This window comes from Acinonyx jubatus, chromosome B4, assembly GCF_027475565.1.
Source record: "Acinonyx jubatus isolate Ajub_Pintada_27869175 chromosome B4, VMU_Ajub_asm_v1.0, whole genome shotgun sequence".
Lineage (NCBI taxonomy): Eukaryota > Metazoa > Chordata > Mammalia > Carnivora > Felidae > Acinonyx > Acinonyx jubatus.
The window spans coordinates 132,708,834-132,852,674 of NC_069387.1; the positions used below are offsets into that span (position 1 = coordinate 132,708,834).

Below are 143,841 nucleotides of genomic sequence, written 5' to 3' on the forward strand. Positions count from 1 at the left end.
CAGCATTGGGGTCCATTTCAAAGTGCATGCTCTGAGTTACCGTTCCACATTGGACAAAAACTTCAAGGGCCAGCACTTGAGTTCCTGGGATTTACTCACAGACACACTCAGGGCCGCCCCCACCCCCAGTCAGGCGGTGAGGCTGCCCAGGAGAAGCGGAGATGGGAGTGAGTGCTTCGCAGGGACCACACGTGTCACTGGAGTTCGCCTGCCCGGGAAGGGATGGCACCAACACGGCGCGGACTGGGAACCGCCCACCCCCGGCACCCCTGGGAGGGAGCTTCAGCACCCAGCGAGGGCGCTGGGAACGTTGGTGGCATTTTGCTAGCCGTGACCCCTCTCCCTCCCTGCGGCATGGCGGTGCCCACAGAGGAAACCCCCCAAAATTCCTGGGGACAGAAAGAGGCAGAAGGTTAAAGCAGACCCTGCGTGCAGCTTGCCGGGCACATCGGCCTGGATCTCACACCTGTCAATGCGAATATACTCAACACTGCACACTGGTTAAGATGGTAAATATTTTATCCGCAATTTTAAACTTATGAAAAAAAATCCATGTTATCACCATTGCATACCTATTAGAATGGCCAAAATCCAGCACACTGACAACACCAAATACTGTTAAAGGTGTGGGGCAAAAGGAACTTCCATAAGCGGCCGCTGAGAACGCAAAATGGCGCGGCCACTGTGCAAGGTGGCTGGTGGTTCCTTACAAAACGAAACCTTCTTACCATGTGATCCAGCAAGATCCTCGATATCGACCCAAAGGAGTTGAGAACGGATGTCCACACAAAAACCTGCACACAGGTATTCACAGCAGCTTTATTCATAATTGCCAAAACTGGGAACAACCAAGACATCTCTTGGCAGGTGAATGAACTGTGGTACATCTGGACAATGGAATATTCCTTAGCACTAAATGAGCTATCAAGCCATGAAAAGCCGTGGAGGAACCTTGAATGCGTTTTCACTGAGTGAAGGAAGCCAATCTGACAAGGCTACATACTGTATGATTCCAACCATATGACATTCTGGAAAAGGCAAAACTATGGAGACAGTAAAAAGATCAGTGGTTGCCAGGGGCTGGAAGGAGGGAGGACAGGCAGAGCACAGAAGATCTTCAGGGCGGTGAGACTACTCTGAGACCGTAACGGTGGACACGCGTCATTACACCTCTAGTCCAAACCCACGGAGTGTGCAACACCAAGAACGCACCCAAATGTCAACTACGGGCTCTGGGTGACAACGATGGGTCTATGTAGTAGGATCACCGGTTGTAACAAATGCACCGCTTGGCTGGGGTAGGCTGTGTGTGGGGGGACCGGGAACACACGGGCACGTTCTGTAACTTCTGCTCAATACTGCTATGAACTTAAAATGCAGGAGGTGAGGCTTCCTGCAGAAGCTGGAAAGCCGGAGCCAGGAGCGGAGTGTGGAACGCAGCCACGCCCCGGGGAAACGGTCATTTCAGAAGCCAGTTTGAGGAAAGTCCTAGAATCATCCCATGTGCCTCGCTCAAGTATCATCGGCAAGTCAAAAGGGGACAGAAGAATAAAAGCAAAATGACAAAGAATCATTTGCCATTGGGAAAATATTTTCCTCAAGACACATATTTTTCAAGGTTTGTGGTTTAGCCCCTGACACCTGAAATCTATCAATTTCATTTGAACCGTGTTAACGCCAAGTCAAGACCAGACGGAAAGCCGTGCGGCTCAAAAAGCCGTCATTTCCATGCAGGTCCCACAGCCCGCCCAGCACACCCACCCACGCCTCCGTCCCGGAGAGCGAAATGAGAAATGGGCCGCACGGCTTGATGGAGCCATTAAAACAGAATTAATCTGCCATTTCTGCAGTCCCAAATTGATGAGCACACAAGAACTCATTTATAATTGCTTATTTCTACTTCACAACATTCCTTCCAGTATTTCTGTTCTCTAGAAAAGTCCATTAACATTGCATTATTTTTTTATAACCTTGAAAATTAATGTTGATTGGAAATCTGTCCTCATACCAACTTAAGTAAATCTGCCCGTCCCCGCACACTGGCTGACTTCCACCCGCCCGGGCGGGGCCGCAGAGGAGCTTGGGTTTTGTGTCCTTCCAGGCCCCTCTGCGAGGGCCACGGGGGGGGGGGGCGCGCGGGAGGCTGGGGCTCGGCTGGACAGTCAGATGCAGTGGAGCAAAGCCACCTTTGGGGCTGGAATGGGAGGAGGAAGAGACGCGTTTGCTTTACATTAAACGAAAAAAGGAAACAAGGTTAAAATGAAGTTTATTATTTTTTGATTTTTTTTTTTTTGTTTTTTAAATAAAACTGTTTGTGAAACAGCCATTTTATCCCCACGGCAGAGTGACCCCTGAAAGATGCACTAACCCCTTCTTAAGGCCTTAACAAGATTTTTTTTGTACTTTTTTCTTCTTTTTTTAAAACTCAGATATTTAAAAATTATACAATTTACAAAACAAAACAATACAACATAAAGAATCATGTAGCGTGGAGCTGCTCACCTGACAGGCCCCCTTTTCCTTTATAAAAACGAAAGCAAAAGAAAAAAGGGCTAACTGGGTGTTCCTGGTCAGCCTAACCACACTGATGGCACTCAACAGCCCCTCCCCCGTGTGCCGAGTCCTACAACTTAGATTTCCTGTCCCGTCCTTCGGCCTGGGGGGGGGGGGGAGGAACAGGGTACAGCTGCCAGGAATGCGTCCAGAGGCAGGCCACCCCCTGACCCTGCCTGCCGGGCGCACTTAGTGGGGCGCTCGTGGTTCTCACTGGCCACAGTGACCCAGGACATAGCTGTGACCTTGGGACATCTGCCAATCTCACCCCCCAAAAAGATAAAAATTTTAAAAATAATAAATAAATAGTGTTTCTGGAAATGAAAAAATTTATTTGTGTTTAAACATCATTCCCCCACTCTTGAGAACACGGACCGTCCCCACATCCCCCACCCCCCCAACCCCCAAACCTTCCCACTTTGAGACAAATTAACGACAAAGGATGGTTCCGGTGTGGTCTGTCTGCTCTCTCAACCCTGGGTCTGCAGCTCTCTGAACCGGCGTGAGGCAGGCTAAAGATCAAAGCCACACCCCGTCCTTTATGAGACCAGCTTGTTCAATTTCACACTTAAATTTCACTGTTATTGGAACAAATTTGGAGTTCTTTAACTAGAGAATTTTAAAATAGAATCAAAAGGGATAGCGCACCTTTCATTTAAACAAAGTCTTTCCAGACTAAAAATAGATTTATATATATATATTTTTATCCCACCCTTTTAACCCCCCCTTTCCCATCATCCCACCCCACCCCCCTCCCCCCACATTGTCACTATGGAGATCGTGTCCATGGAAACAGCCATTCCAACTTCTTGGGTCTTTCTTTCCTGTGGTGTCACGGTTTGGGTGTGATGTAAGGACTTAGGGAGGAGGTGCTGGCGGGGCAGGGCGGGCGGGGCGGGGCCGCACAGCAGGACGGTTCTGGTTCCATCGCGAGTGTCCACCACCTTCTCATCTCCACAGTCTCACCTGGAAGACAGAACCGACACTGGGTGCTGGGAACCTCCGTGCGGCCCTGCGGCCGACAGCCCCCACTCCGTGGGTCCAGCGGCTGCAGACCCCCCCACAACGGTGCCATCGAGGCAGGAGACCCCCCAAGACCGGTGGTGGCCAGGAACACGGTTAAAGATAGCAGTGACCCCGCCGGCTGCTCTGTGACTAGACTCTGTGCCCCGAGGTGCGGCTGCCTCCCCGGCGAACGGAAGGAACTGAGGCCAGGAAAGGGCTCCCCAACTGTCCTGGTGGGGGCTGCCCCGGAGCCGGGCAGCTCTTGGGGTGACCCCTGCTCAGGATGCCACCACCAGGGGCCCGGAGTGGGGCTCGGCACTGTGGCGGCCCAGAGCGGTCCTCACAGAGGTGGCTGAGCGCCCAGGCGATCTGTGGAAGAACCACTCACCGCCACAGCTGCTGGCGGTTGACAAGAGTGATACTTCACATGACAAAAGAACACTCTCCGGCCGGCGGCTCTGACAGGGAGGGCAGAGCCAGCTCTGAGGCTCCCCGGGCGCCCCCTGCCACGGTTCCTCTTCCAGCCCAGGCTCCAGGCTCAGAAAGATGATCCAGACAACACCCGGGGGCCAGTGGGGCAGTGCCGGGGGCCTCCTCAGACTACCTCACGGTCACTGTGCGGGCAGAGGTCTGAGAGAGACACGCGGCTTCCGAGGACCAGTGCCGAACAATCAGCGGAAGCCGAGAGTGGCGGAGGCCTCCCCCCGACCTGCTCCCTGCTACTCAGAGTGCCCCCCTCTCCCTCCGACCCCCTCGGGTGCCCCCCTCCAACAAATAACCCCCAGGCGGGCGGTGCTGTCCCTTTTCTGTCCTCATACAACTAAGAGGCAGGACAGTTAAGAAGGCTATCTGTGTGCAGGAGCCAAGAACCTTCTATTTAGAAGCACCCGAACGTATACCTGCCCTTGCCGAAAAGAGATGCCTAACTGCTTGGCGTAAAACATGGTTACACGGGAAGCCCTTCTGCAGAGACAGCAGAACAACATCATCCCACTCAGGTGAGGCAAACTCCAGGGCTCCAGCAGCCACTCAGGACGTCCACGGCGACAGCGTGGCTTCCCTAGTTCTGGAGGTGGCCCTGGGCCCCAGAGGTCGCCCCGGCCCTTCCGGCCCCCAGCACGGGGAGACTCTCCACTCCGCCCTCTGGTTTTCCTGAGGTGAAGGCCGCCAGGGGAGGGGAGAGAACCAAAGGTCCCGTGTAAAGGTGATGACAAGGGTGGAGCTGATGGGATGACTCAAGCGACAGCCAGAGTGGGGAATCTTGCTGGGGACGCAGGACACCCGTCCAGGCACACCGCGTAAGGCCCTGCGTGTGGAGGGAGGGACAGGGTGGGGTCCCTTGGCACAGCGCTGGGCCTGCAGCCCCAGCCTGTTGGCTGCTCAGAAGAGCAGGCCCCACCCCGGCCCCCAACCTCAGAATGAAGCAGGCCCAGCACCTGGGGTCAGCCTGGCCGGGGTGGGGGGACTCGGCAGGGTGCTGACCTCGGGCTCTGGAGCGTCTGGTAGTCTAGGCAGCCGTGGCCTTTATAGCACCTCCTGCCTGGCTCTGTCTGCCAGCCTTGCTAACAGGGACCTTTCCTCAGGGTCTGATGTCAGACTGCCCTGAATATGTGACCCCTTGAATGTCAGGGGACCCTAACTTCTCAGAGCTATTTCTAAAAAGCTGTTCCTTCGACAGGGAGCACAGGAAGAAAATTCGGGTGCCAGGTACTATGCCAGCAGTTTTACAGGGGTCCTCGTGAGGACACCAAGGCCTGACCCCCGTCTCACGGGGACCCAAAGCCACGGGGGCTGCTGACAGGGGCTGCTGGGACTGGGGCTCCCACCCAGCAAAGCCCTTCTGTCTGGGCCCCCGGGACCCTGCCTTCGAGCCTCAGTCACCGCGTGGTCTTGTCCAACCACATGGGACGTGGCCGAGACAGCATGGTCCCAGGCGGGGAGCCAGGGGCAAATGCCGTGCCAGCCGCAGCCACTCTCTGTAAAAGGCACCTTGGTGTCCGGCTGCCAGCGAACAGGGTCTCACCCTGGGCTACAGCCTTCCCGGACTCCTGCTCTCACCTTCCTTCCCCTTCAGCGTCACCTCTGTGGCCTGGCCAGGCCTCTGGCCGCACAGGCACAGCCTGCCTTCCCCAACCTTCTCTAACCGCAGCCAGAATCCATCACCCCAGCCCACCCTACCTGGCCAGTTTCCACCTGTCGGGGTGGGACTGTGTGCCACTTTCTTCTCTGGGGTGCGTGCCCCCCTCTAACCGACTGCCCGCATTGCCCTGTGCGCACGCTGGGCTAGGGCACAAGCGGGCAGATCCAAACACGGTTCCTGTCCTCGGTGGGGACACAGTTTACTGGAGAGGCACATACGCAAGCAAACAAATGATTCCAAATTGGCCTAAGAAGGCTGCAGCCTGGGAAGGAGGTGGTTAGACAGGGGCTCAGGAGGGAAGGCCTCGTGAGCAAGTGACATGGAAGCAGAGACCCGAGAGGAGAGGGAGCCTGTCACTGAAGGGGGGGGGGGGGCGGCGGGGGGGAGAGTACCCAGGCCCAGGGGGATGGCAAGTGCCAAGGCCCCTAGGGAGGAAGTCTGGCCTCCGAGGAGCTCACTGGACACTCCTATAGGCCTTTGGAGGCACGGTTAGGAGTTAGCACAGGGCGAGGGCGGGCACCCACCGGCCTGTCGCCCTGCCTCCTGACACTCACAAGTGCGGAAGAGGCGGCCCACTGGGTGACTGTCTGCCCAAGGAGCTTTCCACCCTGGCCATGTTGGCCTGCTGAGGGACAAGTGCAGGTACCTTGTCCCGGAAGGACTAGAACTCCCCCACCTCCCAGCCCCCGGGCTTTGTGTTAGACAGGGAGGCACAGGGTCCCACCCAGCTGGGCACGGCAGGCCAGCACCCCACGCTACACTGCACAGACACGTTAAAGACATTTCTTGACCAAATCCTCACAAGGTGGGCCATCGTCATTCCTCTCTTTACAGAAGAAACAGAAGCAGAGGCATTTAGCGGCCTGCCCCTGGTTACATAGCACTTTCTGTGTGAGAAAGGGGGGCACCAAGAAGCAGGACTCATGTACTCCTGTCCCTTCCCTGCCTTGTCAGGGTCACCCATTGATTGTGGCTCTCTGTTCCTAGAAAGGGCCCCAAGATGAAATGTTCTCTGTCTCCGATTGCTGGGGTTCCCATACAATCTGTGGAGGGCCGCTGCTCTCAACGAGATGGCTGAACTGAGAAAGCGGGACAAGGGTCCCGCCTTGTGGGGACAGCGTATGAAGAAAATCATTTCAGGTGGACAAAGCTGGACCCCACACCGATGGGCCAGGCCGTCACCACTCAGAGCTGCAGTGTCTTTTGTGCACGTGGGAAGCACACACCGACACTGAGGTCTGAATGCTGAAGCTTCCTGCTCCACGCGGGGGCCAAGGGCTACTGGCTGGCAGGGCCCAAGGCTGGCTGGAGAGGAAGCAGTTGATGAACGAAATTAAAATTCCCAACTGGAGTTCTGCTCACCAGGCCCAGGGCTCAGACTTCCTTTTTTTGTTTTTATCCCTCTCCAAACATGAGCTGGGATTCTGGGACAAAAACAAAAGGCACTCAGCACCAACTGGTTCTTTCCCTAACCTGGTCATCCAAGGGCACTTCCAGAATGTTCCTCGTGGCCCCTGTAGCATGTGGCTCTGCCCGGCAGCCAGGCAGTGGAGTTGACAGGAAGAAGGCAGAGCCCAGGCACAGGACAAAGGCCAACGGAAACAAAAAGCAACCAGCCTGCTGTCTTGCCCCAGGGGCTGCTCGGTGGGGAAGGAGGACAGGAACAGTGGCCTCGCTGCATTCCAGAAACCCAGGGCTGCTGCTAGCAGCAGTGGCTCATTTGGTTCCTGAGACCCAACCACCTTTTCTGCTCTGTCCCTTCCATTCCTCAGCCCCCTCCCTGGGAGAGGAAGACAGGCCTAACTGCAAAGGCCTCACTCGACAGCCCCCTCGAGAAAGCACCACAGGTCTCCACAGCCCTGCAGCCTCCACGGCGGAGCAGAGGGGGCTTCTCTGGAATTCTGTACCAGGACCCACCTGAAGAACGAGGACTTCTCAAAGGACAAAAACCGCCACTGTCTGAGACAAATTCTATTTTTTCCTCAAATTACTGTTGGGTATCCCAGAGAAAGGTGGAATCTGCCGGTTGTAACAGGGGGAGGAAACGTGCCACAGACTAAGCGCACCTGTGTGTGGCTCTCAGACGCCGGGAGTCAACACAGAAGCCCTTCATTTGAAGAGAAATAATCCCTTAATGAACATTTCTGAGACAACTGGCTCCCCCCACCCCATCCTATAGGAGCAACCGCCTCAAGTTACATTGTGGCTTTTCTTTTTTTCTCTTTATGGTCTCTTTTGCTCAGTCCTCAGTGACTCTATGTGTGGGCAGGGGGGGGGGCAAGGAAGCCAGTTGGGGAGGAGGGGACGCCCGCTGCCTCTGGGGACGCTGGTCCTCTAATCCCGTTTTCACAGATGCACGCCGCCCTGACCACGAGCCCGGACACACTCGCAAAAAGCATAACTCAATCTCTTGAGGTTTTTAGGAGTAAAATTAAATCGGATGCTAAAGTCTCCTAAATCTTTGAGGGGATTTTCCTTCCCTTTGTACTTTTGCGCAAAGGAGTCCTTCACAGTACTTGGGGAAAGAGATTTCAAAGAACAAAACTGGGAATTTTTTTGTTTTTCAAAGGAAAAGCCACCATAAGCTTTACAGAGAGGGAATAAATAAAAAAGGACAGCCCCCTGACTAGAAGCATTTCTGAGTCGGACACAGGGGGTGGGCTGCTGGCAGGGTCTGTCCCAGAAGCCTCCGGGAGCACCACACATGCACGCGCGCGCGCGCACACGCACGCGCGCACGGCCTGACTTCAGCTCGGTCACTGTGAGCTCCGACGGGCAACGGGACAGCCTCAATCACCCCTCCTCGGGCTCCAGGGAAGCTAAGCGACGGACGGGGAGACGTTCTATCCACCTGGTGTCGGCCGTCCACGTGATTAAAGGCCTGGGTGCAGCCGGGCCTGGGGCGAGCAGGAGGGCAGAGGCCATGACACCCACCGGGACTCTGGCAGGGGTGCCGGCCCCGACTCACCTGTGCTTGCTGTACTTTCCATTCCCACGAGCACTCTGCCCCCCTCACCCCCGCTCCGACTGCTCTGTGCTGAGGCTGCCTTTCGCTGTCTTGTTCTGCAAGGGGGGGAGGGGGAATGGGAGGGGAGGCTGACACCGGCAAAGCCAAGGACACGAGACAGGAGGGACAGAAGAACAGTGTGGGGGTCAGGGAGGGCAGAGGCGAGGAGAGGAATGGCACATGGAAAAGGAAAGAAAAAGCAAAGAGTCAGTATTGAATGACAAACAGGAGATATTCAGACAGGGTTTTCTAAGACAAAATGTGACCATTAGAGAAGTTTAAAAAATAAAAAAAAATGCAAATTAACTCGAAGAGAATACTATAAGATCCTAGGATCCATCTCTGGAAGTAAACTTTTAAAGAAAAGCCAGAGTAAGCATCTTTCAGAAGTGTTTTGAAGGCAGACTGTCAGGATGGCTTCTTAGTTCGCTCTGGCCCCAGTCGGAGACTGAAGCCTGTGAGCGTCCAGTGACCACCAGGTGTCAGTGTGACCTCAGCCAGAGGACAGCACGGCCGCTGCAGGAGCTCCAGGAGGCGACAGACCTTGGCCGCAGCCCCCATCCTCTCCAGGGCTTCCCCGCACCCCCCTCTGCACCCTCCCTCCCTCCTCCCCCACACGTGCTGGTTCAGCAATGGCCCAGTCACCCCAGATCTTCCATCATTTCCTAAAGGGGCCACCAAGAGAGGAGAGACGCCTCTTGAATGATGTGGGAAATCAGGTGGCGGGGGCCCACCAACCACACCACAGGTCGCTTCCGCTGAGTGAGGTAAGATCTAGAAGAGACTGAGTTTCCCAGCAAAGCCCTGGAGTCAAGTCTTATTTCTTTCAGTCTGGGAAAATGCCTCTGATTATGCACCAAGGCCTACAACCAATCTTACCTTGCGCCAACCTGTGAACTGGGGTTCCATTAAACTAAAATGGAAATCAGTGGTTTTATTGAGTTTCATCTTCGCATTTCTCTTATCAGATACACACCTTCTGCTTCCAGACATCTCTCCCAGCCTCCCACACCACATGGGGGGGGGGGGGTGTCGCCCCAGGGCACAGGTCTCCCTCCTGCAGGGAGAGACCTACCCCAGAGAGCACAGGGCCTCTCTGCCCTCCCAGGGCCAGGAGCGGACCGGAGTCCGATCACAAGGGTTCTCCAAATTCTGGTCTGTAGCTCGTGCAGAACCCCGCCGCCCCTCCCCCCGCAGCCTGCCGGGGGCACTAGCTCTGACTCACCTTGTGCTTGGGGCACCTCACCGAGAAGTTCTCCTCATGTAGCAAACAATCTGCAAGACAGAAAGGGGCAGTCAGACAGCTGGCAGACAGCACAGCCCAAGGGGAGTGGGGCCACGCTAGCCAGGACTGACAGGGTCAGACATGGAGATAGGAGGCCCCCGCACTGGCGTTTCTAAAACATCAGAAACACCCCCAAATAAACTACGGGACTGCAACATGATGGAACATCAGTCACTTAAAGCATTAGTGTTTCAAAACAGCCAGTGGTACAGGGAAACACTCATGACACAAAAATGGCTTGAAATGCCAGGATACATAAATATAGAAGTACAATCCTAATTTTAACCAAGTGTGTTATATATGCATTTTAAAAAAGAAAGGAAATTTACCAAAATCTAACAGTGCTTCTCTCTGGGCAGCAAGACCACATAGGTGATTTTATTTTATTTTATTTTTTTACATGTTTCCACGATTACACCATATTATTTTAATAATGAGAAACAACCTCCAATAAATCTTATTTTTAAGATCCCTGATTCTAGGCTAAGCCCCTCCCACAGGCCCAAGCTGAAGCTTCCCTGTGAAAATGCCCCAAATCCGGAGGCACCTTTCTCCTCTGTTGCCAGCCCTGCCATCTATCACCTTTGCTGTACAACCCACAGAGACACAGGAGAAAGTTCCCGACACGAACCACATAATCCACACTAAATGCTTCAGGGGAAAACGAAATCCCACGAGGGGGTTACTAATCCTTGGAGGAAAATGATTCATTCCAACTTTTAACGTGGTGACAGCATCCTCGCTGACAGCAAGGACACGCATCTGCCTCCAGGTGAGTCGAGCTCCGTGGCACAGGGGTAGCGTGTGGAGCGGGGCGAAGAGATCTAATTAATGAATTCGCTCTGCACACCACAGCTCCCGGAGACCGACAGCCAGGTCACCGGTGCAAGATGTGATGGCAGAATGTTAATAAATATTGATCGCACATTCTCAGAGAGCTCCCGGGCACCATGGCGGGAGGCAGCCACGGTACTTAGCCTTGTTAAATGTATGATTTAACTCAGGTTTAAACTGAGGTCCAAATTCGCAGCCTGTGTACCCACAGATTTCAGATGAAATAGTAATGAGCAAGGGAACACACAAATGAAAACTTCTGAGGTCCTTTGTATCTTAAACAAACAGAAAAAGACCCTTTCATAATTGGGCCGGGCCTGTCCCATCACTGCCTCCCCCTGGAGCCTCTGAACACCCAGGGGTGGGCAGGCAGCCTCCCTGCTCCCGGGGCAAGCCTCAGGGCACAGGAGCTCCGCAAGTCCGCTAACCTCCGAGCCCTCCCCCTGCAAGCAAATAGCATGGCAGTAAATGAAATGTGTTAATTTAAAACCCACAAGTACATGGCGTGACCAAGGCTCCCGCTGCTCCAATCTGCCAGAGAGCTTATGAACAGCAGGACACAGACAACTGGAGCTCAAGGGAAGCACTTGCTCCTTACCTGGGCTTTAGCAGCGCCGCGTGCTGGCGGTCTCTAGGTTGGGCCACAGAGAAACAAACGGCAGAGCCCACGTGGGGCTCGGCCACCTCGACGCCATAGGGGTTTAGAGAAACGAGGAGGGGGACCACGCTGGCTGGAAACGGTGCCACCCGAGAGGCAGAGGCGGCTCCGTCCGCCTCCCAGCCACGAGGAGTCACCAGCTGTGAGAGACCATTAGTAAAATATGTCTGAAGCTAGGAAACACGTTCCCTCTAAGTTAAAAAGCAGAAAAGAAATAAAGTAATCTAAGTACACACTACAAGCAACTAGAGTTAATGTCAGGTACTTCTGCAAATGCAAGGCTCCTAACAAAATCTGCCAGAGACCACGTCCACCTGTGGCAACATCTCCCGCGCAGACAGACTGCAGACAAACGCTCTCATCTGTGCTTGGAATACCCACAGGCCACCAGGAACCGCCATCACGCTCCTGGCAGGCACAAGAACCAGGGCCAGAGAGCTTAGACACCCGCAAGGGCACGGGGAGCCTCTTCTTGGCTGCCTCGAACCAGCCCTTGCTGGGGGGAAGGGGCGTGGTGAGGCCTTTCCTGAGGTCTCTCAGCAGGCGCCCGCCCTACACAGCCAGCCAGCCTCTCGATTTGTTTTCCTTAAGCCCCTGGTGATATCCCGCACTGGCCAGAGGGCCTGGTCAGCACTTCCACACACTGAAGTCAAAGTAAATGGCTTGCCGGATCATCACACACGCTGGAAAAGACTCACAAGGTTGTCTCGTCAACAAGACGGCTTCCAGACACAAACACCGATGCCCCAGAAGAGGATTCCGCTTTCATTTCTCTCTACGCTCGTCTTCACTGAGATCCTCATGACAAGCTCCTTGGAGCTTCAGATACTCACATGCAGCCACAGCCACCCTGGGTGTGGATGGTAAACTCGAGGAGGGAGGAAAGGAGAGGGGAGGGCTCATGTCCTTCACACATGCCAGGCTCCGGAAGCTGTCACCGGCTCACCTGCAACCCACCTCAGAGCTAGTTAGTACTTAGATTGGTAAAATCCAGGCCGGGACACGGGGACCTGCCAGTCTCGCCCGCCTTGCTGGGCCCAAGGAGGGGACTATCAGGGCAGGGCAAGCAAGGCCTTGGCACTGCTTCTAGGGTGCAGAGCGTGGCCCCTCTAGGGAAGGGCCAGACACCAGTCCGCTCAAGGGCCCTGAACCCACTCTGTGGCAAGATCAAGATCAAAGTGCAGTGGAAGAGCGGCTTCTAAACGCTGCTGCAAGGGTGGCTGCAGAAAGCAAGTTTCCAGCTGGGCCTCCTCCTGAGGGGAAGAGGAAAATCCCCTCCAGGCTGGATTCTTTATGCACAGTAGTTATTAATGTGCTACCGCAGTCCTTTTTTTCTTTTGGTCTTAATTGCTGTGGCTCATTGCATTAATATGTCATTTCTTTTGAAACTAGTGCTCACGTTCTCCTCACTGCATCTCCCCGGAGCCCCAGGCTGCGCCTGTGATGGAACAAGTAGCACAGGACAGCCAACCATGATGTCACTAACGCAGGACCAACAACAGGTGTAGGGAAGCTGTGGCAGCTACAGACCCTCAGGAGAACAAGATTCTGTTTCCGTGGAGATGTCCCCAGCCATAAAAGTTCTCTCTTAGACACGAACAGCTCTGTAAAGGTCTGGGTGGTTCACAGCCAGGCAAAGATGAAAGTGTTCAACTGTTCCTTACAACAAGTAGCAATGAGGGACTCTCCAACCCAGGGACGTATAATTAGGAAGGAAGTCAATCAATGAACGCCTTTCCTGGACACACAGATCCATCACATATAGAACGGAATTCCTCAGGAGACCCTGTGGGATAAACACAAGCATCTATCCCCACAGAGCAGTGTGGCCTTCTGGGTCACTGTGACTCAGGTCATCAAAAAAGACTGATAAATCCCAAGACACGGTCATCCTGTGATGCTGCTTCCTTGGTCCCAGATCTTCACGTGGAGCAGCGGTAAAGCCAGCAGCAGCTGGGGCAACAGCGTCAGGGCCTTGGCCCCACCTGGGCGCCCCCCTGACCCAGGCAGCCCCTCTCTCACCGGATACTCGGCCACCAATTTCTGCCAAACAGTCATGTTCTCAACTCACCTGGGAAGGCCACACAAGACAGGCTCAAACAGAGAGTGACAAATACCATTTTCTTACTAATCTTCAGCTGGTGAAGCAGCCCCTGCTTCCCTGCAGAGTGGCGGATTGAGCAAGCCTCCTTTGCAGAGGAAGAGGAGCCCAGCGCCACTTCCCAGACAACCCAGTCCCGCCGCCGGAGCTTGGAGGAGGCAGTGAACTAAGCCCAGGCTTTCCAGCCGCTACCCACACGGGGACATGTAAAGTTTAAGTTTAAATACAATGAAGTAAAATAAAAATTCAGTCCCTCATTCCCAACTAGCCACACGTTAAGCACTTAGTAGTAACACAAGGCTTGTGGCTACTATGCTGGAGAGTGCAGATCTAGAACATTCCCATTATGGCAGAGTCCTACCGAGCACCCTGCTTAATCCCTAGAGAAACTGCCAGGAGGCAGGCTGTGAGCCTGGTCCCTAACCTGGCTGGCGCCCCAGGGTGCAGACACGGAGCGCACTCATGCGGGGGTGGGGGTTGTGTATGATGTTATCTGCCTGTGGCTCACTGGATGTTTCTGGGCAAAGCCTCTGTGCAGGAGATCACCTCTCACCTGGCCACTGACTGGGACAGCCAAATCTTACAGTATTCCCCGCACAAAATTATAAACTGCCACAAACTTAATATGTTTAAACATCTTCATTTAAAAACCACGAAGCTTAAACTAGAAAGAGAATGTAACCAGGGGCAATATCATGACAATGAGAAAAGGCAGTGGCTGGCTCTTGAGGGAGAGGAATGAATGGCCATACTCGGGAATATGCTGGACCACAACCCAGGGTGAATGACAGCTCCGACTCAACAAAGAAACATGGAGGGGAAAGGAAGAAAGAGAATGGAAAGGACGGACTAAAACCCAAGATCCCTGAATTGACATCTTAAGGCTGTCTTCTTACTCGCTCTGGCCAAGCAGCGTCCCAGCCACCAGCTGCCCTTCAACGTGCAAATGCATACTTTCATGAGAACTAACTTTGGCATAATAAGCATTATCTTTCTGGATCTTTCTGGTGTTCAGCTATGCCTCCTATGGAAACTCGGAAGGAAAATCAGAGAGGGAAAGGAGGAATAAGAGAAGGACTTGTGAGGCAGAGGGCCTGCAGCTCCAACAACCACAATGGAAGGAAGCAGCATCCAGATAACACACTTCTCCCCGCATCTGTCGGATTCTACTCTGTGTGCCTCACGCTGCTGTACCTGCTTCCGCCACCTGCTCAGCCATGCCCTCCCCTCTTGCCTGCCAATTCTAAATCAAACCTCACCTTCTGGGGAGAGCGGGGCTGCCTCCATGGAAGGAGGAACTCCTTCCTCAAGCACTCAGGCATAAGAAGCATCCTGCCACTCGCTGCCCTCTCGTGGACCTTCCCCTTTTTCTCCCCCTCCTTCCTGAATGAAAGTACAGTAAAACCTTGGTTTGCGAGCATAATTCCTTCTGGAAACATGCTTATAATCCAAAGCACTTGTACATCAAGGTGAATTTCAAGAACCATTGGCTCAGTCGTGATGTGACATTCGGCGTCACGTACTACTTGTATTGCAAGACACTGTTCACTTATCAAGTTAAAATTTATTAGAAATGTTTGCACAGAACAAGTTACTCACAATCCATGGTTTTACTATATTATGAGGGCCGCTGAGGTGAAGCCCTTAGTCACATGCTCAACAAGTTACAGGTGAAAACGTCCACTGAAAGGACAGGAGTCTAAAAGAAGAGGACTTTCCCAGGCTAAAGCTCTGAGTCAAAATTTAAGGTGTCATTGGGGCACTTGGGTGGCTCAGTCGGTTTAAGCATTCGACTCCTGATTTAGGCTCAGGTCATGATCTCACAATTTGTGAGATCATGCTCCGCACTGGGCTCTGTGCTGACAGCGCAGAACCTGCTTGGGATTCTCTCTCCCCCTCCCCTACTTGCACTCTCTTTCTCTCTCTCAAAAGTAAATCAATACACATTAAAAAAAAGTTTAAGGCTTCTGGGGCGCCTGGGTGGCTCAGTCGGTTAGGCGTCCGACTTCGGCTCAGGTCATGATCTCACGATCCATGAGTTCGAGCCCCGCATCGGGCTCTGTGCTGACCGCTCAGAGACTGGAGCCCGTTTCAGATTCTGTGTCTCCCTCTCTCTCTGCCCCTCCCCTGTTCATGTTCTGTCTCTCTCGGTCTCAAAAATAAATAAACGTTAAAAAAAATTAAAAAAAAAAAGTTTAAGGCTTCTGCATCACTCACTGGATGGGACTTTCTGGACGAAAGTTTCCCCTTCTTTCAACAGTTACGACACTGCAAAATACTACTCTGATCACATCAACAGACATGGAAAAAGGAAAAACTGCAGTATCCTTTCATGATAAAACCACTAAACAAACTAAGAATAGAAGGTAACTTCCTCAGCTGCATCAAGAACATCTATGAAAACCCCATAGCTATCATCACATTTAATGGGTCAGAAACAAGGCACGGATGTCAGCTCTTGCCATTGCTACCCAACATTATGCTAGATGTTCTAGCCAGGGCAATTAGGCAAGAAAAAGAAATAAAAGGCATCTGATTGGAAAGGAAGAAGTAAAACTACCCATTTGCAGATGACATATCTTGCATGTAGAAATCCATTAAAAAACTATTAGAACTAATCAACGAGCTGAGCAAAGTTGCAGGATACAAGATCAATAACAAAATCAAGTGTGTTTCTATACGCTCACAATGAACAATGTGAAAATTAAATCAGGGAAACAATTCCACTCACAATCACACCAAAAATAGTAAAATACTTAAGAATAAATTTAACAAGTGTAAAACTTAAACTGTGAAACTATCTCGTCTGGTCATGAGTTGGAAGACATACTACTGGTTAAGATGGGAAAACCCCCCAACTTTACCTGCAGATTCAGTGCAATCCCTAGAGCTCCAATGGCTTCTCTGTACAGAAACAGACCAGTTGATCTTAATTAAAATTCACAGGAAATAGTAAAGGACCCAGAATAGCCAAAACAATCTTGAAAAAAGGAATAAAACTAGAAGACTCCCACTTCCCAATTTCAAAATCTACTACAAAGTTACAGTAATCAAGACTTCGTGGGACTGGACAAAGTCCAGAAATAAGCCCATCCATCTATGGTCAACTGGTTTTTGACAAAGTTGTGCCAAGATCATTCCACGAGGAAAAGAACAGTCTTTTCTACAAACGGAGCTAAGACAACTGAAATCCACATGGAAAGAATGAAGTGGACTCCTACTTCACACCATATATAAAAATTAACTCAAAGTGGATCAAAGACCCGTGTAAGAGCTAAATTCTTAGAAGAAAACATAGACATGAATCTTTGTGATTCTGGATTAGGCAACAGTTTCTTAGATATAAGAAAAGGCAGGGACGCCTGGGTGGCTCAGTTGGTTAAATGTCTGATTTGAGCTCAGGTCATGATCTCACTGTACGGATTCGAGCTCCGCATCAGGCTCTATGCTGACAGCTCGGAGCCTGGAGCCTGCTTCGGATTCTGTGTCTCCCTCTCTGTCCCTCCCCCGCTCACACTCCGTCTCTTCCTTCCTTAAAAATAAACATTTAAAAAAAAAAAAAAAGTGAACAACCACCTAAACACCTAAACGTGCATCGACTGTTAAATGATAAATAAAATATGGCCTAAAATATGGTGTCCTTAAAATATGGTTTGGCAATAAAAATGAAGTAGTGACACGCGTCACAACATGGATAAACCTGAAAAACATTATGCTAAGGGACAGAAGCCAGTCATAAAGAGTATGTACGGTATGATTCCACTTCTACAAAATGCCCCAGAACAGGCACATCCATCACGACAAGAAGTAGATCAGTGGTTGCCAGGGGCTGGAGTGGGTGGAGGGCGAGTGACCGCTAACGGGTAGGAATTTACGAGGTGATGAAAATGTTCGAAAACTGATTGTGGTGATGGCTGCACAATTTTGTGGATCTACTAAAAACCACTGAATTGTACACTTAAATAGTGAGTCATGTGAATTATATGAATAAAACTGTTATTATGACCCCATTTCACTCCTTTTTATTATCCTCTCTGCATTCCTTTAGAGTTGACAAACAGAACAGGGTCAGAAGTGACAAAAAGAACTATAAAGAGAGGAAAGAAGGCAGGGAAGGAACCAAAATGTACGTCCCGCCCTTCAGATGCTCTGGATAAGGGTACGTAGTCCCGTCTTACCTGCGTCAATGGCACACGGGTAATGGTATCGGAAGGAGCAGCCTTTGTTGTAGCAGCCCAAGGTGGCACCTGCCTCCTGGCAGTGGGAACATTTCTGGAAGGAAAGAAGTGCACCACATCAGCATTCCAGAGTCACCCTCTCCTCCAGGCCTTCCCTAAACCCCATCTGTCATACCTCAGTACGTCTCTGTGGTTACAGGTCTGTGGTGGGGGGGGGGGGGGTGGGGGGGTGGGCTGGTCAATTGCTAACCTGCCACCCACTGACCACACGGTGGAAAGGATCCAGCAGGAATGTTTTAGGCCAGGCCTCACAAATGTCCACAAACAGATCAAACAGAACACCGCGGTGGGACAGGGTCCCCAGACTCGCCTATGGTGCTCCTCCTGCCCACCCACCCGCACACATGCTTGCCCGTCCTTTCCTTGTTCCTGCCGCATCCTAAAATGCCAGCTCTTGCCTGTTTATTTCTGCTGTGAAAGTCTGGGGTAGGAGGAGAGGGTAAGATAGTAGAGTTATATATAAACCTTTTAGAATTAAAAGTGGAATTTGGTTTCTAGTTCTTGTATTTGTAAGATTTTATTTTTATTCTACTTTATCCCAAATGCCCAATACAAGTATATTTCCCTTTTCAAAAAAGATGGGCTCCTGTGTGCAAATGGTATTTTTATACACAAATCCTATTTTAAATGCACTAGGAAACCTGCCACAAATTTCTGGCTAAGTGAGACACTATTCTGTAATTGAGATGCTCCCCCTTACATGGGCAGGTTTCCTTAAAGCGGGGCACATCTCTATCATCCTGTGATGCGGCGGCTGTGAGCTCTCAATCCTGTCCGCATAGGAAATGTGACCTATCAAAAGTCATCGTTATTTGTAAAATTCGACCAACTTGGCCCTACCGAGAAGGATGCAGACTCTTCAGGTGGCTGAGGCACACCCCGATAAGGCTACCTGCATGGCCCAGACACTTGTTCCTGATTCTAGGAAAAGTACCATGAAAAAGTTCTCCCTCAGCAGTCATACTTGTGGAGAGGAATGGCTCCCCACACATGCCCTCGTGCTCCCTGAGACAAAGTGCCTCAACGGCACCCTTCTCCCTCTTGTCTCGTGCAAAGGCAGGGCCCAAGTGGCAGCCTCTCAGGGGACAGCGTGGTCCCCAGATCTGCAGCAGTTAGGACCGCCTTGCCAGTGGGAGGAAGCTCGCCTGGATGGTGCCGTGGAATGGGCGGGACGCCCGGGACACCCCAGCACAGAGTGGCAGGCCCAGGACCAGGGAGCCGGATCAAGCTTCCCTGGTGCTGACGCTACAACCACACTAGCGCCAGCGACCGCAGAGCCCGAGTGCCCCCTATGCAACGGGTGTCCCTGCGTGCCACTGACGCACACCCGCTCAGTCAGCCCCGTCACCTCCCCACTCTCCCTCCAGATGAGGTGCCTGAGGCACCAGAGAGAGCGCACTCGCTCCGGCTCAGAGCAGATCCGGGCTGACCACCCCTGGCATCCTCCAAAGACAAACCTGGCTGGAATAGGGTGGTAAGACAGGTCTTTCGGGGGCTCTGCCTTCCTCTCAGGAGACCAACATCTTTCTGAGTGCCGGTGATCAGTAAATGTTTGCCCTGTGCCCTCGCACCCTTGCCAAGGCACAAAAGATTACTCGGCCTGGAATAAACCAAGGTCAGCTGGCAGCATTCTGAGTGGCCCGGGACAGTACCTACCTTTGTCCGTGCCACAGAGCACCTTCAGGACAAAGGGAACATGGCTGATTGGTCAGGGGCCCTGCCCGCAGCAACTCCTGCTGCCCCACCTCTGACTCCAGGAGCCCCCAACAGTCAGGTATCCAGAGCGCTTGTGCTCCAGGCCCTCTCTACCCTGGAGAGTGAATCTCAATCAGTGGTGGTCATTTACAGGTGGGTGCAGCAAGCATTTCTGGAAGGCAAGTCTGCAGTTTAAGGAACTTCTAAGGAAGTTTCACTCCTCTTAAAAAGGGACAAGAGGCAGGAACAGGCTGTCTGCTCACTCGGCCTCTGTGAGGATGGGATGGTAAGATCTGCCGCCATCTTCATATCACCACGAGGGGACAGCTGTGAAGATAAAGCCCAAGCTGCTGAGGACAGCAAAGTGACAGGGTGGAGGGAACCTGGACCTCTGAGACCCTGCTAAGGATTACATTAACTAGGTCAGGGACCATCCCATCTCCAGACTGTTAAGGGGGAGGACACTTAAAAAAAAATCACTTTTGGGGCACTTGGGTAGCTCAGTTGGTTAAGCGTCGGACTTTGGCTCAGGTCATGATCTCGCGGTTCGTGAGTTTGAGCCCTGCGTTGGGCTCTGTGTTGACAGCTCAGAACCTGGAGCCTGCTTCTGATTCCGTGCCTCCCTCTCTCTCTCTCTCTCTGCTCCTCCCCTGTTTGCGCTCTTTCTCTCAAAAATAAATAAACATTAAAAACTTTTTAAGGAAAAAAAAAAAAACAAAAACCAGACATTCTACACAGACCCCCTATGAAAAGCAACCTGGAGAGCAGGATTTGTCATCACCCAAGTTCACAGACAGGAAAGGGAAGCAATCAAGCTTGGATGTGAACAAGGTCCATTTCCTTTCTACCTCAGCACATGACTCTGTCCCCTGCAGCCCCTGCAGGGCTTCTCAATGCTCCCTGCCCTGAATCAGCCCACAGACCACAGGTACTATCTTTTGCATAAAGAAAGCAAACTCACCACTCATCAATGATGATACTTGTTTCTTTCAGTTAAAAAGCATAATTAATTTACTATATTGCATCCAGAGGAGAAAGATTCCGTTATGGTATACTTGGGTCTTGAAGAAAGGACATTAAAGAGTTTGTTTTGTATGTATGTATGTATGTATGTATGTATGTATGTATGTATGTATTTCAGTGGTTCTCAAAGTGTAGTCCTTGGACCAGCAGCATCCAAGCATCACCCTGGAACTTGTCAGAAATGAAAATTTTGGGATTCCGGGAAGACGTTGGAGTAGGCAGGACCAGGAATCTGTCTCCCTACCTGGTCGACAACTGAACTGGCTGAATCTGTCTGATAGAACTATTTTGGAACTCTGGTGTCTGTTGTAGGCGTGCAACTTTCAGGGGAAGACTTGGGTGGTAAACTGCAGCTAATTTTGGTCAATTCCAGCTCCTGGCACAGTGGCTTCCATCTCCCGTTCACAGCCAAGCTCCAGGCAGCTGTGCACACGATCCTGGAGCAGCTTGCACACAGCCTGGGGGAGCCAGGGTGGGCAAAAAGAAACCCATCCTCCAAGTATCAGTGTATTGGGGGGAATCTCTGTTCTGACTCATTATTGCTTCAGATCACAGAGGTGCAGATGGAGGTGGCCAACCACGCTGTACCTCCCCCTGACTGTTGTAAGCCCCTCCCCCTCAGGCTGAAGGGACTTCTAGGAGATTTAAAAGGCTGGCATCCTCTCCTCACCATTTTTTGCTTTTTTCCCTTCTGGGAGCTAGACATTAAAGAGTAGGATGTTAAAAGAACAGCTATATACTTGGGTGCAATTAGAGAGTGACCCATGTGTTCCCACGGAAAGGCTTAGTAAAGACCTGAGAAGGCTTCAGTGACACCTCAAGCTGATCCCAGACACAGAAACAACATACAACAATGGAAAACAAACAAACAAACAAACAAAACCAAAACAATTAACAACCTCTAAAAAGCAAAGTTTGGGGAAGGGAGAAGTATGATTTTCAGAGTGATCACATTATTAAATTCAAATTTCCAGTGTTCAACAAAGAAATCACAAGACATACATGGAGACAGGAAAGGCCAGTCTATTTGAAGGAAATAAATTAAACAACAGAAACCTTCCCTGAAAAAGACCTAATGGCAAGTACACCAACGACTTTAAAAGAACTGTCTTAAAAATGCTCAAAGAAAGAGAAAGTTAAGAACACAATGTGTGAACAAATAAAAATAGCAGTAAAGAAGTAAAGAAAACCTAAAAAGATACCAAAAGAAATTCTTAAAGCTGAAAAGTGTAACTGGAATTTAAAAATTCACTAGAGGGATTCAAATGCAGACTGGAGCAAGAATCAGTGAACTTGAAGATAGGACGATGGAAATGATGGAGTCTGAGAAACAGAAGGGAAAAAAAAAAAAAAAAAAGACTGAAGAAAAGTGAACAGAGCCTAAGGGAAACCATTAAGTAGACCAACATAGGCAGTGAGGGAGTCCCTGAAAGAGAAGAGAGTGGAAGGGGCAGAGACAATTTTGGAATGGCTGAACATTTCCTAACTCTGATGAAAGACATAAATATAAACATCCAAGAAGCTCAATGAACTCCAAGAAAGATGAACTCAGAGACCTACAGTGAGACACATTACAATCAAACTTTCAAAAGCCAAAGAGAGACTCTTGGGAGAAGTAAACCATCACAAGCAATCCTCTCTGTATGACTACTTGCAGATTCCTTATCAGAAACTTTGGAGACTGCAAACAGTGGGCTGATACATCCAAAAATCTAAAGAAGGGGTGCCTGGTTGGCGCAGTCAGTTAAGCCTCCGACTTCAGCCAGGTCACGATCTCGCGGTCCGTGAGTTCGAGCCCCGCGTCAGGCTCTGGGCTGATGGCTCAGAGCCTGGAGCCTGTTTCCAATTCTGTGTCTCTGCTCTGTCTCTCTCTGTCCCAAAAATAAATAAACGTTGAAAAAAAAAAATTTTAAAAAAACCCAAAAATCTAAAGAAAAAAAAACTATCAACCAAGAATCCTATATCTGGCAATGCTGTCCTTCAAGAATGTAGGAAAAATTAAGACACTGCCAAATAAACAAAAACTGAGGGAGCTGATGGCTGCTAGACCTGCTCTGCAAGATATACTCCAGGGAGCCCTGCAGGGTGAAGCTGTACAGAGGAATAAAAAGCTTAATAAAGGTAAACACACTGGCAATTATAAATACAGGTGCTACGGGAGCAATGGCTTGTAACTGCATTTTTTGTTTTTCTACATGATTTAAGAGACTAATACAGCTAAAGAAAAAAAACCCAATTAGTGTAAAAGCTAGTATTACTGTTAACTTTGGTTTGTGACTGCAAATCTTGTTTTCTACATAATTTAAGAGAACAATACATTTAAAAACTTATTAGTTTATGTTTTGGGGCACACAATGTATGAAGATGTAACTGGGGGACATCAACAACAGAAATGACTGGAGCTGCAGAGGGGCAGAGTTTTTGCATGTTATGGAAATTAAACTGGCAAAAAAAATAGCTATTAAATATATAGGAAAGGAAATGACAAAGGAATTTAAATTTTCCACCATTAAAAAAAATCAACAACACAGAAAAAAGACAGTAATGCAGGAAATGAGGGACACAAAAACCATAAGACATCTAGAAACAAAATAGCAAAATGACAGAAGGGGCTCATTATCATAATTACTTTAAATGTAAATGGATTAAACTTTCCAATCAAAAAACAGAGACTGGCAGAATGGATATAAACTTATGATTCAACTATATGCTATACATAAGAGTCTTACTTTAGATACAAAGACAAAATTGACAAAGTAAAAGGATGGAGATACTCCATGCAAGTAGTAACCAAATGAGTGGAGTGGTATCCTATTATCAGACAAAACAGACTTGATGGATAGAAAAACCAGACAGAAGAAAGAAAATAGAGGACTTAACCTTATAAAGCAACCAGTCTAACAGACATACACAGAACATACTACCCAACAACAGAACACACATTCTTTCAGTGCACACAGGACACCTTCCAGGACAGACCACATGTCAGGCCACAAAGTAAGTCTCAACAAATTAAAAAAGATATCATACAAAGTATCTTCTCTGAGCACAAAGAAGTTCGAAATGAGTAACCAAAGGAAAACTGGGAAATTTAAAAAACTGTGGAAATTAACATACTTTTAAACAAAAAGTGGATCAAAAAAGAAATCACAAGGGAAATAAAAAATATTTAGAGACGAATAAAAATAAAACCACAACATATTAAAACTTTTGGGATTCAGCAGAAGTGGTGCTAAGGGGGAAATTTATAGCTATAAACACTTACATTAAAAATAAGATCTCAAAGCAACTATCTACCTTTATAACTTAAGGAACTATAGAAAGAAGAACAAACTAAACCCAAAACTAGCAGAAGGAAGGAAATAAAAAGGATTAGAATGGAGATAAATGAAACAGAGATCAACAGCAGAGAAAAATCAGTGAATCCAAAAGTTGGTTCTTTGCAACACTCAACAAAATCAACAAACCTCTAGTTAAATGGACTAAGAAAGAGATAGGAGACTCAAATTACTAGAATCAGAAATGAAAATGGGGGCAATACTATTGATTCTACAGAAATGAAAAGGATTATAAAACAGTACTATAAGCAACTGTATGCGAATAAATTGAATAACCTAGAAGAAATGGACCGATTTGCAGAAACACAAAACCTACCAAGATTAAATCATAAAGAAAGAAAATACCTGCATACACATGTAACTAGTAAGGAGATTGAATCAGTAGTAAAAAATCTCCCCCCAAAAGAAAAGCCCTGGACCTGATGGCTTCACTGGTGAATTCCACCAAACCTTTGAACTATTTCAACACTGAACTATTTGAACTGATATCAATTCTTGTGAAACTTTCCCCCCTAACTAGAGGAGGGAACATTTTCAGAATTATTCCAAGGCCAGCATTACCTGATACCAAAGTCAGACAAAGACAGTATATATATAAACAACAATAACAACAACACAAAAAACAAATATCCTTTATGAATATGATATAAGAATCCTCAATCTAAATACTAGCAAACAGAATTTAGCAGCATATTAAAAGGATTATATGCATGACCAAGTGGGACTTAGTCCTGGAATGCAAGGCTGGTTCAACATAAGAAAACTGTTTGTTGTAATACATCACAACAGTATGAAGGAAATAACCACAGATCAACTCAATTGATGCAGAAAAAGCATCTGACAAAATTCAACACACTTTTATGATAAAAACACTCAACAGAATAGGAATAGAAGGAAATTACCTCAATATAAACAAAAGACATATATGAAAAACCCACAGGGAATATCATACCTAAAGGTAAAAAGATGAAAGCATTTCCTCTAAGATGAGGAACAAAGAGAGGATGCTGGCTTTCACCACTTCTATTCAACACAGTACTGGAGGTTCTAGCCAGAGCAATTAGGAAAGAAAAAGAAATAAGAGGTGTCCAAACTGGAAAGGAGAAGTAAAATGATCTGTTGGTAGATGTTATGACCTAATATGTAGAAAACAAACACTGAAGAGTCCACAAAAAACCTGCTAGAATAAATGAATTCAGCAATGTAGAAAGATACAAAATCAATACACAAAATATCAGTTGCATTTCTATACACAAACTGAATAACCTGAAAAAAATTACACACACTTTTGATTTTCAATAGCATCAACAGAATATTTAGGAATTAACTAAAGAAGTGAAAGACTTGTACAATGAAAATTATAAAACATTGTTAAAAGAAATTAAAGAAGATATGAATAAATGGAAATCCATCCATTTTCATGGATTAGAAGACTTCATATTTAATTAAAGCGTCAATACTACCCAATGTGATCTGCATATTCAAAAAAAAATCCCCCCCCCTTTTTTTTTTAAAGAAATACCTATCCTGAAATTCATTTGGACTCTCAAGGGACCACAAATTGCTAAAATAATCTTGGACAAGAAGATAACTGGAAGACTCCTACTTCCTGATTTCAAAACTTACTACAAAGCTACAGTAATCAACAGTGTGGTCCAGGCATAAAGACAGGGATATAGACCAAGACAACAGAGCAGAAAGCCCTGAAGTAAACTCTGGCATATAGAGTCAAATGATTTTTGACAAGGGTGCCAATACCATTCAGTGAGGAAAAGGACAGTCTTTTCAACAAATGGTGCCAGGAAAACTAGATATCCACATGCAGCAGAATGAAGTTGGACCCTTCCCTAACACTATATTAAAATATTAACTTAAAATGGGTTAAGAACTTAAATGTAAAACCAAAACAATAGAATTCTTAGAAGAAAACATAGGACAAATGCTTCATGACATCGGGTTTGTCAGTGATCTGTGGTTTATGACACCCAAGGCCCATATAACAAAAGAAAAAAGACAAATTGGACTTCATGAAAATCAAAAAAAAATTGTGCATTAAAAGACACCATCACCAGAGTAAGAATGGTGATTTACACAATGGGAGAAAATATTTGCAAATCATATACTGAATAAAGCATTAAAATTCAGAATATACAGAGAATGCCTAAAACTCAATGGCAACAAAACCACCTATTTCAAAAATGGGCAGAGGCCCTGAACAGACAGTTCTCAAGGCAACATACAAATGGCCAATGAGCACATGAAAAGATGTTCAACATCACTCATCAGTAGGGAAATGCAAATAATAAGATGTCACCTCATACCCATCAGAATAACTACTATAAAAAAAAACAAAAACAAACAACAAACAACCTGGGTGGCTCAGTTGGTTGATCGTCTCTTGATTTCAATCAACTCAGGTCACGACCCCAAGGTCATGGGGTTGAGCACCATGTAGGGCTCTGTGCAGTACACGGAGCCTGCTTAGGATTCTCTCATTCTCTCTCCCTCTCTCCCCCTCTGCCTCTCTCTCAAATTAAAACCATACAAAACAAAACAAAACCCCAAAACCAACAAGTGTGGCAAGGATAGGAAGGATGTGGAGAAAAGTAGAACGCTTGGGCACTGTTGGTGTGAACGTAAAAGGAATAGCTACTGCGGAAAACAGTATGGCAATTCCTCAAAACATTCAAAATAGAATTATCGGGGCACCTGGGTGGTGCATTTGGTTAAGCGTCTGACTCTAGATCTCGGCTCAGGCCATGATCTCACAATTTGTGAGTTTGAGTCCCTCATTGGGCTCTGTGCTGATGATGTGAAACCTGCATGGGATCCTGTCTCTCCTTCTCTCTGCCCCTCCCTGGCTTGTACTCGTGTGCGCGTGCTCTCTCTCGAAGTAAACTTAAAAAAATAAAAAATACAAATAGAATTACTGTATGATCCTACAATTCCACTTTTGGGCATATAGACTCAGAAATGAAAGCAGGGTCTCAAAGATATTTGTACACCCATGTTCACAGTGGCTCTACTCACAATAGCTAAGATGTGGAAGCAACTCAAGCGTCCACTGACAGATGAATGGATAGGTAAAATGTGGTGTATACACACAACAGAGTATCATCCCGCCTTAAAAAGGAAGGAATTCTGATGCCCTGTTACAACAGAGAAACCTTGAGGACACCATCCTCAGTGAATTACACCCGTCAGAAAAAGACATATACTGTATGATTCTACTTACATGAGACAGCTAGAATAGTTAAGATCAAAGACACAGAAAGCATAATGGTAGCTGCCATGATCTGGGGATAGAGAGGAGAGAATGGGAGTTAGTGTTTAATGGGCACAGAGTTTCAGTTTTGCAAGATGAAGAATTCCGGAGAAGGAAAAGGAAAAGGAAATGTAAATTCTCAAGGCCCATCTCAGTCTGTGCCGTGACAAGTGTCCACGCAGTTCTGACGCACAGTACAATGTGAGAACCCTTGGTCCAATTTCAACTCTCCAACTTTTTAGCTGAGGAAAACAAAGACCCAGAGAGGTGCAAGAACTGGCTGAGCTAGGATTTCAGGTGTCCTGGGAGCCATTTAGTGCTTCCCTCACTATACTTCTGTCCCCTACTGACCAATACCAATGTAGATTATGGCGGGGGGGGGGCGGTGATAGGCAGAACTACGCCCCAAAATGTCAAAGATGTCCAACCTCATTCCCAGAACCTGCCACCTTACATGGCAAAGGGACTTTGTAGACGTGACTCGGTCAAGGACGCTGGGATGGGCAAGAGTATGCTGGAGTCTCCAGGTGGCCCCAATCTAGTCATGGGCCCACTCAAGCAAAGGAGCCGTCCCAGAGGTAGTGAGAGTTGAGGGTTTTCGGGAGATGCCAACACCGCTGTTTTCAAAGATGGAAGAAGGAGCCATGAGCCAAGAATGGGGGGGGGGGGGGCAGCCTTAGAAGCTGGGTGAGACATGCAAACAAATGCTTCCTTAGAGCCTCGAGGAAGAACAGAGCTCTGCCGGCACCTAGTGTCACCGAGTGTGAGCCTAGTGAGACCTGTGCGGGACCTGAGACCTACAGAACTGTAAGATGACAAGTCTGTGCTTCCAGCCCCCAAGTTTACAGTAATGTGCTACAGCAGGGATAGGAGACTAGGAAGTGGGGATTTCCTGCGAAAATCTCACAAGAAGGAAGTGACTCTTCATTTTCCTTTTACGTTCTTCAATGTAACAGATTTCTCCCTCATGGCAACACCCACAACTTTCCTCGCTTTTTATTAGACAAATTCTGGCGTCATCAGTGACACTGGACCTGGAAGGGACACTGGCTCTGTCATCAGTGCCCTTGTTTCTGGTTTGAGAAACAGAGGCAAAGTGGCCCGCTGGAGATCACGTAACCAGAAGTACCAGCACTTCAAATTGCAGCCCTTTTTCTTCTGAACCCCAAGCTCGACATTCTTTATACCACATGGCCTTCCAGTCCCCTTCATCCACTCAACTCTCCAACCTTTGAAAAGTACTTCCTACATGCCAGGTGCCAAAGACAGAACAGAAAGACCTCTCTCTACAGCGTCTTCAGTTTCCATCCCATACCCCAAATCGATACCCAGGCTGATACCATTTCCAATTGGATTTTTATTTGCCTTTTAAAGAAGCTGTTTACACTATCATGCTCCTACAATGCAAATAATACAATAAAGTCACTGCACAGCTAAACGTCCTTTGTTTTGGACTACACTGTTGTTACAAATTTGGGGATATTCATTCCTAGGGGAGGTTGAGGCCACACAATACTGCTCTCCACACAAGTGAGATACACAGTGGGGCTTCAATCATCATTTCTAAACCAAGGAATGCCTTTTTTTTTTTTTTTTATGTTTATTTATTTTGAGAGAGAGAGGCAGAGAGAGAATCCTAAGCAGGCTCCGTGTTGTCAATACAGAGCCTGACCTGGGGCTCAATCCCATGAATTGTGAGATCATGACCTAAGCTGAAATCAAGAGTCAGAGACTCAACCGAGAGCCACCCAGGCACCCCAAGTCAAGGTATGTTCTTTTCCTATCAGTGTTCATTTATCTTTGAGAGACAGTGAGACACAGAATCTGAAGCAGGCTCCAGGCTCTGAGCTGTCAGCACAGAGCCCAACGAGGGGCTCGAATCCACAAACCATGAGATCCTGACCCAAGCCAAAGTCAAACACTTAACCAATTGAGCCACCCAGGTGCCCCTCAAGGTAGGTTTTCAAACAAACAACAGCCCAATCTTCCCAACAGCAAAATTTTCATTTATTATTGAAGAGAATGGGGTGTCTGGGTGGCTCAGTCAGTTGAGGGTCCGACTTTGGCTTGTGTCATGACCTCACGGTTTGTGAGTTTGAGCCCCGTGTCGGGCTCTTGTGCTGACCGCTCGGAGCCTGGAGCCTGCTTTGGAATCTGTGTCTCCCTCCCTCTCTGTTCCTCCCCTGCTCATGCACTGTCTCTGTCTCACAACAATAAATAAACATTTAGATAATATGTTTATTATTGAAGGGAATAAAGGTTATTTTTAAGCAACTCTTGTCATTTCTGATGTTGTTATCTTGGCAAATGGATTGTAAAATGTATCCTTAGTTTGGGGGCACACTTAAACAACAGAAAGTGGCCAAACACCCACCCCGACCCTTTCACCAGCCCTTCTCGCTGTCCCAGAGGCAGGGCTCACTGACTGGAGGTGGCAAACTGCAGGAGCTGAACCGCTTAAGAGCGGTTTAATCCGTGTCTGCCAGGGGCTCTGAGGAAAAGTTTTGCGTGCCTCTTCATTCACAGAAAGCCTCTTTCCTGGGAGATGTAACGGCGACCTGAATAATCGCTCTGTTTAATGAGCATCTCGAAGCAGCCTCAGAGCACCGAAGCATTTGGGTCAGAGTATTATTAGTGTTGGTGATAACTGGTCCCGTTCAAGGTTTGAAGATCACACGTGCCGCCTCTACCGTGCCCGAGATGGCTTTTATCTGCACGCGCTTTTGTGCGTGCTCACGTTATTTACCCACTCCTCTTTGTCCACCTCCCCTCAACCGTGAGACTCACTCTTGTGTCCCCAGGACAGCACGCCGCAGGAACCGCGAATATGAGCTGGCGGAGTGAGCGCGAGGACTGACGATTTCCAGAGCTTGAGAAAAATGAATGAGGCTACTCTTCGAGAGGAGTTAAACAGCCGATGCTGGTAGCGCTTGGAGAATGTGGAGCAAGGTGTGTGCTCCTTCTTGGCTACCGGCAGGAGCTTTTCTCCCCCCTCTTTTAATTATGCCTTCTAGATCTAGGACAGAAGCCTCTGCTGCCGGAGCAATCTACTCTAGCTACGTGGCAGTGACATGGCTGATACACAAGGAGCTGCCCTTTAAGGCCCTCAAAGCATCTTTCTTTGACGCAACTCTGCATCCTATCAATTTTCTTTCAAGAGCACTTCAAGGTGTCGGCCGAAGCAATCCATATAAAACCTTGTATGTTTTGGGTCCTTGCTTCCTCAGAGCTAGATAATCTCCTTATGTTCTCTCACGAAAGCTCATGAGACCAGCTAGAGCATTTTCCTGCTGCTCGCCATTCTCAGACTCCAGAGACGGGCTTGACGACAGCCTCTGGAACCCACACCATGGCCCAGAGCGCCACCAAGGCTTCAAAGCCAACCTTGGAGGGCCAGGGAGATGCCCAGGTCTTTTCCAGCTCTACAAGACACGCAGCACACGGGCTTGAAAGGTGTGCTTGTGTCCCACAGCTGTTCTAGCAAATGCATCAATTTTAGTAACTGAATCCATTAAATACACCTCTCAGTAAATTGGGACGACACCACTGTAAATGCCAGTCGGTCACACTAGCAGCACTCACTGGCTAAAGGGTGTGTGTACCTGAAAACAAAGTGTCAGGTTTGACCAGCTTTTCAGAAAACATGCGGACAGCCCAATGTCACTATCATCCAGGTGTGGAGCCGCGCAAGGGCCGGTGGAAAAAGAACCTGAGGGTGTCAGCTCTTGTACCAAAGCCAAAGTCAGCACACCAATTTTATCATCTGTAAGATGGGGATAACAGTATTTGCTTTAACTTCCTCATAAAGTTCTTATGTGAAGTAACTGTGAAATGTCTTATAAGTTAGAGTTATGTAATTACTAGGACTTATAAAAACATGGAAAACCCACCTTCATCTATAACGTGTCATATTTTTGACAGTTACTGATGTCAAAATTAGACCCACCACAAACCAAGTAGAGTCTATTAAGACAAACTAAGTCAAACAATTATTTTTTGAAACACTTCCCTTGCGAATCCTGCCTGAAACAAGCCGACCCTAGGTGGGCCTGAACACCCGCCACACAGTCGTACTGCCGCTTCGGGGGGTGTGTATGGTCAGCTTTTCTCTATAAATAATGGCAATTAGTTGTGGTGTTCTGTGCAGCACTTTCGCGATGGAAGGTACTAAGTAAACAAGGAGGAATAAAACCACACACAATCAAGTACAAATTAAACACTTGCAGGAGATCAAGAGCATCTTAACGTACCCAAAGCAGACACACTGAGCACAACCGGACCGAGGAAAAGTGCCCTGCAGGCTGGTCCCCTGCATCTGCAGATACTTACACCTTCCTGTTACGTGGACAGCAGGCCCAGGCTGCCTCTGCCCGTGTCACGAGCCGCACGCTCCTAGCCACAGTTCTTCCAGCCCACCCCCACCCTTGTTATGCAGCCCCACTCACTCGCGGTGGAATGATCTGGAATAATTTCTCCTGCGGCTTCTGGGTGTCCTGCCACAAGGGGCTGAGGGCCCGCAGGTGGGAATGCTCCTCCCAACACTTCTAGAGCCTAACGGCTCATCTCTGTCCCCTGGGAGAGTCATCTGCTTCCCACCAAAACCAAGAGAAGAAACACACACATGCACAATCTTCCTTAATCTGATCATTATCTTTCAGGTATAAAAATAATCTAGAAGTTGAAATGATACTTTTAGACCACCCCTCCCCCCACTCCCCTCCCATGTCCCAATCAAAAAGTGGTTCTGCTGCTGGCCCTGAAATTATTAGTTTCTTTGGGAAAGCTTCTCAAACGACACGATAAACCTATAGTAATAAGGGTCTCTGTGGCCGAGTAGGGGTTGAGGGGTGGGTGGTCCTGGAGGTGGAGCAAAACACAAGACAGCATGATCAAGGTCAAAGTCAACATGCAGCTGTTCTAGCAGTCTCCTAGTTACATCCCTGATCCACGAGGACAGTCTGTTCCCTGAATCCCCTTCCTACTGTCTTTGTACTCACAGATGGATTTACAGTAAAGTTATGCTGCTTTGAATGAGGCCAGAGGGCTTGGGATTAAAGGACTCTTTTCTCTTCATTAACAGTGTCCTTCCTTGTCTTTCTGCACTTCATCTGCCAAACAGAGGAAGCCAGGATTTAGCTACAACCTTGAGCACACGAACAATATATTTAGAGTACACATGCCTTTATACAACAGATATGGTGATTTTACCATTCAGCAAACAAATAAAAGATTAGGGGTAAGATGCAGCTGGGCAAGGGTGTCTTTTCTCTAGAAGACTCTATCACATACACCTTTTTGGTCGTTGCTGTTTTATACATCTAGATTTTCACATGGCAGTGTGCCGAAGCAAGGTACACCTGTTTCCCTCCGTCAGACGGGAAGTATTGGCTGACAGGTGAAAGTCAGGCTGGTGCTTCTTTACAGAATCACGGAATGCAAGTTATTCTACTGAATATGATGAAAGGATTTTGACTTCCTGATGAGCCCTTCTTGGGACTTTTAATTTGCCTCATTACCGTGTCCATTCTGAGTCAACGGCACAAAACTGAGAAGTCCAGGAACTGGGAACACGGGTTGGAGGAAAGTGAGTAGGAACTGGATCCCTTGGTCCCTAGGGGCTGCTTACTCCTTACCTTCCCTGGAAGGTACCTCACAGGTGTGGTCAAGGGGCCTTGGATCCTCAGGGGACTTCGCTTTGATACTTAAGTTTGCTTAAATGGTGTCAACTTCAGAAATGTAAAAATCCTTCCTTTTTTATTACTCATTCAACACATTTTTATTACATGCCTATGGGCAAGGCAAAGAGGCCCCCAAACTGAGGACCCAAAGTCAGGTAGTGTCGGCCCTCAGGAAACTTCCAGAAGAACTGGGATGTGTTACGATGTAAATAGGACTCTCCAGCTTAGAGGCAGGATGCCCACCTGGTTAAGGTCGGGAAAGCACTCTTGAGGGGGTGTTGCCTGAGCAGTCTAGCTGTGAAGGAGGAGCAGGAGCTACTGGGGCAAAGAAGGCAGGGAAGGCGTCCACCACAGGGGGAACAAACAGGAACAAGCAGTCAGGGTGTGGAAGGTGCATGTGGTGGAACAGGATTCTGAAGGGGTGGAGCCAGATGAGCAGGAACGTGGGGCCAACGTCACTGCCAGGTTAGGGATATCATGGAAGTTTGTGTGGGAGGGTGAGGAAATGCATACAAGAGGCTGCACTTAGAGACACTGAAGATAAACCGGTAGGACTTGGTGACAAGCTATAGCCAGGAGTCTGTGAGTCGTGTCTCGGGAGCCCTGGTGCGTGGCGGTGCCTTCGCTTGGTGCATGAAGTGGAAGGGGAGCCCTTCGGGCATCAGCACAGCAAGATTCTGATGAGCAGAGGACTCTCAGAGCCCCAGCTCTACAAGTGACTTACCTTCAGAACATTCCGTTTACAGAGTAGAATGTTTTGGACCTAGAACAAAATCTTGACTGGAATAACCAGGAATGGGTTTAATTTCAAATGACATTTTCTGGGGTAACTGAAGATAAAGCTAGAAACCCTTTCCGGAACACATTACACTATTTTGAATTAAATTCATAATCTCTATTGCCTCAGAGTGATGATTCCATTATTAGGAATATTCTTGTAAGATACTAGGTAAAGACTAGGCGTTATCAAAGTGACCCCAAGATAGAACTTAAAAACTTGCTTCTAAAAATGAATCTCAGGGCACCTGGGTGGCTCAGTCAGTTAAGCGTCTGACTTGGGCTCAGGTCATGATCTCACAGCTCATGGGTTCGAGCCCTGTGTCGGGCTCTGCACTGACAGTTCAGAGCCTGGAGCCTGCTTCGGATTCTCTGTCTCCCTCTCTCTCACTGTACCTCTGGGACCTGTGCTCTCTCTCAAAAATAAATAAATAAACATTAAAAAAAAAAAAAAAAGAAGAACGCGTAATAGAAAACATTACAAAAAAGTAAATCTCTGCTGGGAAGCTTTTTTTCTTTATCATTTTCTTGTTTATTTTAAAGTGGAGGGGAGAAAAAGAATGCAGTGAAAGACATGTTCCAGTTAGTTAGCTGACATCTCCTATATTTGCCTTCCTTGCATTCAGTGGGGAATCTTGGTTCCTGCCTCAAATACTGGCGTCTAAAAAGAGATGAAAACATGAAATGAGAAAAAAGGAGAGAAAGCCAGGTTGGAAAAAGACCTTCCTTGAGAAAGGAAACCAACCCCTGGCCCTGCCTCTCACCAGCCAGATGAGCATGACCCAGTTAATCTATTTAAACCTCGATTCTCTCAACAGTAAATCAGGGATAAAATCCCACTGGGAAAAAAGGAAGGAGGTGGAGAATCTTTTAAGAAAACTGGTGAATGAGGTGGGGGGTGGGGGCGTCTGGGTGGCTCAGTCAGTTAAGTGTCTGACTCTTGGTTTCAGCTCAGGTCATGATCATGCAGCTTGTGGAATTGAGCCCCACGTTGGCTCCATGCTGACAGCGTGGAGCCTGCTACGGATTCTGTCTCTCTATGCCCCTCCCCGACTCGTTCGTTTTCTCTCTCTCTCTCTCCCTCTCAAAATAAATAAATAAACTTAAAAAAAAAAAAGAAAGAAAACTGATGAGAGGGAAAAAAACTCAAACCATATAAAACTCTAAATGTGTTTGACAATGAGGGAAGAGTGTTTTGTAAATGACATGTAAGGTATTCCTAAGACACCCTGCATAAAAACAGAAGGAAAAAGTTCCAGCAGTGATCCCAAAGGGAATGGACAGCCATTCCAGAATAACCAGAGCCCCCCCCCCCCCCCCCCCCCGGCTTATCTGCAAGGCCACGGGAAGCTGTGGATGGACAGCAGCACAGACTTCCAGGAAGATCTGGCTTTTAAAACAATCCACCACTGGGGCGCCCGGATGGCTCAGTCGGTTAAGCGTCCGACTTCAGCTCAGGTCATGATCTCGTGGTCTGTGGGCCCCAGCCCCGTGTTAGGCTCTGTGCTGACAGCTTGGAGCCTGGAGCCTGCTTCGGATTCTGTGTCTCCCTCTCTCTGCCCCTCCCCTGCTCATGCCTCTGTCTCTCTCTCTTTCTCTCAAAAGTAAATAAACATTAAAAAATTTTTTTTGACACAGTCCACCACTAGCAATTAAACACAGCTATTACTACTTATGTGCGCTTGTTTTGAATATTTATCTTTTCACTGGAACATTTTTAACAGATCAGGAACAGTATTTACCCCCTCTCAATTATATGTCTTCATATAAACACTTTACTGATGACAGTGGTCTCTGAACACATACAGGTCCTAGTAACCATTTCTACCAAGGTGCCCGCAAAGCTGAAACAGTTTATAATGATCACGTATGGAATGAACTTCAACAGTTGATGAGGTGGGCGCAGATACTGACTACCTGTTGTGGGTTTTAAATGTTCTAGAATTCCCTCTCCTGGACTTATAGAGTCTTCAGGTTCAGCCATAATAAAGGTATAAAGGCAAGACAAAGCAATATAAAGCAATTTCCCTAACAAAATGCATCCACTTGCCAAATTTAAGTTAAAACCAATCTCTATCCCCCCACTTTCTGGAATATTAAACTGTTAAAAAACTGTTAGCTTAATCGTTTTTCTTTTGCACAAAACATACAGTTATGTTAATATACATTCTTCATAACTCCACCTACCAAAAACTCCACACAGGTTTCGCTAAGGATGATGTGTCTTTAGGCTAACCAGACCTTGGCTTTCTCCAGTTTGTAATTTTATCCTACACATAGTTTACATTTTAGCTTACCTACAAGTACATACACTCCATTAAAATAATTCTAATCAGAGGGCATCTTTTATAGCTGGGGAAGAAAGCTGTGGCTTTGATAAAACGTTATACATTTTGTTGAGGGGGATTTTTAAATATTACAAATGAAAGAGATTTGTGCCCTTTAGGAAGTTAGAAAGGAGGGGCTTGGGTCAGGGAGGTTTTTTAAAGCAGTAATTAGCATGTTTGCTCCCAGTGGCAGCTGAGAACCTGAGAAAAGGCTGCACCCAGCAGGAGCAGGAGCCCCTGCAGCCCAGGGAGAAGAAAGAGAATAGCCTTTTCTTGAAGTATAGAGATAAATGCTTATGGACAGAGATGAAAACACTGAACTTAAAGTTGCACAAGACTACTTACTAGCGTAATTTTATTTTCCCCTTTGCTCAAACGGTGGATTGGATTTAAGGAGTAATAATTACCTTTTGTGTTTAGCAAGGCATCTTTTTAAGGAAACTGCCTGCCAGGAAAGGGACTCTGTATAACCCTCCTCCTCTCCCCGGCTCATCCCAGGAGTTGAGTCTATGCTTCCAGAAAACCAATTACAGGGAGCCGCTCATTCACAAGATGCTCGCATCTAACTGTTGACGATTTCGGTAACAGAAATGACAAACGTGCTGCCACCACAGGCCTCCTTTAACAGGACTCTGAATCTGCACAGTCTACACAGGAGCTTCAATCTGCAAAGTTCCCAACCCTTGGAGGCCTTCTTCCGTATTTTTACTGCCTCTTTTCCCACTTGGCTTGTTTTATCCTTTCCTGCCGGATCCGCCTCCACCTCACCATCCCTCTCACCCACGCATCTGTCTTGTCTGCAAAGCCACCCCACTTCCGAAGTGGCCGGTTCCTCAAGGGCAAGGCCAGCCTGAAAATGGACAGAGGAGGCACCTGCATCCAGAAAAAAGGCAGAAAGGAACCTGAGAAAACTAGGATGTCTTGGGTGTATTTAAACTAGTGCCAGTGTAACTCTCCACAGGGCCGCTGGTCCCCGCACCCTAAAGCCAGGTGCCAGATCCCAACAACCCTCTCTGAGGGCTTTATGGGGCCACTTAATGAAGCAACAATGTGTGAGACACCTCACTTCAGGTCCAAAGCCTCATGCCCTCCTTCCCAGAAACCTTGCACTGGAAGGAAAAATTGGTACGAACCTGGCATGGAAACTGTAACCAAAACTGGTTGACTGGCTCATGATCTAGCTTTCGTGAACTAGCTCAAACACACGGAGTGTTCAGAGTTGATTTTGGCCCGTCACCTGAAGCATGTGTTAACAATACAGACTATGGCCACGACCCAGAAGGACCGAAGGTGCACCATCATCCCAGGTGTTTCTTATCCCCAAGAAAGTTTAAGAACTATTGGCTCAGTCCATCTTCATGGATATGTATGTACATTTTCTTCCTGATTTTCTACTTTAGAAGCTTAATCCCAGAATGGAAGATACTCAGCAAAAGGCCAATCTTAACTTCAACAGAGGAAGAAAATGGAAACTCAGATGTAATATGACTAAGATTAGAAATATTGACTAAATTCAACAATTACCTCTTCCACCTCCAAGCTTTATTTTTTTTTAATTGTTTTTAACGTTTATTTTATTTTGAGAGACACAGAGAGAGCATGCAGGTGAGGGGAAGAGGGAGAGGAGAGAAAGAGAATCCTAAGCAGGCTTCATGCTGTCAGCACAGAGCCTGATACAGGGCTCGATCTCATGAACTGTAAGATCGGAGTCAAAACCAAGAGTCAGACACTTAACTGACTGGGCCACCCAGGTGCCCCCACCTCCAATTTTTAAACGACAATTGACTGTTGCGGCCAATCTCATTTTATTCCTTAAAACAACCTGATAGGGTGGTCCAGTTATTATCTCCTTTTTTACTGGGTAAAAAATTAGGTGGGGAGAGGCTAAATGACTTGTCTACCATTACAATTTTGCAAGCAGCCAATCCTTATGAATAATTCAAGAATAAAATGAGACCTACAAGAGTCTGTAATCATTACCCCTTGCCAACAATCTCTTCTGGTGTCTTCAAAGACCTTCTGTTGGATAAATGCAAGAGTCCCTTTTTCTCTGGGCAGCCTGGTCAGTGCACAGTGGTTATGTGATAAAAAGGTGGCTCCATCACGTGGGTTCTCTTTCATGAGTAAGATTACAAGGGCAACAAATACATGATGGCGTTGGCAAAATTACTGAAACCGTTTGAAAATATATCAATGACTACGGCGCTTCAGAATTCCCAAGTCAAATTAAAGAGCTAAAGGCAACAATTGGTATTTGCTCGTGGTCTCAGAGCCTTTGAGGGCCCAAGGGGTGGGTGTGTGGGTGTGTGGGTGTGGGTGTGTGTGTGTGTGTGTGTGCGCGCGTGTGTATCATTTCCTGGGGTTCCCTAGAGTTAATCTGGAAGCTAATTCTGAATGTGATCTTCTAAAACTCACCAACAAAATCTTGTTGGCATATTCACAGTAAATGGAATTCTTTTTTCCAAAGGAGGGGGAAGGATGCGTCTGGGAGAATGGAATTTCCTTGCTGGAGAGATTAATACCCCTGGAAGTGATTCACTTTACCGAAGAAAGGTGTCTAAGTCCCTGTAAAGCCTAGCCCTGCCAGGAGGCAAAGCTGAAACAACAGCAGTTTACAAAGACAACTACCACAACCCTACAGTCACCTCAGTCACCTTGGACAGTGCTTCTCCATCTTTACCGTGGGTGCTCAGCACACAACCCTGGTCTGACATGTCACAGTGGAGAGAAAATCTCTTGGACAGTACCTGGCCCACAGTGAGTGTGCTAACTACTAATGACCATTTATGACCACCTGTGACGGATAAGGGGCAGGAGCACGTGGAGAGAGCCAGGTGAAGGGGTTGCTCGAAGTAGAGAATGAAGAGTGGTCCTCGTGGACTGTGGGTGTCAGAGGGCATGGGAGCAGGGCTTGGGAAAGCAGGGAGGTGTGGCTCTTAATATGTGCCTATTTCTCCCTCCACTCACTCTTCAAATCCCCCAAGTCACTCTGACCTATTGGCACGAGCCTTCCTGACTCAAGTTACGTGCGCGGCTTCTTGGTGCCTGCACAGACCCCACGCTCTCACTGCACTTTTCATAAGTGCTGATCTAAGCGAAGCTAGAGCTGCTCTTAGCCACAAGAAACCATCCATCAAAATTCCTTAGTTCTGAAAGGGTCGTACTTCCCTTGGATGGCTAAGAGGCACCTCAGACTCACCATGAACATAGTACACCTTTTGATTTCCCCACCAAACCGGTTCCTCCTCCAGGCTTTCCAGCGTCAAGAAACGGCATCGTGTCTGCCCCATTGTTCTGTGCCAGTCCTGCTCACACAGGCCACAGGAATTAGCTCCTGCCCACCTCTCCAACTTCATTACCCTCTCTCTGTATCCAGTACTGCCTCACCATACTGCCTTTTCTGTTTCTCAAATCCACCAAGCTCGGTTTCCCCCTACGGCCTCTGTATGCTCTGTCTACAGTGCCCTCTGATCTCATTATATAATGAGTGGCTCATTATACCACTCCCACCTCAGCCCGTCAGGGAAATTTACCTGGACCCCCAATCTGAAGCAGCTACCCAGTCACTGTCTATAACATCATCTCATTTTAACTATGTGCACTGATTTGTTCCTGGCACAGAACAGATGCCAACTAATACTGGCTGAATGGACAAGTGTAAGGTGCCAGTAAACGGGGGCTGGAAGCCTGCAGGGCATGGCTATGCTTGGGTTTTAGAAACATCGCTGCAGCGTAGGAGGCCTGGGTGGCTCAGCTGGTTAAGCATCCGACTCTTAATTTTGGCTCAGGTCATGCATGATCTTATACTTCACCGAGTTCAAGCCCCATGACTCTTGGTTTGGGCTCAGGTCATATTCTCACAGTTTGTGAGTTCAAGCCCTGCGTCGGGCTCTGTGTTGCACTGACGGTGCAGAGGCTGCTTAGGATTCTCTCTCCGTCCCTCCTCCCCTACTCTCTCTCTCTCTCTCTCAAATATAAACAAACATTTAAAAACATAAGATCAAGTAAGTACTTTAAATGGCATCCAAAGGCCCACCTCCTACCACCAAACATCTGTTGCTCGTTACAGGTCTCTTAGGACAGCCAGCTAGACACAGGTTCACCCTGCCCTGATCCGCCATGTGTCAGGCACTATGGTCGGTTCAGTCAGGAAAAGTCATGATACATGGTGCTGAGTGGCACAACAGGTATGACGGGAGTGCTGGGGGCTTGCTGCCTGGAGGACCAGGTGACAGGTGAGCTGGTTTTTTAAATGTGCTTTTCAAGAACAACAACAGTGGATTAAAATGCCCAGGCCTGCTGGGAGGTGCAAAGTCTCATGTCTGCAAACACAAACAGTGTTTTTGAGGGGCTGCTTTTTCAAAGCACTAATATATTTTGATTTCTTCCAGAGGGAACTCTACCTAGAAACAAGCAAAGAGAACCAACTGGCCGACTATCCTACTGCTTAACGAACCATCATCCCACCAACTCAGCTTTTTTCAACAACAGCAGCAAATACAACTTACAAGCACACCAAAGGCCTACACCTGACATCCGGCTCAACCAAGATTTAAACTTCACAGAGACAGTTTTCCAAGCCTGGAGCCACCTGGCATCTCTGCGGAGCCAGTTACCATGAGTACGCCTGCGAGTGAAATGAACAAAGACGTTTTACTAGAAACTCTTCCACAGGCTGTGCAGTGAAACACGTAAGAAATGAAATGCCTGCAAAACTGATGTCACTGCAGCTGGGTCCCTCTCCCATCCTGAAGTTTGTTCTTTCAGACGGAAACGCGACGTTGTGTTGACCTTGGTCTCACGCATCTGCTTGTGTGGCAGTTCTTCAGTTCTATTCTCTTACGGCACATTTGACAGCAGTCTGCTGGCAACATATTCAAATTAAGTGTCAGCTCAGAAGCACAGCGGCCAAAATCACCCCACCGTACCTGGCTTACTGGGACAGGGTCATCCAGGGCTGACTTTCCTCTTCAGCTTAATTCTACCCAATAAGCTTACTGAGAGGGACATACCTCCACTGAAAGGACACGTGAGGACACTTTCCAGGCCGGACACCAGCTCACAGTACTTGCTTCCTTTAAAACTACCTCGACGCCAAAGCTTCTAGGAATAGTTTAGTGTCCACCAATGAAGCTGCCTGATCTCCAACGAAGTTAATTGTACCAACAGTCCTCGGTCACCGTCCCATTTATAGATGAGAAAACTTTATCTAGGTGCTCCCCTAAATGCCTCCTTTAGGTGGCCCTCCTGAAGAAAGGGTTTCCATGGGTCCCCATTTCCCAGGTAACTGAAGTTATTCAGACTGGGGAAATGATGCACACAAAAATGACAAACTGAGGAGAAACATTAAAATTAATAGGGGACGACTGCAATATCACTAATCCAAGAAATAAAATTTAAAGGAAAAAATTAAAAATTTAAAAATACCCAATGCTGTTTGCCTCATAGTAAAATGTGGGCTCTCCTGTATCTGTGGATGATCATAGCTCAATACGATCCTTTTTGGTTAAACCGCAAGATAATGCCTAGCAAAACGCTTAAAATATTCACACTTTTTGACTTAGCAGCTTAACATCTGGAGGTTTTCCCTCACATAAAACTCCATGAATAGAAATGTTTACCGCCACATAAGAAATAGTAAATAAACTGGAATCCTCAATGTCTAACAGTGCAGGAATACTTGGCTAAATTACATTTATACACGTATTAAAACAAAATACCCTAAGTTACTATGCAAGCTAAAATTACAAAATTAAGTGAAAAAAGCAACACAGCTTTGTATCTATAGTTAATGGCAGAGCCTCTCTGGGTCTGGATCCTGGACTCAGTTTTGTCCAGGAGCACAAGGAGGCCCACCACCTCGGAGGGCTGCTGTGAGGTTTAAATGTGATAATTCACACACAGCGCTTGGAAAGCACTCCATCCATGTCAACAATTGTTACTACACTATTATTATATCTAGTAAAACAAGCACATGGACAAAATCTGGAAAAGAGGCAAATCTACTGGGCTGTCAGGATTTTGCCTTTCTTTTACCTACTGTTCCATTAGTTTTACGGTATGAATAACACTGTTACTATTTACGCTTATGTAGAGAACATGTAATTCTGTCATAGAAGGTAGTTTGCCCTTTTATGACTCAGGAGTTAAGACGGAGCTTCCAGCCTGTGGACGCACCCAGCGCCCCCCCCCGTAGAGCTCGTGTGGCCAGTCTGCTAAACCTGTTCTTCTTTAGTCCTTTTTCGGCTTTCCTGTTGCTTCCTAAATTTAGTCCTTTCTTGGCTTTCCTGTTGCTTCCTGTGAGTGGAACTTCTCAGACCCTCCAAAAATAAGTGTCCGTGCATAGTGACAACCTGAACCTCAGAACCCATGTGACCTCAAAGTAAAGTGCATGCACTTTGTCTCATCTCAGTTCAGCACATACAGGCCTTCAGCTACACCCTGGAACTCTGAGAAAATGGGGTGTTACACTGTGCACAACAGAGTCTTTTCCAGGCCCCCAAAAGTAATGTTTCATATCAGCTCTTTCTCACTATAATTAAATGCAATTTGGTATTCCACTGTGTTGTCAATAATGTCAATGTCTTGGAAAATTATTAGAAAGCCAAAAATAGCAAATTACCTCTTCTGTGCCCCCTCCCACCCCCAATCATATTGTAGCAATAATTAAAATGATAGCTTAATTTCTTTGATGGCTTTTCAGAGAATTCTCTATGAAGGATTTTTTTTTTTTTTTAATGACACAGATCTCATGATTTCCTATTTCTTCCCACTTTCTTGCAACGTGGATTAAGTTTACTGGTTTTACACATATCCAAAAAGCTAAATAAAAACCAGCCAGTCCTTAGGAGAAAGTACCGTCCTGGAGACCCGGAGCACGGTCGCCCCGAACACGCAGACTCGGCTGAGCTTTCACGCCTAGTGTTCCCTCCTGCCCACAACACGTTAGCTACCAAACGAGGGTCTCCCTTCTCTTCCTCATCCCCTCTTTGCTGCTACTGGGGTCTTACCCACCCCATCCGCTGACCCGCTCGCTTGGACGGGAAGCCTCAGCATCATTCCTCACTTTCTTTTACCTGCCACACCTAGTTGGTTTTGGATTCTATCGACTTTAACTTCCAAAGTGATCGTCATTATCTATCCACTCCTTCTGATTCCCTTCTCTGCCACTTCTTTGGCCCGTGTCATCTCTATGTAGACTAATGCCACAGCCCTTCAACCAGAGACCTGCCTCTTCATCTCTCCCTGCGTCTCTCCTGAGTTGCCCTCATAAGACCAAACCCAATGGTGTGATGTTACACACTCAGAAACTGCTAGTGGTTTCGCACTGCCCTTAAGTTACAGGCTCAATCCTCAGACTACAGTACAGCCCTCTGCAGTCTTCATATACTATACGTGTTACCTTTTGGGGGGGGGAGGCGGGTGGTGGAGTGTGATGGTTCTGAATCATTCTGTGAATTCTTTATTATTCTGGATCTCTGGGTGCTGACCCATCAAAAATGTTTATTTAAAAAATAATTTTAAGGGTGCCCAGGTGGCTCAGTCGGTTGAGCATCTGACTTCGGCTCAGGTCATGATCTCACGGTTTGTGAGTTTGAGCCCCGTGTCGGGCTCTGTGCTGACAGCTCAGGGCCTGGATCCTGCTTCGGAGTCTGTGTCTCCCTCTCTCTCTCTGCCCCTCCCCCACTCGCACTCTCTGTCTCTCAAAAATAAATTAAAAACTGTTAAAAAATTTAAAAAAAATAACTTTACTACTGGGTAGACTCTTTACTTTGGCCTTAGGTAATCACTATCGAAAAATTACCAACTCACAAAAAAGAACATGAATGCTTTTATTTAATGTACAAGGCAGATTTTATTCCCTTCTTTCCATCTCCTCTCCTTTGAATAATCTAATTCCTGAGAACGTCCGCGTGGGCTGCTGCCATATCAGAAGACACTAACCAATACTGCACCTGAAATGCCACACACCCTGCTCTCCCCAAACAAGAGTAAAAATGAAAAGAAAATGGTTGTTTCACACGCAGGGCAGCCTCCCTTCCTGGAAGAAGCACTGACGGCCCAGGGACTACAGCTCCCGGGGTGAGCTCACAGGAACGCATCTTCACGAGAGCACGAGAACGCCACTCTAGGGCAGACACTGGCCCACAGCCTCGCCAAACATTACTCGGTGCACCTTCCAGAGTCACTCGTGCTCCTGACAACCGTCTTCACAGCAGGCACTATCAGTCTCCATGTTTTATAGATGAAGAAGGTGAAGCACACGAGCTAAGTAAGTGCCTTGAGCAAGTGACTAGCTAGGAAATGCCAAGTCCTGGATTCACACGAGGCAACAGGACTCCAGGGCTCTCACGGGACCGCCACCTCCCCGGCCGCTGAGCAGAACGGCAAAGGCACGAAGGCGAGGAGGATCTCTGAGGGTACCATTAGGCTGACTGGATTTTCCCTTATCAGACTTCTTTTCAATAGGAAGATGGGAAGACACCGGCCTGCAGCTGGAGGCCTTCAGGTCCTACAAAACTGGCCTTGGCCTGGGGCAAGGGGTGGAGGACAGTATGGAATGAAGGAAGCCCCACGTCCTGGAAAATCCAAGCTCTCGTGCAGGGGACCATGTGGCACGATGCGTGAATCACAGAACCCTTCCTGACAGAGGCCGGGAGCCCTCCTGCCAAGTGCCGTTTCCCATACACCAGTGTGGGACCTGGGGCCAAGGCTCCCCGACGCTGAGGAGGGAGTGAGGGGCGCTTCCAGCGTTCAAACTTCAGAGCTGTACCAGTTTTCTAGAGGGACCCAGACAGCTGCTGACGTGAAACAAATGCCTACTTCTGCGTGCTATCTCATCACCTTAGCTCTTTTAACACATCAGCAGTAACCAGTTCAACGGCTCAGGGATGACTTATTTGGCCTAGTATGGAGTAACCTGTCGATATTCTTGTTTATGGTCCTTTACCTTTGGCATTTAGTCTATTCCTTATAGCTTTTATTTTATAATCAGGTGTAAAGTTTCTCTTATTATCCCTCCACCTCTAAAAGAAACAGATTTTAGGAAAATTCAATTTGTCACAATGTATTCTGTAACACAATATAAGCAACAAAATTCAAAACTGCAAATTTCATGATACTCCTTAGAATTTATAAAAACCAAATCCTGAAAGTTAACCTTTCTCTGGAGGTTAGTGTCAAGGTCATCACAGGTCGTGTTGAGAAAAACAGGTAATAAGATAATCACACAACTCTGTTATCTGCTGAAAGTCACAGGAATAGAGAGATGCATGAACCCCCGTGCCTGAATGGGTGATACAGACAGGCTGGGACAGAGGTGTGATTTGTGGCAACAATGATGAAGTGACAGCCAGAGAGAGGGGACCACAGAGGAAGACAGTGTAAGGAAGCCAGGGCAGGGGGTGGGGGGGGTGGGGGGTCCAGGGGAGGGACCGTCACCGGGGGGCATGCGTGTACAGTGAGTCAAGAGCAGAGACCAGGAGCCTAGTGGGAAACCTTCAGCAGGACCTGGGCAGCCTCCTTGGGTGGGTGACAGTCCATTACTCACTCAGGGAACACAAACGGAAATTCAGGGAGCATAGGACAACGCCTTTATTTCACACATAACCAGAGAGGCAAACTGACCTGTTTTTGATCATTTAACATGCAGTTACGTTTTCATAATGTAATAGATATATTAATACTTTTACACTTGTGAAATTATGTTTTTTGTCACAATTTAAAAATTAAGGAGAATATTAGCCTGTTAGAGATGGTGGAAGGATCTATTTAAAGTTGTATTAAAAATAAACTTTAGGGGCGCCTGGCTGGCTCAGTCAGAAGAGCATTCAGCTCTTGATCTTGGGGTCATGAGTTCGAGCCACACGTTGGGTGTAGAGATTACTTAGGTAAAACTTAAAAAAGAAAAAACAAAACTTTAAATGGAATCTTTAATACATTGATTAAAAAAAAATATTAACCCCAATCTAGTTAACACACACTGTGGGGTAAAAACTTTTTAAATTCCCATGGAGGTTGTTAAGAATCTGTTTGGAAGGGGAGTGGTCAGCCGGGGCAGGGAGGGGGGGGGTGTGGAGGGGAAAGGAGGGAACAAGCAGGCCAGCTCTTCCCCAGAGCAGGGCACACCAGGGATCCCTGTCTGCTGCCACAACCCTGAACCCTGAAGGCCTTCACGTTCTAAAAGTATCAAACATGGTTTCTGTACACCGAGTTATGCGTATGTCTGTTTCGAGGCAACTGCCTCTGTCACAACATCGTGTCAGATCAGAGGTCACTGTGGGCTCACATATACAATCAGACCAAGGTAAATAAACAGAGGTAAGAGTCAGACAAAACCAGAGGACTGTGCAGAAATGAACGGATTAAGTCCCACACTCAGAAAAGGAAGGAGAGCAAAGGCCATCTGCTTGAACAGGAATGTTCTAGTTTTCAGCAATTTTCACAGTGTGACACTTACAGGGAGGGAACTGCTGTCTCTTGAGGACTTCATATTATTTTGTTATAATATTATGCTTGTCAAAACACCTGATAAATGCATAGGCCAAAATGGATCTCTAATGAAATATATGTGGCCTTATCTCAACATGATAGGGTTGAGAGGATGCTTGTTAAGCGCACTGCAATTGAACGCATCTGCTAAAACCTAAGATAAAACTAGACTCAAAGTGGCCTTGACAAATTGAAACAGCATCTATCAAATTAAATAAGAGAAGGCAAGTTAGTGTAATTTTAATTTGTTCTCAAGTACATAAGGAAAAGGAGAATAAAAACCGGGCAAATAAAACAGAAAAAGAGCCTGTAGTCATAGTGGAACATCGGTCAGCTCAAAAAGCTAAAGAAGCATAATTTTTTAAACCATTTTTAAAATCAACACATCCATCCGAGTGTGTTTCACTAAAGCCAAATCATTCTTTATTCTGAGGGTAATGGAATGGTGCTGTCTCCCTTCCTATCTCATTGGGTGGCTTGTGGGAATAAAACAGATATGCAAGTGTACAGAGAAATTAAATTCAATATACAAAGCTAGCATTCTACTCCAAAATGGATGTTAAATAAACAGAATGGAATTGAGGGAAGAAAAAGTTTAGTAATTTTTAAAGGGTGATGGCATTGAGAGTGCAACATAAGAAGATAAAGATTCAGCTGTAGTATGAGGTATATTTAAGATCTGTCATGAAACTACTATGTTCTATGTCAATTATACCTCAATTAAAAAAATAAGATTGGTCAGCTATTTGTCTGAACCCTGTTATTAAAGGAGATGGTGGAATCTGCAGCCCTGATGGGGCCACCAGAGAACCCAAAAATCTAATTTAGAGCCTCTACCATATGGAAGAAGCATAGGGACAAAATTACTGCCTTTATGCCTTTTACCTTTAAATGGAGCATTCCAACTTTTTATCCCTTAGGACAGATGATTAATTCGAAGTACTTTTGAAACAGCGGAGGCTGAAATTAAGATTTTATTTTTTAATGTTTATTTTTTTTTATTTTTGAGAGAGAGAGAGAGCACAAGCAGGGGCAGGGCAGAGAGAGAGGGAGACAGAGAATCCCAAGCAGGCTCTGGCTGTCAGTGCAAAGCCCGATGCAGGGCCTGAACTCACGAACCTCGAGATCATGACCTGAGCCCAAGTCATATACTCAACTGACTGAGCCACTTGGGCGTCCCTAAAATTATTTCTAAAAAACAGAAACCACTTTCAATTTTCTCCATCTAAAGTGCTTCATGTTCTCCAAACCACCTAGTCCATGGCAGCGGTGGGATGGGGATGGGCCAGAGAGAATGATTTATCATATTCAGTCTATTTGTTCCAACTATATAACATGCCAGATTTTACTTTGGGATCAAAGCTGACAAGTAGTAAATAAGCTAAATTGTGACTTTCTGAAGACACAGATTCCCAATTAGGAATTTTAAGAGGCAAGTTTGCTGGTCACCAACCTTTCTGGGGTGGAGGGACTTGTGATTTAGTGTGGTCACATTATTCTCGGGTGTCTTCTACTTTCTATAAACTAGATGTGGACTGAGACACAGGATTTAGGGATCTGCTGGGCAGGAGTCCATCTACCTGCTGACAACCGGTTACCAATGACTGCCCCAGAATGTTCAACAGTTTAGACATAAAAGTTACTCTGAGAGGGGCACCTGGGTGGCTCAGTTGGTTAAGTGTCCGACCTCAGCTCAGGTCATGATCTCAGGATTCATGAGTTTGAGCCCCGCGTGGGGCTGGCTGCTGTTAGCATAGAGCCCGCTTTGGATCTTCTGTCCCCCTCTCTCTCTGCCCCTACTCCACCGGTGCTATCTCAAAAATAAACATTTAAAAAAGTTACTCTGAGAGAGATTAATAATATTCTATGTTGTAATAAAGAAAACACTGGCAGGGGTGCCTGGGTGACTCAGTCAGTTAAGCTTCTGACTCTTGGTTTTGGTTCAGGTCATGATCTCATGGTTCTTGAGATCAAGACCTGCATTGGGCTCTGCACTGACAGTGCAGAGCCTGCTTGGAATTCTCTCTCTCCCTCTCTCTCTGCCCCTCCCCTGCTTGCCAGTGCACATGTGCTCTCTCTCAAAATAAACAAAGAAAGAAAGAAAGAAAGAAAGAAAGAAAGAAAGAAAGAAAGAAAGAAAGAGAAAAAGAAAGAAAGGAAGGAAGAAAACACTGACAGGTGGGCAGGGACACATACCTAAAATAACAAACACAACAAAACAAACCACCAAATATGGCAGGCAGGCCACCAGCAAGATGAGTACTGAGGCCACCAGCTGATAGAGTACTGAATACTCAGGATTGACTATTTACAGAATTTTGTACTTAAGGGTCTTAAATGTTAGATCCCTTTAGGACTTGTGCATTGTAAAATGTCACATGTGTACGAAGTAAATGTGTTTCAAGCCTGGGGATTGGGAGCAACTCTGGTGATGGAGAGGAAAGGAGGGAGAAAAAACTCACGTGGGGGGAAAAGGTCTGAGAGGGAAAGGCAAGCCCCTCGTGTGACTGAATCAGAATGTTCTAATTTAAATTATGTTATCAACTTCACAGGGCACCTGGGTAGCTCAGCTAGTTAAGCGTCTGACTTTGGCTCAGGTCATGATCTCACAGCTTGTGAGTTCAAGCCCTGTGTCGGTCTCTGTGCTGACAGCTCAGAGCCTGGAGTCTACTTCAAATTCTTTGTCTCCCTCTCTCTCTGCCCCTAACCCACTCACATTCTGTCTTAGTCTCTCTCAAAAATAAACATTAAAACATTTTTTTTAATTAAAAAATATATAAACTTCCCATTAATTACATTCTTTACTACAGTTTACAGTTTTGATTTCCTTTTTATCAGAGACCGATCAATTCTGGAGACAATACAATGATAAAATATACTGCTTTGGGGAGAAACGTAGGGGGAGAGGAAAAGAATGTCCAAGAATACTATGATCCTGGCTGACACAATCCTTTTTCACGATGATTAAAAGTCATCAGTATATTTGTCCAGCGTGGTAAAATTTAAATATATATGAATACAAAAACTCTTACGTGATTCAATATCGTAGACCCAACATACATTTCCCACATCTGTTCCCCTCCCAGAAAGATAAAGGGAATAGCTTCTATGACATGGACATGAAGGACAAGGACATGAAGAATGGGAGAGGAAACAAACACATGAGACATGTCCCAATTTCCAGACGCTGGAAATCGAACAAAGAGGGTGCGAGCCAACGGTCTGAGAGGCACAGAGAGGAACGAGTGCAGCGGGGGAGCCACTAGAATGCCAGCCACTGTGGCACAGAGCCTGGAAAGGCACAGGCGTCTCAGAAAGTGGGGCCAGCAACCAGGTCGTTGGCTCAAAATTTTAAGAGGAGTTAGGCCTCTAACCCAACCCAATTCAAGCAGTCAATGGTCCACCTCCCAGAAGGATATCTGGAAAAGAGAAGTTTCTTGAGAGTATCAGAAATAAAGATAAATAAATCTTTATTTAGAGCTGAAGAGAGTGTGGAGAAATTAGAACAAAAAGGCAGAGAGAGAAAGAGAGAGAGAGAACCCAGTAGAGAAAAGGCAAAGCCAGAGGATTAACTCAAGAGGTACAATACCTAACTGACAGGATTCTGGAAAGAACAGAGAAAAGAGAAGGAAGGAAAGTATCCAAGAAACAACACACAACAAACTTCCTCAACTGGAAGGCAGGAGTTTACAGTCAGCAAGGGCTGACACAGTGAGTGAAGAGACCCACCCCAAGGGCAACTGAGAGGATCCTCAAACCTTCCAGAGGAGGGAGGCAGCACACACACTAAAGACTGAATTATAACAGCTCCTGTCCCTCAACTGCAGCACTAGAAGCTAGAGGACAAGTCAGGAGTCAGGACTTGAAGGCAGTGAGAGAAAATTATTCCAAATCTAGAATTCTATACCCAGCCAAACCTCAATTAAGCAAGAGGATGGGATAGACATGTTTTTGCATAAGACAAGATCTCAGAGTATTTACCTCCCACCACCCTTCTCAGCAAACTCCTAAGGGATGATGATGTCCCGTGCGAGCTGAGGGCGCAGGCTAAGAAAGGCGAAGACATGGGGTTGAGGAAACAGCGTTCACTGGAGGAAAGAAGTGAGTGATAATGACGACGAAAGCCCCAGGACAACAGTTACCAAACAGTCCTAAACAGTAAATACCCTGACTGTCAGGTTTGGGTCAGGGAGATGTGGTCCAAGGAAAGCCATAAAAACATGAATTAATAATTCTAGAGAAATGGAAGAGTTTCATAAGCGTTACAGAGTCAGATGTTGAAAAACGGGGGAAAAGGATCCGTGAATAACACAGAGAGCGGTAAAAGCTTATTGTTTACAAACAGGAAACTGGCAGAGGAGTGGGCGGTCGGGTTCGAGGAGGGGTGTGTTCTGGTAAGCGGTGCCACACCGACGTGACTTTGTAACCCAGGGACCCTTCTTACCGATAAAACAGACGTTAAACAAATCTTCCAAATTACTTCATTTTCTGTCCATCGTTTGAGCCTAGGGGCTTTAATCTGGAGGAATTACCATGCGATACAGAACAACAGGGCTGGAACAAGCGAAGGCGGAAGGAACCGCGCAGAAGGGACAGAAAGAGCAAGCTGGGAAGGGGCTTTGCACTCACCATCTCTCTGGCTATTTCCAGCGCCTCCTGCAGGCCATAGAGCCTGCCGCACACCAGGTAGATTCCGTTGGCCCAGAGAATACAACCCTCATGGACCCAAAATTCATTGCTGTCAAGAGGTAGTTCAGGGATTTGTAACTCCAGCTCGGGGCCACCTTCGGAAGTGGTGGGCACGGAGGGCTTTGAGTCCAAAACGGTCTTTTCGCCGCCGCCCTCGGTGGTTGCTTTCTTACAAGGGAGCCCCCTGGACAGGGACCGAGGGCCCCCGCCACAGTCTTCCGAGCGGTGTCGCCGCTTAAACCTGGGGTGGGCGGCCAGGCTCCTCTGCTCCTTCTGCTGCTGCTCTTCCTCCTCCTCAGTGTCCGTCTTGGAGCCGTTGGACGCGCTTTTGTGCCGTACCTTAACCTTGCTCTGCATTTCCGTGGCCCTCTTGGGCGGCGGATTCTTCGGGAGAGTGGCTGCATAATCTTGGGGATAAAAGGGTCCAAAGAGGTCGCCCATGTTCCGGTAACTGGCCCACTTGCCACACAGACAGCAAACCAGGTGCCCCATAACAGAAGACTCTGTCACGACGGGGCCCTGCAGCATGAAGGACGAAGCCGGGAGCACCTTGCTTTCAGTGCTGCTGGGCGGTGGGGTCAGAGACCTCTGACCCTTCCGACCCCTCACCAATTTGGTCTGTTCTTCTTCTTCAGCATTGATGATTGTACACACGGCTCCAAGTTCACACTTATTTACTACATGGATATAAGGGAAAAAAGACTTGTTCTTGGCGTCGGTTTTATCCAGTGGCTGGGTGGCATACTTTAGTTTGATCTCAGGTTCTTGGGGTTCCACGATGGGAACCGCCTGTTTGGTTTTCCGCTTCCTTGGCTGGGCCCCAGGCTTCCTTCTCTCCCGCCTTTGCCTCTGCTTTTTTGGCTTTGGCTCTCCATCTGCAGAAGCTTCTGGTATCTGAGGGGGCTGAGGGGGTGGAGGTGGTGGCTGCTGTTTCTTCTGCTTGTTCACACTACCGATGGGTCTCCCCTTCTTCTTTCCTGACGGGAAGTACCCCTTCGGGGGGAAACCCTCTTGTTTGGGGGAAATCGTCACTGTATCGCTCTCCTTGTCTTCAGCCTTGGGGTTTGCCTCAGGGGCCGACACGCCCGCTGGAGGTACATTCTTTGCGTCAGAAAAGATTAAAGGCGCAGTCCCACCAAGGGAACCGTCTGGTCTCCCCTGGTTACTCCCAGGCTTCTGTGAGGTGGTGGACGTCATGGTGCCAGGGGGTTCCTTTCCAGCGGTGACCGTGTCTGGGTGTGTTTCGGTCTTCACTTTGTCGTCCCCACTGCCACGCCACTCCTCGGAAGACCTCGCCAGGGGCTTTTCTACGTTCAAGTCCTGGCTTGTGGGACAGACTAGGTCAGATACCAGCTCACCTTTTCTCTTCTCCATCTCGGCGTCTGGAACAGCCACACTCCCACCTTCGGGAGGGCCACTCTTCAAAGACAGTATGTCATCGAGAGTAACGGTGTCTCCCCCGGCCTCCGCGCTGTTCGAGGATGCACTCCTCCTAATATTCGGGGACGTGATCTTTTGAACTATAGCCTCCAGTTTCAACCCCCGTCCTTTCCGAGGGGGCAGTATTTTGGTCTTAGCAGGGCTCGTGAGGGTGACGGCAGGGCAGTTCCTGCTATCTGGACTCGGAAGGTCCTTGGAGGATTCTCTCTTAGGGACAGACTTGACATCCTGACTGTGAGAAAGATGCGCATAGGAATTGAATGCTCGATCGGCGCCTTCCTTTGGTGGGTGAAGGAGGCGCCCTTTATCTTCGGTGTTACTGTTTTTCACATCTTGTGACTGCCTCTTGCTGGGGATGGGAGAGATAAAGGAACGCACCCGCCTCCGCATGATTAAGGGGTTTTGAGAAGAATGATCCTCTTGGCCTGGAAGCCTGAGCATAACATTGCCGGGTTTGGATGACTGTGCGGTCTCGGTGAGCCCGTGCCCATCGGCCTCATGGGGGGGTCCGTACCTTTTCTGATTGGACATTCCCGGAGGGCCGCTGCTTTTGGCTGGAGAAGTCTGTCGGGAAAGATCCCAACAAGATTCTTGTTGTAGCTTCTGGGAGCCATGCTTCAATTCAATGCCTTTGTTAGACAGACCGTCACTAGACATGAGGCAGCGCCCGCCTTCCTGAGCGCTGGGGTCGTGGTAAGTCCCCATTGGTGGGCCATACATCATACCGTCTTTGTCGTTTTTCAGGGGGCTCCGCACCCTGTCGAGAAACTGCTGCTGCCTCGGGCTCTTCCGTGGTCCCTCCTGCCTGTGCTGTGCCGCAGAGATTACTCCCTGAGCAGAGCTGCTGCTCCAGTCTTTGTATTCCTCTTGTTGCTGTTGGTACATCTGTCTCTTATAATGGAGCTGAGAATTCAAGCCTGCGTTGGGGTCCCCATAAGCATGAGCCCGCGTATTTGTGTGGTAAGCGGAGGCCAGGCTTTCTGAGTTGGGAGAGAAGGGAGCGTGTAAAGAAGTCCGGTTGGCCCTCTCCGAGAAGGTCATGTGTGGGTTCATGTGATGAGGGTCTCCCCCTGGGCCTCTGCTCCTCCCAGGAGACATCTTCAGTTTTTCTGAGAAGTCATGATATTGCGAAGGGGACCGACCCCTCATGCCCTCCCGACCACCGACTCTGCCAGGGACCCGCCGCATTGGCGCGGGTCTGCTGTCCTGTGGGCCATAGTCTGAGATGGAATCGTGGGCTGCTCCAGGGCTGGCATTGCCGCGGTAAGACTCGTGCTTGATGCTAGCAGGATGGCAGTGGTCTCCGGATTTCTTGTTGTTGAAACTAGCTTGAGATTTGGGTGGTTCAAAGTCTTCTTCTTTTATCTGCCCGCTCTGGGATTTCAGCTTTGTTTCCATGGATACCAACCCACCCGGAAGAATGACCGACTGACTTAAACTTGGATTGAGCCGTTCACTCCTTGCAAGTCTGGCGTCAGCACCCATGTGTCCCAGTGAGTGAGCCCCCGGGTCCCTGACAATCTGTCTTAGTGGAGAAATATCACAGATCACTGATCTTCTTTCAGAGAGGGAACCCCCGGGCTCATGAGCTGATGACTGGGGCTCTATTTCAAACTTTCTGGGAATCGGATAGTCAGCCAAATTGATCTGTTTCATCTCAGGAGCCGTGCCGCTTGACTTCCTCTCCCAGGGGCCCCAGTGCGGGTTTTCTAGTAGGGACCCAATGCTTTTGTTCAAAAGGCCCCTGCTAGCCAATTCATTGGTTTGACTGACCAAGACGTTAGGCCTCGTGGCTCCTTCCAGGCCACCAGCCATGCCCTGATGCTCCTGAGTGCTCCTAGAATATCTCCTGTCAGGGTGGTGGTGGTAGCCCTGAAGCACTTCCTGCAGGAGGCTAGGGAACTTCTCATTTCTACCCTTTCGCTCCCCGTGGCCAGTGAAATCACCCTTATCTTGTCCCGTAGGATACTGAGGAAAGCTACTGACGTTTCTTGGCACAGCCGACCCGAAACTATCTTTGTAACTGTAGCGCAGGCTTCCAGGAGATTTGCTGGGCTCACTTCTGCCTATAAAACCAGGGCCCACCGTGGAGTGCCCGCTCTGGCCATTTCCCTCTCCATTGTGGTTCGAGTTATTATCTCCATTCTTGTTTCCTTTGCTCCCTCCCCCCGGGGGCTCTGGCTGTGGAACTGATGGGTGACTGGTCTCCTTTGCCCCACCAGTGCTGGGTGGCCTTTGAGTGACTGCAGGATCATCCTCTTGGGAGCTTTTATCTTGCCCACCAGGCTTTTCTACCCGACTTGTCATAGCTTCCCGGGAGACAATCACCCCAACCGTCTTCTCATTGACTTTTGGGTTGCCCTCGGATGACAACGGTGTGTCCTTAGCGCCTGGTGAGGCAGCCTCTTCTCCGGCTGCAGGACTGGCATTGAGTCTGGGGGCTTCGTTCTGAGTGCCTTGCGCTGGTGAGGAGCCAGCTTTCTCGGAGGCTCCGCCCTTGTAGGTGGTGTCGGAGCTGGTGCTCTGGCCACTTAACTGCCTCACACGCTCGCCTTGATCCTCAGAGCTGCTGGAGCAGCCTCCATCCAGCGACTCTGCCATGGGGGACTTCAGTTGTTCTTCAGGCTGTGAGGAGCCTTCGGAGTTTGTGCAGCTGTCTGCTTTCTTAGAAGACGAGGAGGGCCTCTTGGAGGTCTTCTTCTGAGGTGTCAGGGCATCAGAAAGTAGCATGTGCTGAACGGTATTAGGAAGATTGGCCACTTGAGTACTCAGGGCGCTCAAACTACTCAGCCCAGGATCTGTCAGTCGCTTTTCTGGCACTCCTTCTAGTCCAAACCCTTTGAAGCCTGCAGCATGAGAATTAGGGCTGGGCATCATTGAGGGGGTCGGGCTGAGCTGGGGCATTAACTGTAAAATTCTGTTTCTGGAACCCATGGGCACACTGCCTTGCCCGCACTGGAGGCTCTCCCCACTCTGCATCAGAGGAGACGGGGTGGAGCTACAGCTTGGAGACTGAACCACCGAGGCCGCGGGGGAGGGGTTCGAGATGGGGCTGAAGTTCTGGTGGAACTGCATGGGGGACCTCACAGGAACCTCGGGCTGGCTGTACTGGCCCACCTGGCCCTGCAGGGGCAGCTTGGTGGCAGCGTTGGCGTACTGCATCACATGCTGAGGGGGGTGCTGCTGCGCCTGCTGCGCCTGCTGCTGCGCCTGCTGCTGCGGCTGCTGCGTCCCTGGTGGAATCTTTGCCTGTTCAAAATTCTTCATAGATTGAGGCTGATAGCTGTAATTTGATTGTGTCCCATAGGCCTGTGCATTAGAACCCACGCCGTGTCCTTCGTACTGGGATCCGGCGTTCACGCTGTAACCGCCGTCGTAGCTCTGTCCCGACTGGCTGAAACGCTGTGGGGAAGGGAAGGAGGAGGAGGAGGAGGCAGCAGAAGACTGGTAGTGTTGGCCGAACTGACCCACTCGGAGCTGGTACCCGGCAGCAGAGGACGGCAGAGCGGAGGGCCGCTGCATCGGCTGCAGATGGGACGAACCGGACGCCGGCTGGCCAGTGGCTTGCGGCAGAGGCTGATGGGACTGGTAAAGCTGTTGTCTCAACTGCTGTACCTGCTGCTGCTGCTGCTGCTGCTGCTGCTGCTGCTGCTGGCTGGAGGCCTGCTGCTGGTACTGAGCGCTCCCTGGAGAGAAGGGCCCCGTGTAATCCTGCTGATAATGAGACACACCACCAAGGGCAGAGTGCTGTGCTTGAAACTGGCCCACGTGACCCTCGCTCCCATACTGATTGCCAAAGCTGCTCCCCTGGGGGGGTCCGTAGCTCTGCACAGGCCCTGAAGGCCTTCGCTGAGGCGGCTGCGGGGTTCCCGACGTCACGGGGTCTTTGCTGCCCGCCATGTAGTAAAAGTCTCCAGCCTCCTTCCTGAAACCCTGGTAGCCCTGGTGGCCAGAGGTTTCGCTAGCCATCGCTGCCGCAGCCGCCGTTCCTCGTCGCCCACCGCCGCCGCCGCCGCCGCTGCCACCACTGCCGCCACCTGCACCCCCAAAATTCTGGAACATCTGGGCCTGACGAGGGCTGAACTCTTCTATCCGGGATGAGCCGTGTACCTCCTGCGGGTAGCTCTGTTGGTCTCCGTGGTAACTGCTTTGCTCCCGGAAGGACTGCATACTGTTCAGCAGCACGGCAGCAGGCCAACAGCCCTCCTGGAAATGGAAGAGGAGACAGGAAAATATCAGACACGCATCTCCTCCGTACAAAGAAAATCAAGTCTAGATGATGGAGGGGATACAATCATTCAGACGCCCAGATGAAGGGGACTGGGCTGAATCTCATCTCCTTTGATTTCTTATCCTATCCCTTTCTGAAAATGCAAAGAAGTGGGGAAATGGCCTCAGGAGTGAGGCAGAAGCCTGTGGCAGCATGAAAAGAAACAGTCTGGATAAATACAAATTTAATACAGAAAAAAACCTCATAATTAAATAAATGAGCCCCCAACATTCTATCAGGCTAAAATATGGGGCTGTGCTATTACTATTAATAAAAAAAAAACAAAAAAAACACAAAAGAAACCCAGCAATTTTTAAGTAAGTCTTCCAGTTGCAGCGGGGGAGTATGAGGAAAAAAACACTTTCATTTATTTGCTTTCGTTATTATTTGTCTGATCGCTGAACTGAGTCTCAAATAATGATGAGGCAGTCACTCCACTGGCTGTCCCACCCTCCCCAACTTTGAGCAACAGAACTCAGTCTCATGTCCAAATGCATGCTATTGCAGGTTTCCTGTAATTACTGACTGGTGACCCCAGGACACTCAACTCTGATCAGTGTATGGATCCCCTGATTGCTGCAGTCATTCCTCACAAATTTAGGGCTTAACCTCTTTCTTGACAAGCAATTGTGTGCAAGGCACTCCTCCTTTCGGCCATCTGTCCTTAACTCCCAGGGACAAAGGACTAGGCAGCATAAGCCAAAGCAGCAGTGACTTTTCTTCCAGATTCTTTTTGTAGGTCTGCAAGAAGTTCCAGCACCTCTAACACCCACACAGATTTTTATTTGCCAATCTAGTATTCACAGAGTTATAACTGGCCATTACTGTGAAGTAGGAAATTGAAACAGTCACTTTGGAAGACAGTACAAAATATAGAGGAAAATAAAAATTCATCAGCTAGGACCTAGACTCTTCTCAAAGTCATCCGATTAGGTCAACAGCTTGCATTACCTTTGCTGATGTAATTAGCATGTAATGTACTACTCTTCTTAGTCAATCAAGAGACGATCTTATTTTTTTGCCTTTTGCCTGGGCCTGTCTACTTCTCAGGGTTAGCTGAGTAAAACAAGGTCAAAGAGCTCCAAAACTCTTTAAAATCAGTTACTTAAAGAAGTTGTGAGGGGCACCTGGGTGGCTCAGTCAGTTAAGCGTCCGACTGGCTCAGGTCATTTGTGGGTCTGAGCCCGGCGTCGGGCTCTGTGCTGACAGCTCGGAGCCTGGAGGCTGCTTCAGATTCAGTGTCTCCCTCTCTACCCCTTCCCTGATCGTGTTCTGTCTGTCTCTCTCTCTCAGAAATAAACATTTTTTTTTAATTAAAAAAAGTTGTGAAACACATCTAAGTTAGGGTAAGTGAGGGCAAAGTTTTCTTACAATGGCTTATTAAGCTAGTTTCTTCTTCTTAGTTCCTGCTCAGGGAGCTGACAATAATGCTGCTAGCAGGTAAGTCAGCAATCCTTTTCAAAGTTAAGCTGGAGTTCCCATCTCCAAGCCCTACGGGGGGCGGGGGGGGGGGGGCTCGACTTGCCATCTCATTCAAGTGAAGCTGCTCTGGGGGGGGGGGTCCCTGTCTCCACCCCATTAACTCTCTGACCTCCTCCCCTGCCACTCTCTGCTCTGGTCCTGTGGTATCCTGCTTTGGGGACCATCAAAGGCATTTCTACAGAGGAATTTTGCTCTGCCTGCGATGCGCTTCCCCTGTAGACGCATGGCTTGCCCCTCTTAACTTCCTTCCAGTCGCTGGGCAAAGGCCAACTGACCGGTAAGGCCTTCCCTGGTCATCCTATTAAGAACAGCTAACTCCACAGCCGAGGCTGGGCTTTCCCGATCTCCCTCCCCAGCACTTATTTCCCAACAGACACAGATGTGCTACTTGGGTACTAGTCATCTCTCCCCCCACTAGAATGTAAACTTCCTAAAGGGCAGACTTGTCCCTTGCTGTAATCTTCATGTCATTAAAGAGCACACGGCAGGCGTTCCGTGAACCAGTAAACGGTAGAAGAACTAGGCTTTAGAGAACGAGGCTAGAACGTACCTACTCAGAGGTGGTAGCGTGGCGGGGAGATCAGAGAGTGGCAGGATGAGAAAACAGAACGTGATCAATCTAAAAGCAGAGCTGGAGGGTGCCAAACATCCTGCAATCCTGTAAAATCCTCCAGGCCCATTCCCAAGGGGGGAACACCCGACTTGAGTCCACAAGAGAGCCGTGAGGAGGCTTTGGAGAGTAAACGTGGGTCAGAGCTGAAGATGGTCAGTAACTCCAAACTCAGAAAGCTGGCCCACTTCTTCCCGAAATATCTTAAGTCTAAAATAGCTAGACGAGTGTCTACTACTTTGATATTAAGCTTGATTATATAATCACATGACCCAAAGTCATCTTTAAACATTCAAGTACAAATAATCTCAGAATCTAAAGGAAACCGCTTCTCATCATCTTCAAACACCTGCAACAGACTGCTCCTTTCTGTGTTCCTGTGAATCTGCTGCTGGGCAACAGACAATAGCTTACTGTAGTGTTCGCTACAGTACCAGCCCCTCACATGCACCGTCACTAACCCTCACAGCACGGACACCCTCATTTTACAGATGAGGACACCAAAGCACAGAGCTCACAAGGCTCCTGAGCAGCAGGCCCTCTCGGGCCACGTTCCTAATATTACACTACCCCGAGGATCCGTGATGCAGCCAGTGACAGGTGCCATCTGTCCTGTCAGAGATCACACATTCCAGTGTGTCCCTTCTCTGCCTCCCTCTCACAAGGACCTCCCCCGTTATTTCCAGCACCGCCGAAAACATTCTGTCCACACAGGTATTTCTCCTGTTTGTGATTGTGCCTCTACCCTGGCTCTCAATGCCAGTGGCCTTCTCCAAACAATCGAAGGTGGCTGAGATGGGTTCCACTGAACAAAAAGACTAAATCTGGTAGGTTAATGAAAAGTTCTCTCAAGAGATACTCTCTCCACAAATAAATATTTTACATGCTGTTTAATTAATCCTTCTGTAAATAAAATCAGGCTTCTGAAAATCTACATGTAAATCTAAATGTCACTTGCTCCAAAGTTTTCCTTAGCAGGAGCTCCTAAGAGCTGAAGACCAGCTTAACGCTGGCCAATCCCGCCTACCACAGGCCGGTGGCTCCCTGAGAAAACCCTATCTCCAGAGGGAAAGAGATTTGGGTACAATTCCTCAGAGGTCTTTCTCAGCCCTTCCCTGGAGCTTCCCTGTCCTGTGGGATGCCCTCCTCCTCCCTATCATTGTAGTTCTGGTTTATGAACCAGACGAAAAAAAAAAAATTCCCAGCCAAATACCTCCTGCAGGGTACCAGTCAAGCTAAACATTCTTAATATATATGAAGTATCCGGTCCATAAGAAAGTGAACACAAGTTCCTCTGTTTTGGGAGTTCCAAGTAAAACAGGAAGAAAACCAAGTATACCAGCAACTAAAAATGTCAGCCAGAGGGGCTCCTGGGTGGCTCAGTCAGTTAAACGGCTGACTCTTGATTGCGGCTCAGGTCATGATCCCACGGTTTGTGAGTTCAAGCCCCACGTTGGGCTCTGAACTGACAGTGTAGAGCCTGCTTGGGATTCTGTCTCTCTCCCTTTCTCTCTGCTCCTCCCCTGCTTGTTCTTTCTCTCTCTCAAAATAAATAAACTTAAAAAAAAAATGTCAGCCAGAATATTTGTAACTTTAGTATCAGCCTTATAATAATAATAATCTAATAGAGATCTTTCAGATGGTATCTGAAAGATACCATCCTATCATTTTAAAAATGCAAATACAGTTTTGAACATCATGATTAATACTGACAAATGCCTGAATTTCCTTGTTTGAATGAATACAGATGTGGTTAGAGAAAAACTGACACTCCAAAGGAAGCCAGTCACCCATGAGGAATTTGTAGACGCGCTCTGAAAAGAGGTTTGCCAATGCACCTCCCTCCCCAACTCTCCCTTTCCCTGACTTCCCCTTTTCTGGTTTTCTCCTATTTTCTAGCTTTCTGAATGGGTTCAGCAGGCCGTGGAGTGGCACTAGTGAGGTCCCAAACTCAGTGCCCTCACGTTCACAGCCCAGAGCCTGCATGCCGACCTCCACCGCAAGCACCGCTTCTGCCTGTGGCCCGCCCTCCAGCCTGTCGCAGGGCCACGAATTGCCACCTCACAGAAAAGAGCCATGGCTTGTTTTGTCCTCCTTTCCTTGCACGTGCATCACCCCACTCCCCAATCCAGTCTTCCCCACAAAAGCCTCCAAACTGCCTTCAACACCGTCTCCTCGGAGGTCTCTCCAGGCACCTGCTTCCTTTCTCAGTTCTGGCTTAACCACTGTGTTTCTGCCCTTTCTCCTCCCTTGCCTTGAAAAACTGCCTCAGTTCTCAGGACAAAATCACCACCTATGCTTCTAGTTATGGCCCCTGCCTGGTGGACCATTCTGTTTGCCCTGCAGCCTCCCTCCTCACCCATCTCCCCCCTACTCCAGGCCCGGAGAGGAGGCAGAGTAGGGACCCGAAGAGGTTCCGGTGCCCCCTGTGGCTTCTGGCCCAGTCTGGCTGGAACGAGGCAGGAAGAGAGTGAGGAGGGGGGATTTGTTCTCCGGGTTCCCACCCTGCAGTCACTGAGGCTGGCTGAGACGGTGCGCCAATGGCCACGCTCCATTTGGGCAACCTGAACGGCCACTTTCTCCAGGCCTCAGGAACTGCTTCCTCTTCTTGCCTTTCAGTCCTGGGAGAGTAACAACTCCTGTTATTGCTGGCCCAGAGACTCCACTTTCTCCACTGGTGTCCCCAACCCTGCTCACTCACTGTGAACAGTCCCAATCCTGCACTGTGGTCAATTCCGTGTCATGATGACTCTCTTCTAAGCCCTCCTCTGTAGATCAGAAGCTTGGAGCTACTTTCCATAATCCCCTTTGCAGCATGGTCGCAAAGAGAAGCACAAGACAGATTTGGAAGACTGAAGAGAAAGCAGAGATCGCTACCCCAGAGGAAGTGGTGACAACAGACACAGGTGCATAGCGGCTTCCCTGTGAGCTCATGAGAACCACTCACTAAGGTACCTCGGCCCTAGATGGGCAGGAGCAGCATCTCTGACCTTCTCAACCCCAGCTGTCCTGCGGCAGTAGGATAAACCTTAATTCTTCTGTCAAAACTCTTCAGGAGCACCTGGGTGGCTCAGGCAGTTTCAGGTCACAATCTCATGGTTTGTGAGTTCGAGCCCCACGTGGGGGTCTGTGCCGACCCAGCTCAGAGTCTGGAGCCTGCTTCGGATCTGTGTCTCCCTCTCTCTCTCTGCCCCTCCCCCATTCACACTCTGTCTCTGTCCCTCAAAAATAAATAAAAATTAAACACACACACACACACACACACACACACACACACACACACACACACACACTCTTCATACCTGGAACAGAAAAGCTTCCCCTCTCCTGAATGATACAATTAAATGCTCCTCAAATTACCCAGTTTGAGTATGCCATCTGTTTCCTGCAGGACCCTGACTAATATAGTTCTTCTCTTATTCCTAGGATTTCAGAGTAGATTATTATCACTTGGGGAGTGAGAGACTTCTATTTCATGCAATATGGCATACCAGAGGAACTAAGAAATCTCCTCTCAACAAAACACCTAGAAATGTCAGAGAAAATGCACAGCCAAGCTGCAAATAAGATATGTCCAGGGTTCAAAATTGGATGGAATACCAAAAACAGAGTGGCAAGCAGGTGCTAGGCTCTGACTGCCAGGGATGGGGTAGGAAGGCGTTTGCAGCATTTATCAACCGCACCGCCACAGTTCTGATGACCATGCGGGGGTAGAAGACAAGGCCTCCAGTGGCGGGGGGTGGGGGGGGTGGGGGGGGGTGGGGAAGAATAGTCACTTCTGCATGTAAAGACTCTGGGCAGCGTCACTTGTGGCTAAAATAATTTCTCTAAAGATGACAAAATAGATTTATTCTTAGGCCGTCACCAACTCATATTTTCAATGACAAAAACGTTCTTTCCTCAATGGACCCAACTTCCCATCCTCCGGGAAAACCACAATCAGCTCTCAGCTACCCTAAGCAAGAAGCTTTAGAATAACCCCAAACTCAACTCTTCCTTTAACCCTTTGTATTTAAGATGTCACCTAATCCTGCCACTTCTCCATTTCCTGTGTTTGTCCTTTACCTCTCCAGCCTTGTCACTGGCGCTTTCGCCTTTCTTGACGGACAAGAACACGTCCAGAAGTTCTCTTTTCCAGCACCCATCACCCAGAACAGCTTTGCTTCACCAACGTCTTGACGGTATTCCCCTCCCCACATGCCCTGAAGCCCTCTGATGTCTTCCCAACTGCATTTCTGCTCCTCTCCACCCAAACAAACCTGCTCAGTCCCGTCTAGGCCACCACGTGCTCTTCCTTTTCTGAAGCATCCCTAGGTCCAAAAATTCCTTCCTCCTTTGTCAGTCACATGGCTCTCAGAACCTAAAGAACTCCTGAAACGTGATCTTCTCTACAATTCTTCCTTAAAACAGAGAATTTGCTGGCTTTTCTCTACTTTGTAACAACAAACATAGTGGAGTACGCTTGCCCTTAACCACTATCCAAGCAAGGCATGTGCTATTGATGTAATAACTACCATTTATTCTACGTGTCATACACTGTATGCTTTACATACATTTCAATTTACTGATGAGGAAACAAAAACAAATTATGTAATTTGCCAAAAGTCACCCTTCTAGGATAAGTTGGAGCTGATATTCTATAACTCAGTTCCAAAGTCCATGATCTTTCTGGCATTACATCACAAATTCTGTAAGGAGCACCCAAGTCCAGGTTTTTAAAGTCCTGACCAACTTTTGTGTCAGATTTATAATACCTGCAGCAATCTCCTATTTACTGCACGTCTAATACAAGTCCTGCACTGCACCAGGCGTTTTACGTAAATGTTAATGTATTTTCATCCTCACCATGCTCTAAGAAGTATTAGTGCTCCTTTTTGTAAACTGAGGCTCAGAAAAGTTCAACAAGCAAAACATTCATAGTAAACAGAGGTGAGATACGGAATGGCCACTCTCCAAACCCCACTGTACTTCTGGCAGAAGCCTGCCTTGAACCAGGAGCAAGACACTCACAAACCAGGAAGCATTTTAAAATTTGTTTATTTTTATGTTGACAGAGAGAGAAAGAGAAAGCGCATGTGCACAGCAGGGAAGGGGCAGAGAGAGAAGAGGAGAGAGAATCCCAAGCAGGCTCCTCGCTGTCAGCACAGAGCCTGATGTGGGGCTCGAACTCACTAACTGTGAGATCGTGACCTGAGCTGAAATCAAGAGTCAGATGCCTAACCAGCTGAGCCACCCAGGAGCCCCTGGAAAGCATTTTAAAAAGAAATCTTGAAGGGCACCCTGGGTGGCTCAGTCAGTTGAGCATCCGACTTCGGCTCAGGTCATGATCACACGGTTTGTGAGTTTGAGCCCCACACGGGGCTCTGTGCTGACACCTCAGAGCCTGATTCTTTAGATTCTTTAGATCTGATGCTTTAGATTCTGTGTGTGTGTGTGTGTGTGTGTGTGTTTCTCTCTCTCTCTCTCCCCCTTCCCCGTTCACACACTATCTAAAAAAATAAACATTAAAAAAAATTTTTTTTAAGAAATCTTGAAATTTGCTAGAACTGCACTGCTTGTATCTGGATATATCCATGCTATTTGCTTTACACATGTGCAAATGAGGGATCTTCCTAAATAGATCAATCAGGCCCAAAGACCTGCCCAATGACTTGATAATTCAAATTCTATGTCCTATTTGCAGAGGTACAGTCTAGATTTTTCCAGTGACTGATAGGTCTCAGCACAATTAGGCCTTTAGAATAAGCCAAGGTACTGACAGTGCTTGCTGACTGGCTCCCTGGCTGAGAAGCCCAGAAAGCAGCTTAAGAAACCAACTCAGATGTCTGTCATCTAGAGGAAAAGAAACCCACCCAGAATGCCTAAAAAGTTTACTCTCTGAGGGTCAAAAATCTGTATTCTGATTAGTCATGTAAACTATAAAAAATATCTACTTTCAACCACGATGAAATTAATGATGATAAAATCCAGGGGCACAAATTTATAGCTATTAATTTTTCAAAAAAAAAAAAAAATTAAGAGATGATACCCTGTCTGGTGAGGTTGGGGTGAACCTGGTACAAACAATTAACAAAAGCAGCATAAGTTTCCACAACTCTTTAAAAAAAGCAATTTGGGGGGCGCCTGGGTGGCTCAGTTGGTTGAGCTTCTGCTCAGGTCACGATCTCGCAGTCCGTGAGTTCGTGCCCCGCATCAGGCTCTGTGCTGACAGCTTGGAGCCTGGAGCCTGTTTCGGATTCTGTGTCTCCCTCTCTCTGACCCTCCCCCGTTCATGCTCTGTCTCTCTCTGTCTCAAAAATAAATAAACGTTAAAAAAAAAAAATTAAAAAAAGCAATTTGGTATTAAAAATACTAATACTTTTGACCTAGTAATTCTATTTACTAGATTTTTACCTTAGGGAAATCTCAAAACAAACAATCAAACAGAAATCAAAGTACATATTCGCTCTAGCGATATCTATATGAAGAAAAGAGGCAGGGCAGGGGGAGAGTGAAGAGGAAAACTTTGCTCCGGGCTCCCACCCTGCAGTCACTGAGGCTGGCTGAGATGGCCTACCAATAAGAACCTAATTCTTTACCATTTCAAAATTATTACGCAAATTATGGTAAATCCACTTAACAAAACAGGACACACTAACTACAGTAATTGCAAAGATGCCAGCAGCACGGGAAATGCTCGTTATGTGCACAGTCCGGCAAAGAGCAGAATAATACAGGCATGTACCTCAGAGACAGCGAGGGTTCGGTTCCGATAAAGCAAGTCAAACGAATGTTCTACCCAGTGCATTTTATAAAAGTCATGTTTAGGGGCGCCTGGGTGGCTCAATCCGTTAAACTGCCGACTTTGGCCCAGGTCATGATCTCACAGTCCGTGAGTTCGAGCCCCGCGTCGGGCTCTGTGCTGACAGCTCAGAGCCTGGAGCCTGTTTCAGATTCTGTGTCTCCCTCTCTCTGACCCTCCCCCGTTCATGCTTTGTCTCTCTCTGTTTCAAAAATAAATAAACGTTAAAAAAAAATTTTTTTTAAGTCATGTTTAGGGGGCGCCTGGGTGGCTCAGTTGGTTAAGCAACCAACTCTTGATTTTGGCTCAGATCAAGATCTCACGGTTGGTGAGATCAAGCCCCGCGTGGGGCTCTGCGCTGAAAGCGCAGAGTCTGCTTGGGATTCTCTCTCTCTCCCCCTCCGCCCCTCCCCCTGCATACACATTCCCTCTCTCTCTCAAAATAAATAAACTAAAAAAAAAAGTTACATTTATACTATAGTCTATTAAATACGCAATAGCATTATGTCTAAGAAAACAGTGCACATACCTTAATTTGAAAATACTCTATTGTTGGGGTGCTTGGATGGCTCAGTTGGTTAAGCATCCAACTTTGGCTCAGGTCATGATCTCACGGTTTGTGGGTTTGAGCCCCATGTCAGGCTCTGTGCTCACAGCTCAGAGCCTGGAGCCTGTTTCAGATTCTGTGTCTCCCTCTCTCTCTCTGCCCCTACCCTGCTTGCACTCTCTCCTTTTTTTCTCTCAAATATAAACATAAAAAAAAAAATACTTTGTTAAAAAATGCTAACCATTTTCTGAACTTTCAGTGAGTCATAATGGTGTGGTTTTTTTTAAAGTTTATTTATTTATTTTGAGAGAGACAGAGAGAATATCCAAGTGGGAGAGGAGCAGAGAAAGGGGGACAGAGGATCCAAGGCAGGATCTGCACTGAGAGCAGACAGCCTGACGCAGGGCTCAAACTCACAAACCACAAGATCATGACCTGAGCCAAAGGCAGATGTTTAACTGATGAGCCACCCAGGCGCCCCTCAGCCAGTCATACTCTTGATCACCGATCACCATAACAAACAATAATAATAATAATAATAATAATAATAATAATAATGAAAACATATGAAATATTACAGAACTGCCAAAATGTAACACAGAAACACATTGTGAAGCAAACTGTTGGAAAATGGTGCCGATTAACCTGCTTGATGCAGCATAGCCACAAACCTTCAATTTGTAAAAAAAACCAAACAACCCCCCTCCAAAAGTACACAGTATCTGCAAAGTACAATAAAATGAAGCGCAATAAAACATGGTATGCCCGTAAATTCGTTACCTGTGCTATGGTTACAGTGGTCTAGATATTAGATGTTCATTTGGCCCACAGCCAGAGAATAGTATGGCAAAATTAAAACCTTGTGACTGTTGAGGGTGGCAGAACTGTGGTTTGCATTTTCTTCCTTTTAATTTCTATTTACATTAATGCTTGCGTAGAAAATAATCACTTTAAAATTTAATTAACCTCATTTAAAAAATATACCCCTCACACTATCTCAAAAATATCTTTGCTCTATCTGCTCCTACTGACAGCAAAGCACTTCCCTGCTCATGGGGAAGAAAGGAAGGAACAGAAGACCCCACAAGTCCAGAGCAGGTTGGAGAGAGAGAGGCATTTGCCAGGCACAATCTCTGCTCTGGGAAACCTGGCACCAATACCACACATGCACCTTGGACACTGTGGCGCTCAGGCGAGTGTACATGCAAAAATAACCAGCTCTGAGCTATTTTTCTTTTCAGAATCAGGCCTAAAAACAGCCGATTTCCACTCCACAGTGGGCAGGCCTATTTTTAGACATAATCTCAAACAGCCATGAGGTTGTAGCATCCTATCAACTGCATGCTTCTAGAACTGCACAGAAATGCCATAAATTTGTTCCTGGCTTGGCCCAAAGAGGATGGATCCCATCCCCGTTTGATGGCTACTTGTCATATTCACAGGGGCATCGCAAGATCAATTTAGATGGCCACAAGTATGGGCAGGATAGCCAACAGTTCTTAGAAAAGAAGCAGGAGCAGGGTGAGGGGCCAGCTAGGGTTCCCTGCAGGTTTTTCCTAACTGTTGAGCCTGAGGGCTTTTAAAGTTGTTACTGAAATTCTTTTCCCATTTAAAGGTTATATGAGTACATAATTTCTAAGCCTTCCCAGACAAAAGGATCACATAAAGCAATTAGTATTGATACTTAACAGGCAAAAAGTGTTTCATTTTACAATAGCAACATAATTAAAAAGATACCAGTGGGCTAATCCAAAGAAGTGGGTAAAAGCTATGTGATGAAAATTACAAACTTTACTGAAGGACCCAAAAGGAGAGCTCAAAATACAACAAAATAGACAAACCAGAAGAACACACAATGTATCTAAACAAAAAGACCCAGTATGGTTAAGAGATCAAGTCTCCAGATTAGTTTATAAAACTAACAGTTCCAGTCAAAATCTCAATAGTGTATTAGAAAACAAGTTTGAAATAATTTCAAATGCACAGAAATGTACAAGAATAGTACAGTGCTCACATACTCCCTTCAACAAGATTCCCCAACTGACAATGGTTTATATCATTTGCTCTATTATCTACACATATTCATTACCTATATATAGCCCCCCCCCCCCCCCCACACACACACACCAGCTTTTTCCTGACCTCTCTGGAAGCAGGTTGAAGATACGGAGCCCTATCGACCCTAAATAGTATGCATATTTCCAAAAACAAGGACACTCTTCCATGTAACCAGCACACAACCCTCCATATCAGAAAATCAACATTCATACTACACCACCAATCCAATCTACAGACTCCATTCAAATTTGATAAGCTGCCCAAACAGTATTTTCTTCCTTTCTGGCCCAGGATCCCATCCAGGAACACAAGCTGTCATTTCTCACTGTGTCTTGTTGACCTGGAATGGGTTCCTCAGGGTTTTCCTGACTTCCATGTCCCTGATAGAGTGAACCCCTTGCATTCCGCGGGATGGACCTCAACCTGTATGTCTAGACCCAGCTCTCATGTTCTCAGCAGCACAGGCATGGTGCTGTGCTCTTTCCAGTGTGTCAGGGCAGGCGAGATGCAGGGTGAGCTGACCACAGTCACCTGGTCAAGTCCATCTCTGCCAGGTTTCCCCACTGTAAAGCTACTACCTTATTCTTTGTGACCCGTAAGCATATTGTGGGAGAAATCCTGAGATTAGGCCAGTATCTTGTTCTTTGTCAAACATCCACCTTTGATGACTCCCATGAATCAACCACTTCTACGATGGCTGCCAAACGGTGATTCTCTATTCATCATTAGTAGGCAGACCTTTCCCTCCTCACCCATTTATTCATTCATTGATGCTCAAACTGTCCCAGATCTGACCAGTGGAAACCTCCTCAAACAGGCCCTTACTTCCTTTTTGACACATTCCATTTTTTGGGCATTCCCTTATTCCCCGGCACAAGACATTTCAGGCTCATCTTGTGTTTTCCCTTCTTCAAGCCCTGGAACTAGCCATTTCTCCAAGGACACCTGATCCCTTTTAGAGGAGAAAAGTATTTAGAAACAAAGATCTGAGTGTTAGCACTGTTCACTGCTACCGGGATGTCACTGCTTCTAGCTGGAAAATATTATGCACGTACACGAACACCCACACCTAGAACTACTTCTGTATGTGCAGTTTGTATGTTAAAGAAGTTCATCTCGATACCTCCAATTCTAATCCAACACCCTCAGGGTTCTTCCCAACCTTCCATCTTCCCATGTTTGTAACTCTCTCCTCAGACTGTAAGAAACCTGGCTCCCACTGTCCTCAAGATTCATTTACATACCTGCTGAATCAACTTACATTTTTTGCTCAACATAACCAATCTTCCAAGCTTTGCAGCCTCATCCTTCACCCCCTCACCCTCACCATCACCTCCTCAGCAAGGGGATGTGCCACTGCCTCTGCACTGCAACCCACCCCCCCCCCCAACAGGTTTTGATAAATTCTGAAGTTCATATAAAGAAAATGTGCAAAGCCAGGCAAGAAAATGTGGGAAACTATGAAAAATCAGGAGACATCTGCCCTGCCGTGCACCATAACTTTTTCTAAATTATAATTAAATTAAAGGGTGTTGGGATAACATGCTACCTTTCTGGAAGAAAAATAATTGTGAGACCTCTCATCTCGTAATATTCATAAAAACAACCTCCAGGTGAATGAAAAAGCCAAACCTCCCCTCCTTCTCTCTCTCTCTCTCTCTCTCTCTCTTTCACACACACACACACACACACACACACACACACAGTTGTTTTTGGAAGAAAACGCTAATACATCTTACGGAACCAAACTGACATTCAGTTTTGGATTTCCAAATGTCATTCCTTCACTAAATGGAATCAGGGCTTCTTGGAAAAATGGCTGGTTTTCCAAGGGGCAGGCAAAGGCCGAGGTGCACACCTGTAACACTTTGCTGTACCGTAAAGGTGAGACATGCTTTCAGCCTAAGGGAGACGTGTCAAACAAGCCTGAGGGGGTAACTTGAGATTAGGTAGGACCAAGCTCTTTTTTTACTATATTAGATGAATTAACAATGGAATTTTTCCAAGTTAGCTCCTAGGTCTGTGTGTGTCAATATGGATAAACTTTAGAAACAATATACATGAAACAGGCATGTCATTTGGAGGTTTGGGTCTAGTGGAGGTGGAGAAGTACTCAGAAGGATGTTAAATCTGGGCGATGGGTACACAGGCACCATTAGTCTGGGTGCTTTTCTATATGTTTGACATATCTTGCAAATAAACAAAATTGTGGTTCCCCATCTGACCAGCTTGAAAATGTATGACAGTTCACAGCATGGAATTCAAGATCCTTCCGTGTTTCTGACACCAACAGAATTTCCATCTTCACCTCTCATGACCTCCCTTGACACTTCTTATTCCCAGTGACAATGACCTTCTCTCCATTTCCCCACGTGTGCTCTAGACCTCCAGGTCCTTGCCCAAGCTGTTACCATGACTAGAATGCCAGCACCCTACCCACTTTGACTACCTGATTAACCCGACTCTTCCGTGAAGACCAGCTTGAAAGTCCCTTCTCCAGGCAGCACGGAGAGTGGAAATGGCACGCAAGGACTCTGAACCCAGCCACGTCAGATCCCGAGTTGGGTCTTGTAGCTCACTGCTGGTGAGATCTTGAGCAAATTACTCACTTCTTTAAGCCTCAGTTTCCTCAACTGTCAAAAAGAAGTGGCCTTGGAGTTTGTCCCGGATAAAGTGAACAATACGTTGCACGATTATTCTGCCAAGTAAGTGTTCCTCCAATACCAGAAGCAAGCTCCACTCCACCTTTTCTTTTGTTACTGATAAATTTCAAAACAATAAATGCAGAAAATAGCTGGAAAGGTCACATACCAAAATATTAACTAAGAAAGTTAATTAAAAAAAAAAAAAAGACCACAGTCATGTGTTACTGAAGCTCTGAGGGTGAAGAAGGGTAGGAGGGTACCAGAGTGAGGACTCAGGGTAAACACCTAAAATTCAAAACAAAGAAAACCATAAGGAAGGTCCCTCCTCTCAAAGAGACCCATTTATTTATCTATTTATTTATTTTTAAAGTTTATTTATTTTTGAGAGGGGGACTGTGAGCACACAGGGAAGAGGCAAAGAGACAGGGAAAGAGAGAAAGGCAGAGACAGAGAGAGAATCCCAAGCAGACTCCGCACCACAAGCGTGGAGCCCGATGTGGAGCTCGGACTCACAAACCATGAGATCATGACCCGAGCCGAAGTCGGACACTTAACCGACTGAGCCATCCAGGTGCTCCCTCAAAGAGCTCCTTTCTCACAGGGGGAAACATTTACACATACAAATATTCACCATTCAATACGCATTTGAGCAAATACCACATTCCAGGCACCAATTCTAAGTTCTGGGGATACAGATTTCAACAAGACTCATAAAGTTCTGACCCTCCATGAAAACAGCATGCAAACAGGGTCAAAACAATAAACAAATAAATGCACGCATTCAAATAGGGACAAAACAATAAACAAATAGGGACCAAGAGATACTGGGAAAGAAATAAGGGAGGCTGAGGGAACAGAGAAGGACAGAAGGGAAAGGACAGAATGTTAACAGGATGGCCAGGACCAGCCTCCTCCAGGAGGGGAAGTGTGGGCACAGACTTGAACGAGCTGGGGGAAAAAGACCATGCAGAGGCCCATGGAAAGGTGAGCACAAGGCCAGAGGCAGGAATTAGCTGGGGACAGGAATAACCAAGTGGCTGATGTGGCAAAAGCCAAACGCAGAGAGCAGAGGGCGGCGCAGTCCGAGAAGGGGGCCCCGAGCACAGGGCCGTGCTGCCGCGGGGGCCACAGGGCAGCAGCGCTGCCATCTGGGTGCGGGCAGGAGACGCAGCGTTGCGGGCAGTGAGCGCCTGAGCAATCAGAATCCGCATGAACAAGCTCCCCAGTGAGGCTCACGCACGCTACAGTTTGAGATGTCCTGACGAAGGGCCCTGTAAGCTATGAAAGAATTTTGGATTTTATTAGAAGGCTTTGGAGGGGTCTGAGCTAGAAAGCGACACACTCTGGTTTCAATTCTCAAACGGCCATTCTGTTCTGTGGAAAACAGACTCTGGGAGGGGCGAGGGCAGAAGCAGGGAGTTAGTTAAGAAGCTATTTTAGTCATCTGGGGAAGGGATGCTGACTGCACAGACAAATGTGGTGTTGATGAAGGTGGTGATGTGTGGTCAAATAAAGGACATATTTTGATGTTGGAGCCAAAGGAAATTGCTAACGGATCAGAAGTGGATGCAAGGGACACGACAATGATGACAAACAGCAGCCGCCAACACCAGCGGAGCACCAGCCACATGCCAGCCACTGCTCTACGGCCTTTGCAGGTAAAAATTCAGTCAATCTTCACCGGAGTCCCACGAGGAAGGTACAGCCAACAAGCCCACTTTATTATAACGAAGACAATGAGGCGGCGAGAGGCTCAGTAACTGCCCACGGCCTCCAAGCTTATCAGACAGAAGCCTGGGTCTGAGCCCAAGCAGAGGGCTCTGGAGCCTGTACTCCAGCACTGTCCTCCACTGAGCCGCTGAGAACCCAGCACCGTGTACGGAGGGGGAAGCGGTGGGGAGCGTAATGGGCAGAAGGGGATCAGGAGTGCTTTGCTGGACGGGTTAACTTTGTGATTCCTAATGGACATCCGAGTGGACATGTCAGGTAGACATCGGGCATGTCTGGTGTCAGGGAAAGATGAGGATGGAGCTATAAATGGTCATCAGCAGAAAGACAGTATTTAAAGCCAAAGGAGTAGATGAGATCATCCGGAGCAGTTTTTCAAACTGAAGGTTGTGAAATCAATTTAGTTAGTGGGTCATGAACAGCACTTAAAAAAAAAGAAAAAAAGAAAAAAAAAAGAAAGGAAGGAAAGAAAAAAAGAAAAGAAATAGAACAGAATGGAAAATAACAGAGTCCAGGGCCCAAAGTAAGATGAAGAACTGTTTTGTGCAACTCCTGTTTCAGTTGTGTCTGTGCACAAGCAAGTGCAGTGTGTGTACCAGGCTGGCATTTGGTTTGGTCAAAGAAAGGTTTAAAGCCACATACGGGTCCAGGGATTCCATACAGGATCGATCTCTGAATCACTCCAGCATTTAGAGGACGGGAAAGAGGAAGAGCGGCTAGAGAACGAGAATTTAAAGGGAAAAAAACAACTAGAGAAGGCAAAAGAAAGGGAACATGGGTCCCCAGAGCCAGGTGAGTGTGACATGCTGGACAGCGATGTGCTGGTGAGCTCATGCGGGATGATCCCAAACAGGTGCACAGAAGTAATTATGGGATGGAGAGGGAAACGACAGTGCTGTGGGAGCACAGGGGAGGGTGACCTGTTTAAGGTCTGTTAGTTGAGAACAGAATGAAAGGGGGAACGGACAGAGAGAAGATTAAGATTTTATTTTAGACTCTGAGTTTGAGGGGACAGCAGGATATCCAGTCTATAATTTCCATAAAGAGCAAATATGCAGCTGTTCAAGTTTTCTTTGGTGTATACTATGGCCTGGGAATATAGGCACGACTAGGACACTGTGGCCGAGAAGCAAGACAAGTGCGATGCAGCGAGATCAGGGCTGAGAGGCAGACGGTGGGCTTGGTGAGGGCACTGCAATTTTCCCCTCACACCATACTGCTCACGACTGGCCAACCCACATCCACCACCGCCCAGACCGTGCACTCAACCAATACCTATACTCTCCTCTGACTTGTGCTTTGCCCCTCCCAAAAATGTTTCCCAAATCTGAATCAATTTTTCAAGGCCTGGCTTGCAGCTGACCTCTTCAAGGAGGCCTTCAAGGGCCGCCTGGGTGGCTCGGTTGGTTGGGCATCCGACTTCAGCTCAGGTCATGATCTCGTGGTTTGTGAGTTCAAGCCCTGCATCGGGCTCTGTGCTGATGGCTCGGAGCCTGGAGCCTGCTTCGAATTCTGTGTCTCCCTCTCTCTCTGCCCCTCCCCCGCTTGTGTTCTGTCTGTCTCTCAAAAATAAATAAGATGTAAAAAAAAGAGAGAGAGAGAGAGAAATGCTCAGATCAGTGATGATCTGGCCTTTCCTGAAGAGCTACAGCATTTCTTGTCCACCTAACACTCCCTGGTGCCTGGTCCGTGCCTTGTCCTTACTTCCCTCCCTCATTTCTCCAACTAGGACATGCATGTTGAAGGCTTGTAACAAACATGTCTGACATCTACAAGGCACTCTAACAGCTAAGCAAACACTTGCTTCCCCACTACAAGACTTCAATCCAACTTACATTTCAGCCCTGTTCCTGAAGCAGGTCTGATCAAGTCACTTTGACCTCTAAAACCTTCACTGGCTTCTAATTATGAGTAAATACATGTATAGCCCAGTCATGTCTTCCAGGCACGCCACACCCTTCCCTTTCCCTACCTCCCAAACACCAAACACCCTAAAGCTGAAACAATGGCAATCAAAACAAATACAGGTATACCTCATTTCATTACACTTCACGGATACTGAATTTTATTTTATTTTTTTTACCAAACTGAAAGTTGGTGGCAACTGTGTCAAGCTAGTTTACCAGTGCCACTTTTTCAACATTGACACTTCACGTCTGTCACATTTCAGCAATTCTCTCAATATTTCAAAAATTTCCGGGGTGCCTGGGTGGCTTGGTCGGTTGAGCGTCCGACTTCAGCTCAGGTCACGATCTCGCGGTCCGTGGGTTCGAGCCCCGCGTCGGGCTCTGTGCTGACAGCTCAAAGCCTGGAGCCTGTTTCAGATTCTGTGTCTCCCTCTCTCTCTGACCCTCCCCCGTTCATGCTCTGTCTCTCTCTGTCTCAAAAATAAACGTTAAAAAAAAATTTCCATCTTGATTATATTTGTTATAGTGATCTTTGATGTCACTATTGTAAATGTTTCAGTGTACCACAAACCACACCCACATATGATGGCATATATGTATTCTGACTACTCCACCAACCATTCCTTCTCTTTCTCTCTTCCTCTCCTCAGGTCTCCCTATTCCCCGGAACACAACAATACTGCAATTAGGCCAGTTAATCATCCCACAATGGACTGTAAGTGGTCAAGTGAGAGGAAGAGTCACTAGCCTCTCACGTTAAATCAAAAGCTAGAAATGATTAAGCTCAATGAAGAAGGCATGTCAAAAGGCAAGACCGGCTGAAAGCTTGCTTGGCCAAACAGCCAAGTTATGAATGCAAAGGAAACGTTCTTGAAGGAAATGAAAAGTGCTACTACAGTGAACACAGGAATGATAAGTGAAACAGCCTTACTCCTGACACGGGGAAAGTTTTAGTGGTCTGGGCAGAAGATCAAACCAGCCACACCATTCCCTTAAGACAAAGCCTAACCTAGAGCAAAACTCTAACTCTCTCAATTTCTATGCAGGCTGAGAGAAGCCACAGAAGAAGAGTCTGAAGCTAGCAGAGATGGGTTCGTGGGGTTTAAGGAAAGAAGCTGGCTTCAAAACATCAAAGTGCAAGGTGAGGCAGCAAGTGCTGACGTAGAAGCTGCAGCAAGTTATCCAAAAGACTCAGCTAAGATAATGAAGGTGGCTACACTAAACAATAGGTTTTCAATATAGACGAAAGAGCCTTATGTTGGAAGAAGATGCTATCTAGGACTTTCATAGCTAGAGAGGAGAAGTCAGTGCCTGGCTTCGAAGTTTCAAAGGACAGGCCAACTCTCTTGTTAGGGGATAATGCAGCTGGTGACTTTCAGTTGAAGCCAATGCTCATTTACCATTCTGAAAATCCTAGAACCCTCAAGAATTATGCTAAATCTGCTCTGCCTGTACTCTATAAATGAAACAACAAAGCCTGGATGATGGCACATCTGTTCACATGGTCTGCTGAATATTTTAAGCTCACTCTTGAGAACTACTCAGAAAAAAAGGATTCTGGGGCACCTGGCTGGCTCTGTCAGTAGAGAGTGTGACTCCTGATCTCAGGGTTCTGAGTTCAAGCCCCACGTTGGGCATGGAGGCTACTTAAGAAAAGAAAAGAAAAGAAAAGAAAAGAAAAGAAAAGAAAAGAAAAGAAAAGAAAAAGAAGAGAAAAAGAAGAGAAAAAGAAGAGAAAAAGAAGAGAAAAAGAAAAAAGACAAGAAAGGATTCCATTCAAAATATTACTGTTCATTGACAATACTTCTGGTCATCCAAGAACTCTGATGGAGGTATACAATGAGATTAATGTTGTTTTCATGCCTACTAACACAGCATCCATTCTGCAGTCCATGGGATCAAGGAATAACTGTGACTTTCAAATCTCATTATTTAACAAACCTGTATCATAAGGCTAGCTGCCATAGATAGTGATTCCTTTGATGGATCTGGGCAAAGTAAATGGAAAACCTTCTGGAAATAATTCACTATTCTAGATGCCATTAAGAACACTCATGTTTCATGGGAAGAGGTCAAAATATGAACACGAACAGGAGTCTGGAAGAAGCTGATTCCAACCCACGATCATGGATGACTCAGAGTGGTCGAAGACTTCCACGGAGAAGGAACTGCAGATGGGGTGGAAACAGCAAGAGAAGCAGAATTAGAAGTGGGGCCTGGAGACAGGACTGAATGGCTGCAGTCTCATAATAAAACTCTAAGGGATGAGGAGCTGCTTCTCCAAGATGAGCAAAGAAAGTGGTTTCTTGAGATGGAATCTACTGGCAAAGATGCTATGAAGACTGCTGAAATGACAACAAAGGATTTGGAACAGGACACACAGTTGATAAAGCAGGGGCAGAGTCTGAGAGGATGGACTCCAATTCTGAAAAAGTTCCACTGTGAGTAAAATGCTGTCAAACAGCATCATGTGCTACAGAGAAATCATTTGTGGAAGAAGTGTCCATCAATGTGGCAAACTTCATTACTGCCTCATTGAAAGAAATCACCACAGCCACCCCAGCCCTCAGCAACCAGCACCCTGGTCAGTCAGCAGCCATCAATATGGAGGCAAGACTCCACCAGCAAAAAGATTACTTACAACTGACCGAGAGCTCAGATGATGGTATTTTTTAGCAGTATTTTTTTAAATTAAGGTGTGTACAGTGTCCCTTTCAGACATAATGTTACTGTACACTTAAGAGACTATACAGTACAGTGTGAATGGAACCTTTATATGCACTGAGAAACCAAAAAATTCGTCTGACTCAGTTTATCATGACACTTTACTTGAGATGGTCCGGAACCAAACACACAATAACTCCGAGGTATGTGTGTACAAAAAAACAAAGATGAACAGAAATGAAAGTAAAAAGGAGACATTCACCAAACTGTTGACGATAGCTGTCCTTAGGGTGGGGTTGTGGGGGGATAGTCATCTTCTAGGAGCTGTTTTAATGAACATGTGAACTTAAAAATAAGAAATGCCATTTGGGGCATCTGGGTGGCTCAGTCAGTTAAGTGTCCAACTCTTGATTTCGGCTCAGGTCATGATCTCACGGTTTGTGGGAACGAGCCCACCATCAGGCTCTGTGCTGACAGTGCGCAGCCTGCTTGGGATTCTATTTCCCCCTCTCAAAACAAACAAACAAACAAACAAACTTTAAAAGGTAAGTAGAGTAAGAAATACCATTTAAAAAGCAAAGGAATTTAATATTTGCAGCTATTTTTATTGAGTGCTTACATTATGTGCCAGGCAATATATTAGTCTCGTTTAATCTTAACGAGCCTTTGAATGTAGTTACCAGCCATTCTGCAGATGGGGAAATGGGAGCTCACAGAGCTGAACTCTCACAAGGTTACACAGCTACTTAGTGAAGAAATGCTGGGATTTAAGCCCAGGTCTAATAACGAATGTGCCCTTTACCTCTCCTATTCTTACACATATTCTGTGTATTCCCCAGTGCCCCCCATGTGTACCTTCTACAGCCTTTCCTTTGTTCTAGCTGGTTCTTCTGCCTGAGTAATATTAGTTTTGCTGACATACCGCTCCCCTTTAAAGTCTAGTCCAAGTTCAGCTTTCCCCCTCACTCCTCCCTAGGCACATACAACGTGGGGTCAGCATTATCTGAGAGCCATTTACCCTCTGTTTCCCCCACAGCTTGGGACTTTGGCTGTCCTACTGGCACGCACATAGCAAGCATGCAAATGCTGGGTGCATTAAGTTGACAATATAAATTCTCCTTCTGACAGAAGCAAAGATAACAGATGGAGACCAAAAGTTTTCATCTGTGAGGGAAGTTAATCCTGAGAACAGGTTTCTATAATCCCTCCCTCCCTCCCAGCTTTGAGCCTCACCTCTCACTGAAGCCTAAGGAGAGGCGGGTTGATCTACAGCTTTTCGGGTGACTGAACATAATAGCTACCATTTCTGATAAATAAAAACAACTTAACTTACTATTAAATAACATAAATTAAAAGGTTTTTTAAAATGTTGCAAAGGGTTTTCAAAATTTGGTGCCTCTTTCCAAAGGCTCTGACTTTGAAAGAAAGCACTTTTTTAAGTTCAACACAAAGATATGCAAAAATATGAAAAGATAACTCACATATACGTGGAGACACATGAGCTAGTGAATCAGACATGTTTAAAATGCGAAATGACCTTTTAACACCAACTGACCACATCCTGAGTTTAGGAACAGAAGTTGAATCCAAACAAATAACACATAAGACAAAAGCACTGCCCCAACAACCTAAGAAAGGAAATACAGGATGGGACAAACAGGTTTTAATGCGTCCCTGGCCTTCTTGAGCAAAGCAATGAGAAATGCACTCAACCAAAGCATTAAGACTTGATTTTATTGGAGGTACCAACCCCATAGGTCAACCTGTCAAATGAAGCAAGAGGCCGGACTGAGTTCTATGGGTAGAGTCCACTCCAGATAAAAGCCAATGGACCTTTTTACAGGTTATGGGGTTCTCTCCGTATGGCTAGGGATGCAGGCATGGGAGGAATGTTGTCTGGATGATGAATTCCTGTGGAAGAGCACAAGCGGAGCTGAGCTGACACACTCCACAATTTGCACTGTTGCCTCCAATTTACCACGACTCCAGAATCCCAAGGAATAGTGTTAGTTCTTGTTAAATGCATCTATAAACTAAGTGTCCTTCTAAGGATTACTGAACTTCCCACTTAAAAACAGAAAAACAAACAAAAAAACCCCCCACAAAATTCTACACCTATAAATAGCTCAACAGATTGTTTCAAACACGTTACAAACTTTGAAACTTCAACTCTGAACTAAAAGAGTCACCTCTAACTCTCCAAGAAGTGCTTCAAGAAATTAGCAAATTAACCTGGGGCTGGACAACTTAAAAAAAAAAAAATTTTTTTTAATGTTTTATTTATTCTTGAGAGAGAGCGCACAGAGTGAGCATGAGCAGGGGAGGGACAGAGCGAGAGAGGGACACATAATCCAAAGCAGGCTCCGGACTCTGAACTGTCTGCACAGAGCCCGACATGAGGCTCGAACTCACAAACCGTGAGATCATGACCTGAGCCGAAGTCCGACGCTTTACCGACTGAGCCACCCAGGCACCCCTGGGGCTGGATGACTTTAAAGAAATAAAAAGATCACTTCAGTAGCCTAAGATCTTTGTGAGTGGCTTTCGCTGTAGACGGTATTTCAGGTTTTCATTTCATTTCATAAAGAGGGGAGATGAGGGAGGAGCCGTAACTGTAACAACGAGGATGCCAAATACATCCATAACAGGCACTAGAGACAAAAGAAACTACTGGCAACTGTTTGCTCTTTCCCAAGAAATTCGGGAAGCAGTAGCAATAAAACCCTCCTCCAGGGGGGCCTCCTTCCATGTGTGTATGGTACTGGAGAGAAGAGCAAGAGACTGGGCTCAATCAGTACACAGCCATGCGATGCGGCCACCTCATCTCTCCACTTACGGGAGGGACCATGAGAGCATCGAGCACTTTCTTACCTACAGTCAAACTACATGTCTTGAAGAAAGACACCAAGAAAAACATGTTTCAAAAAATCATCTGAAAATAGAATTTTGTTTCAGCAGGCAAAATGAGCAAAAATACAACTTTATTTTAGCAAGGTACAATTGCTTCCCCTATTAAACTTGTTTTCAATAATTCTCCTGGGTGATGCACTGGAAAAATACTATATTTAGAACCAGGAAACCTATATTTAAATACTTACTGGTTTTGTCACTTATTCTGTGACTTGGGCAAGTTACTTAACCTGCTGCCTCACAGAAATGTTCCACGATAAATGTGTAAGCTGCTAAGTACCACATAAATTAAAATGATCGTTATTAGTATTACCATCCTCTCTGACTTTCCCAGGTAAATGTCTGAACCAGTGAAAAATCAGGCAAAAGATAAGCAACGAGGAAAAAAGCTGGAAGAGGCACTATCAGTCAATCAAACAAATGAAATACAACAAAACCCTAAAAAAAACAAGTCACTGCTACGACTGATAGAAAACCACGCTGTGGACAGCTAATTCCTATGTCATTCTCTAATTAAAAAAAGCTCCCACACCCTGGGATCTACAGTCCATTCATAAAAATCACAGCAGGGTTAAATCCTCACCAGCCCTCCTAATTCACAATCAAAATGCCAACAGAGCACATTCTCACTACATACGCGAGAGCCACAGCCATAGGACCAATCCCCACCCCTCCCCACAGAGGGACAGTGGCCTGACTGTTGGAGATGCACTGGGGGGTAGTTGGTCTCTGAAGGGCAGGAGAGAGTGTAACTCTTCCTCCCCTAACCACTGGCATGAAATCAGCAAACACTAAACTTCAGTCACTCCAAAATAAGCCCGCAGAGAACAGGTGGCTGATGAGAAGGCATTGCTGCTTGCAATCCCAAATTTTGACAATAAAAGCCAAAAGGGCATGAACATTTTCTGAAAAATCAGATACTATCAAATTTTCCAGATGGTTTAATACTAGGTAAAATTTATCTAGTGATTACTAGGAGGCAGGCAATACCCTAAGTTTGAGCCATTAACTAATTTAAGCAGCACAACCACAGGTAAGTGCAATTAATATTTCCATTTTTAGACGAGAAAACAGAGACACAGAAGTGACTGGATTAAGGTCATACTGCTAACATGTGGTAAAACTGGGATTTAAAAGTCAGGTAGTTTGCTTGCTCTAGATGCGGCTTCTTGAAGAACCCTCCAACAAATACTGCTTGGTTTACCCAACCATTCTGCGATCTCCTCCTCACTCAGCACCACAGAGTTGTAAAAAAGGCCACAGGGTAGCATCTCTCACCTTATGGTCACTTGTTTCCAGGTGAGTATTAGGATAACATGAGCCCATGAAAATAAGGTCTCATTTTCTGCATCCAATAATGATGGACTAAATAACCTGACACAAAAACTGGATGATATATACATACCTCTTTCTAAGATCGGTAACAAATTAACAGGTTCGTGAGGAATTACCATGTTACTACCCCGGAAAGAACAGATATCCAAAGAAGTGAGACCTGGGGCACTTGCTGATCTACCAGAGGCGGCCAAGAGGCCCAATGCCATGTCTGGCCCTTCCAGGACCCTTGTAGGGAGATCCACAGCTGCCCGCCACCAAGTCAGTGGATTGGGGCCCTAAAGGGCAGCATCCTACGAGTAGGAGTGAAGTGGAAGTCAGCCTTCCCATGGACTCAGCTTCAAATCACCTGGTTAGTCCAGAAAATCTCAAACTCTCAACTTGGATTAAAGTGATCCTGGTTTGCTAGTACCCTCAGGCACCTGGAAAAAGCAAATAAAAATCCTCCTTGGAAAAAGACATCTAAGGCCTCTAATCATTTCTATAAATAATGTTTCAAATACCACATCCAGCACACAAACATACGAATAGACAAAACACCGTGAGTAAGAACCATCAAAAACAGTCACAGACCCAAAGGGACTTCAGATAATGGAAGTGAGGAGAAGATTATGAAACAACTATATTTACTCTGTTTTAGAAAATAAAAGCCAAGCTTGAAAAATTTAGCAGGGAACAGGAATCCATAAAAAGCAACTTAGCCGATTTGAAAAGAACCAAAACTGAAAAATACAACAAGCTCATCCACTGAGTTCTTAATTTCAATTAAACGCAATTAGTCAAAGAGGGAATTGGTTAAAATGGACAACAGGTCACAATTAACTACCCAGAATGAAAAACTGAAAAGGACAAAAAATGCAGGAGAAAGGATAAGTGACAAAAAGGACAAAAAAAGAAAGTCTAACACATCGGTGTCCCTGGAGTCTCAGAATGAGAAAATAATGGGTACAAAGTCATATGGACAAGAACAGCTGGGCATTCTCCAGAACAGGGAAGAGACACAAAGACACAGACTCAAGAAACCTAGAATGTCTTCTAAAAATGACACGACCTGTTCTCTAAGCATAGTGCCACAGCTAATCAAACAAGTACCTACTATGGTCCTACTAGGGGCTACACACAGGGAATACAAAGGCACGGCACAAAAGTCAAGCACTTAGAAGAGAGATGTTAAATCATAATAATCTAAAACACTTCACCTCATGTGCTACCAAAAAGAAGGGGAAAAAAGGGAAAAGGCAAGAAGAAAATGCTAGAAAAGTATTTATAAGGAAAATGGATTAAATTAAAAAACAATAAAACTAAAAGGCACTGGAGTAATAACAACAAGGAGGATCCAAAGTCCAGGCCTAGAAGCTATTTCCATTTCTTTTACAGTGCTAATTAATCACACCTCACTGTCTGAACTGAAAATCCTTGGCATGAGAAACTCAAAGAATCTTTTCCTCATATTCTGCACCCCCCAACCCTACCTAATAAATGATTTTAAAAAATGGTAAGTCTGAACAGACAGCTCTTACTTCGCTCTATTCACGGTGCCATAAACCACTCTAACAAGCGCTTTTTCCAAGACAACATGGAGGAGCTGACTCTTGAAAGGTTAGGCAAAGGAAGAGTTCCACCAGGAGCCAGCTGAGCAAAGACCAGTCACTGGGGAGTAGGGAATACCTATGGTCACTTAGCAGATAATCAGGAAACAAGTATATATTTCATGGAATCCTTAAGTTATATGGAAATCAACTGTGTAAAAAGCCCAAGGATCTCTGCTTTCTATTAAGCTCAAACTGCTAAATGAACCCTCTCCGCCAAGAAGGTAAAATACAGGGCCACAACTTCTGTAACACAGTACATTCCCATATAGGGAATCAGGTAGGAGTGGAACTGGCTGAAAGAGGGAAGTATAAAACCCTGTGCCCAAGCCGACCTGCAAAGAAGCAGGTGGTACATATACCACTGTGTTGATGAAATGAAATAAACCCTTTCTGAAGCAAAGTTCTAATGAAGTTTCTGGACAAGCTGTCAATTACTGGGAGGGCTCCTGTGATTCTGGATTTAGAGTATGACTGTCAATTAACATGACATGACTCAACACATAACTCTAAATGTCTCGGTCTTAGGAATAAAGTGGTTTACGATATTTTACGTATGTTGGGTTTTTCCAGATCTCATGAGTCTTGTGAGCTGTACAGACCTCAAAGATACCAGGGAAAAAAATACAATGACTAAATAAAAATATAGGCATCAAATTTCAAAATTCTTCAAAATTGCTTCTATTTCTGGGATTCCACTATTGTTCAAACCTGCACATAGGCTTATTCAGATCTAAGCTAATGTGTCTAAACTAACTTGTTCAATTGATACTAGCAGAAAAGAACTCCAAATTCCCACAATGAAAAGCACTATCTGATATCTGATAAGGGTCTAGTATCTAGAATATATACAGAACTCTTACAACTCAACACTGAAGAGACAGTGCAATTAAAAAATAAACAAAGGACTTCAATGGATATTTCTCAAAAAATGATACTGAAATGGCTAATAAGCACATGAAAAGATGCTCAACATTATTAGGGAAATGCAAATCGAAACCACAGTGAGATCCCACCTCACAGGCATTTGGGTGGCTATAATCAAGAAACAGGAAATTACAAGCATTGCCAGGATGTGGAGAAATCAGAACCCTCACACACTGCTGTGGTGAATGTAAAATGGTGCAGAGGCTTTGGAAGCCAACTTAGCACTTCCACAAAAATTTATACAGAGTTACTATAGGACCCAGCAATTCCACTCCAGGTGTATACCCCAAAGAACGGGAAACAGAGACGTAGACAGATACCTGGATGCCCATGTTGACTGCAGCACTATTCAAAGCAGCCAAGAGGTAAAAACAACACAAGTGTCCATCAGATGAATGGATGAATCAAAGGTGATATACACAGTGAAGTATTATTCAGTCACAAAAAGGAAAGGAAGTTCTGGTATTTGCTACAACATGAATGAACCCTGAAAACATTAGTGAAATATGTCAGATGCAAAAGGACAAATATTGTATGATTTTACTTACAAGAGATACCTAGAACAGGCAAAATCAGATAGAGAAAATAGATTAGGGGTACTACAGCCTGGGGGCGGGGTGAGGCGGGAAGAGGTAGTTATTGCTTAATAGTTTCCTAGTTTCTGTTTGGGGGTGATAAAAAGGTTTTGGAGACAGTGGTGGTGGTTTCACAACACTGAGTAATCGATGCTAGCGAAATATACACTTAAAAATGGTTAAAATGGAAATTTGTACTATAGTTTAAAAAAAAAAGTTAATATACATCCATTGTGGAAGATCATTTGGCAATTTCTTACAAAGCTAAAATATTCTTACTAAACAATCCAGCAGCCGTGCTCCTAGACGTTTACCCAAATGAGTTGAAACTTCTGTAAACATAAACACTTGCACATTAACGTTGACAGCTTTGTTTACAATTGCCAAAAACTGTAAACAACAGAAATGTCCTTCAACAGGTAAAATGGATATAAACTGGGGTACATCCATACAATGAAATATTATTCAGTGATAAAAAATACAAGCTATCAAGCCACAAGAAGACACAGAATAAACGTAAATGCACACTGCTGTGTGAAAAGATCAGAGTCTGAAAAGGCTACATAACTATATGATTCTAACTAAATAATATTCTGAAAAAGACGAAACTATAGAGACAGTAAAAATACTAGTGGTTGCCAGGGATGCAAGGGGAGGGGAGAAGGGATGACCTGGTGGGGCAGAGGGAACTTTTAAGACAGTGAAATTATTCTGGATGATACATGACACTATGTCTTTGTCAAAGTCTACAGAACGTACAACAAAGAGTGAGCTCAAATATGAACTGTGCATTTTAGTCAACAATGTGGTATCAATATTGGTTCATCAACTGTAGCAAATGTATCCCACTAACTTGAAATGTTAGTAGCAGGGGAGTACACCTCAGTTAGTGTCCTATACTTGTTCTAACTGAACCGATACTGATACTTTATTATTAACTTATTATTAACAACTGAAAACAGGTATTCAAACAAAGTACTGACAAATGCTACAATGTGGATGAACCTCGAAAACATGCTCAGTGACAGAAGCCAGGCAAAAGGGGCCACATATTGTTTGATTCCATTTACACAAAATCGTCACAATAGGTCAATCGACAGACAGAAAGCAGATTGGTAGCTGCCACGGGCTGGGGGACGTGGGGAGGAGATTAACTATTTACGGGGTATGGAGTCTCTTTGGGGTGTGATGAAAATCTTTTGGAACTAAACACAGGCTGCAGATGCACGTCATGAATGTACTAAATGCCACTGAACTCTCCTGTTCACTCTAAAATGGTTAATTTTGGTCAAAGGGTACAAACTTAACAGTGGTATGATGAATAAATTCTAGAGACTTAATACGGCATGGTTACTATGGTTAATAATGTATTGTATTAAAATGGCTACTTTTGTGGGAACTTCACATCAATTAAAAAAAGAAAACAAGGGGTGCCTGGGTGGCTCAGTCGAGGGGGACACGGGACTCTTCATTTTGGGGTTGTCAGTTTGAGTCCCATGTTGAGTACAGAGATTACTTAAAAATAAAATCTTAAAACCCAAAGGAGGCATCTCAGTCTAAAAGAACCCAGGACACCCAAGAGTGAGCAATTTGTGACTTGATCTCCCCCCACTCCTCATCTGCACTATTGCTGGCTCCTGTACTGAATAGTTGAATACTTTCAATCCCGAGCCCCGCAAACCTGTGAAACACTGAACAAGCTGCTATGTAAGTTTCAAACACTAAATTCACTATTGTTTCTTTCAACCACGACCTACTTCCCCCCTCCATAAATCTAAGCTCACACACTAAAAGCTAACCTTTCATGACCGTCATCCTGAAATATCTTTGTGACACCTTCTGCAATGCTCATTTAACAGGGACAGAACCACTGTCTTAACCCTAAGACTGCTTCCTACAGCATGATGCCAACCTTTCTGCCCACCTTCTCAGGACCTCGATCTTGCTAAGGTCACTGGCCGTTACCCCAAACACTTTTCTAGAATCAACCACTGTTTTCTAGCGCCTTCCCTTCTCTATGGCTACATTTTCATAATGTACTAATTTTGATCTAACATGTCTGTGTTACTGCGGAACACCCTGAGGACAAGTCCTGGGACTCACCTCAGAACTCTGAAAAACAAGTGCTGCTCCTATCTAGTCATTTCTCCACCTGGCTTCCTGGCTTCTCCTCCAGATCAGACCCACTCACTATACACTTCATTCTTTACCCACCCCACCCCAAACTCAGCTTCTCTTCAAAAAGGTTCCTGACCACCAAAACAATCCTTGATGAAGAACAAGTCTTCCCTGTGCCAAAACTAAATGCCATTAATTCTGTCTTTTGTCTACCTTTGTTCTTCTCTACTTCAAAAACTATTCTCAGTCGGCTCACATATTCAATGCACCACAGAGAACATAAGGAGTGTTGACACTATAATCCGTGCCTTCAAAGAGGACTGGGGAAGGAGGGCGAGAACACGTTGAAGAACATAATAAAAAGCAAAGATTAAATGTACACAAGAAAATTATAAAATTCCATGAGAGAAACACCCAGTTAAGAGGGGGTTAGGTTTCCTGGAAGAAGGAGCATTAAAGAAAGGCCTTGAAAGACAGAGATCTCAACAGAGGCAGAAGGGGCAAAGAAGGCATGGGCACATGCATGGAATTGGGGACACAGAAGCTGCAGGAGAGGATACACACAGGGAAACTAGGAGACGGGGCTGGAAAGGCAGGACAGCATCCTATCTACCGTGAACCCTGAACAACAAGGAAGGCATCCACCTTTAATTCAGGACACAACTGAGAAGGACAGGGGAAGAGCTGACCCTGGCAGTGGTTAGAGACTGGACCAAGAACTGGGGAAGAGTTACCCTCAGGAGGCTCCGACAAGCAGCACCTCCTTCGTTCAAACTACCTCCAATCTCTGTTTCCACGGCAGCCTGTCTCCTCCTCAGCTGGTTCCTCAGCATCTTCTCAAGGGACCCCTCTCTGAACCCCTTCGCCTAAATCACTAACTAAAAAGGAAAATAATAGTCTGTCCTACAAAAGTGATTAAAAGCAAATCTTATGGGCTGATCTATGGCACAGACTCCTTAAGACGAATATGTGAGCTCCTACCGTGTACCAAGTACAGCTCTAGGCAGCAGACCTGCAAAGGTGAAGGAGACACTTTCTATCCCATGGACTTTACATTTTAGTGGAAGAAAGAGATAAAAGACAAACATGTCAGACAAATGCTGTGATGAGAGCGAGGCAGAGAGCATGGGGGCTGCCTGAGCTCAGGTGGGTGAGGAAGGGAAGCAGCCAGGCAGTATGCATTTTCACGAGGTACACATTTTACATTAAAAGGGAGAAACAGGTTTTGGAGCCACAAAGAGCTGGGTTCAAGCCTGGATTCTATCACTTAATGACTGAATGACCTCTTGAAAATGACCTAATCTCTCCTAAATATATTTCTTTACCCCCATTTCACAGATAAAGTACTAACCTTATAAAGCTCTTTTGTGAGAATTAAATAAAGAATATAAATACTGTGCACTTGGTAAAGGATATATAAATGTTAGCCATTAGATCAGTGGCTTAATAGACATAGAAACTATTTTGCTGCTGTTATCTAAAAACTAGGTAATAATTTGGCATAAATGGTTGAATACAAGAAGTCTTTGGGATATGAACCAACTATAACAGAAACCTGGGAATATTTCATTAAACAGTCTTAAGAACTACCTTCATCTACACATAAGAAGACAGTTGTATTATTCAGTGATAAAAAGAAATGAGCTATCAAGCCCTGAAAAAACATGGAGGAAACTTAAATGCATATAACTAAGTGAAAAAAGCCAATCTGACAAGACTACATGCTATGATTCCAACCATATGACATCTAGAAAAGGCAAAACCAAGAGACCGTAAAAACACTAGTGGCTGCCAGGGGTTGGGGAGAGGGAGGGATGAGGAGGCGGAGCATAGAAGATTCTTAGAACAGTGAGACTACTCTGGATGATACTGTAACGGAGGACACATGTCATTACTCAATTGTCCAAAACCACAGAACAGCATAACACCAAGAGTGAACTGTAATGTAAACTATGGGCTTTGGGGGACAATGATGTGTCATTTGGGTTCACAGTTTTAACAAATGCACCACTCTGGTCGATGATGTTGATAATGGGGGAGGCTGTGGGAGGGGTAGGAAGGAGGTGTACAGGAAATCCCTGTACCTTGCTCTCAATTTTGCCGTGAACCTAAAACCATTCTAAAAAATAAAGGCAATTTTTAAAAACAAGTGCAGAGGGGCGCCTGGGTAGCTCAGCTGGTTAAGCATCCGACTCTTGACTTTGACTCAGATCATGATCTCACCGTTCAAGAGAGAGTGAGCCCTGTGTCTGGCTCTGTACTAACAGTGCAGAGCCTGCTTGGGATTCTCTCTCCCCCACCCCTGTACCACCCCATCCCCCCACGCTCTGTCAAAAATTAATAAACATTAGAAAAAATTTAATTTAAAAAATAAAAACAAATTGGAAAAATACGCGCTAAACTGTAAGAACAGTGATCTCTGGAGAGTAAGGTTATACACCTCTGTATTGTTTTTATACCATAAGCACACACTAATTTCATAATAAAAAGATACATCTCAATAAAAGAAAGTTGTGGGGTTTTTTTGAAGTTTATTTATATTGACAGAAAGAGACAATGAGCGGGGGAGGGGCAAAGAGAGAAGAGCCAAACAGCCTTCGCTGACAGCACAAAGCCCCACCCCGGGCTCAATCCCACAAACCGTGAGCTCATGACCTGAGCTATAATCAAGGGCTGATGCTCAACCAACTGAGCCACCCGTGCGCCCCAATAAAAGACAGTTCTAAAAGTTAAACTAAAATACAATGCTAACATTCTTGACATTTTTCTCTAACGTATATAATTATTTCCATGTATAACTATTTCAACAAAAGTAACGATTTTCATATGACCATTTCATCTCTAGGAGGAGCGGGATTTTTTTCAAATTTGTAATGTGGTAAAGTCAAATCTTATTCTTAAAAGAAAATAAAATATTATGAGGTATGTATTTAAATAAAATGTTAATAAGCTGAATCAACTGAGGGAACTTCTGTGGCAGATACAGGTAGACCAGTATCAAATATTAAGAACACTGGCAAAAAAACAAAACAAAGGGAAACAGAGATGATGCCTGGTCTGTTAAGAAGGATTCCATAAATATATAATCTCAACTACTATAGTTAGAAGTCATTTCCAATTCTCTTTTGTTTTTTAGATATTAGTGTTTTATTTTTTGTTTATTTTTTTAAGTTTTTATTTTATTTAAATGTTTATTTATTTTGACATAGAGAGACAGAGCATGAGCGGGGGAGGGGCAGAGAGACAGGAAGACACAGAATCTGAAGCAGGCTCCAGGCTCCGAGCTGTCAGCACAGAGCCCGATGCTGAAGTCGGACCCTCAACCGACTGAGCCACCCAGGCGCCCCTTAAGTTTTTATTTTAAATCCAGTTAGTTAATGCAGTGTCATACTAGTTTCAGATATGCAATACAGTGAGTGATTCAGCACTTCTAATTCTTTTTTTTTTTAATTTTTTTAATGTTTATTCATTTTTGAGAGACAGAGAGAGACAGACCATGAGTGGGGAAGGGGCAGAGAGAGAAGGAGACATAGAATCTGAAGCAGGCTCCAGGCTCCGAGCTGTCAGCACAGAGCCCTACATGGGGCTTGAACTCACAAACCATGAGATCATGACCTGAGCCGAAGTCAGATGCTCAACCGACTGAGCCACCCAGGTGCCCCCTAATTCTCTTTAATGATATTTCCAAGGTTTACATCTTCAACACAGGCATATGAAAAGCCAAATGCATCAACAAAAGAAATCACATTTACATAAAGATTGCTAAAATCTTAAAACCCAATATTTTGATTTTGAAAATAAGTTGCTGATTTTTTTTAAATCCCCAAAACAGTAGACTGAGCTGGCATCCTTTGAAAGCTGAGCAAGGTAAGTTCAATAAGAACAAGCAAGCAATAAATTCACGGAACTCATTAATTCAGAAAGGGATCGCGAACGGTGAGTCAAAGGGAGAAAAAAACCTGAAGTCTCCACGGTATATTCCCTTGAGGGCTGGCAGCAAAATTTATTTATTAATCTACACAAAGACTATTTGCTGAGCACTAACTACATACCAAGCACTGTTCTGGGCACTGGGGATATGATTCAGAGTAGAAAGTCCCTGCCTTCACACAAATGATGTTCTAACAAGCAGGTCCCCAGATGGCAATTCTTGGGTTCCATGCTGCTCTTTTTCTACAATTCAAACCCAAACTCCTCTTCAAAGGGGTCATAAACTTATTCTGCAAGAGTTTTCTTCCAGTTCATTTAAACACAGAATTGCACTGTGTACGGGTTAAGGGCACAGAGTCCAGAGACAGGATGCTTGGTTCCAAATCCTGGCTTTCCTACTTTTTATTTATTAAAAAAAAAATTTTTATGTTTATTTTTGAGAGAGAGAGAGAGAGAGAGAGAGAGAAAGGGACAGAGGGTATAGGGGACTGTGAGACAGGGAGACACAGAATCCAAAGCAGGCTCCAGGCTCTGAGATGTCAGCACAGAGCCCGACATGAGGCTCCAACCCACAAACCCTGAGATCATGACCTGAATTGAAGTCAAATGCTCAACTGACTGAGCCACCCAGGAGCCCCGTGGCTCTGCTACTTTTTAGATGAAACCTTGGAGGAAATAGCTCAACCTCTCTATTACAGTTTCCTCATCTAAACAACGGAGATAATAATACTACTTCAAAGAATTTTTGTAAGAATTAAGCAAGTTACTATTTTTCAAGTGTTTAGAACATCTGGCACTTAGAATTTATTATTTATACAAAGTATTTATGTTAGTTTTTATTTAGTATTATTTATTCCAGTTTTTGGTAAATAGAATATCCTTGTCGATCTGTTCTAGAATCAAAGTGGACTGATGCCAAAATTTCCTGTAAATCCATTTATTTCAACCAGTTGCTAAATTTTACAGATCTTTCTCATGCATACTAGAGCCTTAGGAAAACCTGAACAGGAAGACGCACAGATGATCAGTTCATTAGCCCTCCCATCTCCTTCCCACTTGTCTCTCAATAGCACACCTCTCTTCACAAAACCTTGTTCCATTTATGAGAATCCAGTGCCCTGGGCCAGATTCAAGTCCGATCACCAAGGGCCTCACTCTCAGCCCACAGCCCCTTCTGACATCCCTTCTCTGTAATCTCCAGGCTCCCTAAGATCCTGCGCTTTTCCATGTAATACGCCACATACTTGCAAGCCTTGGTTCTTGAAGGACCTCCCCTTGGAATGCTCCTCTCCATCCTTCTGGGTCCTGCTCATATGTCTGTCCCTTCCTCTATATCCTTCTCTGATATTTTCCCCATATTTAAGCAGAAGTAAAGCCTCCCACTAGTTCCCTCCTAGAACTCTGGCTACACCACTATTTTAGCTTTATAGATCCCACATAGCTTTTAGAAATGGGAAGCTTCCATGTCTGACTCTTCTATAGATACGGCATTCCAGGGGAAAGGAAGAGGTCTTATTTGTTTTGCATTTCTGGTTCCTAGCATGATACATATTTAGCAATCTTGGCTGAAGTGAAGTAGGAATTTTCTTTTTCTTGTATTTTCTCTGATGGTTCATTCCTATAGGCTTCATTTGACCTGTGTCTCTGTGTCCCTTATTTTTAGGGATAGTCAACTTTCAGCACTCTGCTAGCCAATGTAAAAAAAAAAAAAAGTTAATGTTTTTTTTAGAAAGAAACATTTAATAAATGCTGCAGGCTGCAATGTCCTTCTTTCCAACTCAAATTTCTCCTATTCAATATGTAAGAACTTAAATCTGCTCCCACAAAGACTTCTACTAAAAGATGAAAATTCTACTCCCATTATGTTTAATCTTATATATCCACCAGGAAAAAAACAAAACAAGAGGCACTGAAGTCGATGCAATGTGTACATTTGTGCTTATGTCTGTTCACTAATGTGCAGGTACCTGTACATCTGTTTAGGTTCATCTACCCTGAGTACGTTGAGTTTACAGGAACCATTTGGCAGAAATCTTGAGAGCATGTTCGCTACACCTCCGCCATCAAGTAGGGATTATTGGACACAAGTAAGTCTATTCCACTTGTTCTAAAACTCTCCAGGAGGAACTCCCAGGGTTCCTTACAAGGCAGGGAGTTATCCGGTCTGTTCACCTAAGCCACTCATACTCCATCTGACCTCATTTGCTATTGTTTGTTTTCCTTCTCAGAGTTGAGAAACAGTTGACCATCACTCTTTAACACACCCTAAAACCTTCATTAACTCACTGTTTAGAATACTTGATCAGGGGGCACCTGGGTGGCTCAGTCGGTTAAGCGTTCGGCTTCGGCTTGGGTCATGATCTCGCTGTTCGTAGGTTCGAGCCCCGCGTCAGGCTCTATGCTGACAGCTCAGAGCCTGGAGCCTGCTTCCAATTCTGTGTCTCCCCCTCTATCTCCCCCTCTCTTGCTCATGCTCTGTCTCTATCTCTCAAGAATAAATAAACTTAAAAAAAATAAAAAAAAAAATACTTGATCAGGCTAAATTAACTCCGTTATTTGGATGATATATTCTCTGATTTTTTTCCCCATTATTTTTTCATTTTTTATTTTTTAATTGGAGAGAGAGTGTGCACAAGTGTGCAGGGGGAAGAGAGGCAGATGGAGAGAAAGAATCTTAAGCAGGCTCCTCACTCAGCACAGAGCCTGGTATGGGGCTTGATCCCACAACCCTAGGATTGTGACCTGAGACGAAATCAAGAGTTGGTCACTCAACAAACTGAGCCACCCAGGCCCTCCTTCCCCATTCTTAAACCATTTGAGGTACTCTTAGGAATACTTTTCAAGTTTTCTACAAGGAATCCAAATTTAACATTACTTTAATACCTACTCTGCAAAAGAGATATGAAGAAATTAAGATTATCAAGGCACGGTGGCCACCTAAGAATACACAATTTTGTGGTGAAACAGACACATTCTGCATCAACTGTAAGTAGACATACATTAACTGTAACATATGGATAAAGACAGAGGAGGATAAAGACAGGGTGTTCCAGAGCACAGCCTCAAAGGCAAAGCCAGCATATTCACTCTCAATGCACTGACAAGGCAAAATGCCAGATGCTGGGGCTATAAAATAAAACAAAACACAGCCTTGACTGCAAGGATCTTACCACCTGGTACAGTGGTGTTCAAGAACATTTTGCAGTTTTTCCAGCAAAAATCTTGCACCGACACCCCAAAGTTAAGAGAGCATGGACAGGTGTCGCTGAGACTGAACTGGGGAGAGGCGAGTCTCACTCTTCTGCCCCAGCCAGGCCACCTGGGCCCCAGCCACCTCTGCAAACCTGGGGCAGTCCAGCTCCAAGGGATTCTGAGTGCCCCCACCTAACCCTGCTGCTTCAACAGAGCACTTAGAACACTGCCACCTACCTAACCATGAATGCTGCATGAGTACTGGTTAAATAAAATATGAGAGGTCTGGAATAATTTACAAGTTACTGGTCTAGTGAATGGGAATGGCAGAGGCATAAGGGAAGGAATGGGATCACCAGACACAAGGCAGGAAAAGCTGAGTCCAAGTCATTGGAATGTAAAACTATACAGAGAATCGGAAAGGTCTGATCAGTTTCTCTCAAATCCCAGGAGGTAGAAAGCTCATCTTAACTACTTTCTACTTCCCCCTGTGATTCCCGTTTCCTCTGTTAGCTCTATCTGCCTGCCACAGCAGTTTCCTCAAATCTTTCCTGCGCTCTTTAAGCTTCCAACTCCCCACCTCACTCCTGTCCCTCAGCAGGATCTTCAGAGAACACACAGAAAAGTGCTCCTTACCTTCCAGCCTTCATGCCCATCAGTTTCCTGCCCACACACCTCTGCTCTCCTCCGGGAGGTACTATCCTTACCATCGAAACAATGCCCCAGGATCACAGTGGGCTCCGAGTTCTCCAGGAAGGTCCCCAGTCCAGCAAGCCCTCCTGCATCTTCAACACTGTCCAGTGATGCTCCTTCCCACCTCCATTTACGCTTGCTCAAGGTTCTCATACATGTTAAAGAATGTCTTCTCTGGACCTCAGATTCCCTCTGCAGCTATTTTTCACTTTCCTGTAACAGCCAAATTTTAGGAAGATTTGACCCCAAACTTACTCTGCCCCTTCACCTCACTTTCTCATGAACACACAACAAGCTGGCTTCACTTATCCTCTCCCCTCCCAACTGACACTTGGTGACCTTGGATACCACCTCTGGTCTGAAACACTTTCTGTTTTCGTGCCATGCTTTTGGGTTTTCCTCCAAACCAGTCCGGTGGCATCCTCTCTGCTCTTGAAACAGTGCTCTACTCCCTTAAATGTTCACATTCTTCGGAGTTTTGTTCTCTCAGCATTTGTCACTATTAGCAGTGATGAGGGGGTGGGGGTGTGCTCCTAAAACTACAAAACCTCCTACATAAGGGCTGAGCCCTATAAAGTCCTCATTACTGGTGGGAGATGCTTACCACCCAGGCAGGGAAAAAGCAACCATTTCTCTGCCTCTACATACCCACACCCTTGACCACTTGAGAGCAATCTCATCTATTCCTGGGCTGGACCACAAGTGCTAACCTCTGAGTCTTAGTCTATAGATCAGTTCCTTCTCCTAAATGTCAGATCCATGCCTCAAACACTTGATGCTCTCCTCAAACTTAAGACCAAAATGAAATTCATCACTTTATACCCTGGCCCAATCTTCTTTTCTCCATCATTTTTCATTTCAACGAATGGTGCCACCATCACCTAGTTTCCAAGGCCAAAGTCTTCACTCTCCTTGGCCCCTTTTTCTGCCTCACAGGCCGACCTCCTAAACAATCTTCTCTCATTACCACCACCCCAAAACCTTCTCTTAGTCAATACTTCTGGCCCACGTGGGCCAAATACCACTACAGACACAAAGAATACAGCAGTGAACAAATCAAGCTTAATCCCAGTGGGAGGAGACAGGCAAACAAATAAATAAAAGGCCAAAATAATTTCAGACTTGATCAAGCTGGGTGATGTGATGGGGCACAACTTTAGACAGAGACAGTCAGAGAAAATCTCCCAGAAAAGGAAACCTTTAAACTGAACCTGAAAGACATACAAGTATCACACAGATCTGTGAGGTGGTGAGCTCCCAACAGACGGAGGAGCCAAGTGTAAAGGTCCTAAGGCAGAAATGAACTTCAGGTGTTCAGAATGGGGTGTGTGTGTGTGGGGGGGGGGGGGGGGGGAGGGATCAACGAGGCTGGAATTAAGAGTAAAGAGGTGGCCACAGCAGATGGGCTCACAGGGAGACAGGGGTCAGACAGGCCCTAGCTGGCCACCATGAAAGCAATGGAAAGCTACTGGAGGATTGTAGGAAGACAACTGACATAACCCAATTTGAATTTTTAAAGGTCACTTTAGCTGATAAGTGGAAAAAATGGTTTGGGAGGAGGCCAAAAATAGGGGGTTAGAACAGCAGTCAGGAGGCTAAAATACAGTCCAGACAAGAGGAGATAGTGCTTGAGATAGGAGGAAACAAATTCAGGATATTTTTTGGACATACAGTGAACAGAACTTGCTGGGACATTAAATGTTGAGAGTAGGGGACAGGGGAAGGAATCTAGGACAATTCCTAGGTTGTTTGTAGGTATAATTTACACACAGTAAAATTACATACAGTATATGGATTCAATCAGATTTGATGACTGCCTATCAAGACTCAGAATATTTCCATCACTCTACAAAGTTCTCTCCTGTCCCCTCCCAGTCAATCCCCTTCCACTCAAGAAGCAACCACTGATCTGATTTCTAGTATCACAGACCACTTTTGCCTGTTCAAGAAGATCTTATAAATGGAATCATCCATTATGTATTTTTTTGTGCCTGGTTTTTCACTCAGCATTAATACCTGTGAGACTCACCCTTACTACATGTCTCGGTAGTTTGTTCCTTTTTACTGCTGAGCATCCACTGCATGAAAGTAACAGTTTGTTTATCCATTCTCCCACTGATGGACAGCTGGACTGCTACAGTTTCTGGCTACCATGAATAAAGCTGCTTCACATTAACATTCTTGTATAAGGCTTATCTGTGAACATGTATTTGCATTTCTCTTGGATAAAGACCTAGAAATGGAACTGCTTGGTCACAGGGTAGACATACATTCAGCTTCTGAAGAAACTTCCCAAAAGTTTTCTAAAGTGGTGGCATCACTTTATATTCTCATCAGCATTACATGTGCCTTGTGGCCGCCTGACTCCTAGTGTTCTGCTTGAATAGGTGGAGTTCTAGGCCACGACCAAACTCTCGGTCTGTCAGCTCTTCAAACACATTTCTGTATCTCTTTGCTAGACCTTTATAGATGCACTCTAAGGACACTTTTCCTCCTTATTCCATCATCCCCTTTGCTGCCTGTCTCATGCTATTTATTCATTCAACAAATATCCTGAAGGGTGAGAAAAAGGCTGGCCTGGCCAGAGTGTTCGAGGCAGAGCAAGTGGCATATAAAGAAGTCCCTCAGGTGGTAAAGAGCTGGGTGCCTTCGGGAGACTTGAAAGTGAATGTGGCTGGGGGACAGCAAGGAGGGGAGGTCAGGGAGGCGGCCAGGGCCCAGGGTACCGAGGGCCTTGTGAGAAAGGGGAAGGAGCTGGGACTGTCTTCCGAGCGCTAGGAGAAACCGTGAAGCTTTTAAGTGGAGGAAAGACAGGCAACTCTTGGCCATTCCAGGCAAAGTAGAGGAGACACGAACAGGACTGGAAATGGAGAGGCCACGCTGAGAGGCAATCAGAGTGTGCCAGGAAGGAGATGATGGCGGCTCAGAGGGCAGTGGCAGGAGAGCAGACAGCCTCCAGTCACGGTACAGAAACGGCACTGACTTGGCGATGGGGGACACATAGAGGGTGGTGAGAGAAAGGGAGGTCGCTAACCCGGGAAGATGGGGGGCCGGTAAAGCCACTTACTGAGAAGGGGACAGATGAAGGACAAAGAGCTTTCAAGGAATACATGTTCAGTTTTGGACTTGGGAAGCTCAAGTTACTGGTAACATAGACAAGCAGTGGTGTCAAGCCGGAGCTGGAGGGTCCAGGAGAGACTTGGCTGAACTTATCAATCGGCTCGCGGATAACCATGAGCACCTGGGGATATCCGAGAGCACCCAGGGAGAAGGCACACCAAAATACGAGGCTGCAGACAACACCGACAGTCAAGCAGAAGGAGGGAGCCGTAGAGTGGGAAGGAACAGATGAGGGAAAAGCGGGTGGATGAGGAAGTGGTCCTCTTCCGAGAAGCTGCTTCTGACCTTTCAAGTTAGGGTTACACATCTTGGTAGAGCCCCTTGTACTCCCTTCATCAGAGCACATCTGACACCCCTGCTTCTGTGCCTTCTCTGCCAGGCGGTATCTGAGACAGGGGAGTGTACTCTAAACCGGATACACTCAGTAGGAACCAGCCCTGCTCTAGTCCGGCGTCTTGACACAGCACGACGTTGGTGTAACGGACCGCTACCATCCGCTGAGTAGTATCTATAGATCGTACACCCCACCGTACACTTTGTCTATTTTCATTCCTTTTCCCAATAGCTCCGAGAAAGTATATTTCCATTTTACAGATGAAGAAACTGTGGCTAGGGCAAAATGCCCAAAGTCACCGCTAGTAAGTGACGGAGCCAGAGGGAAGACACACATCCTCTGTCACGTGCTCTGCTGCCTCCATAAAGTGCCCATCGTGTGGACTCTTTACAGCAGGAGTGCCCTCTCACATTCCTGCCAAAGGTATACAAAAGCTGCCCCCAGGTCACTGGCCCACCAGAGCGCTAAGTCAGGGAGATGCCAGGGAAGAATCCCTGCTCGTCAGGCACACAGAATAATCTCCAGGCTCCCAGAGGGTGCTTCTGAATGTAGAAGCAAAATCTCCCATGACACCAGGGTCTCAAGGTGAAAAAAAACAAAACAAAACAAAAAACAGGACTCCTAGGGCTTTTTAACTCTTTAATTTCAGAACTTAATTTAGCCACATTTCAGAAATTTCCCACTACTTCTATTTTTTTTTATTTTTTTTAATGGTTTTTTTTTTTTTTTTTTTAATTTATTTTTGAAGGAGAGAGACAGAGCATGAGCAGGGGAGGGGCAGAGAGAGAGGGAGACACAGAATCTGAAACAGGCTCCAGGCTCCGAGCTGTCAGCACAGAGCCCGACACAGGGCTCGAACCCAGGTCACGCAGGTCACGAACCGCGAGATCATGACCTGAGCCCAAGTCGGACGCTCAACCTACTGAGCCACCCAGGCGCCCCTCACTACTTCTAAAGGGCCTTACTCTAACTTCACAACTAATGCAGAACGTGGTGGCATCCTTTCCAGACCAAGACATGATCAGGATGAGATTATGTCTCGGTGGAGCCTGAGAAACCAATACTATGTATTTGTGTGAAAACTAACGATGGTACGGTATTCTTTATTTTCCATACTCTGCTTTTGAGATAAATGTACTGTCTTTGCCCTGACTTCTTAAATTCGGAACTACACAGGTTTTTTCCTAAGTGGGTACAATAATACCCAGAGGCTTCCTTTCTTTATCCACTCAGGAGCAACTGTTAACTATCAATCCTCTGGTGAGGGCATGGGCTACAGGGGAAAGAACACTAGCTTAGCTGGCAAAGAACAGGGTCGCAGCCTTGACTCTGTCCGTGTAAAGCATCAGCATCTCTCCAGAGCTATAAAGCCAAAGAGCTAGACTAGCTAATGTCTTAGGATTCTTTCAGGTCTCTATAGAATTCTACAATTAGCGTAGAAAGGGTGAGTGAAGGTACTAGGACGCGGCAGGCTAGCTGGGAAAGGCTGGCAGGACGAACCCTTCAGGCTACGATTAAGTTAACAGCCAGTCGGAACTGCACTCTTTCCTTCTCTGCCAGCACTCCCCCCCACTCTCCCCCCAAACTGTGAGCTATCCTTGTCGCCCTCAACAGCCCCCAACCCAAGTTCCACTCAGTCACTTGGGATTCTCCATTTGTTGCAATACCTAGCAAAGTACCCTGTATACAGATGTCACTAATATTTGCTGGCTTCATTGGAAGCTTTAACAAAATATGATGATTACAACACCCCCAATCCAATTTCCCAACAAAGAAACATAAACACAACCAAAGGATGTTTCTAATAATGCCTAGCACTCATCAATATAACACATCTCTACTTTTTTTTTTTTTTAATCAGAACAGCTACCCTTTACAAAGGGTGATCGTTTCTTTCTTTCCTACCCCTTACAGGATACCACTAATGATCCATCCTAAGTCCTTTTGAGCCAAGCCCCCATTCACAAGCATGAAGACATAAACAGAGGAAAGATTTCCACCAACCCACTTCTATTCTTTGGATTAACGTCTCAAGATGCTCAGGGCTAAAGCAAATTATTTACTTCGTTTAATGCCATTTTCATCCATCCCCCAGATCAAGTCCGACTGCCCTGCTGGCAAAAAAGGCTTCAGAAGAGGGGGCATCTTCCACTCTCACTAGCATACCCTGAGTCACTATCATGTCTTTTTGTTCTCTTCGTAGCTATCACCTCCAGACATTCTTATTTAGTCAACGTTTACAGCCCAACTTCAGAGCAGTTTCCTTTTCTATTTTGCCTGCCACTGCATCCCCCATGCTTAGAAAAGTGTCTATAAATACCTGTTAATGAAAACTGGAACATACACAGAGGGCTTCAGTCCGCATTCAGGAATGGGATGTTCAAACATGGAAACCACCTTCCCATCAGGCTGGCATTCAAGTGTTCCAATGAACTTTCACTCTTTCCTACAGACAGCTCTCAAGTGCACATGACAATAAGGATATTTTCCCCTATAGCTAATGTTTTCTCTTTCTTAACTTCCCCACAATGAAGCATCAGATAATAAGCCACAGATAAACCAATAAGTCACTTTTTAGTTGATCTTCCTGCTGGGTTTCACACATTACCTACAAAGCAAACACAGCTCTAACGCAGAAAGTACTGATTGTGTTTGTCACCATGAGAACCTTTTCACCCATACTGCAGGCATCACAGGTATTAAGAGGACTTTAAGCAGCCTAATTAATAATAAAAAAGCCATCCAGTCTAAGTACAATGTAACCAAATTATGCTCTATGAAAGCCTTGACTTCCTTATATTTCAAATGTGTAACTTTGGTGTACGGTTATACTCCAACATAAATAGGGTTTTTACCGTTTTGCTTTATTTTGTTACTTTTACCTCCACGAAAAGAAAATGAACACACCAGAGTCAGAAACCCCAGACAGATCTAATGAGCACTAAGGTGCCTTGAATACAAGCACCCATGAGGAAGAGTGCTTAAGGCATATGGGGGACTGTCTTTTGTAACTGTATCTTTTGAGTCCCATCTGGTCAAACAGAGCGGTCACCACATAGTATGATTCCTGTGCGGTAGCACAGACCGGAAAAGAGACAGCCCCTTACCTGTGATATCATTCTTTGAGCTGATACAAGAAGTTTCCAGCTCAAGACAGAATGGCAGAATTGGGAATGAAAGAGAGACTTTTTTTTTTAATGTTTGAGAAAGAGAGTGCGAGAGGGGGAGGTACAGCAAAAGAGGGGGACAGAGGATCTGAAGCGGGCTCTGAACTGACAGCAGCCAACCAGACACAGGGCTAGAACTCACGAACCATGAGATCATGACCGGAGCCGAAGTCAGACGTTCAACCGAGTCACCCAGGTGCCCAGAAAAAGAAATTTTTTACATTCTATCTCAGGTACACTAATAAAATTGACTAGGTATAGGAAAAGTGAAAGTTTACAAAACTCCCAGGGGGTCACTAAACCAGAGTCTGGTTTGGTGGCATGGTTGCAAAAATCATGCTTTCCACTACTCTGCCCAAGCTCAGATTTCCATTTTGTTATAACTTAAAAAAATAAATAAATAAAAAATAAATAGGGGTACCTGGGTGTCTCAGTCAACTGAGCATCTGACTTCAGCTCAGGTCGTGATCTTGTGGTTCGTGGGTTTGAGCCCCACGTTGGGCTCGCTGCTGTCAGCCTGTCAGCACTTGAGCCTGCTCTGGATCCTCTGTCCCCCTCTCTCTCTGCCCCTCCCCTGCTTGTGCTCTCTCGTGCTCTCTCTCAAAAAATAAATAAAACATTAAACAAACAAACAAAAGAATGGGCAAGGCATGAAGTATGGATTCCAAGGCCAATCCACCACCAGCTGATCTGTGCCTTGAGCAGGCAAGGAGCTGTAACAGATCTAGTAAAGGCTTTGGAGCCAAGGGGAGGACAGTCACATCCACTCTCTGACCCTCACTAGCCGTGACCTCTCAGGAAAAAAGAGAGCTCATTTACTTCTCAGGTCTGCTGGGTAGATTTTTACAAGACAAGTTGAAATACCTTGGACAGAACCTAGCACACTGGATTTAAAAAAACAACAAAAAAGCCCACTCAAATGTTAGCATCCTTTCCTATCCATATGAAGAGCAAGCTACACTCACCAGAAGTCCAAGTTTAATTTCTTGGTCTAGATAGACATGATTTCAATTCCATTCCATTCCATTTCATGAAATTAAAAAAAAAAAAAGTATACCATTAAAAGGTTACGGAACCTAAAACCCATGTCTCCTAACATCCTGCTCCCTTGGCAACCTTCTCTCTCTCTCTCTCTCTCTCTCTCTCTCTCTCTCTCACACACACACAAATTAACTCTACAGAGTAAGAATTTTATAATAATCTTTTCCTTGTTAAGTGTAAGTTATAATGCAGAAGTAAACACATGTGAGTATGAAAACTACTTATAACTTAAGTAGCCAGGATTTGTAAAATCCCACACCAAACACAAGGTCATATTTCAAATACCAACACAAAATAAATTATTTATTTTGAGAAACTCCAAATAATCTGTGTAGCCACATAAAAGTGTCTGCCTATTGTGTGACAGGTCTGGTGTTAACACACGAGAAAAATTCTACCAGTCCATCTCCAGAGTCAACATTAGGAGCACACCTCCGAATGCTGAGAAGACCCTTCGTGAATCTGTACAGACTGAATAAAAAAGTGACCGAGGACATATTACACCACATTAGGCACATGTCCTTCCAGCATCACAGTACCAGAAATTTAAGACCAACAAGGCCAAGGCTGAGGATGGTCTAGAAGGGCTAAGTAGTCAAAAGCATGGCCTAAGGCTCTCACACACCATAAAATCAGTGAAACTAATTGGGGTTCTGCAGCATCTGAGAGGAAGCATCCGGCTACCATTAAGGAATAAATTGGGGATGCAAATAATTAGTGCACCCCGAGGTGACAGTTAATCCCACGAGCACGCCATCTCACAGGAGGTATTAGGGAATTCCTCTTTATCCCTACTCGGAGGGTACTGAGGTTGGAAATTTCAAAAATTAGCCAAATGCCAAACATCCCATCAAAGAATTTCAAGTAAGGTCCCTCCACAATCCCCTGCAGAAACAGATCCTGGAATTCCTTCGAGCCAACCAACTTACACAGCCCCAAACACACCTGCATTCTCTACACTTCCAAGTAGTCAAACTTTCTCTGAAATCTTTCTCCTGATAACTTCTCTTTGCACAAAGACAAAAAAACATAAGGCATCTTCAGCACAGACTATAATACGACACACTTTGAGAAGCACAGAACAGAATCTGAGGTTTGAAGAAAAATTATCATTGCAACCAAGTTTTATGCTCTGTTGCAGAAGGAAGAGGCTGGAAACGAAAAAGTGGGACAGGATCTTGAAGGCCAGGTAAGAAACGTCCTGCATTTCTCAAGAAGGCTGCCTGTGACTTAAACAAAAGCACAAGATAGGAAACCAAAAACAAACCAAGAGGAAAAAAAAAAAAAACAACAACAATAAATAAAACCCTACCCAAAACCACTGTAGTGTTTGACCTGGAAGGGAGTCCTCATTTAACAGATAAGGAAATTGAAGGCTTGAGAGGATAGGTAACTCGGCCAGGGTTACAGGGTATTTGGGAGCAAAGCTAGAAGGAGATTCCTGGTCTCCCAGGTCGGACTTCTGAGCAGCTTCTTATTCCACCATGTAAGACGTTCCGCTGCCACCCTAAGTAAGATGTTTTATGAAAGTCTTCACTGAGGCTGTTAACATAAGGGTCCAATTATTATTCAAAGATCTGCCTGTTAGATAATAGCTCGAAAATTCCATCCATTTTACAGCAGTTACCAGAGTCATCTAATCTTGGAGGGGGAGAAAAAGCAAAGAGGAAAAGGGCGGGGGGGGGGGGGGGGGGGGAGTCCTAACGCTGATCTGTCCCCTAAGGGCAAACTCAAGGGACGCTTACAGACAGGCAGACAGCGCTAGCATCCACAACCACGAAAACAGACAATAATCCCCACCCACAGGCCCAGGAAAACGGCCGCTCCTCGGCACCCCTCCCCACCCCCAACACACTAAATTCCACTCCCATCCCGGCGCAGGGGGGACATTCCACCTCCTGCCGCTGCCAGAGCGAGCTGGGCCGGATGGACCACTCTCCTTCCACCACCACTCCCCCGCCCCAAAAGAGACGAGGAGCTGCAGCCTCAGGCCCCCAAACGGGCGCTCGCTCGCACCCGGGACTACCGGATCAAACACCGGCCCCGCTCACCGCGGCGGGGGAGGCGGACAAAACCCCACGCAGGAAGTGTGTCCCGCGCTCCGCTCCCCGCCAACCCCCCCGCGCCGGGACCTTGCGCCCCGCCAGCCGGTACCTGTCCTCCGCCCCCAACAGGCGAGAAGCTGCTGCGTCCACATGGCTTCAGGTGTTCACATGGCAATAAACGGGCCCCCGTCCCTCCCGCGGCAGGGCGCGCTCCGACTCCCGGTGCCGCTCCCGTCCCAAGCCCAGCCCTCGCCCGCCGGCCTCGCCCCCAGCCGCCACCGAGAGGCGAGCGCCGCGGGACGCCGGGGGCTGCCAGGGGTCTCGGGGTGGGCGGCGCTGACCCCGCGAACCCCTGGGCGCCGCCCGCTCACACCCGCCGCCTTTGCACCCGAGGCCGCGACGGGCAGGTACCTTCCCGCGACACCCTCAGGCTACGACTGGTGCCCAAGCCCTGCCGGACTCTCAGGCCAGACCGAGACCCCTCAGCGCCCAGATGCCAGGCCGGGCCCCTGCCCCTCCGCACCCCAAGGCCAGGCCAGGCCAGGCCGCTCCTCGGTCGGGCCAGGCAGGGACATTCCCCTCAGCACCCGGTGCCCTGGCCTCGGAGTCGAGGGGGCTCAGCACTCCCAGGTCGGCCGGGCCAGGACCTCTGCCCCCAGCCCCCGAGGCCGGACACCCCGGCCTGGCCCCAGCCCCTCAGCCCTGCCCCCTGCCCCTCCCCCTCAGGCCCGGGCGGCGGTTACCTGCGGGAGCCCCCCGCCCGGTCCCTCGGCCTCGGCCGGGGGCGGGAGGGGAGGGAGCGGCGGCGGCGGCGGGCGGCGCTGCGCGAGGTGGGGGTGGGGGAGCCTCCGCCGCCTCCAGCTCGGGCGCCCGGGCCGGCGGCGGGGCGGGCCGGGGCCGTGGCCCCTCGAGCCTCGCTCCGGCCCGCGCGCTCGCTCCCCGGTCAGGCACGCCTCAGGGCGGGCTCCCCCGGCGGAGGCCGCGGCCGCCTCGCAGGGGCCGAAAGCGGCTCGGCTCCGGGTTTTTTCTCTCCATTCTCCCAACACACAGGAAATAACAGAGCGTCAGGTGACGGCGTGCGGCCAATGGGGAGGCTCTGGGCCGCGGCGCGCGGGCGGGCGGGAGGGCGCGCGGCGGGGCGGTGCGCGCGGCGGGGGCGGGGCGGCAGGGGGCGGGGCCGGCGGGTGCGCGCGTGCCCACCCGCGTGCGGCGGCGCCGAGGCCTGCGCGCGTGGGGCCGGGGCCACGGAGACCCCAGCCTGGCGGCTGAGGTCACGCGGGGTCCCCCGAGGCAGCAGCCCGGCGCCGCGCGTGTAGCTCGCCGCTCGCACAGTGCCATCTTGGCCGGCGGCTCCGGGCCGTCCGGGGAGTGGCCGCGAGCCAACTTTCTGGGGAGTTGGTGGCCCGGAATCTCTCCCTGGGATTTCTGGAGTTCCCTAGAGCCTCCAACGCCTGAATCGCGCCTTTGGCATCCGAGGGAGCCCGCGGGCAAGGGCCTGGTCTCCTCCGGGCAACCTGCTTAGTGGGGCCGGGCACGGGGGCAGCTCCTGACCGCCAAGCGCCCTCGGCCCCGGCAGGCCTGGTTCACTTGCCTCCTCCGCCCCTTAGCGCCGCGTGCCCTTGGATGAATGACTTAGGCTCTCTGGATAACAGATAACTTCCTCAGTTTCCTCCGCAAAAAAAGCGAGGCGCTGGGAGGCCCACCAACCTCGCATGTAAAATACATACTCACCGAGTGCCAGTTCCCCTTCGCCTGTGGCGGCATTAAAACGCTGCAACGCCTGGCTGGCTGGACCCAGGGTCCAGAATTAATTTGGAGATAAGGTGGAGGATTTGCGGTGCCAAGGCCTCAGGCCGTTCCCAGTCTTCCTTTACAAACCTCATGTATGTTTTATGGAGCAAAGCAACGGCTTGGCTTTTTTTTTTTTTTTTTTTTTTCTTAAAGAAAATCTCAGTTGTAGAACCACCACTGAGATGTTTGTTTGTTCCCTGTGACCCACCGCTATCAAAAGAGAGGCGGCCAGTGGGGGTGAGATGTGTTTAGAGTGTTTGTGATCTTACTTCTGACTCACCCAGAGACCTGGCCAAATTCTCTTCTCACTCTGGGCCTCAGTTTCCCATTGGTATAATCAGAAGGAGGAGAGTTTGAACTAGATGTCCCTTATGTTGGCTGAAATTGCTGATTCTAAATTAAGCCCCCATCTGCCCTAGATGTTAGGGGAGTATGTGGCTTCCTTTCCTGAAGCAACCCAACTTGAAAGTAAATTGGAATTGGAAGAGCGCTTTGGGCAGCAGGTGGAGGCTGATAGGAACCAGGTGTGGCCTGGGACCCAGATTTCAGTATATCTGAGGTGCAAAGCTCCCCTGGGCCTGGACCTACCCTTTCACCTCTAGCCTCACCTAGCCAGAAATGTAAAACGTTTTGCCTTGCCTTGGGCCACCCAAGGAGGGTCCCCGGCTGCAGCAACACCTGCCCCCCCAGTGAAGGGATCAGAGACAGGGCTTCAGTTGGTTCTGGCACCCCTAGGAGGATGTGGTCGGGGAAGGCAGTGATTTCTCCTGGCTTCTGTCCAGTTTCACAAAGTGGGGGCTGGCTCCGATGTGGGTCAGGGCTATTCTTGGAGACTTGATTCCCCAACACCTCCTGCATGCCACGCGGGGTGTCCGGCTCTTCTGGGACAGAGCTGAAGAGGCTGCTAGGCCCTGCCCTCTGGCTGTTCCATTGTTCTGCGAGTTTCATTTTGAAATTCTTTGGCACTAAGACTTACTTAGAAGACAAGTGCTGGCTTCTGCTTGGGTCAGGGCTGCAGAGGGAAAGGATGGGGGGACTCCCAGCACAGACCCATGTTTTCTGGACAACGTGGAAGGACGCAGGGGAGCTTTCTAAACACTGGGTGTTGGGGCACCCTCAGTTTCTTGAGAGAACTCATGAAGGGAAGCCCTTTTCCTTAGTCTCCTGCCCCATCACTCCTTCCTTCCCTTCCCCTCTTCCTCAGTTCACTCAGGTGCCAGACCAGGGGACTAAAACATGAATGTATGGTGATGAAGGGTGCAGAGAGCCTCATTCAGAAGGGAGGGAATGCAGATAGAGGACCTGAGTCCAGGATCTTGTTTGCTCCTGCCTCGAGTCCCATCCTGGGACGGACTCTCTAGCCCCCTCCCCACCCCCTTGGACCCTGCCAGAACACTGCCCAGCCAACCTCCACCTGGAAACTTCCCCAGTCCTAGGGCCAGGCCAGCCAGGACCTCTTCACCCCTGGTGGCCTGTCACTTTTTCTTTTAGAACCATTTGGAAAAAGAACGTGCGGGCATTATGGCCCACAGACACATAAGGGTTATTGCTCTTGGGCTGCGTGGCCTTAGACAAGCCACTTCACCTCTCTGCGCTCTGGTTTCCTCAGCTGTAAAATGGGGATAGTATGACCTCACTTATAAGGTATCATGGGAACCTAAAGAGATCTGCGTAAAGAAGTCAGTACAGGGCGCCTGGGTGGCTCAGTCGGTTAAGCATCCAACTCTTGGTTTTGGCTCAGGTCATGATCTCACGGTTTCTTGGGTTTGAGGCCCGCACCGGGCTCTGTGCTGACAGCGTGGAGCCTGCTTGGGATTCTGCCTCCCATTCTCTCTGCCCTTCCCCCACTCGCCCTGCCTCTGTCTGTCTCAAAATAAATAAACTTAAAAAGAGAGAGAGAGACAATTCAGTACAATACCAGGCACATATTAACTACAGTTCTATGATATGGCCACAGTATGACACATGAGCAGACTGAGGCTCAGAAAGGGCAAGTGACTGCCCCAGACCCCACAGTGGCCGGAGCCCAATAACTGGGGATCTCCTCTTTGATCACGTTAGAGTACGTCTATTGTTCTCTCCTGTCTCATCTAGAGAATCCTGTTTTTCCTACCACTTTAAGGAAAGGACAGTAGATCGTTTTTGTTTTTTTTTTTTCTCTTCTCTCCTAGTCTACTCAAAAAATACTTATTGAACTGAATCAGTGGTTTCAATTCCAGAAGCAAAATTAATCCTTTACCTCCTCCTCCAGCGCAGAGATGGCTTTTGGAAACCCTGTGTCACTCCCTTTATTACAAACTCTTCTGCCCTCCTCCAGGCGCCTGGGCCACTCCGGGATTACAAATGGAGCCTTCTGCCTCTAGGTCACTGATTCCGCTACCATCTGTCAGCACGGATTGATTGAGGAGACTGGCCTGCTCGGCAGATCAGTGACTTGTGCGAAGTGAGCCGGGTGTCAGTGCCTTCAGCGGCAGGCGGATGGCCTTTCCCTCCCTCTCTGGCTCTGAGGCACACGTGTGACCACCCTCACCTTTATCCTTCACCGGTCCCCAGCTCTCCTTCCTCTCTGGAGGTCCCTCCTGCTAACTCTAGCACACCAAGTGGGAAGCCTGGAATGCCGGCTCACGGACCTCCAGGAGACAGCAGTTTGCAAAAGCCTCGGGTTAACAGAGTGAGAAACCCCCCACAGCGTCCTGCAAGGGGGAGGGGGGGCGGTCCCAAGCCAGGCACAAAACAGCAGGAGTGGACAGATCCTTTGTGGACATGCCTTCATTGCACACAGAGCAGTTGGCTGTGTGCTAGGCTGTTAAGTCCTGATGGAGGGAGGGAGGGGCTCAGACAGAGCAAGTCCTTCTGGGACAAGGGCAGGGCAGGCTCTAAGGCTAAGGGGATAGGAAAAGCTCCAAACGGGCCCAGGGCATACGAACACACATCAATGTGTGCGCGGCCACCTGCTGTTCCCAGGAGGGCCTTGCCCGGCGCAGACACAAGGGAAGGAGCAAGGAGGATGCAGAGGTGGGCGAGGGTGGATTCCTACAGGGCCTTGGCATGAATTTGTTTCACAGGGTCTCACGGTGACTGACCTCTGCTTAGGAGGTGCACTCCTCAATCCTCCCCTCCACCCCAGCCCTCCACGATCAAAGCTGTGGCCCCCTCCTCAGCTCCCACTGGTCGCGTGGTGCCGTTTGTGACTGTAGCCATCTCTCCCACAGGGCTGTGCGTATCTGCAGGGCAGGGACAGCCTATGCAGGGCAGGGCACCATATCCATAAAAATGGTAACGATAATCACAGCCCAGAGGGACCCAAGCTTACTGGGAACAGGCACTGTGAGTTCAGGTTGGTATTGTTATCACCACCATTACAGAGAGGGCCAGAGAGATTCACTGGTCCCAAGTCACATAGCTTGGAAGAGGCCGAGCTGGGATAGGAACCCAGGTCTTTAGAGGCTGCACTCTTAACCACCAAGCTTCCCAGCATTTGAAAAACACTGGACGGGTGCAGACTCAGTCGTAGAGTCCCAAAGTCTACAGGCGGACAGGGAAAGAGATGTGAAAGGGTCTACCGGGTCAGCACCAGTCTTTCCCCATAGTGACACGCCAAAGCCCCGGAGACGGGACAGTCTGCAGGCGATGGGCTCCCAGACCCCACACCCAGAAGATCGCGGCCCTCCCAAGTAGCAGCTGCTGTGCAGCAACTCCCTCCTCCCACAGGTGAGCAGAGAGAAAACACCGGAGGAGACACAGCTGTGCCACTGGAGGCCCCCTGCAGCCGGGCCACAGGGGAGATCATCCCTCCCACTTGGCACTTCTTTCCCTAGTGGCTCCGCTCTCCCTGGGCAGCCCCTGGCATGACAGCCTAGCACAGGTCACTGAACTAGGTAGGGGCCCAGCCTGGTCTCAACAACGTACGTCCTTCAGTAAACCATCCAATGGCTCAGAATCTCCATCTCCCCCTCTGGAAATCGGAATGGGTGGGAGGAGGGGCTGAGTGGTCTGCCTGCCTCCGGGGAGTTGGGTCCCTTTACCTGGGCAACCCCATTCACTCCTCCAAACAGCCTTATGAGGCAGGGACTGTTATCTTCATTGTACAGAGCAGGAAATGGACACGCAGAGATGCTAAGAGATTTGCCTGCGGTCACACAGCTAGCAAGCGACAGAGCTGGAATCTGAACTCAGCCTTCTGCCTCCCCTGAGTCACTTCCAGCACCACAAAGAGTTAAAGCAAGATGAAATGATCTAGCAACGGTAGTGACACAAGTGTTCTAAGCACTGCACCTGCATTAACTTGCTTAACCCTTACAACAGCCCTACGGTGTGGATACTGTCACCTTGTTTGGCAGATGAGGAAACTGAGGCACACAGCAGCTAGGAAGGGGCAGGGCTGGAATCAACGCAGGCAGGTTGGGCCGCAGAGCCCCTGCAATCGCTTTATCACATGGTGACAATAGGGAGGTTCCTTTCTGTTGGGATTATTTCTGCTTGAAAAGCTCAAGACTTTTAGCCTCATCACTGCTGGGCTCCACAGGAAGGCAGTGCCACATGCTGAGGCATGCTGGGAAAGGACTTTGTTCCATCCTGTTTTGTTGACATGCTCTTCATTTTAAGCCTGAAGCCCAAGCTTGCTGCAAAGAATTCAAACTGCGGAGAAAAACGCAGCCATGATACGGCCACGACTTCCTGAGCCCCCAGTGTTTGCTGTGCTTGGGGTTCTATGTGTGTCCTCACGTTTAACCTTCACCATGCCCGAACAGCCCCCACCTCACAGCTGAAGAAACTGAAGCCCAGAGTTGCTAACAAGATGCCCAAAGGCACACAGCCTCCAAGCGGAAGATCTGGGACTTGAGAGTCCTGGCTCTTCTGACCACGTGGGCTGTGCCCCCATGGGAGCAAGGAGGTGCTGTCTTGTTTGCTGGGCTTTGACAGAAATGCTTCTATTCATCTTCTGGCACAGGCCAGTCCCCTCCGTGTCACAATCCCTTGGCCACTGGGAAGGCACCAGGACACAGGTGTAGGGAGACATAGCTAGGTGCTGCCTTCTGGGTTGGGGAAGCTGAGAAAACGCGGACATGGATGCACCCCTACCCTGCCCCGTCTCCATCTCTCCCTCCAGTGACTCGGGAATGACTGGCCTGCAACCAGGAGGATTGTCTTCTGGAAGCAGTGATGTCGTGTGAGGTTCCCTGTCTCTGCCCTGCGCTCCCTGCTGGCTCTGGAGGACGAGGGACAAGGCACGTGTGTGGTTCCGGAGAAACGGAAAACAGCAGTCGATGGTTTCTCCCAACTGCCAACGGTCCTTTTGACTGTAGCCTCTGTTCCCGGCCCCCCCCTGCCCCGTCCCCATCCCTGCAGCAGACTCATTACAGTGACCCAAAGCCAGCTTCGACCCTCCTGCCCCTGGCTCAAAAAGTTTTCAAAGGGTCCCAAGTGGCTTCAGAATCCTAGTCGATTCTCATTCACCTCGAACGCAGAGCCCTTGTTTGGCCCCAGCTCCCTTCTCCAACCCTCCCTCTCACATGTCCCGTTCTGCCTCTTTGCTAAACCAAGTGAGTTGTGTTCCTGCCACGTGCCTCTCTGCTGCCCAAAGCAGGAAGCCCTTCCTTCTTGCCTAGAGACCGAAAGTACGACCTCTTTCAAGACTCACTCAAGGGCCACCACCTCCACGGAGCCTTACCTTAATACTCATCAGAAATTCCCCCCAGAAACATTCACTGAGTCCAAGGGCCCTTGTTGTCACGGGGCTGAGTCCCACCATGGGGCCACTAGAGAGAACGAGTCAACACATAAACAATCCTTTGGTAACGGTGAGGTACCCGTTAGTAAGAACGCATGGCAGGTGCACAGAGGGTGTATAATGGGACCCTGGGCATTGGGGATCCAGGGTATTTGAGGTGAGACCTGAAAGATAAGAAGGAGCCATAGGCTGAGGCTGGAAGTGCGGTCCAGGCAGCAGGCACAGCACAGGCAAAGGTCTTGAGGCAGGAGGGAGCAAGTGGATGTGCAGGAAGGGGAAAAAGGCCAATGCAATTTAAGCGAAACGAGAAAGCTAGAGCTGCAGCTGGAAGAAGACTGTGCCGGCCACAAGAGGCACGGGGACTTTATCCCAAGGCAAGAGGGGGAGCCACTGAAACATTCCGAACAGAGGAAACAGTCAATATTTCATTTATAAATGATCCTGCCAAGGGCCCCGTGGATGTGCATCTTCTGAAAAATGCATACTTCTGCGTCCGGCCACCCCTGAACCCCAGGGCATCCGGTCAGGTGCGTATGGAGTCTTCAAATCCTTCCTCCCGGACTGAGCTCTCGAGGGTAGGGCAGACCTCTGGTTATCCCGCACTCATCCCCAGCACATGCAACTGCTCCAAAAACATTTGTGGAACAAACTAACAACAGACAGAACAAAACACTTACCAGCATTTCCCCTGGAAGGGGCCAGGCTGCCTGAGGGGCCTTCCACGTTCTCTGGAAATCACAAAATTCAAGGGGTTTAGTGAGGCCACTACTCAGGGAGCCCTTGAGAGCAGGGCCAGCATCCCACTGATGTCGGTCGGCATCCAGCATGCATGGCATGGCTCAGGCATCTGCCCATGACCGTCTCACGAAATGACCAGAAACAGAACCGAAAGATCTCGACGGCCGTAGGGTGCTTTTGAGCTTACAAACTACATTTCACAGGAGCAGTCTCACAGGGGGTCAACCCTCTCCGGGAGGGTATATGGTTATTGCCCCCTTATACAGATGAGGAAACTGAGGCCCAGGAAAGGAAGGGACCCTGGCAAATTGTGCCAAGGCCGAGTCTAGAACCTGACAACAATCAGGCTACTTATGGCCCCATGGGGGTAAGAAAGCTCTCCAGAAATTTCTTTTAAATGTGTTTCAAAATGACATATTTCATCAGGATGTCTGTCACGCCAGCAGTGGGAGCCAACACACCAATTCTCGCAGGCCGCTCCGACTACACGTCAGATCCACACACTCAGCCCCAGGCCCTGAGGCTGGCAGCTTAGCCCAGAGCACAGGAGGGGCCTGTGTGATGAATCCTTGGCTCCCCGGGCTTGGTGCTGGCACAGAGCAGGTGCTCAGCAAACTGAGCGTCTGAGGGGCATCTGCACTGGTTTGAGGGGATAACAATAGAGAACATTCCTACAGCTCTCCTATGGGCACCGAGCTGAGTTACTGCATTAACTCAGGTCACCCTCACAGAGTATGACAATTATCCCCATTTACAGGTAAGGAAACTCGAGGCTCAAAGCAATAAATAATTAGCCTGCGATCACACAGCCAGGGAGTGACACAGCCAGGATCTGAACCCACGCAGAGCCCTTAACGCCATGCCCTGAGTGGAGGTGGGCAGGACAGGAGGATGTGCATTCCTCAAGGGCTGGGACCATGTGGGGCGCCCCTCCCCCGCACCTGGGATGACCATTAGTCCCATCCCCATAGATCCTGTGTGGGCAAGAAATGACAAGCTGACAGGTACCTGCCTTGTCACAGGCTTCTTTGTCTCTCCAATCTCTCTCCCCTAGTGGTCTCTGGGCTCCCTTTACCTGTCCTGCCTCGTCCGGGCTCCCTGCATTATAATCCGCCTCGGCTCCTTTTTGATAGTAGGCGTGATGTAAAAAGAAAGGGGAAGCGGAAGACAATGCAGCCTTGGGCAAGCTCCCTAAGCTCTTGGAGCCTCAGCTTTTCCACCTGCAGAACGGGGTCATGACATCGCCTGCCACGGAGGGCTGTCCACACGGTGCTCAATCAATGACCTTGCACCTGAGGGCTGTTTCCACCACTCTGGCCTCAGGTGCCCCCTGAGGTGAAACTGCTGGTCCAGGGAGCGAGCAGGCTCGGGTAGTAAGGTGCCCTCCAGCACCCAGCACCCAGCAAAGAGCACAGTGGAACAAGGGGTGAGCCGACGGTCCGACTCCAGAGCTCCCACCGAGGAGACAGTGTCGATGAACCCCTTGGGTGTTCCCTGGCAGCTCAGCCGCGCACAGCCAGGTGTGGGCCAGATGTGGTTTCCCAGCCCCGTATGCTCACACTCCGGGGGCATCCCCCCAACACAGCACACGTCGCATGGTGTCGGGGCCTGCCCCGCCGGATGTTCTCAGCCCCCTACCCCAGGCCGGGTGAGCTGTATGGGTGGGGGCAGGAGGAGCAATGGGAAAGGCTAGGCACCGTGGCTGATTGCAGAATAGAAGGGAAGATGGCACCCTTTCTGGAAAATTCAATGGGCAGCCGATGCTGCCGAAGTCCCAATCTGCATGGAGGCCATCCAAAAAAAGCCCGAGACAAGAGAATCTAAGCCCCTGACAGCAGGTGGGGACCTGAGAGGTGAGTAAGCCCAAGCCCGCGTCATACAGATGGGGAAACTGAGGCCTGAGGTGGGGCCATGGCTTCCTCGAGGCTCCACAGTGTGTTGGAGGTTCTGCCAGGTGGCTCATTGGCCGCGGCGAGTGGGCCCTTTGCTGGTCTTCACGCCCCAGCCATCCGATCCCCTCTGGTCTTGCCCACACTGCCAAGCATGCCAGTTTAGCCTCACCCAGAAAACACCAACCCTCATGCTCCTCCCCGTAGGCTTTTGGCTTCTTGGGTGCCCCACCACCCTCCCCACACTCCCCTCGCATGTTGGGCAGAGTTGGGGAGACTTATTCAATAAGCCACCACACAGTTACACAATTAAAACATCCCACCTAACTCCCAGTAAGTGCACATAAATGTTAACTATTATTACCAGGCACGATTACCAGCCATTTTACAGCTAGGGAAACTGAGGCTCGGAGGGACTGAGTGGCCCATAGACGGGAGGTGCTAGAGCCTTCACTCTCCTGGGTTGACTTTTCTTTTAGCTAATGGTTACTGAGTGCCCCTGGGAGCCAGGCTCTGGGCTGACTGCTTTGTGAGATTTATCTTACACAATCCTCACCCTAGCCCTGTGATTTAAGAACTGTGATCACCCTGGGGCGCCTGGGTGGCTCGGTCGGTTAAGCGTCCGACTTTGGGTCAGGTCATGATCTCACCGTTTGTGAGTTTGAGCCCCACATCTGGCTCTGTGATGACAGTTCAGAGCCTGGAGCCTGCTTCGGATTCTGTGTCTCCTTCTCTCTCTGTTCCTCCCCCACTCATGCTCTGTCTCTCTGTCTCTCAAAAACACATAAACGTTAAGAAGAAAAATTTTTTAAAAAGAACTGGGATCACTCTAAGAAACTGAGGCTCAGAGAGGGCAGTCGACTTGGCTGAGGCCACACAGCTGGTAAATGGCAGAGCCACAGTGATCTCAGACAGCCTGCCTCTGGTTGTACCGCCATCTCCCTTGGGGTAGATTGAAGGGAGTAGCCACCCTGGCCTCTTGCAGGGGCTTCCAGTCACTTCAGGGTCCCAGGCTGGACAGCCTGCTCCAGGAACTCTCACCCAAGTCAGAGACCAGGAGTCCATTCTACTTCCCCGGCAATGTCAGCCCTAACTCACAGCGGGGCCTGGGCCAGTCCTGGACCCCCGGAGCCCTGAAACTTCAAATTAGAAGAAGACCCAGGCCAGTCCTTAAATTCAAATATGGGACTGTCTGCAAATCCCAACACCACAAGACCAGCCTGAGAAGCCTGACTTGAGAGCAGCTAAAACAAGCCTGCTTTCCAGGATCCTAGAGAACTGTCCGACGTCCTAAGCCATGAATGCCTCCAGGAAGTCAAGTTTGCGGTGATCCAGATGTCTGCGTCAAACCTGCCCACTCTGTCATCAACTCAGCTTCCTCCCTTCCTCTAGAACTGGCTCCCACTGCCAAAGGGAATGGGCCTTATCTCCCCCTAACCTTCCCCGAGCTTCAGCCACACCAGGTGACCCCCCCTTTTACCCCTGGAAGCTCTGTGCTTGCTCTTCCTCTGGTGACACCCCCTCCCCTGCCTCAGCTTGGCAAAGTCCCACTCATTCTTCAAGGCCTTCAAATACCACCTCCTCCTTGAAGCCCCTTTCAACTGTCCTATGAGAATTCACCAGGGTACCCCACGGAGAACATTTCTCACTGCGCCTCTGGGTTGCTGGGACAGCCAGCTCCCTCATAACCACAGCTGCCACTAGCTGAACACCTGCTGTGGGCAGGTGCTGCACCTGCAGTCTCTTAGTCCCCAGACAAGTGTGCAGGTAGAGGTTACGGCCCCCAGGGCACCGCCTTTTAAAACTGCAGCTCTGAGGGACTAAGTGACTTGCCCAAGGTCACACAGACAGGAAGCGGCCAGGGAAGACTGCCACTCAGAACTGTCTGACTCCAGGGACGCCTGGGTGGCTCAGGCACTTAAACACCTAACTCGATCTCAACTCAAGTCTTGATCTCAGAGTCGTGAGTTCAAGCCCCGCGCTGGGCTCCGTGCTGGGCGTGGAACACTCAGAACTGTCTGACTCCAGAGCTCCCGGGACTCCTGAGACTGGGGGCATCCAGAGCCCCCCCACCCCACCCCAGAGAGGACCTGCTATGCTTCTCCCATCTCTACATGCCAGAAGGGTGCCGGCTTCGAGGGCAGTCTCCGTGAACCTGGGATGGGTGAAGGGAGCTGACCGGCCGGGTGGCCCTCGCTGTGGCTCCCCACCTGGTGCTCTCCACACCCCCTGGCCAGGGGAGGGTCTCAAGCCCAGACCTGGAACGGCCCCGGCATCTTGGCCTTGGGGAGAGCCTATCCACTCTTCCTGCCTTTTCCATCTGGCAAAGGAAGCTCTGTACGAAGGCCAGGCGGGCAGCTGCTCCATGGTCTCTGCAGCGCTTCCTGGCTCCCCTGTGGAGGTTGGCTTGTGCGCCCAGGACCTGAAGGAAATGCCAGGGTAGATAAACGAGCCCACCACCAGTTTTAGAAGGGACATTATTTAGCCACATGAGGCTCTGCAGCTCAGGGCAGACAGAGCTCACCGGCATGGCTGCGATTTGCCCTCATGTGTCAGACTCCACGGGGAAAAGTTCTCTTTGGACAGGTTTGCCTGAAAGGAAGTGAGCCCATCACCACTCCCAGGGTGTGAGGCAGGGTGCCTGTTCCTGGTGGCCTACTTTCCTGGGGGATTTGTGGGTCTGGATCTGCTCCCCTGGCCTCCAGGCAAAACTCTGTGCTCAGCTCTGGGCAGGTGCTGGGAACACTGGGAGCATGCCCTGAAAGTCCCCGTACCCAAGGGCCTCACAGTGACCACAGTGTGATCAGCGCTGTGAGCGGGGGCCTGGGGGGTGGGCATGGCACAGGCCCCCAGCCCATCCAAGTGGAGGGCAGGGGGAGGTAAAGGGCGTCCAGAAGGACTTAACCAGGCAGAAGAGGAGGAACCAGCTCCCAGGGAAGGAGGACTAGTACGAGGGGCACAGCCCGAGGCCTAGTGTGTGACAGGCTGGACCCAGCTGGCCACACAGCCTTTCCCTGACCCTCCATCTGAGAAGGGATCCTGCCTCCACTTCTCAGCTCCGAACCCTCTGTTCCTGCTGGGACCTGAGCGGTGGCCTGACCCTGTAGATCCCACCCTGTATGCTCTCTGCAGATCTGCTCCAAAGACTGACCACCTGTATGCATGCTACTGTGCCTGCCTGAGCCCTGTTGCGGCCCAGGGCTTTAAAGCTTCCGGGCCAGGTCAAGTTCAAGCTCCCTGCCCTCATGGGCCCGTCAGAGGAGTCACGGTCCTGGGACACTTTGCCAACACCAGCCTGGCCACAGAACCCTTTGCCAGCCCGGCCTTGTATCTCTGAAGCCCCGTCTCAGCCTCGGTGCCAGGCCCCCAGTCTCCAGGCAGCCTCAGGAAGCAGCTGTGGGCAGAATTAGCCTTCTGAGACCTCGGGCTGCCCAGGCGAAGAGAATGATGGGACTGCGACCCTCGCCGGGGACAGAGACCTCGCAGGGAGATGGCCAAGATGGGGCAATGGCTGGGGGTCGGAAGAGCAGCCTGGGCATCCCGCAGAGTGAGGAGGGGGCTGCCATGCCAGGGAGGAGGGAGGACTAGCCCCTCCCTGCCATGCTGGCCTGTCTGTCTCCAGCATTTCACTGTAAAAATAAATGGAAGAAGCACACGCCAGACAGAAAAAAGGGAAGGGAAAAAAAAAAAAAAAAAACACCCCCAACCGCCCCACATGGGCTCCCTCGGCGGGTCTGGGCCAAGGCCTTGGCCTGGGTTACTTGCTGCTGCTTTTCCCGGGAAGCTGCTGGTGCCGAATTTGCATTTACCACAAACAGAGACAACACAATGTCATAATCCTCCTGTCATTCTCCCCTCTCTTCCTCCTCCCACCTCAGACACACACACGCTAACACAAAATGACGGCTCCCTCGACAGCCTGAATGAGCAAAGCCCTCGATCTGCCTCTTAATTGCTGGCGTTTCTCTCTGGCCCGCGCGCTGCGCTCGGTGCCCATCGCCCAACTTGCAGCAGACCACCCACTGCCCCCTCCTTTGTCCCGAATCACCGCTGACAAATGGCCTGCTGGAGGTGGAAGAATATGCCTGGAAATAATGGGGGGGGGGGGGAGAAGCCAGCCCCTGCGCCCCGCCGCCTCTGCACCCTCCCTGCTGGGGTCCTGGCTGCGGAAGCTGGCTGGACTCGAGGGGACAAGGGGCAGTGATGGTGACTCGGCCCCTGGGACTCTGACCCAAGGCCCTGCCCTTCACGCCCCTGCTGCTGCCCGGCCGCCCGCGCTCTCCCAGGGCAGCCCCCTCCCGCCCCTCCTCTCCCGGCCACCCTCCTGGGCACTGCTCCGAACATCCCCCACGCTCCCCTCCCTCCATCGCTCTTTATGGCAGTTTCAAAGCTGCAGCCGCCACTCGAGCAGCTGCGGCCTTTGATGGGGACAAGGCAGGGAAGGCGGCCCGGGAGGCCCCTGCCCGCCCTGCCCTGGCCCGGCCCGGCCCTGCCCGCCCCCGCCCGCCCCCCGGGAGCCTCGGGCCGGGCCGCGCGGCGCGGCGGAGCGCCCAGCGGGCACGCCTCGCGCACCAGAGCAAACTTTCACGACCGGAGGGAGAGCACCGCGCACGCCCGCTACCTTTGCAGCAGCATCCTTCCTGGCACTTGCCCCAGACCCTCCGACAGACCGGCGGGGAGGAAAGCAACTCCCAAGCCCCAAGCCGAGGCTGGGGAGGAGGGGAGAGGGAAAAAGGAGAAGGAAAAGGAAAAGGGGGGCAGTTTCTCGTCTTTCAGCCTCCTCGCGGCTCCTCCTGCCCGAGCCGGCAAGTGAAGTCACAGGGCTGGGGCGGTGACATCAGCTGAGCCTCTGACATCACGGCCCCTGCCGGATCTCACCTCTGCAGGGTGGAGATGGAAGAGCAGCAGGGAGGAGGGGATGGATGGAGGAGGGAGGGGAGCACCGATCCTTCCTTCACCCTCAACTGCGGAGAGCGTGTGCCAGCGTGGGGGGGGGGGAGGGGAGAGGAGGGGAGGGGGGCGGCTCATCTCTGAAGAATATGTTTTATCTCTATAGATAGGGGCGATTATGTGTCTATTTATAATTGGCCCCAGAGTGAATGGCTTAAAAGGGGCGACCGCCCACCAAAGGCAAGAATCGCAGCTCTCTGCTCTTCTTGGAGCCACGGGGTAAAGGCCAGCGTGACCGCTCACAGGCCGGGGACTCAACAACCCCTCAGGCAGTGATCACGAAGACCAGGGGAGGCTCAGAGAGGGAAGGGTCTCCCTGAGGCTGCACAGCAGGAAAATGAGCTGGGATTTGAGCGGGCAAAGGCACTAGAAGGTGGGAAAGGGCTGGTCTGGGCCAGTAAAGGGGTCCAGAGCCTGAAGGGCCAGCCAGGCAGCTTCAGGGAGTTTTGACGCCTTCACCAGCTGCAGGAATGAGGCTTTGGGTCTGATGATTCAACCCAGGCCACGCCCCACAAAGGTGGGCTTCAGAAGGGGGAGGCAGGCAGGCTGGAGCAGTCCCAATCATCCAAGTCCCATTGTGGGGGGACGGTGGGGGGAGGTTGGCAGCAGCAGGGGGTCTGCCCCGGGCTGAGCCAGCACCGGCCCTCATACTCCTCTTTTATTCCCTGGCGCCGCCTGAGAAGTAGGTACCCAAACCCCACCCACATCAGGATGGAGAAACCGAGGCCCAAGAATGTGATACGACAAAACAGGGACGCAGGTGTCCAGTACCTGGACTCCAGACATGGCCAGAGCCCCGGCCCCGCAATGCCCTTGGCCTGAGCTTCCTATGCTACAACTGCTTAGCCTATCCCCAGCCTGGCAGGGTCTCCCTGGTCCTATGCCCACCGCCTTTGAGAAAACCACGGTTGCTCCAGCCTCTGCCCTCAGATGGGAGGGAGCAGAGCCCGCTCTGCTGTGCTCCCTTCGGCCTGAGACCCTAGGCCAGCCCAGGGCCCCTCCAGGCCCCAGCGTGGACGGCACCCTCTTCCTGGCACCACGGGGTACATGGGCTGCTGACCACTGACACACCGTCTGAGCTTCTAGACCTGGCACTTGGTGAGAGCCCACTAAGCACGAGGCTCTGGTTTCTCACTTCGTCTTTTCCACGTGCAGGATGTCAGGGTTACAGGCCAGGACACAGGGCTCCTCCACTGTCTGCAAAGTACTTCCATTTCTCTCAGGCTTTCACCAAAGCCCAGAGCTGATGCTCCCATCTCAGGCCTCCTTCCACGCTTCTGCACCAAGCCCATTCCCCAACCAACACCCAACATGGTGCAGAATCCACACCAGGCACTCAGCAAGCCCTTGTAGTAAAAGGACTCTACTCACAAAAGACGGGTGTGCAACTCCCGACACCGACCAGGACGCCCAGAACAAACACCTTCCTTCCAGGGGCTCCTGTGCCTCCAGGCCTTCGCCCGTGCTGTTCCCTCTGCCTGGAATACCTTCTCGGCCCAGCCCCACCCCTTCCCTGGTAACACGGGCATCTCAGCTGAGACATCACTTCCTCTGCGAAGCACTTCCTGACCCTCGAGTCCAAGTTCGATGCTGCTCTCCGCGTCCTGCCCCCACCACCGCTCCCACTCACGGTGTCCGGGCCCGGCAAGAAGTGGTGGAAAGGGATGGGGGTTCTGACAGAACGGCTGGCCTCACACCCTAGCTCTCTGGCTGCCCACTGTGTGGCCTTGGACAAGTGACTTGACCCCCGTAAGTCTGTTTCCTCCTCTGTGAAGTGGGGGGCAATCCCTACAGTGCTGTTACGGGGTCTCGGCACGGTCCAGACCCTCACTGGACCCCAGAAGAACTGTTCCTGCTCTTTCATCCGCCTGCCTCCCCAGCTGGGCCGCTAGATCAGCCAAGGACATGGGTCGGTCTTGTCTTCTGAGCCCTGGCACAGTGCCCGCACTGAGGAACCTAGGCAAGGTTGGTCGAAACGGTGGATTGGAGAATTTTAATTCAGTTCAGCAGGCACCTACATCAGGCCGTCTGGTTTTAAATCTTGGCCCCACCACTTCCTTCCTGTGTGATCTTGGGCAAGTTACTTAACTTCTCTGAGCCTTATATGCCCCACCTGTAAAATGGGGATAAGAATAGAATCTACCTTATAAGGTCGTTGTAAGATTACACGCGAGAGGGGATGTAAAACAGCACAGACTCTTAAAGCAGGAGCCAGGCTTGTGTTAGCTGCCATCATTATTTACCTGATCGGGGCCTGCAAGGTACCACAGGGGACAGAGAGAAGCTAGAGATGCGGTGGGACAGTGGGAAGGAAGTGGGCTTTAGAGGAGCAGAGGCTGGGCTCCCGCACAATCTCACTGAGCCTCAGTTTCCCACTCCTGAAGCAGGGTAGCTCTCCTTACTTTGCTGAGTGTTCCAGTGGGTACCTGCAAACAACGGATATGAAAGTGCGTAGCACAGGGTCGGGCACTTAGGAGAGAAGCAATAAACGTGGGTTCCCTTCAGTCTCCTCAAAGCGTGGACACCCAAGCACAGTTACTCAGTAACTGCTCACGAACATCCCGACACGGGTGAAGTGTGATCACAAGCCACAGAGCAGCTTACAAGGAAGGGCAGCTGGGAGGGGACAACAGGAAAGGCTCCCGGGAGGAGGAGGTGTGTGAGCAGGGTCAAGAAGCATCCCCAGGGAAGGGAAGAGGGAGCAAAGGCAAGGGCAGAAGAGTTGGGGCACACAACCCCCCAGAAGCAAGGCACATTTCTGAGGCAGCAACCTGCACGCATCCTTGGGCGGAGGGGGTTCCTCTGCCTCCATTTGGAAGCACAGGTTTTTTGGTAGCATGATGGCTGAGCCGGAGGGCTCCGTGAGCGCCGAGCTGGGCCTGTTGTCAGGGATCAAGGCCAAGAGCACGGGGACCAGAACAACCAAGCTGGGAGGGATACGCTGGAATCATCTGGCCCAACCATTCTATACACATGGAAACTGAGGTCCAGAGAGATGAAGGGACTTGTCCAAGGTCACACGGAAGATCAGTGGCAGAGCTAAGGCCTATGCTCAGCACCATGACCCCTGGGTCAGAATTCTTTTAATGATACCAGTGATAACAACAGTTAATGATACTTAACGTTGTGCTTACCGAGTGCACCCCTGTCTTGGCTTGTTAGGAGGATGAACTAATTTGAGCCGCGCAACTAACCTCTGGTGAGGCACTACCATTACCCCCATTTTACGGATGAGCAAACCGAGGCCCAGAGAACTGAGTGGAGTTGTCCAAAGTCACACCGCTCATAAAGAACATACCCAGGATTCAATGCTAGGCTCATGAGGCCCCAGAGCCTGGGCTTTTAATCAACATACCCTGGCTGCTGCTCATCACAGCACATATGCATCCCATCATGCATGCATGCACCCAGCTACCCAATCAAGCATGCATGCATTCATTCAAGCAGTGCTTTATTTGAACTCCTGCTGTTCCAGGCACTGAGGAGTTAGCAATGAATGAAGAGCCAACCCCACGGGGCTCCGCCCACCTGTCCGTGACCCCTGTAGCCCCGCACTGTGCTGAGCTGCTTCAGAGCTTACTAAAAACCTTCCCCCTGAAAAGCCCAGCTTCAAATTTAGCTGCTCAAGACCACAGACCACTCAGCTATTGGGAAACCACAAACCAGCCCCCTTTCAAAGGCCATTATGCCGTCTGCTCAGAAAAGGGGGAGAAAAGAACGGTTGGTCCAATATCAATTTCTGGACAGAATGGTGAGTTGCTTGGAGGTCTGGGGCCTCACTGGCAGAAATAATTCCTGCAAATCAGATCTGGAAATGTTCAGTCCATGAAGCTTGAAACAATCGAGCCAAAACGTGCCATGGTTGAGTTCTGCCACCACAAGAGCTTTCAATATGCCCAGCCTCCCCGGGCAGAGAGGAGGGAGCCCAATCACATGTGCTGGGCAATCTTTCAGATAGCCTTCTGGGCTCCCAGAAGACCCAGACCTTTTCCTGCTCTGTTCCGGGCCCACTGCACTCTTCTACCGCAAAAGGCTGGCATGGCTGTGCCATTCCTCAGATGAGGAAACTGAGACCCAGAGAAAGGAAGACTTGCCCAAGGACAACAGGGACCCAGCTGGTTTCAAAGACCGCGATCCCCTCTCGACGCTGCTACTCTAGTGCAGCCCCGAGCAGGCTCGTTCCTTCTCCAATCCATTTCCTCCTCCTTAAAGTGAAGAAATAGGGGAATAAGAGCAGGAAACCCCCTTCTGGCCCTGGCATTCAGTGCTCCCATCTGGTGAGGCTGCAAGCCTGGGGCTGAGGACAGGAAGGACGGCCAGGCAGACGCCTCTCAGCCCGTACCACCACCACCACCACCTTCCTCTCCCCTCCACCAGTACCCTACAAGTTAATCAAGCCCTAGGACCACAGATCTTAAAACAGGCATCTACTTCAGGGAGAGGAGGCATTTTTATACCCATTCTACAGATGGAGCTATAGATTCAAATCTCTAGGATCAGCGCTTTCTCCCTGCCACTGCACCTCCATCGCACTCCGGGAGGTTCCGAACATCATCCACTGTTGCCCAAAGGGTAGAGACAAAGCAAGAACTGGGTGGCTGCTGCAGTCAGGTTATTAGAATAATTAATAATAATATCCCAAATCTGCATAGCATGGTGCCACTTCTTGGCTGTGCAAATGCTCACAGCTTCAGTTTCCTCTTCCATAAAATGGGAATACCACTACTTATCCTTCCCTGCGACGGCAGGACAGGGATCACGCCTCCTGTTTTACAGATGAGTAAACTGAGGCACAGAGAGGCGAGGCCTCAATTCGAACATGGGTCAGAACAGAGGAGGGTGAGAGGAGAGAAAAGGCTGGGGTGGGTGTCGGGTGAGCTGAGATTCTGAACCCAACACGCTCTCATCCACGGGCAGGCTGCCGATGGCCACAAATGAGGGGTGATCTGGCCGCCCGGGGGGGGGGGCCATCAGGGGCCTGCAGCCTGCCCTGGGCACAGCTGCCGCCCTGGCAGACCCCCAAAGAGCCCCCTGAAGAAATCACTGCACTCCCGAGCTTTTTTCCCATTCCAAACATGCCAGAGCCCCGTGGACCCCGGAGGCTGCTACTTAGCGCCAGATTAATCACACCGAATTCTCCATCCAGATATTGCGTGCAGGCCGAACTCCCACCGCTAATCGCCGTAATATTCTCCTCGGCGTGTGCAGGCGGCCGGGGCGATGTTCCAGGAATATTAATTCTCCACAGCCGGCTCACTCCCGCCGCACGCATGCGCCCCCTGTACCGCCCGCTGCTGCTCGGGGATCGGGGGGCCAGACTGGGGGACAGGGGGCCAGCAGGAGGCACAGCGCAGGCCAAAACCCTCCCCGGGGGCCGGGGCCCGCCTGGTGGGCAGCGGCGGCCCCAAGGCTCGGCTGACCTTTTAACATGAGCCACCGCAGGGCTGGAGATGGCTCGTGCCTGCGGTGAGGGCCCACCGCTCACCCTGCGAGTCCTGCCCCTGAGCCCCCTGCCCCAGGACCTGCAGGAGGCTGAGGGCCCCCAAGGAGCCATACAGCATGGGCCCTGTGCTGTCTTCTCCACACAACAGAGCTTTGAGCAAATGGGCAGCTAGGGACCAGCTAATCCCAGCCAAAGATGAAAAAAAGGAAAGAAAGAAAGAAAAGAAAACACACACAGAAAGGAATGAAAATCTTTCAACTGCTCAAAATATAAAAACGTGGGTGTTGGAGGAGACTCAGGTAAAGGAAGGTTGGGCTCTGCTGTGGGCCTGGCTGGGGCATTGAGGGGGCAGGCCGCCGCTGCTGGCAACTCTTAACCCTATTAGCACAAGGAGGGGACCCTCTTCCTACAGCGTGACCATTAATAAGGGGGGCCCAGGGCAGGATGGCTTTTAGTTTCTGGAGGATCCCTGAGGAGAGAGAGCACACCTCTATTCCAAGCCCACAGGTTCTGGCTGCAGCACGGGCTGCTGGGCCTGGGAATGAGCCCCTGGCCTGGCCTCGGGGAAGCCAGCCGCTCAAGGTAGATGCCAGCCTCCCTGAGCACAGGCCCCGGGAGCGAACCTGCTGCTCACTCTGACCCTGAGGCCTCTAGAGCGGCACTGGGAAGAGGCACATCTTCAAGGGCTTTTGCAAAGTGCACCCTCTTGCCTTGGTTCAAACTCAGTACAGCCACAGGAGGCAGCTTGAACCTGCCGTTTACAAATAAGGAAACTGAGGCACGGAGAAGCAAAGGAAATGGCCCAGCAGATCAGTCCCCAGGCTGTCAGAATTCGGAGCCGGTACCCTCCCCTCTCCACCGCACAGCCTGACTCCGTGCCCTGTCCCTCCCCTCTCTGGGACTCCAGCTCTTCTTCTCTGAAATGACCTTTAAGGCCCTTCTTGCTCCCACCCACATCCTAACAACCAAAAGCATTTATTGAGCACCTACTGTGTGCCAGGCCCAGGGTTCCAGAAATGCGTAAGTTTGCTCAAGCAGCTCATAGTCTGGTGGGAGGAAAGATAAACCAATGACCACAGTCCAGACTGAGCCCCAGGGGAAGGGGCCCTAGCTCCCATGGCCTTGGGGGATAGGGAGGGCTTGCTGGAGAAGGCAGGCATTGAGGAGACATGGAGAAGAGTGGTGATCTTTACACTGGACTCTGGCCTAGGGTGGCCAGATGAGGCCAAGGGCAGTTTTTGCGAGTGGTGCAGTGAAGGTGGCTTCCGGGGGGGGGGGGGGGGGATCAGATGAGAACAGGAAGGGTGTGGCTGACAGGGGTGCTGTTCTGGGCAGGACAGGACTGGGTGTGGGTCCAGGTAGGCTGGGCTGTCTCCTGTGCATGGCTCACCTGGGGGGGGGGGGGCCTCGGGCCGTGGGACACTGAAGAGGGGGCCTCGTGAACCCAGGTCTCCCGATTCCAGGTCCAGTGCTCTAGGAGGCAGAAACTGTAAGAACACCAAAAAAAGTGGGTCCAGACTAACAAGTGAGAAGGGGGCTGCATGAGGGTTTGGGGCTCAACCCAATTACTTTCCGGCACAGAGAGGTTAAGAGAATGAAGATTTACATTTAAACCACAGAAGGAGGGGATGGAGTTCAAGCCTCTGGCCTCCCCTACGGCAGCCGACACCTGTCTAGCCTCAGGGACACTGGTCATTCCCCTATGCCCCATGGACCTGAGGTGTGTGATCCGGGTGGGTGGCAGGCCCCTCTCGTACATTACCCCTCACACTCGAGTCTCACACCACTGGAAAACCAAAGGGTTCCTCACCCATTTCTCAGATAAGGAAACTGAGACTTGGAGGTAAAACAAGGCAGAAACCAATGCCCATGGGCCTCCTCCATGCTGTGGTCTCTGCCTACAATCTCACAGGGTGGGATTACAAGTAAGTCCCATAGGTAGCAGCAGGCGGCGTTTTCTGGCTCCCGGGTCTGGGCCTGCGTGTCCAGTGTCCTGCCCTCCACATTCTGCCGCTCGTTCCTGATGAGAACATGTGCACAGGGGCCAGGAAAAATGTAGTAGAAAGGAGCCCCTCTTGCCCTCCTCTTCCTCTCACAGTCCTCAAGCACCATGGGGTCCATGCCTTAGCCTCAATTTACGGATGAGAAATCCCAAGAACCGGGACTCGGTTGGGAGCCAGCAGATACCAAGAGACCAGGGGACAAGCCAGGGCCCCAAATCTGCCCTCAGGAGATAACATCCCAACAGGTCAACTGACCACGGTGGGTCTTGAGACCCCAACAGAGTGGGCATCAAGCCAGCCTGGGAAAGTCCCAGAAGGCTTCCTGGAAGAGAGGAACCTAGAGGCTAAGAAGGCCTGCGCCAGCTGTAAAGGGCCACGCACATGAGACACAGGGCCCGGTGTCTCAGGGAGGCACAACTCTCTACCACCCTCTCCTGCCAACCTATGCCTGTGGCCAGTGCCAGTGCAGGCCCGGTCCCAGGAAAGTCCTCCTAAATGACAACTGGTCTGATCGTGGTAGCGCAGAGGTGCTTGCTGTGTCCTGAGTCTCCAGACCCCACACTCCCTCCCATTCAGCACCACCTGCCCAGGAGTGGCAGGGTCTGGGTCTCAGCTGCTAAGCCTGTAGGCAGGGCTGATGGACCAGGGAGTCAGGCCCTTGGGCTCTTCCTAGACTCCCTTCTGGAGCAAGGCAGGGGGCAGGGCATGAAGCAGGGATGAACCAAAGGCCTGTTCCCCCACAGGAAGCCTCCTGGTCAGGCCCACGTCCCTGAAGGAGGCTGACAAGTGTCCTTCCTGGGCACCTCCCTCCGAGAGATTCAATAGTTTCCAGTGTTGGCTCCCAGCTCCTCCAGCAGGGGAAAGACCCTGATCTGGGCCCAACCTCCCCACTGCTTGCTGGGACTCTGAGCAAACCACTCCCTCTCCAAGCGTCAGTTTGCTCATCTGAAACAGGGACTGGCCACGCCTATCTTGCAAGGTTACCGCAAAGACTCTGAGTGATAGTGGTCTCCAGGTGAGGGACAAACAGAAGGGGTAAACGGCTCCTTCCACAGGGCTGGGCTTTTAAAAAAGACCCAGGGATATAAAACCAGGTCTTCTCCCGGACAAGAGAATTCACGTTTACCTCCTTTATTGCTCAGGACCGCCTGGAGAGGGAAGGACTATATTCTAATTTTACAGGTGAGGATCTGAAAGGCAGATGAGGGGTCTTGCCCAAGGTCATAGAGCCCCATGTCCCAGGTGTCTTGCCTGACTCTGTAAGTAGGTATGTTTGGGCTTTCAAAGGGGTGGGCAGGGAGGAGGCCTGGGCACCGTGAACCAGCCCAACCCCAGGGCTTAGCCTGGCCCCACACCCCAGCTCGGGAAGAAGAGAGCCCCTCATCCCCCGCCTCCCGGAGCCTGCAGCCATCTTGGGCTCTGGCAGGGGCTTGTTTTGAAAGCCAGGAGCCCATCAGCCCATCAGTCCCAGGAAGGGGCTGGGAAGTGGGAACATCCCCTCAGGATGAGCCTCCTGGTGGGGAACCACCCCCTGCCAGCGTCCCGCCAGCCTCCTGCAGTGCAGTGCGTCAATGGAGCACAAATGCTGTGCAGGCACCTGCCAATCTCAGCCCACGGCCCCCCGCCCCAGCCCCCCTCTCCCGGAGGACAGATAATTCTCTCGCTCTCCCAGCCTGACAAAATAACTAATGCTAACTCAATAAAGTCCCCCTTGAAGGTTTTTAATTACCAGACTGAGCTGAAGACTAAAGACTCCAGGAGCAGGAGGGAGGCCAGGGGAGGCTGATGGAGGTCGGCAAGGCAGAGGTAGGGCAGTGGGCGGGCGTCCCTTCCGACTCGGGAAGAGGGCACGGCCAGGCCGCTGCTGTCCAGGGTGCTGGGCCTGGCGGTCACAAGGATTTAGGATTCATATTTGCAACAGCGGCCACTGATGGAGGCCAGGCTAGGTTCCCAGCAGGAACCTGACAGAGATTCCCTCATTTGAGCCTTATGACCAATCCCAAGGCAGAAACTGATATCCCCACCGTACAGATGAGGACAATGAGGCTGGCGGGCGGGGGCGGGGGGGGGGGGGGCAGTGACATGCTGTGGTTACACAGCCAAGCCCAGATTGTCCAGTTACACTTGGCATCAGGCAGAGTGCCTGGCTGTCTGCAGCAGGAAATATGAACCAGGGATGTGGTTGAATGGAGGGTCTGAGAGCACAGGGATGGCCCTCCGGAAGGGGGTCTCATGGTGTGCAGTGAGATGCGCTGGGCTGGGGAGGCAGACAGCACAGCCAGCAGCTGGCTGGATAGAGGTTGCCCAGGGAGAACCAATCGCCTAAAGGCAGCAGCAGCCTGGCTAGGTCCTGCCTGGAACTGGAACACGGACAGTCACGGGGCAAGGGGGCTCAGAGACCCCCCTGAGGAATCCCCACTACCACCAAGGGAAATGACGAGGGAGGGGAAGCCACTGCAGGGGAGGTCTAGTGACCGAGCCAAGCCTCCTAACTCCCGTGCAGACACTTCCTCTCCGACTGAGGGAAAAGGCAGTAACACCTGAAGTGCCTCCCTCCCGGAACGACCCCCAAACTCCTCCCCACCCTCTGTGAGCTGGCCCTGCCCTCATCAGCCCCCACCCATTCCGCAGTCCCATCCAGGGGCCTGCCTTCTACCCCATCCAGCTTGTCTTGCCTCTTCCTGCCTCAGGACCTTCGCCCTGGCCCTGGCTGTTCCCTCTCCCTGGGATGCTCTTACTCCAGCACATCTGGGCTGGTCCATGTCATTGAGGTCACAGCGCAAACAGCACACCTCCCTAAAGAAGCTTTCCTTGAACTGCCTCCTTACCAGGGCCTTCTCTGTCAAAGGCCAAGTGCCCACCAGCAGAAACGCCGTGCAGCCTTTGGTCCCAACCCACACAACCATCCCCTCCTCGGGGCAGCCTTCCCGTGCCCCAGACAGACTGACGCGCTCCCCCAACGGTACAGGTTGCCCTCAACACTCGGACCCTAGGCGTCACTGAGGTGTGGACTCTGAAGGCAGCAGCCTGCTGGGGTTCAAATCCTGCCTCAGTCACTTCCCAGCTGTATGGGCTTCTGTGGACCTGTTTCTTTATCTATAAAATGGGGGTAAACCCCCTATTTGTGGGGGACTTAGCACAGCGCCTGGTGTGTCCCCAGCATCCTCCCCCAGCACAAGCCCCGGACACACGGATACTCAGTGAGCGCCGGCTGAATGTCTGACCCTGCGCAACTGGCCAGGGAGGTGCACCTGGCTCCATTTTCTAGATGAGGAAATGGAAGCTGCGGGAGGCTCAGCCTCCTGTGGACCTGCTGCCCCGGCTGTGCTCTGCTCTTTTCGCTGCTGCTTCTGCGAATTTGCTCTTCCCAGCTCTGCAGAGGCGCCAACCTGGGGAGGGGGTGGGGGTGGCACTGAGAGCCAGCACAGCTGTGCCTGGCTCCCGAGGGCCGCGTGGGGCGGCTGGAGGCCCCAACAGCCAGCCCCGCCTGGAGCCTCCTGGCTGGGATCACAGCCCTGCGGTGTTCGAGCTGCTGCCCACCAGCCGGCCCCCTGGCATCGGGCCCGGGATGCCAGCCAGCCGGGAGAGGAGGCAGCGTGGCTGTCAGCCAGCTCACAGTGCCCGAGCTGTCAGCCGGGAGGCAGGCCAGGCAGGGCAGAGACCCCCGCCCCTGAATGGGGCCCTGGCCAGGCCACCAGGACAGGGCCAAGCTTCTCACTGCCACACCTCTAAGGGGACACTACGAGCGCCAGCCCCAAACAGGGCTCAGGGACATAATCTCACGGGGGGGGGGGGGTGCCCAGGAGGCTTCATCCCCATTTATTCAGCTCAGCTTTTCACTATAGTGGAAACAGCACGTGGAGCAGGGGAATTTTCAAGTCAAATAATAATAAAAACAGCAACAACTACGGCTGACATTTAGCAAGCACTTCTTCTGTGCCAGGTGTTTTAAGTGCTGCTGCACTGACTCCTCCCAAAGGGAGATGCTGTTTTTATCCCTCCTCCACAGACTGGCAGCTGAGCTCAGAGAGGTGCAGTAACTCACTCCGAACCACACAGCAAGCGGGGCGGGGTGGGGGAGAGATGGGGGCGGGGAGGACTCAGATTTTGAACTCAGGCTCCAGAACCTATATTCCAACCTCTCCGCTCCACTGGCTCAGGCAGGCCTAGGTGCCCACACTGGATGGCCTTGGGCCAAGAGGTCACCCATCTGTCAAATGGGCACTTGTCAGAAAGTCACACTGCAAAGCTGACCAGGGGCTAAAGACAAAAAAACAGGCCTGAGCAAAGGACATGTTCCCTAAATATGGCTAGTGGTTGGTCGAATTCACTGGGCTTCCGGGAGTGATGAGGACGAAAAGGCCCATCTCATCGGAGCCTGTGCCGGCCCCTCCCCCCCGCCCCCACAGCTTTCTGGGCACCCTCCATGGGCATAGCTGGGCGAGGGGCACTGGGGAAGGGCACAGCTGGGTGGGCACTGGGGAGAGGCGGTTCCTAAGGCTGACTGAAACCCCTTGATACAGGGCCTTGAGGCTCAGACCCAGGAAGTGCCCCTTTGTACCACCGCTCCCGACTCCTAGACACGGCAGACTCAGAAAGGACTGGCCAGAGAATCATGGGCCTCGGCCAGACAAACGTGTGTAGACCCGTCTCTGGTATGGATCTCTCTCGCCCCTCAGTCCACGGAAAGGCTTGGGTTCTGCAGCCCCCTATCAGCGGGGGCTCGCTGGAAGGGGCCCGCTATTTTTGATTCAAGGTCTCATAGAAAAGACTGGGGTCACTGGCCCCTGCACAGAGGGGGCATTGGTGAGCACGTGCCAGGGTGCAAAGACAACCACTCAGCCCAGCTGCTCACATCTGCATAAAGTACTGTTTATTTTTACCTCTTTCCTTTCAACTCAAAACAAGCCCAATGGGAGAGAAGGCACTGCCGTCCGTATTGCCGCTGACCCTATTTTCCGTATGCCCAGACGGGGACAGCGACTTACCCGAGGTGGCACAGGTCATTAGGATGCAGACAAGGGGGTCCTGAGGCCCCCAGCACTCCTATTACCAGATTTCTTTATCCGGGGGAGGGCCAAGCCCTCGGGTTCAGAGCCACTCTGAGCTCCCAGAGCAGCAGAGGAGTGCAAGGGAGGGTGGAGGGACAGGTTTGGGAGGTCTTCTAGAGAGAGGGCAGACGAGAGAGCCGGCACACTGGCAGTCACCCTGACGGGGGGGGCACCCCGTGAGCATGGCACATGAGGGCAGCTGCTGAGAAGGCAGCCAGAGAGATGGGAAGCAGCCTGAGCATCACTGACTGGGGCTTCGAGGAGGGAAACCGGCCAGATGCCAGGAGTGGGTGCTCCTGGTATTCCACAATGGGAAGGCTGGCAAGAAACTGCCAAAGCCCTCCTGGCATCACTGAAGTCTGCCCCGTGCCCTCCTGCCCAGACACCCAGCCAGCAGATGGTGCCCTGAGCAGAGTGGGGTGGGGGCGGCAGAGCAGTCTGGGCTCCAGCCCAGCTGTCTGACCGTGTGAGTCTCGGCACCTCTCTGAACCTGGACTCCTCCTCTGCCAGTCATGGAGCAGGACAGGGCAGACCCTCCCTGCCCCTAGGAAGGGCTGGGCACCCAGTAGGACTACCAGCCTGCTGGCACAATTACAGCTTTGCCCTAATTGCTGCTGTCTCCGCTCGCCTTTCATGAACAAGCCTGCCAGATTTTTTTTTAAGCACAGAAAGTAGAGCAGGGACAGGGGCCTAGGGGCCAGGTGGGGGTGGGGGGACTCTCCCCACAAAGCACAGATCGCCCCCCTCAGGGAGTTTGGAACCTGCCAGCTCAACACCTTGCACTCCATCCCCATGGCCCGGATTAGTGTGTTCTCGACCTGATTGTGGACCAGCACCCTGGGCCGTGAATTACACACGGCAGGGAATCGCTTCCCATACCCACGGCCTGCCCTCTGTGGGTGCGGAGGAAAGTGGGGGCTGGCCAGAGAGATAAATCCGACACAAGCCCTGCAGATTCAGCTTTTAGAAAGCTAGAGACGGACAGGAGAGGCTGGTGGACAGACAGCAAGGGCTCCCAGGGCCACCAACTAGAGATCCCAGGGAACATTTACAGGGCAGGAGAGAGCAGGCAGCAGCAGCAGGTGAGGGAGGGAGGGTCCCACTGGGGGTCGGGGCCAAGGCCTTTCTCCACTTGCCTCTTACACACCAGCCACCCACTGGCACTACCCATTCCTACATTCCTGATCCTCCCGCCCCCACTCCCTCCTGCCAGGGGACCTCCAATGCCCCAGACCTCAGTTTCCCCCCAGGACAAAAGGGCTACAGCCCTGAACCAGGCAGCCTTGGCCTCAAGACCTCATGAATAAAAGAGGCTGACCTTGGCGCATCATCCAGGATCATCAGAGGACTGGGGCAGGGGGTAGAGGCCTGTCCCTCCTCCACAGTGGATACAGCCCGGTGGTGGGTGACTCTTCCTCTCTCTCTCCAGCCAGCAACTCACTACCCCCCACCCCATTCCCCGCACAGAAGCCCTCTCCCCCAAACTTCAACCGCCCTGGGCTGACCCGGCCAGGTGTGTAAAACCCAGAGCGGAGGGCAATCAGCAGGTACCCTGGAGGAGGAGGAGGAGGGGGGGGGAGAGAGAATAGCACAGGAGAGGAAGTGGAGGGGAAGGGGGAGGCGGGAGGAGAGGAGAAGAGGGGAGGGGAGAAAGGGGGGAGGAGGAAGTGGAAGGGAGGAGGGGGGAGGGGAGAAGAGGGAAAGGGGTGAGAGGGAAAAGTAGAGGCGGAGAGGAAGGGAGAGGGAATGGAGGGGAAAGAAGGGAGGGGAGGGGGAGAGAACGAGGAGGGGGGGAGGGGACGGGAGGGACCGGAGGGGGGAGGGGCAGAAGGGCGGTCTGAAATCTCCCGCAACATCAAAGCCTTCCCAGCCGCAGAGCACAGTCACGTGCGTGCGGCCTCGTCGCTCTCATTCCTTCGTTGGGAGAAGCCGCTGGGCCTGGGGCTGCTGAAGGAATTTTAAAACGAGGCAGATTGCCTGGAATATTGGGGGTTGGGGGGTGCAGTCAGAGAGCTTTATCTCCAGGCAGGTTTTGAAACCTTTCCCTCCGAGGAGAGTGTCAGGGCAGAAGGGGCCTCTGGTCAGCGACTGGGCAGGTGGCCAAGAGTGAGGACCACCCAGCTACTTGGAGCCCACTGGTGGGAGGCTTGGGCAAGGCCAGCCCCGTTATCAAGAGAAGCTGGAAATCTGGATTTTTTGTGAAAGCTTCCCCTTTTCAATACTGGCTCAAGTGGAAAAAAAAAAAGAAAGAAAGAAAGAAAGAGGAAAAAAAGAAAGGAAAGGAAAAAACACCACATGGGCCAAACAGAGAACGTCCTGATTTGCGTCTAGGACCTTGGTCTGTCACTTCTGATGGACTCCAACCCACTTGTCCCACAAGGGAAACTGGGGAAACTGATGCCCAGGGAGAGAACGGGGCTTGCTCAAGGTCACCTGGTGGGCACTCAGGGGCAGGGGCTAGAAATTGGGGATCTCAGGACTCGCAGGCTGGAACCTCTGGGTCAGGCAGAAAGGCCAGCCCAAGGGTCAGGAGCCCAAGGGGCGGGCAAGCCGTTGACTGATGAAAGAAAGGGTTCCTGGCGAGGGGGCGGGGTGGGGGGATGTCTCAGAATGCTGCCACTTCTGTCCTGACCCATCCTGCCAAGTCCTCCGCGCCCGCAGGCCCCAGCACGCCACCATGATGCCCTGTCACAGTCAGGTATTCGCTCAACCACCCCTTTGTCCACTCCCACCAGGCCCTGGAGCAGCCTTGGCCCCACCCACAAGCAAGGCCAGGACAGGGAACAGGTGCTGGACCGTGGTGGGGGCAGAGACACAGGAGCTCCAAGGAGGCAGCAGCTGCCCCAGCGAGGTGGTGACAGAACGTTCCCCCAAAGGAAGGTTCCAGGGCCAGGCACAGAGGACTCTGGGCAAGACGCACAGCGTCTGTGCTTGCCAGGGATCAGTATAAAGGGCTGCTGGGGGCCAGGGGTGAGGCTGGGTGAGGTGTGAATACGGGGAGACTCGCAGGCTCAAAAGCTTGGACCCCTTATCTTAAGGGCACCGGGGAGCCTCTGGACGTGGCTGAGCAGGAGAGAGGTGGGCTTCGGGGAGCCTCTGGACGTGGCTGAGCAGGAGAGAGGTGGGCTTTGATCCCCCCTTTGGGGTCGCGGTGTGGGGCTGGACGGGCTGCTCTGGAAATCACTCATTCTTTTCCTGCTTTGGTTCAACTTCAACGGGTATCTACTGAGCGCTTACTCTGTGCCTTGCCCCAGGCGGAGAGAGAGACAGAGGGATGCGGTGTGGCCCCCAGGTGGTGGCGGGGGAGCCAATGGGAACCGTGAGTGAGGAACCCACTACAGGGGGGGCTGTCCTGGGCCTCCAAGCAGAAGGCTACCTGTGGGATCAGTACGTGCACAGGCCCAACAACGAGCAGCGGTGGGGTTTCTCTCAAGGTGTAAAAGTGCTTCGCAGGCCAGGGTGAAAGGTGATGTAGCCTCTGCACAAGGGCCACGGGGTGGGGTGGGGGTGGGGGAACAAGGGAATTGATGCTGTGGGGGCCGGGCGCGGGGGGGGGGGGGAGGGGCACTGGCACAGGCCTGGGCTCTCTGAAGTCGTGGGGGAAGGGACCCCTCTCTTTTTATCAGCGGTACCGAGCAGACGGGCAGCTGTTCCTGCGAAGCTGACTTCAGTTCTAGTCAAGGAAGAACTTTCCAGGCCCAGGGCCCCCAATGCAGCCGAAGACCTCAAGCAAGTCCCTCAGCCTGAGCCTCTGGAGGAAGGGCCCCTACAGAGGACCTGCCAGGGCACCTAGAGAGGACCCTGCAGCGGACCTAGCATGGCACTGATCCTGACCTTGGAGCAGGCATCAGAGGGGCAGCTGAGGGTATGGGGGGAAAGGAGCCATCCTTGGGGGAGCTGGGGGGTACCCCTCACTGAGCAGGTGCCTTGGTGCCGACAATAACGCTGTAAGGTGTCATGAGCCCCATTCTCCAAGTGGGGAAACTGAGGCTGGGGCTCGCACAGGACAGCTGACGGTGGGGGTGGGGGATCGAGGGGACACCACCCATGTGGCCCCGTGTCGTCACTTGCACCTCCATCTGGGGCAGGATTTGAGGTGGGGTGAGTGGTCTCAGGTGACCCACCTCTATCCTCAAAGAGCTGCCACCACACCCACCAGCCAGTAGTGACCCCCCCTTTTACAGATGAAGAAACCAAGGCCAGAGAAAGATGCCTTGCCGAGGTCACTAGCCGGTGAGAGGCAAAAGCCAGCCAGGCCCTCTGCTCCCGGGGCTTTGACTGGTAGAATTCCTGGGTGTCTCATGTCCGGGGTGGGGGCAGGTGGACAAGGAAAGGGACAGGAAGGGAACTGGCCTTGCCTCTGGCCCCGCCCCAAGCGGGCTCATCCAGGACACAGCGCCTCCATGCTCAAACTGTGGTGTGCCCGGCACCCCCCTCACCCTGCAGTTCTGGAATGACCGGTTCACCGGGTGCTCTGCTCACGTGGGTGGTCTTCCCCCACTACTGGCTTAACCTGGGTCTCAAGCCCCGCACACAGGAGGGAACTGAGGCCCAGAGAGGTCCAGCCACTCACTCTTGGTCACGCAGAAACAGCTAATCCTGGCAAACACTGCCTGCTCCGTGCAGGGCACAAATCCAAGCACTTTGCAGTATTTACTCATTTAACCTTCCCAACAACCCCTTAGGCAGCTATTACCCTATCCCCATTTTCCAGACGAAGGCTTGGCTACATACCGAATTTAAGTAACTTGCCTGATAAGCCCAAGAACTGGGATTCGATCCCGGGGTATCTGGCCCCAGTCCACACCGTTAATCAGCTTCTCCCCGCAATCAGCGTCCTGGTTTCTGTGGTCTGTGCCCTTTCCACACATTCACTGAGGGGATCCGTTAGGGATGCTGGGGGGGTGGGGTGGGCTGCGGATGGGAGGTAAAGGGAGGAGGAAGAGGAGGGGAATGGAGGGAGGGAAATATGAGGGGGAAGGGAAAGAGAGGGGGAGAGGAGGGAAGAGGGGAATAAGGGTGAGGGAGGAGGAAGAGGAAAAGGGGGGAAGGAGGGAGAGGGAAGGGAGGAGGGGGCTACTCTCCCCCAGGGGCCTGGCAGGCCACATTCCAGGGAAGATCTGTGCCAGGGAAGATCTGCCCGGTCCCCCTGCTACAAGAACATCAAAGCTGGTTCCCAGCCAACCCCAAGGTAGTGTCCTTTGAGGTTTGGCAGAGATGGGGCCATATTTCAGGCTGATACAAAGCAGGCTGCACCCCACCCCCTCCCGCCCAAGATCCCCATCTGGGCTGTCTACTTAATACCCCATTACAGAAGAAAATATACAGCCAGCTCCCGCCCGGCCTCAGCTGCCCAGTCCTCCCTCCGAAAAGATCAAAGCTGCACTAGAGAGTCTGTAACCAGAATGCAGAGCGGGGGAGAGGCAGGTAGGGCCCCACACAGTGGTGACGATGGGAAAGGGAGGAGGCTGAGGGGGTGCAGGTGGGTCCAGGCTTCCAGATGGGTGCTGGGGCGGCTGGGTCAGGAGCCTGGCAGGAGGGGGGCAGCCCTGGGCTCAGAGAGGGGAGTCACACACCTCACTCCGGTCCCTGGGTGCTTACCTGGCCTGTCCACCCCCGCCCCACCCAGGAGAGCCCTCCCAACTCCCCACCCCCTTGGCTCACAGACCCTGTTGCACTTGATGTCCATACACAGCCCTCTGAGACTCTCCCTGGCTTCACAGCAAGTCCTGGGAGGTGAGTGATAGGAGTGGCTTAATCTGTATCGACTGTAATCAGCACACCCCAGCTTCAGGCCTGCTGCATGCCAGGTAGGCACTCTGGCGATCACTGGAGTCACAGCCATCCCTCGAGGCGGGCAGGAGGATCTGGGTTTGCAGCTGGGGAGGGGGCACGGGAGTTCAGAGGCGGTGAGCAGCCGCGGGTTTGGGCGGCCCAGTGCCCGCTGCTCGCACAAAGAGTGAAACAACTGGGGCAAACATCAGCCCTGCTCCTTCGGGGCTGCCTCCTGGACCCTAAGGCTGTAGGTGAAAATTAATGAGCTGGCCCAACTCCCTAATTCATACTAGCTGGTGACTGACTCCTCCCTTTTAATAAGGACGATATCGGGGCGCCTGGGTGGCGCAGTCGGTTAAGCGTCCGACTTCAGCCAGGTCACGATCTCGCGGTCCGGGAGTTCGAGCCCCGCATCGGGCTCTGGGCTGATGGCTCAGAGCCTGGAGCCTGTTTCCGGTTCTGTGTCTCCCTCTCTCTCTGCCCCTCCCCCATTCATGCTCTGTCTCTCTCTGTCCCAAAAATAAATAAACGTTGAAAAAAAAATTAAAAAAAAAAAAAAGGACTATATCCCTCCTCCCCACCAAAAAACCACTCCTCTCCCTGTGTCTCCTTCCCTCCTTCCCAAGAAATGGCACCGTCAGCTACCTGGGGCCAGCAACCTGGGGCCATCCTGGCCACTCAACTTCCAGCATTCTTCCTGGCCCTCCTATGCCCCTTCCCAAACACTCTCCACACTGGTTGCCCCACTGGCCTCTCTCTAAACTGCACACCTAACAACCAAGTCTCCCCCAATCCCCAGGGGACACCAAACTCCCCGCTCTGGGTGGACACCTGGCTTGCCCTGCGATCCCGTGTTATCTCCGCACCACCGCTTAACCGTAACTGTGGGACGAATAGATGGATGGATGAGGTCTCAGTTCCTTGGCACATGCCGTTCCAGGATCAGGGAATGCCTCTCCCGTCCTCCTCACCCCTGCATCTGTCCTTCCAGACCCTGGACCCCCCCCCCCCCCCAGGCTTCCATCTTCTGGCCTCCATACCCTTTGGCCTGTCCAACAGTGGCCCTTGACCAGGCGTCATCACTGCTGAGCTATCTGCCTCCCCACGGCTAGGAGCTCCCCGAAGCCGGGGCGGTGTCTGCCCCTCATCTACATCATGCCCACTCCTGAGTGGGGACTTCCGAGGCACTCGACTCTGGAAAGCAGGAAAAACCCCTCGGGAGGGATGCTCAAGGCACTGGCAGCCCTGTGCTCATTCCATCAGGAATCAGACGCAGAGACAGGGGTGCCCCCGGGGAGCTCAGAGACTTCTGCCCCCTTCACTGTCCACTGAAGGTTGACCCCCGCCCCCACCTCCCCTCACCACCAGGGACGGAGCGGCAAGCACGGGACGAGCCAAGCAATTTTCCAGACCTGGTGTGCCCCGGCAAGCCAATTTGAGCGTAGAACGAACCTCTGGCCTCTGCGAGGGGGCACGGCAAACAGTGCGAGCAGAGCAGCCCCCACAGCCGCCCCCCCCCCACCTCGAGCTGAGAGCGCGGCTGCCGATTCCCCGGCTCAGCAGAAAAGCCTCCATTTTGCGGAGAGAAATTAATGAAAGGGAGAAGCCTGGGAAATTACGAGTTGCCACCTGCAATCTCTCCTTCCAAGGAAAGCGGTGCGCTGGCTGATTAAGGCTGCAGCTACCCTGCCAGGCTGGGCCAGCAGCTGAGGACCTTCTGCCCGCTGGAAAGAGACAGGTGGGAAGCCACTGGGGCGGGGGGCGGGGGTGGGGACAGCTAGGGGACTCGGCAGAACTGGGGAAGCCTCCAGCCAAAAAGAAACTTCCTCTCCCCTCCAGCGCTTTTTATCATCAGGCAGTCGGTGGCCCCGGCCCTGCCGTAACCTGTGCAGCCCCGTGGATTAAAGGGCACGAGGCACCCCCACCCCCACCCCAGGTGCTGGGCTCTCCGCAGGCTGGTGGGGGAACTGGGGAAATGACACATACGGGGCTTCACTCATTCCTCGGCTGTGCTGGGTGCCCCCGAGATTCATTCACCTAGTGACTCTTCAAAGCCACTGGGATAGGACCACTAGCCCATTTCACAGACCAGGAAATGGAGGCTCAGAGAGCAAAACTTGTCCAAAGCTGCTGATGAGGGAGAGCAAGAGCTGGGTGCCAAGCCGTTTGGTGACAACAATGGGGCTCTGGTGACAGCACAGGGTTGCTCCTGAGATGAGCAGAGGGAAGACAGTCGCACAGGACATCCACTGCAGTAGCTAGGACTTGCACAAGACCAGCGGCACGGTCACTCCCTGCTGGACTATGAAGAAAGGCACTGGTCACCACCCCAAGCCTCTCCTTCTGAAATCAAGCCAAGTTCCCCGACTCCCAGACTGCCATCTGTACTCAGGGATAGGGCAGTAGACAGCCGGGAAGGGTGACTTTGGAGCCACTGCTCTGGGTCCCACTGCCCCACCTAATCTGACAGGAGCTGGACCATTTCTCTCTTCCAATAGCCCATAGATCTCTCACTCCTTCGGATCTGAGCCCTCACCAGGAAGTGAATTCAGACTAAGGTGTGAATGGCTGATACCAGCTTCCTCTCGGGTTTATGTATTCTGAGGCGTTAAACTTGACTTCCCAACTGTGAGGATGTTGATTCACAGGAGTGAGGACCTGAGCGAAAAGCTCTCTGGGATGAGAATCTGGAAGCTCTGGTCCTGGCACCAAGATCAAAGACGAATGGAACGCAATCACCTGGGAGGAAGGCCAGCTCCTTCTCCTTTAGCTGTGCATCTTAGGGTAAGCCCCATGCCCTCTCTGAGCCTCAGTCTCTTCTTTCTCAGTTCTCCCACTGAGTGACCCCAGGTAAGCCCTTACCCTCCCTCGGCTCCGGCGTGGAGAGTCGGGAGGCAGCCTGCTGTGGTATCCTCTGGAAGGCAAACTTTGAGGCACTGCTATCTCCCGCTCCACGGCCCTGGCCGTATATTATTATAATGGCCTTGGCCAATAGGGGCGCAGGCTATTAGAATGAGTTAAGACCAGATTAATCTGCTTAAAAAAATATGCCTGGTTTTTACGCTGTGCATTCCCTCCTAACAACTCAGGCTCCTTCCAGGCCATTATCTCGTTTTATCGTTAATTCAATTCCATAAACATGTATTAAGTGTCTATTATGTGCAGAGCCCTGGTCTGGTAGCTGGGGTGGGGTGAAGGGGCAATGGGGGGGGGAGCAGCCCCAGCCCCCAAGGTGCTTACAGTCAGGCAAGGGACCCACCTGACCCTCAGACCTCACCACTGGGACACAAAGTAGGTGAGCGGGAGCTCGGAGGAAGGAGACGCTCACCAGCCTGGAGGGTCTGGGGGTGTTTCCTGGAGGAGGGGGCCCATCAAAACATGGGATATGGATAGAGGGCCTACTATGTGCCAGGTACCATTCCCAGCACTTTGCACCCAGGGACTCAATCCTACCAACAATCCAGGGGGCAGGCACCGATGTCACCCCCACCTCCCATTTTACAGATGAAGAAACTGAGATTAAGATAGCTAATTAGAGGTCCCAAAGCTGGTTAAGGGTGAAGCCATGAAATCCAGCTCCAGAGCATGGACCTTATGTAGGGTCACCAGGGCCGAGAAGGGTGGCTAAGGTAGGGGGTGGGCACAAGGTATCTGGGAAGGAGGGAAAGGAGGGAGCACTAGCCTCTGCCATGGGCCAGAATTGAGTCTGGTCTTTCCAGGTGGAGCCCTGAAGGTTGGATTTTGGTAAGCAGAGATGAGGCAGGGGCCGGGAGAGGGGGATCCCTGCCGGGCAGGGCAGGACAGGACTGTGGAGTCGGCCAGACCCGGGTCCAAATCCTGGTTCCATCTCACGGGCTGGGTAATCACAAGCGGTTATTTAATCTCTCTGAGGCTCAGTTTCCCTCCCTGTGAAATGGGGAGGGACACCTGCCCTGCTGGGCAGCGGTGAGGACAGAATGGGCCGGGCTGTCCACTGAGCACGCAGGGTGGACATCAGTGCCTCCAGCCTGGTGTGGAGGGCTGGTGGGACACATTGGAGGGGTTGGCCGGCCCAGACCACCAGCCTGGGAGGCCACGTGACAAGCAGGGACCATGGGCCTCAGAGAAGTGACCCCAGACGGCACTGGGAGGGGCAGGTGGCACATCTCTTCTGGAAACGAGAAAACAGGAACAGGGGGACCCCGCCCACCCCGTGTGACAGTCACTGGACTCCTTCTCACGTTCTTCCCGAAGGATGTATACGCCACAAACACTCCCCGGGGACCCCCGCCCACCTTGTCAGCTGGGAAGAAACAGAGCGGAGGCTGGACAAGCAGAAACTACAAACAGGGACAAGCAGGGACCACGGAGCCTGGAAGCCGCCAGAAACCAGAGCCCGCAGTGGCCGCATGCCAGGACCACAGGAACAGACCACATGCCAAGAGCCTCCATCCATCACCCAGGCCCCCGGCAGGCACCCGGGTCCTGGGCCTCCCCACACTTAACAGCTCCCCACCCCTCCACCCCTGCATGCCCCCACACTACCCCCAGCCCCCGCTCCTCCAGACCTGGGCCCACACAGTCCTCAGAGTAAGCAGTGCCCTCCTGGCCCCCTCCTGGCCTGAAAGACTGTGTATGCTTCCTTCCAGTGTCATCTTTTTCCTCTGTGGACTTCAACTCCTGCCCCACTGACACGGCAGCGCGGGGGACTCCACCATATTCTAACAGCCCCTCACTGGCTGCAGAGAAGCAAACAACCCGGAATGCAGCTGGAGTTCAAGTCCAGCTTTTCATGAACTAGCGGCAAGCCATGCCACTTGAAGCCTGCTGTCTTCATCCGTGAAGCTGGGCCACGCCAGCACCTCACAGTGTGAGGTTTTTTGGTTTTTGTATGTTTATTTATTCTTGAGAGAGAGAGAGAGAGTGAGCACGCCAGCAGGGGAGGGGCAGAGACAGAGGGAGACACAGAATCTGAAGCAGGCTGCAGGCTCGGGGCCGTCAGCACGGAGCCCGATGTGGGGCTCGAACTCAGGAACTGCGAGATCATGACCTGAGCCGGAGTCGGCCACTTAACGGACTGAGCCACCCAGGTGCCCCTTTAAGGCTTTAAGAAAAATGTAAGAAGACTGCTGGGGACAGCGCTTGGCTCTCGTCTCCATCATCACTATCTGGATGCTTTGAGGTTGCCGTCCGTAGGGCTGACTCCACCTTACTCCTACTCCCCACCCCTCCCTGCCCTGTCTCCCCAGTGTCCTGCCCAGGGCCTGGTGCCCGGCAGCTGCTGGGTGACCAGCAGAGGGCAGAACCCATCGGTGTGGCACAGCCAGGAAGGCTTCACAGAGAAGGTGGTATTTAATTGAGGTTTTGAAGGGTGCGTAGGAGTTGACCAAGTAAAGAGAACAGACAAGGAGGGAACTCCAGGCAGAGGGAATTCTCTCAGCGGGACCCTGCAGGCCTCAGAAGCCACCCTGAGGCATTTGGACTTCATCCCTGGTCAGATGTGGGTGAGCAGAGATGAGGCGGAGACTGGCAGAAGGCGGGGAGATACCCTGGGCAGGGCCGCCGGGGCGGGAGCAGGAAGCGAAAACCTTTTCGTTAGGGCAACGACAGTCACATGATACCGACTCACCCAACATTTCCTGAGGGCCTACTATGTCCCAGTCCTGGGGACACAGTGGGAAACAACATCATGGGGCCACAGAGCCGATGTTCCAGTGAGGGAGACGGAGAGTGACAGAAAATCTCATAAATAATTCATCGAGTCCAGCTGTCTGGAGGGTTCAGCAGGAGAGGTAAGTGGTGCCATGAGACGTTCCACGATAACAGGAAGCCAGCCCGGTGCGTGTGGGAGCTCTGGGGAAGCGGTGTTTCAGACAGATCTTAACAACAAGGCGTGAGCAGAGAGAGGAGGGGACGGAGCATGAAGAGAACATTCCAGGCAGAGTGAACAGCACGGGCAGAGCCCCGAGTGGGATGCAGTGTGTGGCCCGTGGGAGGAGGTGGCAGCCTGTGGCCAGAACAGGATGGCGGGGGGGGGGGGGGGGGGGAGGGGGGGGGACTGGTGTGGCAACGCGGTGGAGAGGGGCGGGGCGTGTGGACCGTGGGGAGCAGTTTGGTTTCATCCTCTAGGCAATGGGGAGCCAGGTAGGAGCCTGAGAAGGTTGCCGGGTCCTGGTTAGTTACCCTGCAAATTCTTGGACAGAGAGCAATGAGTCAGCCCCAATAGGTAGATTTGTGGCCGACCACAGTGTCGGCCCGGAGAGGCCGGGACCCCTGCAC

At 49.6% G+C, this 143,841-nt stretch overlaps 1 protein-coding gene across 5 annotated transcripts; it reads right to left on the reverse strand.

The window, feature by feature from the left end:
- Positions 1-2,249: 2,249 nt before the first annotated feature.
- Positions 2,250-112,426, reverse strand: TCF20 (transcription factor 20). 5 transcript variants are annotated; one of them, XM_027070589.2, is made up of 6 exons: positions 104,956-105,269; positions 51,045-56,750; positions 17,762-17,855; positions 9,931-9,980; positions 8,667-8,794; positions 2,250-3,519 (listed from the first exon to the last, which is right to left on the reverse strand). In XM_027070589.2, the coding sequence occupies exons 2-5, from the start codon at positions 56,712-56,714 to the stop codon at positions 8,711-8,713; spliced, it is 5,898 nt and encodes a 1,965-aa protein (XP_026926390.1). In that variant the 5' UTR covers positions 56,715-56,750; positions 104,956-105,269; the 3' UTR covers positions 2,250-3,519; positions 8,667-8,710. The 5 variants fall into 5 exon arrangements, 4 of the variants coding, with proteins under 4 accessions (XP_026926390.1, XP_026926389.2, XP_053082849.1 ...); XR_008300557.1 differs by lacking the exons at positions 8,667-8,794; positions 104,956-105,269 and adding an exon at positions 16,448-16,487; XM_053226873.1 differs by lacking the exons at positions 2,250-3,519; positions 8,667-8,794; positions 104,956-105,269 and adding exons at positions 16,448-16,487; positions 112,412-112,426 and having other exon boundaries at positions 9,963-9,980.
- Between the last annotated feature and the right edge of the window lie 31,415 nt (positions 112,427-143,841).

Bases quoted from the DNA above. Each gene is read 5' to 3' on its own strand.
- TCF20 (XM_053226874.1), bottom strand. From the start codon at position 56,714: ATGCAGTCCTTCCGGGAGCAAAGCAGTTACCACGGAGACCAACAGAGC. The intron at 17,856-51,044 runs GTGAGTGCAAAG...CTTTCCTTCCAG, and splicing joins TGGAAATAGCCAGAGAGATG to AAATGTTCCCACTGCCAGGA. The intron at 9,619-9,930 runs GTGAGTCAGAGC...TTTCCATTTTAG, and splicing joins TGAGGTGCCCCAAGCACAAG to TTTAATGGAACCCCAGTTCA.